The sequence below is a fragment of the Raphanus sativus genome, chromosome 2 (genome assembly GCF_000801105.2).
Source record: "Raphanus sativus cultivar WK10039 chromosome 2, ASM80110v3, whole genome shotgun sequence".
NCBI lineage: Eukaryota > Viridiplantae > Streptophyta > Magnoliopsida > Brassicales > Brassicaceae > Raphanus > Raphanus sativus.
The window spans coordinates 16638478-16768214 of record NC_079512.1 but is presented as its reverse complement, the minus strand read 5'-3'; the positions used below and the strand labels follow the sequence as shown (position 1 = coordinate 16768214).

Sequence of the window (129737 nt, the reverse complement as noted above, 5' to 3'; positions counted from 1 at the left end):
CTCTTCGCAGCATATCAGATCCGCTGGTTGCAGTTCTTGTCACAGACGTGGTTAAACCGGTTAGCTTGCACCGGTACACGTTCCCGCAAACGTTCTCGTTCTCGCATTTGTAGTCGCATTTGTGACACGTGTCGGGTCCTTCACGAGGATCCAGTATCGCAGACAAGTAAATCACATTGGCGGATGATTTTCCAAATGCCTCCATCGTTCTTCACAATCTGAATATCCACAAGGTTAGAATACGATGTGCAATCTATAATAATCCGTCACATAAACCGTTTTGCAGATCAAATCGATTTCGTTTCAGATCTAATCGGAATGAGATAATTGAACGAAATCAATCAATTAACATATTCGCGTAAATAATGGAGAGAGATGAGAGAGAGAGAGAGAGAGAGAGAGAGAGAGAGAGAGAGAGAGAGAGAGAGAGAGGAGAGAGAGAGAGAGAGACACCTGATCAGTTTAGCGGAGAATTCGTAAACCCTAATTTTGATTTGATGCGAAACTGTATAATAAGCTAGAGAACGAAGTGGTTGAAGAAGACGATGAGAGAGGTCTTTATAAATCAGATTCGTAGTATTTCCTACGGATATAATATAACTCCGTTATTATACAAACGATGGACTTGGAGGATCTATTTAATTTATTACCTATTTCCGGTTCAAATATTTTTGGATTTGTTTGGTTTGTTTGGTTGGTAAATTTTCCAATTTAGTTATTTGGGTAATTCAGATGAATTATCAATATTTTAAGTAAATTATTGAATAATTAATATGATTCAAATAAAAAATATGGATGATTCTAATTATTTTAGATATTTGAAATAAAAAAAAATCTAGATTTTAAAATAATTCAATAACTTTTTTTCTCAATACATTCAAACAATTAATATATATATTATATATATATATATATATAAAAGCCTCAAAACTACTAAATAAAATTACAAACCTATATATATATATATATATACTATATTATATATATATATATATATTATTTTTATTATTAGGTAGTTTGGTTTTGGTTTATTTGTGCGGGTCCTCATTCCAGTCTTTTGCCAGGTCTAGGTGGAGGGGTATTTATAGATCAGACTCGTACTGTCCTTCCTATGGATATAATGTAACTCTGTTACCAACCAAACAACGGTGGGGGGGGTTACCGGGGTCCACCTTATCCGCTTTTCTTCCACTTCATATCATTTTTAATTATATTTTAATGCTTACTTTAGGAGATTTTGATTCATTAAAAAATTTCTCGTGTGTTTAGAATTTTTTGGCGGTGAGTTGGGGAATTCACGTGTCACTTCATTAATTGGTTAGGTATATTCGCTTTTAACGTTCAATATTTATTATGCGTGGGCAGAGCATACGGTTTAATAATCAACTTATGTAATTGGGTATTTAAGAGCACCCTTATTGGTGAACCTCCCTCTCGATTCCCTATGCTCCATCAATACTATTAAAACAGGAACGATATTTATCGACTACTTTTTGGACTATCAAAAGTGCATGTGGCCATTTCTCTAATAATTTAATTAATTTAACATATTATATATTTATATATCTAATTTTAATTGTAATTAAATATACATAATTCCTTAAATAAACTTAACTTTTTATCTACTTACAAGTATTCTAGATTGGACAATTTCATTGATTTATATTCTATTTTTTCTCTTACAACTAACTTAATTACTATTAAATATATACTATATTCAATCTATTATTTTAATATTTTCAAAATAAGATATCTAAAAAGATATTGTCAAGTATCATTTTCCAAGATTTTATTTTACTAATATCTTTTAATATCTTTTAATATATTTTATTTAATATGTAAACATAAAATTCTTTAAATATTTAGTTTTAAATAATAAAATTCGTATTACTATTAATAAAATTATTTACAAATATCTATTCTTTCATTATAAAACACAAATAATACCCATAATATTTATATTCATAATTAAATTAATACATCAACTAAATATAAAGTGACTTAATTCATTTATTAAATATTTTACATATCAAAAACTAAAGACTAGAATACATTCATGAATTTTACCACATATACTTCAACGTATTAAAACAAAATAGTAAATTAAGATATATAAAATAATAAATAATTACATAGTTAAATTAAAATATTAAACATAATTCAATATAGTATGATATGGGTTGAATGAAATATAGTTAATTTATATAATATTAAAGTAAGCTTTGGCCAAGATAAAAAAAATTACTATAATTTACAGTTTTAAAATATAAGTAAATTAATAAGGACGGGTTATATAAATGAATTATCTTAGTTTCATAAAATTATATTTATTAATTTTAATTTAATTATCTATAAATAAAAAATTAAATAAAAATACATGTATGAAATTTATAATTTCTGTAAATAAATTGTTGAAAAAACTGATTCCGTATATCCGGGTCAGGAAAATATAAATATATTATCTTATTTCAAAAATAACAGAACGGTTTATATATCTCTTGAACAAAAAAGGAAAAATCATAATTGAACTGAAACAGAAATCCAAAACGAAAAACAACCTAAAACCAAAACCAAAACCGAAAACCGAACATCATATTTAAACATATTGGTGAACAAAAAGACGGGTTAAATAAATTTGTCAACAAAATATATATATAAATATCTTATGTCCCAACGAGAATCATCAAAATGCAAACTTTTAAGATTGATAATAATCTCAGACATTTAACAAACCCGAAAGATCAATGCATAAGATGATGGCAAAAAAAAATCTTCCCCGCCCTTTGAAAGGACGGATCAAACTCTAGTCTTATCTTATTAAATCAGAAACATTACAACTTCTTCTAGGTGGATTTTAAAAGGTGGACCTCATATATTTAAACTAAATGTCTCATTCTTTATATATAATACATACCATAATCTAACTTTGCATTGATGTATTTCCTTAAATACAATTTCTCTCTTTGTCCATATTCCATATATAGTTTTCACTTTTATTACATGTCGATTAAATAAGATAGATACTAAGAATACTAAAAAATTAATCGTACTAGAGTTACCCTATACAATTCATTTTAAATTGATCAGTATACTTTTCATTGGCCATATTGATTTTATTTGTACGGATAACATTAGGTAGATAAGTCATAGTCACATACATAAAGATATGACTATTCTTTAACTACGTTGGGTCTAATCTACTTTTTAAAACAAATAACACATATAGCTTTATATATTGTATAGAATATAATAATATTGTATAGTATTATACTTATACAATAATACTAAAAACAAACCAAACTGAAATATAATATATATCGAAAATGCTTTGAACCATTACACACAAAATATATTAGACCTCAGAGATAAAATTCACTTTGAAATTATATAATAATTATTTTTAAAAAAATAAACTTCGTAATGTACAAAAAACATAAGTTTTATATCAGATTTTATGTTACAATAAAAATACACAACTCGCGCTTGCAAAGTGTTATTTTTACATACGAAAGACAGTTTTGATATTGTTTTTTAAACACAAAATTGAATTATACAAACTCGATACTACATAAAACTAAACAATATAGAATACATTTTAAACTGAATTATACATGGCCTTTGCAAAAATCGTAAATAATACCCGAGTGTAAGTTTTATATGATAAATGTTGAAAATACAAAATATATAGCACTATATATTTTAAATAATATATTTAAAATCTACTTTACGTTATCATAAAATTTAAAAATCAAATTTAGTGATTAAACACATTGCTTATTTAAACACATTAGTACACATTGTTATTTATCAAAATTTTATATTAATACATATTGCAATCATATATAACATTTAGTACAAACAAAGATTAAAAAAAAATTGACTTCCGCTCGGTCGAGCGGATCATGATCTAGTTTATTATTATTTTTTTTTTTCATTTGACTTTTGTAAAAAAGATAAAATTAATACTGGTCCAATCGCGGACCACCACGACGCGTGGAGCCCGCAGAAATACGGGGTTTTTACGGTCAACTATTTTGACACAGGTTTATAACTTTTTTTTTTTTTTTTTTTTTTGGAAAAACATGTGAACTTCTCTTTAAACCTCTGATGGAGATGCTCTTAATGATAGTGGAAGAGGACGGCAGAAAGAAACATTACGACAAGAGCATGATGCCGTGCAGTAAATGCAGTAAGAACGAGCCACGAGAGGGGTATAACTTTGGGCCTTTAGCTAGTCTAATATTCAGCCCACACGAACAAAAAAAAGCCAATCGGCGAAAGAATCATTGATATGAAAATTTCACAAAACCGATCAGTCTTGTTTAAACAAAAACTAATTAATGACTTGCGCTTTCTGAACGTAGATTTGTTTTTGAGAAATTATTGGATTCACCAGCTAATGAGAATTGTTTATTTCATACTAGATATGAACCCGTGCAACACACAAGTTTGTTTGATGTTTTAATTTCACGAATCATAAAAAAATTGGAAATATTTTTCTCACGTTAGTTTTTGGATTTTCAGTATATATTGGTGACGTTTTAATAACAATAATCTGTTTTCTTACATAAATTTTGATTGATATTTTATTTCAATAATAATGGTGTTTTAAATGTTATATTGATATTTTTTTTTTAATAAATACTTCACTTTTTGTTATTTTTCAAAATAATATTAGCTATACTTAATTGAAACATATAGAACTGTGAACTCTCTATATTGTTTATATTGTATAAGACAAATTAAAAACGACACAATTAAAAATATTAATATTACATAATACCAGTCAATATATTTTATCGATAGTCAGCTAAATATCGAATATATTTTTAGATAAAACATCATATTTATTTACTTTAGCATTCATAGTGTGACTTTAACATCTTTTTCTATATAAAATATTTTGTACCTCGCTGTGAGTACCCGCTCTATAACTCGCATGACGTACAGCGTGTTACTTAACTCGCTGTCCCAACCCGCTCCAGACTTTGCTCAAGGTTTGCGTGCTTTACCAAGTGCCACAGCGGCTTGGTCTCCTCGGTGCACACACCCGTTCCCATATCTCATGTTCTTCGATGATCTTGTCATGACTAGAGTGGGTGTGTAAGGTCGCTGCGACGACCCGCTCTAAAACTTCATCTTGTACCTCTTGACCAAAGATCATTCTTGACCTCTTTTTCCTCAAAACAGCCTCAAACACCTCTAAAAATTTCACAAAAACACTTTAACATCTAATAAAGACATGTGAATGAAAATACAACCTAAAAATGTCTAAATACTAAACTATATGATCAATTAATTACATGCTAAATGAGTGGTTAAAACAATGCAAATTTATATGACATCAAAAATATGAAATTCAATATCCGCACGGTTGCCCAAATGAAGATTTAGTCTGCATTATTTGACAAAAACTAATTTGTAACTCGTAGCTTAGCTTGCTTAAACGTCTTTCTTCTCGTCTATTCACAATTTTGAATGTAAAGTTGAATTGATGACAGCTATAGGGTAATCTTTACTTAATCCATAAATTATTTATTGTTAGTTAGTCAAAATGCAAATAGCATAGTATATTCTTTGTAAAATAGTTTTAATAATTCTTAAATGGAAATACTATTTCCATAAACAGGTATTGAATGGAAATAAATTATTGTTACTTGTTAGTAAGTCAAAATGCAAATATCATAAAATATCTTTGTGAAATAGAACTTTATAATTCTTGAATGGAAGTACTATTTCCATAAACAAGCATTGTAGAACTTTTTCTTTTTCAAAAAAAAAGAAGGAAAATAAGCATTGTAGAAAAAAGTTCTTTTTTTTTTGAACAATGAAAAAAAGTTCAAACGTAACAAAATACTGTTGTAGAAAAATGGAATTTCTATAATATACAAAGGCCCATTAAAAGCCCATAAAGACCATATGCTTATATTGTTGTAAAAAAAGCCCATAAAGAAACGTCTAATCACACGATTAGCACAACACTCTCTTTGTACTGTTGTATAATTCTGTACGGTCGTTAGGGTTATCTTCATAATTAAATTATCAGTATCGTCTCTCAGTTTGATGTTTCTTCTCATTTGAACTTCTAAGGGAGCAGCGAATTAGGGTTTTGAACGCCATGATTGATATGTTCTTTGTCTGATCATTGGTTGATGATGTGAACTTGAACAGTTACTTATTAAGTATCTGAGATGTATCTTAAGAGTTTTTTGTGTTCGTTCAGTGACTCAGTGCATTATTTATTCCTCATTACCATAAACAATCAAAGGTTCTTATGGAGTCAGTTTCTTATGATGACCTCACCTGCTTTGTTGTTTATGCTTATTTTCATGGTGTTTTGTAGTCATTGTTTATTTTGGTGATCAGATTACTGAGACTCGGAACGATTATCTTATATTTGTTCTTTTTTGTATCTCAGGAGAATGGGGTCAGAAGGAAACATCAAGAACACGGTTGTGACACAAGTAAGCGTTGGTGGGTTTGGGGAGTTAACTACTGCAAAAGAGCTTACAGATTACCTTGAAGAAGAAGTAGGACTCGTTTGGCGATGCAGACTAAAAACTTCTTGGACTCCTCCTGGTTCTTATCCTAATTTCGACATCACTGACACTTCAAACATCCCCACGTTTGATGGTTACAAGAGAGTGGAGCCTCATGCCTTTGTCCATTTCGCGGTTCCTGAGTCAGCAGGTCGTGCAATGGACGCTGCGGGACAATCTAAGCTCATCCTCGATGGCCAGCCTTTGAAAGTCAGCTTGGGGCCTAAGAACCCGTACACGCTTAACCAGAGAAGAAGAACGACAACACCTTATAAGCTGACTGGTGTTTCGATTGAGATTGGGACCTTGGTTGCCCGCGATGAGTTTCTTGTTTCTTGGAGAGCTGAAGGGGTTGATTTCCTCGTAGACCCTTTTGACAACACTTGCAGATTTTGCTTCACAAAGAGCACTGCCTTCTCTTTGAAGGACACAATGATGTACGCTGTGATCAACTGTGATTATAAGTTGGAGCTATTGGTGAGAGACATACGAACAGTCAGGCAGTATAGAACTCTTGATGGCTATGTGCTACTCTTGCAGCTGGCTTCATCACCCCGTGTCTGGTACAGAACAGCCGATGATGATATCTATGAAACTGTTCCCGTCGATCTCTTGGATGATGATGACCCTTGGATCCGTACCACTGATTTTACCCAGGCTGGGGCAATTGGCCGATGCCTTACATATCGAGTGCTCATATCTCCTCGGCATGAGAAGAAAATGAATACAGCCTTGGACTATCTAAGGGCGCGGAGAGTGCATGAGGAGCGTGTGAGGTGGCCTCCCAGGATTCGTGATGAGCCCTGTTTTGGGGAGCCTATTACAGATCATTTCTTCTGCATTCACCACAGGGAAGGAATCTCCTTTGAGATCATGTTCCTAGTAAATGCAGTGCTGCACAGAGGGGTTTTTAACCAGTTTCAGTTGACTGAGCGCTTCTTTGATCTTCTCAGAAACCAACCCAAGGATGTCAATATAGCTACCCTCAAGCATCTCTGTACCTATAAACGACCCGTTTTTGATGCGTACAAGAGGCTGAAGCTTGTTCAGGAATGGATTCAGAATAATCCAAAGCTTTTAGGGAGTCATGTACAGTCAGATGATATCTCTGAGATCAGAAGGCTAGCGATTACTCCAACCAGAGCTTATTGCCTGCCCCCAGAAGTTGAGCTCTCCAACAGGGTACTCAGAAAATACAAAGCTTTGTCTGATAGATTTTTGCGAGTAACTTTCATGGACGAAAGCATGCAGACTATGAACTCAAATGTTCTTTCGTACTTTGTTGCTCCGATTGTGAAGGATCTTACCTCAAGCTCCTTCTCTCAGAAGACCCACGTTTTCAAAAGAGTAAAGACCATACTAACCGATGGGTTTAAACTATGTGGTAGAAAATACAGTTTTCTAGCATTCTCGGCTAATCAACTCAGAGACCGCTCTGCATGGTTTTTCGCTGAAGACGGGAAAACAAGAGTGTCAGATATAAAGACATGGATGGGGAAGTTTAAAGACAAGAATGTAGCAAAGTGTGCTGCTAGGATGGGCTTGTGCTTCTCCTCCACATACGCCACTGTAGATGTCATGCCTCACGAGGTTGACACCGAGCTTCCAGAAATCGAGAGAAATGGGTATACTTTCTCTGATGGAATTGGTACAATCACACCTGACCTCGCTTTAGAGATAATGGAGAAACTTCAGTTGGATTCGCACTGCAGCCCTTGTGCTTATCAGATACGGTACGCCGGTTTCAAAGGAGTTGTTGCTCGTTGGCCATCAAAAGATGATGGAATCCGGTTAGCCCTTCGACACAGTATGGATAAGTTCCATTCTAAGCACACAATCTTGGAGATCTGTTCATGGACCAGGTTTCAACCTGGGTTCTTAAACCGGCAGATTATCACCCTCCTGTCTGTGCTAGGTGTTCCTGATGAAATATTCTGGGATATGCAGGAAACTATGCTCTACAAACTGAACCGCATCCTTGATGACACCGATGTCGCATTTGAAGTTCTGACAGCTTCATGTGCTGAACAGGGAAATACTGCAGCTATCATGCTGAGTGCAGGATTCAAACCAAAAACTGAGCCACACCTACGCGGGATGTTGTCTTCAGTCAGGATTGCACAACTCTGGGGTCTCAGAGAAAAATCTCGAATTTTTGTTACTTCGGGAAGGTGGCTAATGGGTTGCCTAGACGAAGCAGGGATACTTGAAGAGGGCCAATGCTTTATCCAAGTCTCAAAACCGTCTATAGAAAACTGTTTCTCCAAACATGGGTCTCGTTTTAAGGAGACGAAGACAGATTTGCATGTAGTGAAAGGTTATGTAGCCGTTGCTAAGAATCCTTGTCTCCACCCAGGGGATGTAAGGATTCTAGAAGCTGTTGATAAACCCGAGCTACATCACATGTATGACTGCCTACTTTTCCCTCAGAAAGGCGAGAGGCCTCATACAAACGAAGCTTCTGGCAGTGACCTTGATGGTGACCTGTACTTTGTGGCTTGGGATCAGAGACTCATCCCTCCCAGCAAAAAAAGCTTTCCGGCCATGCAATATACTGCAGCTGAAGAAACGAGTAAGGGTCGCGCTGTCAACCACCAGGTCAATATCTACTTCCCCACCATTTTTCCGCTTAGCTGAGATGATGACCCTTAAGATGAATAGATGATTCCAGTATAACTCTATGATATTTCTGAAAGTGCATGCGTGTAGTGGTTATTTACTTATTTATGCTTGCTTCTGAGTTTATAGATTGCATGGTATAGGTTATTAAAAGCATATTGAGTTCATCCTGCAGGAGCTTTGTTGATTCTTATTTTTAGTTATGATCAAGTGCAATAGTATCATGAGGCTAGGGGTTGGCTTATCTAGTAATGATTTCTTTGTTTACTTTCTTCTCTACGCGCTTGCAAAACAAGTATTGGGTAATCGGTGGTTTTTTGTTACAGGATATAATAGAATTCTTTGTAAAAAACATGGCGAATGAGCATTTGGGTACAATATGCAATGCCCACGTCGTTCATGCTGATAGAAGTGAGTATGGAGCCATGGACGAAGAATGTTTGCTACTGGCAGAGCTAGCTGCCACAGCAGTCGATTTCCCAAAGACAGGGAAGCTGGTGACAATGCCTTTCCACCTGAAACCGAAACTCTACCCTGATTTCATGGGGAAAGAAGAGTACCAGACTTACAGGTCGAAGAAGATCTTGGGACGGCTTTACAGACGGGTAAAAGAGGTTTACGACGAAGATGCAGAAGCTTCCTCAGAAGAAAACTCTGACCCGAGTGACATCCCTTATGACACTGATCTCGAAATACCAGGATTTGAAGATTTCATCCCTGAGGCATGGGGTCACAAATGTTGTTACGACGGGCAGCTCATTGGTCTTCTCGGGCAATACAAGGTGCAAAAAGAGGAAGAGATTGTGACGGGTCACATCTGGTCCATGCCTAAGTACACAAGTAAGAAACAAGGCGAACTGAAAGAAAGACTGAAGCATTCTTATAACTCCCTGAAGAAGGAGCTGAGAAAAGTATTCGAGGAAACAAAACCGGAGCAAGAGAGTCTCAGCGAAGAGGAAAAGAACGTCATGTATGAGAAAAAGGCTTCAGCTTGGTACCATGTCACATACCATCCCGAGTGGGTGAAGAAGTCTACAGAGCTGCAAGAACCTGATGAGTCGTCTGGTCATGGAGTGATGCTGAGCTTTGCTTGGATTGCAGCTGACTATCTTGCAAGAATTAAAGTCCGGTCAGGGGAAATGGGAAACAAAATGGACTCGGCCAAGCCTGTTGATGCTTTGGCTAAGTATCTGTCTCAACGTCTCTAAAAGTTTAACGTTCGGAGCGGTAAGGCCACTCTGCCATGTATCTGTGGAAATTCACAGATGCACTTCAATTTTTACTATCTAGCTAGTTTGGATGTGCTTTGTGTTTGTGAAAACTCTCCGTGTGTGATGAGGGAAACAAAATTGCTTGCTGTTTACCATCTAATGGCTTTCTTTGCTTGTGGTTATGTATTCGAAACTATTTTATGTTGTGGAAAGAAAGTGACTTGGCGCTTGCTTAAAGAATATGCTCTTTACAGCTTCATAGATAAAGTATACATTGGTTTACTAAGAAAAAATATTCAAATGCAAATCCATTTTATTTAAAAAATGGGAAATAGATGAAGTGCTATTTCTCTATTTTTCAAAATAATAAAATTTTCACACATATTAATATAATATAATTGTTCAATTTTTTCTAATTTCAATTATAAATGTATATTTTTGTAATTGTCTATCTTATGATTCTAAACCAATTAAGAATTCAATCAATTTTTTAAAAAAAATTACAATCATTCATTATTAGTTGGGAAAATATGCATAGAGAATATAAAAATGTATTTTTTTAAAACAAGTATTTTTTGTAGAACATGAAACTTTTGGATGGACACAGTATTTTTTAAGATAAATATATAAAATGAATTTTTAAACTGTTAAATTCTTTTACCAAAAACAGTTTTGATAATTATCTATCTATCGATACTATTAAGTGATTTTGCTTATTTCACTATTTTAGACAAGTTTGTTTATCTATCATGTTTTTAATAATTTTGACTAGTAAATCATTAATTAAAATTATACTATTATTTGGAACTTTATTAAATAAGTAGATCTTGTTTATTTGTCATGTTAATCACAATTTTAGGTGATTCTTACTTATTTTTCATGTTCTTAATGATTTTAACTTATGAGTCATTAATTATATTTATACTATTATCTGAAATTTTATTAAATAAGTAGATATAAGAATTATGATAGAAATCTAAATATTTTTCTCCACCCAAAAAAAAGAGAATTAAGTCAAAACAACTATGAAAATAAGGGCTTCCGTTCGTAAAATTTGTGAAAAGTGTCGGCTAATCCGTATGAGGGGACAAATTATAGTAATTTGTTCCAACCCGAGGCATAAACAAAGCTTTTTGACCCCATATTATAGGGTGGATCTCGAAAGATATGAAAGATCTCCCTCCAAACCGTACATACGACTTTCATCGAATACGGCTTTCCACATAATTCTATATGTATGTATGAAATCGAGTATGGAATTCTGTTTACTCACTTTTAAATTGAATATCCATTTCCCTCCTTTTTTCTGAAAATCGAGATGGAAATAAAAAAAATTCGAATTTAGATTTTTTCAAAATAAAAAAAAAGAGGATCATTAAAAAAATTACATTTGTAATGATGATATTACGTTATTTTAAAGTAAATCAAAATAAAATTGATCTTTGATTCTATTTAAAAAAGACATACACAAATTTAGAAGAGATAAGATGAAATAAAAAAAATAACTGAAGTTATATAATAGAGTTATTTTTTATGTATTATTTTTTCTTATTAATTTTTTTAAGTAAAGGAAATAGAAAAATCGTGGTTCAATTTGATGTTTTCTAAGGGAGAATTGGAATACAGAGGTGAGCTAAGTAAAGCAATGGGAATTCTACAAGAGCCATTCGTTCTTTTTTCTCTGACAGATGGTCAGAACTTCATCTGGGTTCGAATCCTACTGAAAGGTCAGATTGCTGAAAAAGAAGTTTATTCAAAAATTCAAGATCTAAAAAATTAACTAATTCACAATTTTAAAATTTAACGAGTTTTTAATTCCCGAATATTCAACTGATTAATTAATTTTTTATATTATATTGTTATAGGATATGTAATTTAATATACATCAATAAATTTGTAAAATGTTTTAATTAGTGTAAAGTCCATTATATGTAAATACTATATACTTTTTATTTGTGATTTGATTATTTTTTCAGTCATTCTCAAAGAAAGCTATATATATATAATGAATTGGACGTCATTGTATTAATTAAATTTTTTAAAATTCCATAATTCTCAAACAAATAATAAATGAACTAAATTCCATCTATGCCCATCAGATTAATATTGTCTATTATAAGTATACCATGTAATGCATTTTTAGCACATCTATAAATAACTAAACAGAAGTAAGAGTTATACTAAAAATATTTTACTTGAGCTAATCTATGAAATGATATTTTATAAAATATGTGGCTTAGTGTTTAATGTGTATAAGTTTATTTTAAATATCTAATTTATGGTTTGTTATAGTAAAATAATATTATATATGATTGCAATTTACATGATTTTCATGAGAACATATAAGACAAACAAAGTCATTTATATCCTAATTTTTTTTTCAAATGTGTTTTGATTAGAAACCTAACTTTATAGTGTTAGATATATTTTAAGTAATATAAAAATAAATAAATGTAACGATTTCTTGAGAATATTTGATTTCTTATATCATATTTCAGAATGTTTTAAAATGAATCTTATATTGTTGATTAAACTAAACTATACCTAATAATTAATATAGCTTAAAATCTCAAAATATGTAAATTTATATCATCCAAGTGATATAACAAAATATTTTTAAATTTAAATATTAGAAATATATCACAACTCATATACGGTAGTCTATTTGAAAAGACTCATATGATAGTTTCTATTTTTATTTTTTTCTCATAATTATGAGATACATGTATTAAAACGATTAATACAATGCAAAACATTTAATTTTATTCTTTCATTATTAACCAATCAAAAGTTTCTATCGATTACAATAAAATTTAGTTTTTCAAAATTATTATAAATTTTAAATATATTCAAAATTTATTTACCGCAAGTAATATTTAAATATCAAAAGCTAATAATATATTCAAAAGTTATTCCACGATATCGTAAGAAGTCATCCAGTATCAAATATTTTAAATATCAAAAGATTTAAGAGGTTCTAGAATAGATTTTACATGTATATATATATTTGTTTTAGTTATCATATTTGTATATATTCATTTTCCAATACATAATTTACAAAAAAAAATTAAAAAAAAATTGTAAAGAAAAACTAAGTAAAATTTTAGTACAACATTGGTAAATTTTTAGTAAAACTTTAGAAACTTTTAGTATAAATTTAGAATTTTTTTATTCAAAAGATTTCATTACTAAAATACAGATCAGTTAATTTAAATAAAATATTTTATTCTGAAAAAATAATATTTCCTACTTGAAACAAATAAACAGTCATTTAATTGTTATCAATCATTATTATTACTTTGAATCACTATTTGATAAAAAAAATTAGTTAGATATTTGTGAAGTGTATAGTTATCAGGTAAGTCCATCTCAAGACCTACGTGTTCGAGGAGCTTGAAGCCGTCCATGTCAGGCATATGAACATCTCTGATTACTATGTCGAGTCCATGTTTGTTCTTCCTGAGCAGAGACAATGCCATCTCTGCTCTGTTGCATTTCGTTACTGAAAATGTCACAAAACAAAAAAAAATAGATTTTATATCGAAACCAATAAGATTTTACAGATGGTTTATATTGGATCCGAATCGATTTTATTGGATTCGGGTCGATTTTATTGGATCCGGGTCTATTCGGATCAGTTTTTTTCGGTTTCGATTCTTTTGTGTAGAATAATTTTCGACCCAACAAATACTTGTACACTTTCGGTTTGGTTTTGGATCGAATATTTTCGGATCAGTTCCGATTAAAGTTTTTGAATCCGGCTAAAATGCCTAGACCTAAACTGCTAAACCTGATTATAACAAATCTTGAATAAAAGAAAGATGATTTTGCACAAAAAAAAGGAAAATTCCTTAAAAATACACAGACTACATTTTCTTTGCTGAAAAAATACACGAACTTTTTAGGCTTTCCAAAAAATACACAGACTAATTTTGGTTGTCCATAAAATACATAAACTTTTGAATCAGAGTTAACATCTTCTAACGGTGTCTTAACAGAACGTTAATCAGAGTTAACGTCGTTAAAATCAAGATGTGAAACCTCCAAAATTCAAAAGTTCATGTATTTTATGGACAACCAAAATTAATCTATATATTTTTTGGGAAACCTAAAAAGTTCGTATATTTTTTCAGCAAATAAAATTTAGTCTGTGTATTTTTAAGGAATTTTTCCTTATCTATTAGAATCTTTGGATTTCCTTCGGTGTCTGGAATAAGTGTTTTGAAATGAAGAACTTCCACATGTAATCGGTTGTAAGAAAGATTCAGACTCCTAATCAGTTCCACCTTGGTGAGTTCATAGGGAATGGTACTAGTAATCAGGTTAGAGGAAAGATCTAGTGTATCCAATAAAGTAACATCTGTAAACCATCTACGAACCCGATATATTCGATTTGACCTTCCATGTTTGTTATAACGCACAATTTACATTAATAATTTCTTTAGAGACATGACCAGATAACATAAACTTCATCCTCCTTTTATTAGCCAAAAAGCTTGCTTGACTCATGGCAACCGTTGCCTGAATATCTACAAAGTGAAACCATCATTTCATTTAGTAAATATGATCTTTTATTCTAAAGTTTTCACCTTCAATATGTAAAGAAATCATTACTAGAATCAGAGTTAGATATCTAGAGTTGATTGCTTAACAAATTAGTGTGGTGAGCTTACAATAACTTATCGAAATGCAACCGCAAATTTGATCAATTTTTATGACAGAAACAAAATATAATATTTAGTTTTATATGATCTCTTATAATGTTGTGAAAACTGGAGATTTTTTTTTCAAAATACAAAGGTTTTACTTATTATGATCTACTTATTAAATACAAAATTTAAATTTAACATTATCACTTCCCAAATCAGAAAATATATACTATATTTGATAAGTGAATATGCTAATTTGTCATTTTCCCATAATTTTATATTTAATCTATTTTATGTTTAATTATTAGTTTTAGTAGATAATTTTAATGATTTAGCTCTATTTTTTTTGATGACCCTAGTATCTGGGTGTCTCCAAGGGACTCCCGACTAGCAACCAAGATCGTCCACCAGAAATATGGACTTTTCCCTCCGGGAAACCCGCCGAAGACATCAGACTGGTGATCACCCTATGTTAATTCACCAGTGGCTGAGACTCGAATAATTTTATGCTTAATTATTAATTTTAGTAAATAATTTTAATGATTTAGCTGTAATTTATCGTTATCTTAGGAATAACTAAAAATTATTTGAGAACTGAATTTACTGATTTGTCATTCTCCCCATAATTTTAGATTTAATCTATTTTATGCTTAATTATTAATTTTAGTAAATAATTTTAATGGTTTAGCTGTAATTTATAATTATGATAAGAATAATTAAAAAAATTCTAACGATAATATTATAGTTAAATTTATATTATTATATTTACCTTAGTAATATTAAATAATATTAAATTATATATATATATATATATACATATACATATCACATAAGATATAACGTTTTTAGATTAGTTTTTAATATATAATTACCGATAAATTAGAAATGAATTTCACTAATTATATAATCATCATTATCTAAATATTTTTTGTATTATGTTTTTGAAAATATTTTACATTATAATATTTATTAAAATAAATATAAATCCATGAATATTCTGTATATATGAATGTTTTCAAATTTATTTTACGTAATAAAAGATATTTTATTAAATTGAAAAATTGACGAATATAAAAAATTAATATTTAATTAATTATTAAATATTTCAAAAGCATTAATATACAATTATTTGAGAGATAATTTTGGTGATGTGTAAATTGTTAATCATAATAAATAATTTTAATTATTTAGCTGTAATTAGTCATTATCTTGAGAATAATTAAAAAATCTAACGATAATATTATAGTAAAATTTATATTATTATATTTACCTTATTAATATTAAAAAATTAAATAAATAAGTATATATATATATATATCACATAAGATAGAGCGTTTAAAGTCTTTATTAGTCTTAATAAATAATTATATTTTATTTTTAATATATAATTGACTATAAATTAAAAAAAACATTTTTTAATTTTATAATCACCATTATCTAAAAAGTTTTTGAATTCTGTTATCAAAAAATATTTTAAATTATAATATTTTATAAATAAATATAAATTTATATATATTATGTATATATGAATGTTTTTAAATAAAAGAATTATCATTTATAAAAAATTATTATTTAATTAATTATTAAATATTTCAAAAGCATGAAAATACTATTATTTGAGAAGTAAATTTGATGATTTATCATCCTCTCCATAATTTGAGGTTTAATCATATATTGTGGTTAATTATTAATCTTAATAAAAAAATTAGTGATTTAGCTGTAATTTATCATTATCTTGAGAATAATTAAAAAAATCTAACGATAATTTCATTGTAAATTTAGATTATATTTACTTTAGTATTCTTAAAAAGTTATATATATGTACATAAGATAGAATGAGTCATTTATCTTTTACGATAATTTTTTTAGGACAATGAAAATCACTTATCATGATAATTTTTGAAAATATTGGCTCTCACATTTAAAATTTTTGTGATAATTTTTGTGATAGTCAGTTCAAAATTATTTATACTATTATTTGCGAAATAATTTGTTTGCTCTCACATTTAAATTTAGAGCGTTAATTTTTTTTATTACTGTTAATAGATAACTGTATTATATTTGATAATATATAATTACTCATAAATTAAAAACGAATTTCGTTAATTTATAGTCATCATTATCTAAAACTTTTGTGTATTATTTTATCCAAAATATTTTACATTATAATATTTTAAAAATAAATATAAATCTCTACATATAGTTTTATGTACATATGAATGTTTCAAAATTATTTTACGTAATAAAAGATAGTTTAGTAACATAAAAATTATCATGTATAAAAATTAATATTTAATTAATTATTAAATATTTCAAAAACATGATAATGATTTATTCTAATAGTTTTTAAATTAATAATATATTTATTTATAAATATTTGTAAAATTATTAAAAATAAATATAATGGAACAGAGACAAAAGAAGAATAGAAAATGCTTTTCTGTATATTACGTTGAAGAGATTACAATCTTATATATACAACTCCTCTGAAGAGAATATATCAACTTCATATCTACTTGCAACAGATCTTAACTTAGGGATGACTAAGGGGGGTGTATTGAATTGTGGATTTTAAAGTGTTTTGGTTTTTTCCTTAAATCCCCTGTTATTCAACTCATGATTTCTATTTTTTTTTTCAAATCCTATGTTATTGAATATGACATTTATCTAAAGTCACCCCAAATCACTTGTAATTCACTGTTATTCAATCAACTATTTCTAAAAACAATATCAAATTCACTGTTATTCAATTGTAAACAATATTTAGAAAAAAGAACTCTGAGCGAGATTTTAGAAGACTTGAGATTCATTTTTAGTTAAAAATAGTTCATGTAGAATAATACCTCCATAGGTGTTATTTGGAGATACTTCAAAAATAAATAAAAATAATACATTCTGAAAAACAGTGTCGTATATTTTCTTACTCAATTACAGCAGTTGTATGAAATAGTGAAGCAAGAGAGGCTAGAGTTATGGCCATCGAGAGTGGAAGAAGAAGATCCTAAGAAAACTTCTGAAAATGGATAAAGAAATTATCTACCAAGACTGCAACCTAGTTGCGAATGCAGATCATTAAACCATCTATCAAGTTCTGGGTCGTTCTGTTCGTCTGTCTTTATACTGCGATGAGTTAACCCAGAAAACAAAAAATCAGGTCCAACCCGAGTTAAGATGTGGCTTAAACCAAGGGACAAATAGATGTGAAGATAAGGTGAAGAGAGAAACTTCTGCAGTTCTATGCTACACTTATCTTCAGATTTATTAAGTTTATCTTATTTCTCGATTATTTGCAGTGACAATTCTTTAGTGGCCACAAAGAAAATAATAACTGGCAAAAAGAAATGTCTCTTTTTTTCTCCATCGGTTTGGTACTTGGCTCGCAGTCTCAATTACTTATCAAAAAGCTGAATCGTCAATAATATCTGAAAACAAAACTGAAGAACATTAAATCCATAGGCAAGCCATGAACTGATCATACCACTAGCAAAACTGACCAATAATATACTGCAGCCAAGCTCTCAATTTTACTCTGCAATTATCAAATTCAAAGAAAAAAAAACATAAATGATAATGCCAAAAAAATCACGATCTGCAGAACCTCGAGTACATTGTATGAGATAGGTATAAAACTGGTGACAATACAAAAGCCAAAACAGCTAAGAAAACTAAGTGCAGACTGCAGAGAGTGAGTGGTCTAATGCTATAAGTCCGTAAGCAAAACGTTTTGTAACAAAAAGAATATCATTTCAAAATCACCTAAACAACTCTGAAAAAATATCTTACCAAATCAACTAGAGATTTTATTTTCTATTTCTTAAATTTTACTAAAATCACTCAAACAATTTCAAAACTCACCAAATCCCAACAAAATTAAAACACTCTCAAATCTCTTCAAACCCTTAATTCAATACATCCCCCTAAGTATCTAGGCTTAATAACTAAACACAATCCCAGTTTGTCAAAAAAAAACTAAACACAATCCCAATAATATCGGGAATCCATTCCAACATACAGTACTCAACAATAAGAAGAGAGTGATGCAGTCTTGATTTTTAGGACTATTTTCGTTCCAAATTTAAATAGTTTACAAGGTTTTCCCTATAAGGCCTGGACTATTAAACGGCCCACTAAGAAACTTCAAATGCTGATCAACTCTCATATTCGCAGTACTTAAAAGTTAACTGCACAAACAAAACACTTGTTCTTCTTCATCTTCAACAGTCTCTTCCACATTTTGGGGGGAAGAAAAACGATGGCAGATGGTTTTGGCTACGGCGGTTTCTCCGGAGCACCGTACCCGTTCTGTCTTTCTTCTCCTCCTCCTCCTCCTCCTTCAGCTTCTGCGCCGCCGTTCCTTGCACCACCCCATCCGGTTTATTTAACCCAAGGAGGGTTTGATCCAACGACTTCTCACCACCGATCGCCATCTGATTGGTCGATTTACCCTTCGTATGTTCGTCCTTCTCTATCTCAGACGCCTTCTTCATCGCTTTACGTTAACAACGGTAAATACATTTTTAAATCCCACTGTTTAACACTAGTTTTTGGAACTGTGGATTCAAGGAGAGAGATCGGCTTTTAGGTTTTTTTAATTCGTCATGTTTGTTCTGATTCATTATACGTTATCTTATGATATGATAATGGTCTTGTATTTTTGAAAGTTTTAATACAGAAAAAAAAAGTTTTAATACAGAAATGGGTTTAATATTTGCAGGAAGTTACGGTCACCGGGGTGAAGATTCGTCGTATGCATACATGTTACCACCGAACCCTTCATCATCATCATATGATTATGTGCCACTTCCCACTGATTATTTATTAGAGAGTCAACGCTTAGACAACCGGATGCCTTATAAATTCTCAGTCTCTCCTGTACAGAGCTCTGCTACATTGCCCTCTTCTTCTTCTGAATCTGAACCATTCTACAAGCCTATCCCTCCTTCTGGTCATCATCATGGCCATGATAAATTTGAGAGCTTTAATGCTGTCCCTGATATTGTTTCTACTCATGCCCCTCAGAATATTCAATCCAGTTTGCCCTCTTCTTCTGTTGAACCTGTGGATTTCAACGTGTTGGTTGAATCCACTGGTCTTTGCAATGGAACAGCTGGCTCAACAGGTTCAAGAAGCCCCAGAGCGCTACATTGTGCTAGCAAGTCCTCGGAGATACGGCAAGGTAGTAGTGGCGTCTCATCCCTTTATCAGACGCCCAAAACTTTTCTTGCCGACAGTGAGAACGGTGCTTCTGAAACATCCTTGAAGAATGCTATTGACGATTTGAATTGTGATGACCATAGATCGTGGAACCACTTCATGGAAGGACCTTCAGCTCCTACTATGTTTACTGTGGAAAGTGCTGCAGTGAAAGCGGATAACGGAAATGCTTCCGATGGTTGTGCTAATCAGCCTAGTGAAGATGTTCAAGTATGTAATCTCCAGAAACACATGTTTGATAACAAGACCAGTTCGTTGACCGATAAGGGTATCAAAGGTTGTAGTAAATCGAATGCAGATGTAGTCTCAACTGGCCGGTTACCCGAAAGGCATTTATGTGATCAAGGAAGTTTAACGTCCCCAGCTTCTTGTCCAAGAGTGACTTCCTTGGTTAATGCCATGCATCATCTGTCAGAGGTGCTTGTTTATGAATGCTTCAACAACGGGAGCTGGATGAATCCGGAACAGCTTGAGAACCTTGATAAAGTAGTAGAGAATCTCACCAAGTGTTTAACGAAAAGCACCGGTGACAAGACAGTAGCAGCGGAAGCATCAATTCCAACTCAAGCTATGCATGTTTCCTGTCCAAACGTGGTTGACCTTGATGAGGTATGTGATGCAGATCGACATTGGCATTTGTGAATTACATCGTAACTAATAGTTAGTTATAAACAAACTTTGTCATGCTCTGTGCTGATAACTTATTTCTTATGGGTTTGTGATGATTAGAGTTTTCACATGAGCGTAGGTATTGTGCTATATTCCGGACCTATTTAGTTTTTGATAGAACAGAAACATTGCTTGTTCTACATTTCTGTTACTTTTTAGTTGCTTAACGGTTACCCTTTCAGGCCTCAAATGTAGTTGCTAAAGACTGTGGAGGTGTTAAGGTCAAGCCATTGAATAACTTTGGCTTGAAAGAGCCGGCGGATAAGGATAAGAATGAGGATGAGATGACCCAGGTATTACTTGCATATTATTTTGTGACATATTTGTAAACCGTTCTTATTTACAGAATCTTTAACTTTGCAGGGTATTAAGAACATACTTGTTTCCAACTTTCCTGATGGTGAAGAAAACCACCCACAAACTCTCTTGTACAAGAGTCTCTGGCTCGAAACTGAAGCTGCCTTATGTTCCACAACTTGCATGACCCGGTACCATCGCATCAAGAATGAGATTGATAATTTCAAATTGCAGAATGGAGGTTCGTAACTATTAAAAACTAAACATCTCCTTCGTCTGATCGTATTATTGACTAGAGCTGCATTTGCAAGACCATCTTGTCCACTATCCTGTCATAGATGCAGCTGCTAATGCTTAGTTTCTTATAAAATAAATCCACAGGCAGTTTAAACACTCTGAAATACTGGTAGATGAGGTTAGGATACTGTTGCCCTCGGGTCCTTCTCAAATTCAAGTAAATCATCTATAGACGAACAGTTTTGCGTCTTTCTCTAAGAAGGTCAATCATTTAAATATTGGTTTAGCAAGTTTATGAATTATAGTCATGTCACGCTTTAGATATAAATAGATTACTAGATTTTGATCCGCGGATTTATTTATTTTTTTTTTTTTTAAATTGACAAATATTTAGTAAATGTCGTATTTTCATATATTTGTTTTTTTATAAAAAAATTTAACCTTTTTATCTTTCTTTATCGTGTTTTATTTTAAATGAGTATAGGCGTGAGAACAATATCCGGATCCGAAGAACCAACCCGAAACCGACCCGAAAATTAGGATCCCGAACCCGATCATACCCGGGGTAAATATCCGAATGAGTTCTAAATTGCTATATCCGGTCCCGAATCCAACCCGAACCGAGAACCGAATGAGTACTCGAAGACTGAAATGTGAATATATATCTAAAAATATATGTTATAATTATATGTTATAATTATTTTAATATTTTAAATTAATATTCTAAGTTAACTATAGTAGTTATTTTCGGTACTTTTGAGTATTTTTGGATAAAATATGATAATTTGGATAAAAGTTTACCCCAAAAAACTGTATAGAATGGATATTTTTGGTTACTTTTGGTTACTTTTGAGTAATTTGGTTACAAAAATTTGAACCGAATCAGATACTTTGGTTACTTTGAGTACAAATAACCGAACCCGTTTTAGATACTTTGGTTATTTGGTTATTTTCAGGTTCTTATGCATGAGAACCGAATCCACCCGAACTCGAAAAGACCCGACTCGAATCCGACCCGAAATTTTATAATACCCGAATGGAATTTAATTTCAAAACCCGCAAAACCCGATACCCGAAAGAACCGATCCGTACCTGAATGGGTACCCGAACGTACATGTCTAATGAGTATTTATGTTTAGAAAATTAAACTTTATTTTTTAATAAATTAAGTTGGTATAACTCTAATAAATTAATTTTATTATGTGGTTAATTTTTTAAATAAAAAACTATATACTTTTAATAAACATTTATATTTTTCAATGAAAAAATTCAGTTTTTTATGAATGCTTAAATTATTTTAAAAAAATAAAAAACATCTAATCTATTAAAAGTGAAGTACAAATATGATTTCACCCTTAATTTTGCTTAATATTTACTTTCTATGCCACAAGATTTTTTCTACTTTCTGGCTGGCCTAATCGATGAGATATTCCCGAAGCCCAAACACTATAATTAGCCCGAAAAATCATACTGTTTAATAAATGATACTGTCTGTTATTGATATCACATGCAATATATTTTTCAGATTAACCCAAGATATTAACTAATATCCCGAAAATATGGCCAAATATGTGAACAGTATTTACAATTTCCAAAGTAGAAGACACACAATAAATCGTACGTATTAAAGTAGCTATGTAAATATTGTCAACCAATCTATTTTATTTAAAATGAAGTACAAATAATAATTCACCCTTAATTCTTTTTAATATTTACCAACTTGTATCATTAATACTAATTATTTTTTAATAAAACCTAAAATAAAATATAATTAATGGAATATTTTTTTAAATGTTAGTTACTTTAAATTTCAAAACAAAATTTCAGTAGATATGCACAATATCTGACAATAACTAAAATATGGAAAGTAAAATATGGAAAGTCATTTTGCTAATGTTAAATCACAATGTATTTTTGTTACATGCATAAATAAATCATTGATTAAATTGTTGTCTATTAATGACATGATTGGCTGATTCCACTGCATCTATAGTTTATATTATAAACAAAGATTTCATAACAATATATAGGAATTCACTATTTTTAATCTATGTATTTTATTAAAAGTGAAGTACAAATTAGGTTTATTTGGAAACATAGATAACAATTTTTAAAAAGATGTTTGTTTGGAAACTTGGATACCAATTAAAAAATATAGGTTTGTTTGAAAACATAAATATCAATTAAAAAAAATAGATTTATTTGGAAACATAAATAGCGGTATAAAAAGATATAATATTGTTTGGAACATAGATAGCAATATATTAAAAAAAGAATGAATTTATGTTATTAAGAAAAAATTGGAAATCTATTATATTATGAGAAACTATATATTTGTGTCAATTTTAAAATATATGAAATGAGCTAATCTAATAATCTAAAGATATCATTTGTCTGAAATAATCATAAAACAAAATTTAAACTTTATATATATATATATATTATTTCAAATCAAAATAATAATTTAAATTTTATTTATATCAAAAATTGATTTTAAATATATATATATTTCAAATCAAAATAATAATTTAAATTTTATTTATATCAAAAATTGATTTAAAAATATACATATTTATATATACTTTCAACTATTTAAACCAACTTTTAAATACCATATATTATGTATGTTTTATATACATTAAGTCTAATATATATATATATATATATATAAGTATATAAATCTATTTGAAATACATTCAGGCATCTGAAATATTTCGGTTCGGAATGGATTTCGGTTTTAGTTCTTTAAATACCAAGATATTTAATCAACTTCGGTTCGGGTTTTGTACTTCTTTTGGATCGGGAGCGATTCGATTTTTTGGATTCTGACTTTTTGCTCAACTCTAATATTGACATGAAAAACAATATATTTTATAAAAATATACACCCGCACGGGCGTGCGGGTCAAAATCTAGTAATAATTAAGTGATTAATTTTTGTTCACTACACAAAATATTAAGAATGTTTGAAAAGAAATTATTTGAACTTGGAGAAAAAAAATAAGAATTGGATCTGATTTCTTAATCGGCCCAAATGGCCCAAGAGAGATCTGATGTGGGTAGTGTGTTGGATCAAAAAAATTGACCCAATATAGATGTGTTATTAATATTACTTGATTGTACTTAATGAAGTATGCAATGTTAGTAAAGAAAAATGGTATTTTTAGTAAAAAAGACAAGGATACTGCTTTAATAGTATAGATAAGAAATGCTGCCTTCACATCATCTTGCCAGTGACCTTCAAAACTATTTGTTAAGCATGTATTTATTTTGTTTACATTTTGCTTTTCCCATATATCTCTGCAGATATGCAAGAAGCTTTTCTTAACCCCCAGAAACCGGTTTCCATTAGGAACAATGTAGAGCAGGAAGCGACTGAGTCACTCATCAAACAGGGAAGCAATAGTGAGAAAGATATAGTTACGATGAGTCATGGCGCACCACTAAGCACAAGATTCAACTCTGATCCCGTTAATGCAGTACTATCACTCATGTCCAGAAGCTTTATGGGTGGTTTAGAACAGGTACATCACGGAAACTTCAAGCCTGATGCTGCAACCTCTGGAAAGATACCGGACGCAACACAGCAGGAATCCCCTGCATTCACCACAGAGGAAAAACATAATGATGTTATAGACAGGTTTCAGATTCTGAAGCAGCAGGAAACAAAGCGCAAATTCAAGTCTCAGAACTGCTCAAAGACGAGAATTGATGACCAGGAAGAGAATCCAGAAGCTAATTCTGAGGTGGCTAATATTGGCACAAGAAGCCAAATGAGTGATGTGATGGATAGGTTCAAGATACTAAAACGCCGGGAAGCTGAACAAGTTCAGAAATCCCTCAACAGCTTGGACACTGATTCAGTTTCTGACAAGGACATGCCAAGAAACAAGACACAAAGTTGTGACCATCCCTGGTCAGAGTCGATGATGACGGTAGATGGAAATTCTGTGAAAGAGACGTGTGCCGATACTGAAGAACCATTTGCATCCGGCGAAGGCTGCGAGAGCCCGACCTCGGATTGGGAACATGTCCGCAAGGATAATTGAGTACTGCAACTTAGTGTATAAATAAAAAGCTTGTATGTCTTCTTTCTGAATGAGCAATGTTATTCTATTAAATGCACCAATGCTATTGCTCGAAAACTTTCTATAAACAAATAAATATATTAAAAAAAAAATTATGCAATGAATATTATAACTTTTAAATAAAATATAATTTATGCGTTTTAAATTTTACTAGGAGAGATATGTTCACAACAATATAATTAAGATTAACACTATACCACATTTTGAACATATATTCGTCGATGTTTATAAAGTGGTATTTTCACCATAATCTTCTATCGATTTGAAAAGTTTCAGCTTAAAAACTGTGTTAATGGCGGCATTGTAATAAAAGAGAGAAAGTTTTGAATTTTGTTCGGATATGTATAGTATAGTCTACTTATCATAAGCAAGACTTATATTATTATATACTAATACTAGGGTCGGCCCGGGCTACGCCCGGGTTTTTGTTTAAATTTTAGTTTTTATTATATATTTTGTATGTTTATTTTCGATATATAAATATTATCTGTTATAAAAATATAAGTAGTTAGACGATTATAAAATTATTCTCAATAATTTATTTTTTCTGTTTTATGAATTTCAAAAAAAAAATATTCAAATATCTGATAATTTTGTTATTGGAAATTATATAAGATGATGACCAAAAATAAATGATCAAATTTTAGTTGTGTTTAGTTGGTGTGACTGTAGAAATATTTCATTTCACTTAATATTTTTTTATATTTCACTTGAGCCAAACCACATATGATAGTTTTCATTCATTTTTTCTTTAGCAATTAAAACTAAAAGAAGTAATGTAGCCCTTTAATTGTTGAGAAATACCCTATGATAACAATAAAAAAGTTTATTGTCACAAATATAGATTCTAAAAATTAAAATGACCAAAATGTTTCATTAAAGATGTAAATATACACTTATATCATTTGATTTAACTAATCTAGATCTTAGAGTTTAAAATTGGGTGGAGATTTGAGATTGAATGTTTAAAACTTTATAAGATAAAAAATAAATTTTAAAAATTTGAAAATGAAAAATTTAAAAGTAGTCTTTTATTTTCGAATTAATTTTTTTTTAAAACGAATTCGAAAACATATAATATGAATTAGGTATGGGCATTCGGATTACCGGTTTGGATTCGGATCGAGTTTTTCAGATTTTAGATATTTCAGAATTAGAAAAAATAGTACCGATCGGATAATTTAAAATGCTAGTTTGGATACGGTTCGATACCTGCAGATCCGGTTCGGATCCGCTTACACCCGAAGTAACCGTAGAAAAGTCGGTTTCAGTTCGGATTTAGCTGTATTTATCAGAACAGACCGAAATGGGTGTTGTTTATCCGACTTCTCTGAATAAACAAATCAATTATAAGAGATTAAGACATATAGATACTATAAATCTGAAACTAAATAAAAGTATACTTGAACTAACTCACAAAAAATAAAAATAAAATCTTGAATAAACTAAAATCTACTTGTGTTAAATGGTCGAAGAACTAAGAATCGCGTATTTTCGGATAGTTGTTCGGATTTCGGGTAATATCTAATCCTACTCGGTACCCGAAATATAAATGAAAGCTTACCCAATCGGATATTAAACCATATCCGGATCTGACCCAAAACCCGATTTTCGGATCGGTACCGGTTTGGATCTTTGGATCTAGAAAATATGTCCATGCCTAATCTGAATCTCTAAAAAAAATTATTATTTATTATTTATTTTATTTATTTGTTTGTATTTATATATTTATGGTATAAAAGTCTGTTCTCTTATTAAATGAGATATTTTAATCATTCTTTTTAATAAAATCTTTTTTTATATGATAAAAACTTAAAATAATGTACTTTAGAGAATTGCCCTTAATTGTTTGAGTGTATCGTCATATTGAGTGAGAGCATTCATTCATATCTCTCTCTCTTTTTTTTTTTATCAAAACATTCATTCCTATCTCATCAACTAATTGAATTTTCATTGTAGGTTAACGGGTTTTTCCATCACCTTTTGACATACCATCTATCGAAGGCTGTTTAAGTCAAAATCCATATGTAAAGCCCATTTAATTTGTACGTTTTGAGCCTGTTTCCGGACAGAGTTTACATCGGAATGATTAAAGAAATGTCAACTTATCATTATCTGATTTTCCTTACTGGCGCACTCTTCCAAATTTTCGTGCATACTGAATTTTTTCAATTCATGTTAACAGGTTTTACAGAGGTTCCTTACCTATGAAGCAATGACGATTATGGCTTCGTTCTAACTCTCATAATACCAGTTATTCTTCCTTTTTTGACATGTCCTCTGTGGTTTGGCAGATACCAAAAATGAAAACACAAAAACCCATTTTCAAACTATCTTCTTCCTTCTCTTCTTTACCTATGTTTTCTTCTCCCCTCCTCTGCTCTGATCTCTGTTTTATGTAAGTCATACAACCATCACCGCTAAGCAATGACCATACCACCTCATCGCGACTCAGCTCTGCCGTCACCATGACCCTACCACAAAATCTCCACTACAACTTTTTTAGACGCACCATGAAAACTTTGGCATTGATTCACTTTTGTTGCTTTCTATAACTTCTGAAGCACCATTTGATGTGGGACTTGTCATCTCCTGCATTAATCTTGCAGATCCTTTTTAAAACATATTATCTCCTACATTTTGTTTCTTCTTCTTAACTGGGATAGCTGAGCAGCAGCATCAGGCTGAGGAAGGAGAAGTAGCTGCAAAAACAAAGAAGAGTATCTTTTAAGCATCCATATTTTTGCTTTTGTGTAAAACAAAGAGAAGTCTTATGTCGAAGAATTTGAACCGGTTTCTTAATGAATGGTGGAAGATATCCAAATATCCTACAGCATAAGACCAAGGTAAGAGCTGAGCAGAAATATCGGCAGCAACTACACTGCAGAAGGAGCCCGAAAACTTCTTGTATCACAAAAAGTCAGATTAAACATGACTCGTGAGATATAATATTAAACGGAACATATGTTTACAATATCAACTCATCACATTTAACAGAGTGTGAACTTCAAGAATACTCTCTATGACTCCAACTTCATCACACACAACTTAATCAGGCAAGTTCATTGCTGCTTCAATCACAGACGATTCTCCTCCAGAACTCTCAAGAATATTGAGTGTGTTTGTTACCTTCTTCTTCTATCGATGAACGAACCGACATCATCACCACCTCTGACCTTCTTTGCAAGCTAAAGCACAGCTCCGACTCCCTAATCAAGAGCGAAGTCACTGAAGAATTGAGAGATGGGGCTTTGCCGGAAGATTTCAGAGATTTGAAAGCCCGCCTTTATTTGTGAATAGTGAAAATTGTGAAGAGAAAAGAATTTTGAGATAGAAGTTTTTATATAAGGTGAAATGATGAGAAGACACAAACATGAGTTTACGAACAGAATCACATTGAGAAAGAAGCATAATCAACAATAATATGAACATGAGTTAAGAACACTTTGAACATGATTTTAAAAACATAATGTCGTAAATAATTGTTTACTATTTGATTATTTTTGTTTGGAAAGGGTAATGAGTTTGCAAACTGGACGTCTTACGTTAGAACAACCAATGACAATAAACTTTCAAAGTAGTGAGACTTATTTATGTAAAATCTAAGAACTATGTTTGGTTTTCGTAAATATGCATTTCGCATCAGTCCGTTGATTTGTTGACTGGGTTTCTTAAACCACTTGTTATGATTTGTTAGGGAGAAGGTCTTTTTGGCAACAGGACGCCTATCTGACAACTGAAAAAGTCTGATATGGTATGAGTTTAAGAAAAACCAGGGAAACCAATGTCATAAAGTTTTGAAGTAGTCGGACTTGACAATGTCTGGAAATGCAACGTAAACGTCATCATGTCTTGTAACTTTGGTTCCCCTTGCTCTTTGGATGTCACTCAGTTGGTACCTTCGTTCAAGAGGACCCATCTTCCTTAACTGGTGACTGCTCCCCTCACCTTCCATTAACAGAGTTGTGACCTGGAGCAGCAGTTTCATCAGCTAGTCCACCTTCAACCGCTTCATCGCCAACACAGCTACCATGATCCACATGGGTTATCTTAACTCAAGGAATGTGGCTCCTTTTGACTGCTCCAGCACCCTTACATATCATTAGCCAGTAACAAAACAATCACATAACTTACTACCAAGTACCAGAGCAGCTAAAGTAAAACAACAACACAACATGTGATTCGGCAAAAACAACACCAAATATATAGAAGGCATAAAGAGAACCAAAATATGGACACTACAAACATCAGTATCTGATATTGATCAAAAGAGACCAAGATTGACGTAGCAAGATATATAAAACACATGACAATAAGTCTGGCATATAATACAAACCTTTGTTTGTTTGGGAACTGGAGACGACAATGTAAATGTCTTCACCACTATCCTAATACATAGCTCGGAAATTTTGTTCTCTGGTTGATTTCTACTTCCATTATGGGGTGTCCTTGTGAAGGATCTGAAGCTGTTTCACCTGAAAGTAAAGATCACACTTTAGAATAAGCATATTTCAACAATTAGATCTATATCACAAAATAAGATTTGAGTTTTATAAAAAACAATGATAGAATAAAAAAGTTCCGTTGTGTCTACATCCACAGTCCAACAACAGTTGCAAAGCAAATAAGTAAAATTCTGATATCCATAAACGCTTGTTAATCTTTTCATCTCATAAAAGCAAAAAAAAATTATTACCATCTAGATATGAATACTACACGATTATTACCAAATTTTGAGGATAATAAGGTTTACCAATGAAACAATTGATTTACCAGGAAATCCACTAAGACCATAAAGATTTGAAAGCCAATGTCAATAGACCCGATATCTCTTGGCCTATTATGTGACACTAATAAACTCATTTGAGAATACAATTTGTTAATAGCTCAAAAAATAACTACCTTCAGAAGTGCAGACATGGACAGTAGCTGCTCCTAGCTAACTCACATGCTCATGGAGTTAAGAACCAAATTTCATTTCTTCAAAAACACGGGTTATCAATTTGAAAGTAATCGAAATCTAAAGCCGTATATGAAGATGAATTAAACTTATGAAGCAATTTACATTGGCATCAAGAAGGAGCATATCGATGGCCATCAACTGACCTCCGGAGTCAGTTCTGAACGACACACTTGCAGCGGCCGGCCTTCAAGTCGGAGAAGTGAATCTGTGAATTTAGCATTATGGGAAAGCTTGTGTGAGATTTCAGAGATATTCAAACGGTGAGAAGTAGAGGAACATGAGGATAGTCGGAAGGTTTTATATATACTTACTATCAAACTTTGACGGTTTCTCAGAGAAGGTAGCCGGAATAGAAATCGAGCAGACACAAATTGTCAAGCAAACACCAACAACCAAAAAGACACCAACTATAGTTTCGGGAGAGTTAGATATCCATTGCCTGAGAGTTTTTAGACAGAAGATGAAAAGAACGCTGTCAAAACCCTAGATCGAGTTTAGCGTTTAACTACATTGTTGCTCTTAATTCGGTCTGGGTTACATTAAGCCCGTATACAAACCACCGAAGCCCAAATCAATTAAATGAAACGCAGTGCTTTTGATAGATGGGACAGGTGTCGCATCCTGGACACTTGAATTACTGACGTGGATGTCTCCCGTGAGAGAGTGCTTTTCTTTATAGTATTAGATTGTTTCCAATATCGATAGTAGGATTAATAACTATTCGATATTCTCTTTCCAATAAAAGAAATGTAATAGAGCATATAGTAACTAAAATATCAAGGTTCTAAAAATCAGTTTAGACGACATTTCAGTCACATCCCAAAAATTTTTCTTAAAATACGATTTATATTGATTTATACAATTTAAATTGATTCAAACTGTTTTAAATAAATTTAAGTTGGTTTAAATTAAATCAATCAAAATTAGTTTAAATATACTAAAATTAAACAATACTATTAGTATAAATTTTGTATATCTAATTTTAATAATTCATCACAAAAATTTTATAACTAAAATCAAAAACTAAAATATCTCATATAAATGTAATATATATATATAAATCAATAATTTGTTATCTGCCTAATCATTAGTCATTACTCGTATATTAAGCATTTAGTTACCGCTTTGTGATTTCTTGAACATTGAAAATATTGACAAAAAGTATAAGAAAACTTTATATAAACTTGGCCACATGTTTATAGTTTACAAATGTACCTTTTGTGAAACGTATACAGTTGAAACCTCTATAAATTAATAATGTTGGGACTATACCAAAACTATAATTTTTAATTAATTTATAGAGATTATTAATTTATAAAAATATTAATTTATAGATTATTAATTTAAAGAAGTTATACTGTATATTACTTTACTCAACCGAACTCATTAATATTTCTATATTTACTTACGGATTTATTAAGATATGGGAAATTTGATGAAAAAAAAAGATATGGAAAATTAGAAAAACTTAAATACTCAAAACTAAAATCATTAAATTATGAAACCAAATATCCCTTATATATCAATTAACATAGATTTCGGAAATATATGAAATTGTAAATTCGGTTTAGACCATCAGTTTGACTTTGATTTTGGACTAAAAAAATATTTGGTTTAGACTAAATCAATTATACTTTTGATATATGATTTAAATTGTTCAACAACTCGGGGTTAGATATCAAGGTGTCATACTCCAATGTTTCATAGTAATTCATAATTTGGTAATATTTTAGTCTAATGTGTGTGAAAGGATCAAATAAATAACAGTAACAGTTTTTTTTATATGTTTTATGTTTTTTTTTTGTTTTTTTTTTTAAAAAAACATAAAACATATAAACTGGTCTTGACAAATCATTCAAATCTTAATAGATAACCCATGATTAAAAAAATATGAATAATCGAAAGTCAATAGTAGTACATATGGCAACTTCTTTATGAGAATAAAATGCAGTTAAGAAAAATTATAGAATATAAAATTAGTGAGCTTTATTGGAATTAATTATAACGTAAATGCTATTTAATATGTTTGTGAGAGTAAATATGATGACAACGCATCATCTAATGAGAATCATTTTCAAAAAGACATGTCAGCATTTTTCTGAAATGCATTATTGTAACTACACCTAAACATTGCTATCTTAGAATACTTTTCAATTAATATATAGGAATTTTGAATTTAAATCTCTGTGTATGTTTTACCTTATTTTTTATCCTAGCTAGATGAAAATTGAAGATTTGAAACTTTCATATTTTTTTATATATAATTTATAATTCTAACATTTATAAGATAAGAAATAATTGATTAGGCGTTTTATTTTAAGTTTTATTATAAGTGTAAATGCTTAAAATATTTATTTGGAAGAGAAGATCATATATGTTGCAAGACTATTTTTGGAGAATCCACATTCGCGATAAAATTTATATATGGAAGTGACAACAAGGTGGGATCTAAATATTTTTCCAGATCTACTTTCTCTCTCATCTCTCTCTTCCATCTCTAAAAACCAAAACTTTCAATTTCGTTTTGCTCCGTCGTTGAGTGGCCGGATTGTGTCCGGTACGTTAGCGCTCGACGGCGGAGGTTCCTTCTCTTCCTCATCTCTGTTTTCTCTTTGCTTCACCTTCGTATCTTTCCCTCTCCTCGTCTTGTCCGATGTTTCTGCTCCTGGAGGCTCGTCGGTGCCGTCTTTACTGCAGGGAAGCTCCGGCGTTGGTGCAGCTTGTTGGGTGGTGGAGCCTCGACACGGGGTCTGTGAGCTTGCGTTTGGTGAAGTCGGATTTTTTAGGGTTTTGTGAGGGGTACTTTTAGCCCCTTGTGGAGACAGCTGCGTGTGGAGGCAGATTGGATGGGCTTGCCGGTGGTTCCCTGCTGGTAAGGGGAGTGTGGAGGCGGAGCTGTGCTCTCTCCTAGGCGTCTAGTTCAGAGTCGGCTCTGACCTCTTCTTCTTGAGAGCTTTGGAGTCCCTTTTCTCAAAGGCGTTAGTAGCCTCTAGTAGCTGGCGTGTGTCAGGACTCGGGGTGTTCTTCCGTGAGGTGCTGTTCCGGAGCGGTGTTGGATACGTCGTCTATGGCGTCTTCAAGGCGATGTTGTGGTCCTCCTTTCAATCTCTGTTCTTCTTCCCGTCCTTTGGTTGCCGTCAATTGGAGAGTTGTGTCGACTTGCTCCCGATTGTTTCACTCTTGTGTGTGTTTTTTTTCAAAGCTTCTCCTTGCCACAAGATTAGCTTCTGACGGCTTAGGCTATCTTTGTCCGGTTCTCGGATGAGACGATCGACGAGTGGTTTGTGTGTCTCTGTTTTGTCAGCAGAGTATCTCCTCCCTCGGTGGCTTGATCGGTGGTTGTGACATTTCCCGACGCCGTGGGCATATTTGTGTTCGCGGTGGTGTCGTTACCCTTTGCTTTTGCAGGTCTTAGAGTGTTCTTCGGCTTCGTTTGGTTGTGGCTGTCTCGTGCCCAGTTTGTAGTTATCCGCTTGGTCTTGTGAGCCCTTTCGGCTCCATGTTCCGAATGGCTTGGCGTGCTAGAAGGTGCAGAGGGATTGGAGCGATTTTCACTTGGTATGACTCTAATCTCTTCTTCTATTGCGTCGGTGTTAAATGGTGGTGAAAGTTATGAGTTCCAAGGAGATCCCTGAGAGCTAGCTACACTAAAGACGGTATAGGAGTTCCGGGCATCCGAAGCAATGAGGAGAACCTCACGGTCCCATAAGCAACGTCAATGGTTGAGAACGGCAAACAGGTCTTAAGAATTTTAAAAACGGGCTATCGGATTGTGCTTGGTTTAGTGGGTGGGCGAAGGTAGCTTGTAATATATTGACTTAGGAACTTTTGTTCGAGTTGGGCTTGTAACCGGATCCTAAATTCCCGTTTCAACGGGTTGAAATTATTATATTAATATTAAAAAAAAAAAAAAAAAAAAAAAAAAAAAAAAAAAAAAAGTGACAACAAGGACAGAATTGATTGGTTTAGCCACCACTATAACAACTTCCATAAAAGTTAGTTATATTTGAATCTGAAAAATAATGAAAACAATTTTGACATCTATTTGTTTGAGTTTTGAATCTAAAATAATGAAAACAATTTTGACATCCATTTGCTTGAATTTCACAAAAAAACTACTCCCTCCGTTTCATATTACATGTCGTTCTAACCTTATGCACACAGATTAAGAAAACATTTAATTTTACATATTTCCAAAATAAAAACACTATTACCAATACACATAACCATGTATCAACCAATGGAAAAATAGAAAAGAGAATATTGTCAATAAATTTTGCATTGAAAACCGAAAACGACACTTATTTTGAAACAAAAAATTTCCTCTAGAACGATATATAATTTGAAACGGAGGGAGTATTATATAAGAAAAGATATAACATTTAGAAAATGAAAAATATTTAAGTTTGACTCAAAAATCAAATATTTCAAAGAACAGGTAAAAGTAGCAGGTTGTAAACTCAAAGCAGCACATAAGATAGTCGAATACACACATAATAAAACTCAGTTTCTATGACTTGATCATGAGAACTTTCGCAATCACTCACTCACTGCCTTCCCGGATCTGACAAGCAGACAGATGAACATGTTTCAGCCTTTTGTCCATAACTAAAAGTATTGTTTCCGTAACAAGGTCTAGAATGCAACTTATTTGTAAAGATACCTTGGCTGGAGACTTTGAAAGAGACCTAGGAGGGCTCTTCTTCATGTCAGGAGAGGGCGATCTAGATTTTGATATCGATCTGGAACGAGATCGTCTTGGTGATTTACTGCAATAAACATTTGATAAGCACAAGACTCTCATCTGTTTAAAACGGGAGTTATACACACATGTTAAGTGTAAAAAAACGCACCTCATTTCCTTCCTTGGGCTCTTGCTTCTGCTGATGCTCCTGCTCCTGCTACGGCTACGGCTACGGCTGCGATCACGTCCTCGGCTTCTGCTTCGGCTCCTGCTTGGGCTTCTTGACTGGGAGCTTTCATATTTCTTAACCTGCACATAAGAACCAAAAACACAGTTCAAGGATTATATGGGACAAACATATACTTAAGACGGCAAGGAGAAACCATAATACCCTTATATAGCCTCTAGCCCAGGGGTTTTTGAACTCTGTATCGTCAAGTTTCCTTATCTGAACAAAGAATATATCAGAAACTAAACAGCTCACAGTTTTGAGGTGCAGCAAGAGAGAAGAATGAAAGGAAACTTACAGCATACTTCATGTCATCATAGTTAGTGTAGTCAACAACACCATAAGCTCCTGGTCATATTGATTATTAAAGATAAGTCATATAAACGCTGCTCAAAGCTGAAAAAAAGGTAAGAGATTCTGCTAAAAGATAGCATATGCCATTTTAATTGAGAATATAAGAAAGTGTAAAGCAACGCACCATCACGGTCTCGAGTGACCTCAGCAAAGCACACATCACCAGCCTTCCGCATATGATCCTGAAATGACGTTTTAATATGAAGAAAAACACACAAAAATGTTGCAGCATAGAGCATAAAGTATCACCATACCTTCAAATCTTGCCATGAAGCAGATGATGGAAGCCCACGTACGATAACTGCAGATAGCCATCCAAGAATACATCAGAAACACTTCAGACCAAAACTTTACCAATACGAAATTTCTCAAAGAAAGTTACACAAACCTCGGAATTCAGAGTGTCGTGAGACGCCAAACCGAGCAGATCCACCACCACCACCACCACCACCGCCGCCACCTCCACGGTAGCCACCCCCACCACCGTATCCACCACGACGATCACCTGAAGACTGTCCTCGACCACCATGGGAAAGCTCAACCTGCATTCATGATGATTAGATACAACCAGAACAAAAAAAAAACGTTTGGAATCTGTTGTTCTGGGTATGTGAAGTATAAACCAATCCTGTCTAAGTCTTAAATAGTAAAGAAGTAATGAATGTTTTACTACCCTCAAGCGGCAGCCGTCAAAGTTATAGCCATCACGGCCATCAACAGCGTCTTTGGCGTCCCGAGGGTGCTCAAACTACACACATTCAACACAGAGCTTGGTTAAGTAAAACTAAATCATGTAAGACCAAGTACTATAACAAGACAACAACAGAGACCGTACCTCAATAAAGCAATAACATGGAGGACGAGGTGGAACCTTCAATTCAATATCAACAATGCGGCCATACTGCAAAGCCATCAAAAAACATTATCTTAGAACAGCTGGGATGTAATACAAAACCAACTGAATTAAAAAAAAGGTAGCGAGAACTGACCTTGTAAAAAAGATCTTCAATCTCAGACTCCCTGATGTCTCCCGGCAAGTTACCAACATAGATGGAACGTGAAGATCGATCACTCATTGTTTTCCAAAAGGTTGTTAAAATTTACTGCTATAGACAAAGAATCTCCACTTAGACAGCAGCAAAACCAAGTGAAAGCAATCCTGAGTAAGAGCAGTGCTCCCACAAGCTCCAAAATGCTTAATTGCTCCAAATGTGCTCCAAAAGCTATTATAAAAATTTTGAAATCTAAACTTTTCTCCAGTGCTAAACTCGTCCCAAAGTGAGCAACAATCTCCAATCCAATGATAGTAATAAAAAAAAAAACACATTGATCATCTCCCATATTCCCTCTCTATTATCCCTATGAAGCATTGCAATGCTCATGTTCCAAGCGCATGCCATCTAACATAAAGAAAACATAAGTCATGACATCATGTAACATAGACTCATGCATCTACCTTGTCCGGCTCCCTTAATATTATTCCATACAGGACAGAGCAGTATGTTACAGAGCACATAGCAGACAATATATTTTACTTTATAATATACAAGTTAAACTCTTTCAATGGCAATTAATCATTATAACTATTTCTCTCATAGTCCTTGTAAAGGTACTAACAACTAAGAACAGTACCGTAATCAGTACAGAACCATTTTTTAAAAAAAAAAGAAAGATGGAAACTTTACGATTCAGAGTTCAGTATAAGGAAGACCCTATCAATCGAATCAGGAGTGAGGAAGAGACTCAAGAAGGTGAAATCAAGAAAGCAACCCGACGACACAACACTATTGGATTCAGAATAAACCCTAACGATTAAAGAGAACACATGGAAACACAATCAGAGAGATAGAGAGAGGGGTGAACGGCGTCGTACCAGGAGAAAGCAGCAGCAGCGGAGAAGAAGGCAGTGGACTCGATATCGAAGATTGGTCGGCCTTTGGAAGCTTATCTTAGGGTTTTGCGTGTTTTCTTTAATCTATGGACTCATGTAAATTACCGAAAGTACCCTTACATAGTCTTTCGTTTTTATTTTTCGGTCCCTCTTTAAGCAACTTTTTACTAGGGCTGGGCATCATTACTCGTTACTCTTACTCGCCTTAAACTCGTTACTCGATCTGTATTCGCTTTGAATATTTAAGTATTCGGTGTTGTCAAGGCAAGTAACAAGTCGACGATTTTCATTACTTGCAAGGCTAAGTCAAGTATCAAATATCATTATTATTTTTACTACTTGACTCGTTCACCCCGTTACTTGCTCCATTACTTGTTATTTGTTACATAATCTATTAATTATTTCTTCGTATTTGTCTTTTCTTTTACTTGCATTTATGATTCAACATAAATACTCATTACTCTTCTTATACTTGTTACTTATTTCTTATCCATCCTGAGTTTAAAATATTTGTCACCATCTAATCAAATATTACATAATAATAAGTAGTAAAAAATTTAGTTATATGATTTGTTATTATTTGTTAGAGAAGATATTTCATTTAAGATAATTCATGTGTTATTTTAAATAGAATTGGCAAAATATACTTTCATACCAATTAGATATCTATTTCTAATAAAGTATTATTTAGTAAATAATTTTTAAATATTCCGAAAAATTCATAAATAATTTACAAGTACTCGTAAATAGTAATTAAAAGAGGAAGGCAAGTAACTTGCAAGTAATTCATTTTTGATCAAGTATTCGAAATAGCAAATACTCGTTTCTAACAAGTCAAGTACAGGTCAAAATTTTTATTATTCGTACAAGACAAGTCGCAAGTACATGCAAAATTGCAAGTAATCGCCTTGAGCCCAGCCCTACTTTTTACCGAGATGAACTCTAAGTTACATAACGAAGTCTAACGATTCTCCTCTTCCCTAGAGAGGAAAGGTAAAAAAAGAAAGTGTTCTGTTTCCTCTTTTATCTGTATATTGGTTACAATGAGTTTTTTTTGTGGAAAGAAACAAATAATTTAGATTACAAAATTGCACTGTGGAAAACCAAAAAAAAAACCCACAGATAGTTAAATTGTAGCTCTGTGATGAAACTTGCATGCAATGTGTAAAAAATCAAGAGGCCTTGTGAAGTCATATTTCTGGACGAAGATTCATTATACCAAAGCCTACTTTACCTGAAACATCCCAAAAGAAACAACAAATTAGTGTGAACTTAACAACCAATCACCAAAACTAATCAATTGCTAAAACTTCCAAACCGAACTGCATAAGATCAATCATGTGACTTCCAAAAGATTGCGTGTTTCCAACTTTGTACCACTATAAAGAAAAGCTTTCTCTGCGTTTAAGGATGAAGAGAAGAAATAGTACCAGTCGTGTGAACTGATCTCTCACTCATCATCATCATCGTCTTCGTCTTCCTCTCCCTCATCATTATCATCAATAGAATACAAACCTTCATCAGATTCTTCTTCGTATATCTGAAACTCTCCACCATCATCAACAGCAAAGTCTCCATACAAATTAGGTTCACTCGTTGGAAAGCTATCGAACAACCCTTGAAGATACGTTCTGGAGCTGTTCTCAGTATCTATATCTTTTAATATTCGTATAGGAAAATCTACAGAAACAATTATTACTCAAAACTATAAAAAAAAAAAACAAGAGTAAAAACTCTGAAGGATACATCCATGGGAATCAATAGATATCTCATCGTCTGCTGTAGGCTGCAATAAGAAAGAAGGCAAAAGAGGAACATTGAAACAATGAATCATTGGGGATGAACATAATTTATCTCTACAGTATATATATATATATATATATATATATTACCACATATACTTCTTCCTCTTCTTCTTCTTCCTCTTCTTCATCCATGTCTTCATCATCTCCATACTCATTAACAATAACATCAACATCATCGTTTGTGCTTTTACACTTTTCCATGTCCTCAGATCCTGCATAACATACTACGCTTCAGTCTTGAAGGCATGATGGTCTAACACAGTAGGGAATACACTGGCAAAGCACTCTCACTAGACTTTCTAAACGTTTAACAGAGATGAAAAGACAATTTTTGTTTGATGAATTTACCTTTGGTTGGCTCCTTGTGCTTCACTAGAGATGGTTTATGTGTCTCTTTAAATGTTTGAATCTTTTCTGACCTCTCGAACTCTTCTTGAATGGATTTAAATACATCTTCGAAGCCTGGCTCTGGAAACACAGACACAAACCTCACAGCCACACGGAGTCTCAAAGTATCTAGCAAGGCTTCTGAGAACCATCCTGTTTTATGCTGCAAGACAAAAGCCCAACGCATCAGATCACAAAAAAAATTCAGGACACACCAAAGTTTATATATTGGTGCAGATGTAACTCACGCTACAAGTGGTCTGTTTGGGAGGCTTTCTTATCTCTCGCTGGATGTACTCGTCGTCAAGTTCATATAACTGCAGAAATGTTTGGCATTTAAAAGGAAATAGCTTAAAAGCACAAATGTCGTTCCATCTTGGCTTTGATCTGTACCAGAGAAAACAGAAAAAAAAACAATATTCATTATCTTAGAATGCTAATGTCATTTACATGGTCAGAGTCAACTACAGAAATAGAAAAAGACTTACTTGTTAGTTGCATTGGCATCGCAATAACTTCGTAACTCAGGTGGAACCCTGAATTCCATTCTCTGATATCTGAAACACAGTTATAATAACAATCTCAGTCATTACACCTAACAAGTGTCATGAACCCATACAATGACAATAATATATATATAACTTACACACGAGACTCAGGATCGTTCCGTGGATCATAGCCTCTTTTAATCCAGAACCTAAGAAACGGACCATTGGAGAAATAATACGCAGCCCTTAGCAGATACCTACAGAGAACCATGATTGATTATTGTAGTACTAAATATAAACAACTCAGCATAAGAAACCTGTATTATTAAAAAGCTGTCTCACCTGTTTAACATATGATGCGTGCATTTAAGACCTTTATCAAGTAATTGTTGAACAACAGAATCTCTTGTCCAAATAGGACGCTCTTCAAACAATGCAGAGAGTGATACCTGCCATTGCCAGTGGTGCGAGCTGGGAGATACAAATTCTTCCCAGTTTAGATTCTTTGGGATATGTATGAATAAGTTAAGGACACAGGTCTTTCTACTCAGCGGCATCCATATGATAGAAACTGTCAAGAACGAACCGGAATAAATAGTATAAAGTAAAAATAAAAAGGATATCTTTGACGCCAAAATCAATTGCAAATACTTGGCCAATGTCCATCTGCATTATAAAAAGAAAACAGCATGAACAAAACAAGTTCCATGTTCTTGATGGTTCATAAGTTTGATTAAGATATGCCAAACCAATCAAAGAAAGTCCCAAAAAACCTTCACCATTCCAGTTAATAAAGACTCTATAACCAAGACAATAAGTTACAGCTAAAATGGCTTGTACTATTGAAGTCAATTTTGTTCAACACAGACTGCGTAAAGTCTATCTAGAAAACTTGGATGTTTTATTCCCTTTGTTTACCTCATAAAAGTTCTGAGTTGCCGCATCATCTTTCTTTTTGGGGCCAGAAGTTGCCGGAGGTTTCAACCTGTAACGTCATAAGAGAATTGAAAGCAGCACTATAACCGAAGTCACATCAAACTAAGTTGAAACAGATAGAAAAAAAAGGAGAGTCATCTTACGCCAAGTTGTCAGGTATATCTTTGGGAGCAAAGACCTGTGGCAATAACATCATTACATCTTCATCAGCCAGGCCCATCAAATCACTGTCTCCTGCACAATATCATATATAGTTTTTTCAGGTGATCACACCTGACAATCTGCAATCAAACGACAAGTTGAATATAATAAAATCCAGGTGAATCACCTGTAAGGAGATCAACGTCCATCCACTTTCTCTTCTTCTGCCGCGCCGCGTGAATAGGAATCACATGCTGATAGTCAGCCATGCCTATATATGTGAGATTATCATCAACTCATTTCTCATAAAAGAAGACATGTCTCAGATGCACAAGAGGAAAGCTAGACTCTGACCATCGAAGTGGAATGCATCGGAAACACGAGCCACAATATCTGCACACAGAGCTGGAGTAGCTTCCTCCAAACAAACATCACTAGTGGTGGCCTCAACAGGCTGACTTTCAGGTTTCTTGATTTCTTTCTTAGAAATTTTCAACAAAAAACCGCTGCAAGGACGTTGTTCTCCCAAGGCAGGATGTGCGTAAGGATCCTCTGGCCGGAAACGCAGCTCAAGCTTGTTTGAAACTGATCCTCTTGCCTACCCACAAAAAAAAAAAAAAAAAAAACAGACGCTTTCAAACAAGCTTCTTACTAGCCAGCACCAAGTCATAAATATGCGAACGATACCAAAAAAACTATGAAACATTGTGTTGGTTAGAGCTATATGGGTGCATATACCATCGATTATATAAGCCTAAAGACTGCAGAATCACTGTAATAACTAGCATACAAACACAAAGTTCAGCAAAAAGTAAGAGACTCTCAAGGAAAAACTTAGAGATTTACCAACCACTTTAACACAAGCTTCTTACTAACAAACATACCACCAAAAAAAAAAATGAAATACTGTGTTGGTTAGAGCTATATGGATACATATGCCATGACTATATATCAGAATCACTGTAATTGAAAAGACTTACTTGTGTGATCCCTTGAATGCCTCCAAGGGTTTCAATGGCTCGAGGAATAGATGATGGGTATCCAGGGAAGTGCACTACAAATGCCTCCTTGCTTGGCAAGTTACCTGAGATTGCTCCTTGTTCTATGATTCCCATTGTTTCTCTGCCTTCTCTACTGTAAAATTACAAGAAACAATGAGATAAGCCCCCGAGTACGTTTCTAGCCAATGGGGAAGAATAAGTTGTGTGTATATTCCCAATTGAATTCAGCTTATATGTGCTTCCTTTGCCTTCAAAGTGATTACTAAATTAAGTTTGTAATTTGCAGATTCGGTCTTACCGGACATATAAAAAAAAAAAAAGAATATGTTGCTTCAACTTCTTGTGTTTCCCGACATCGGCGACGGCGAATATTGAATCGCGGCTTCAAAAACCCTTTACTGTTTATGAGAAATTAACTAAAGCCCTTTTTTTTCACTGGATTTTATTAAATGTGTCTATGCTCAACCGAACCAGAACCCAACAACTTTACAAACGAAAAGGGTCAAATGAAATGGCCAGAACTAAAAGCCCAACACATGGCGGAAGTACGATAAACTAAACTATGGGCCGTAAACCCATATACAGGAAACCCATTGAGGAATCGGCTGACACGTCACCCACCAGCCCAGCGATTAAAAAACACGCGTCAGAGCACGCACCCCCTGCTTCCATCGAATCAACGGAAACGGTTCAACCCAGAGCAGCTTACACGAACCTCGAACCGAGGAGACAGTCTAGCGGATCTGCAATTCTAAGAAGGATCATCAACGGCCTACAATCGATTGAAAGCATCTGACTTTCTTGCAAACTCAAACGGACATCTTTAGATATAAAGCCCTTAACTACATAATTTATTTTGGGCTTAGCCCATATATTAAACGACGACTTTTGCCCGCACACACAAAATAATGATTAGTCTCGGGATTAAACGACGACTATTACAATTTAAATCCAATTAGATTAAACGACGACTATTACAATGATTTTTTATGACGACTATTACAATTTATTTTGGGCTTAGCCCATATATTAAACGACGACTATTACAATTTAAATCCAATTAGATTACATATCGGTCATCCATCAGTTCAATCGATTAGTCTCGGGTTTTAATGATTTTTTAATATGAATATTTTAAAAACATAAATTGAATTGTCAGATCTCCGAATTAACCGGTATAATCACAATCGGGTTGAATTTAAAAATACTGATTTAAATGCAAAAATATTTTAAATACACACTCTTTAAAAATAACCAAAATATTTGTTAAATTATTAGTGAAATTTTTCATCGTAAAATATCCCGCGCTTCAAAAGCGCGGGTCAAAATCTAGTATTCCTTGAACCACGAGCGAGAAAACGTTGACTCTGAATAAATATATCTCGAATTTAAGTTAAAAAAATAAATATATTGAGGATCTCAGCTGCATCACTGCGATTCGAACTAGGGTTTCTCCGTACTGAATCAAAATCGGTAGTTTCGTCGTCGTCTCAAAGCAAGCTCTCTTTTTTTTTTCCCTCCAAAAAAACTGCAGCTGATTCTCCAACGGGATCTGGAAATTGATGCTAATTCCCTGAAAGTCTTCTGCGATGGCGTCGCGGTTCCAGGAAGCTTCACTGGTTACTTCTCCATCTTACCCTAACGCCGTGGCTTGGTCATCGGAAAATCTGATCGCCGTCGCCGCAGGCCACCTCGTCATCATCCTCGTGAGTTTCCGCTTCGTTTCAATTTCAAATCTCTTAAAAATCTGGTATTTGACAAAGAGTTGTGAATTGTCAGAATCCAGCATTGCCTAGTGGACCTCGTGGTCTGATCTCAGTCCCTAACGCCGAGCCTTATCAGATTGGCAAGGTTCGCTATGAAGGTTTGTTCTTTCAAAAAACTATTCCTTTATTTAAGTTTTCATGAAAGATTATCTTTTTTTTTTTACCAAAAATGCCAACTTTATGTTGTGCTGTAGATTTGCTTACTGGTGGACTCTTACCTTCGAGTTTGAAGAGGGAAAGACATCCTTGTGTCCGGTCTCTCTCATGGTCTGACTTAGGAATGTCTCAAAACTACGGGTATTATGATGCTTCGTGTAGATAGATTCATTCTCCCAACAACTTTGTTCATTCTTTTTCTCTGGTTTGAATAACTCTGCTTCTCAGGTGTTTACTGGCTGTTTGCTCAGCGGAAGGGAGGGTTAAGCTTTACCGACCTCCCTTTTCTGATTTCTCTGCTGACTGGGTCGAGGTATAAAAAACATCAGTACTTTTTTTACTTTTGCGTTTTTGTAACTTGCTTATATGCGTTACAGTTGATTTTATCTCTGTTTTTTTTTTTTTTGTAGATTGCTGATGTATCTGATTTGCTTTATGAGAATCTATTAAGCATGAACTTTGGAGAATCTAACAATCCTTCTTCGTCATCTAAGAAGGTAACTTGTATCTTCTTAACTAATGAATTTTCAGTCAAAAGTTTTTTTATTATCATGACGTACTATTTACTTACTTGCTCTCGCAAACTGTGTTTGTGGTCCTATAAGGGATGATCAGATGGTCTGTAATGCGCACTCTCACCTTTATATGTAGATAAGGACTCGTATTAACAAATAGTTTATGCTATGCATTGCCGGTTATTCGACTCAATTGTTATTATAAAGTCTTTATTTCTTAACACGAACTGGTCATGGTCTCATTTTCGTCCCTCTGTTCTTTTTCTTGTAAAAGGATCAAGTGGTACAGCATGACCATGAAGATGATGAAAGGATTCCAATTCTCAGGACACGCAAGCGAAGAAGAACGAGCCTAGACAACATGTAAGCAACATTTTTCTCTTCAATTCTTATTTTTGCATACTACTTTGGGTTGAGAAAGAGAATTTTGCATGTATCTATTTTCTGCTTTGATCACTTTACTAACTTGCTTTTTCATCTATGACTACATCTAGAAACTTGCATGAAATGGATATTACAGATCGAGCATCATGTTCCAAGCAAGATAGCCAGACGGTGAATAATGTACTGCCTCGTTTCTCTTCAGTAATGCTCTTTTCTGTTGTTGTTTATTGTCTTAGATACCTTCGTTTTCTATACTTTTTAACTTATTTTTGTTACTCTCTTTTTGGTATTTTCTAAAATAAGTTTCAGATTTAAACTCTATTCCTGCAAATTGCTTATATCTTATCCTTTGCTTTTGTAGAAACCTCTTCTTTTTTTTTTTTGCTAGAGTTAGTATTAATAGTAATCAGGGTTATTTCATCAAGGAAACTAATATCTTGAGCAATATAATATGTGTCTTGGTTTATATTGTTTCGTTATTGATTTAATGCATTTCGACTTGTGATGGTTTTGAATTCTACGTGAGTTCTTTATATGCATTTGTTCATACCACATGGTTCTTAAAGCTTTGACAGTCTCACTCTTAAATGTCAGTAAGAATCAAATCGCCTCATTGTATCTAAATTGATTCATTGTGCTGCCAGGTACTTGCGATTGAATTATATGAACAGCCAAGCAATCACTCTTTGCCTAAAGCTCCAAAAAAGTGCAATCGAGAGATAAGTCCAGAGAAGTATGTTTCTCGTGAGGCATTATTATCCTCTCTTTCCGTCGCCTGGTCCTCTCTACTAACGTTTTCAGCAGAAGGTTCTTCTTTTGAGAATCCGTTAAGATTTTCTCTTTTGGCAATTGGTTCAAAATCCGGTTGTGTTTCCATATGGAAAGTTCATGCACCAGAAAGCTATCACATTGAAAGTGCCAATGTATCTCCCAACGTGGAACTTACAGCTATTATTCAGGCCCATAGCTCATGGGTTTCAACGATGAGTTGGGGAATTTTTGGCAGCGATTCTTCAAGTCCGCAAATGCTGTTGGTTACTGGGAGTAGCAATGGTAGGTAAGTTAGTTTTACATTACAAGAAATAAATTGAATATGTAAATCAGTACAAAAGATGCTGTCAGTGATTGGCAAATTGTTTTAATGTATATTGATTTGCATAGGTTTCTCAATGGAATCCCTGGTTAAAATATTTTCTTTCCACACTTTTTGTAGTGTGAAGATTTGGATGAGCAACAAAGAAGACTTGGAAAAATCTGCTGAGCTCTACACATCTTCATTTTCTCTATTAAAAGAGGTAATGTTTTCTCTCTCTCTCTCTGTGATTTCTACTTTTGTCTTATTCGCTGCTGAGGAACAGGTTGGGTATGGCTTGTTGTGATTTCTGAGTTTCTTAAACCATCCTCGCCTTTTGATTGTGATCCTTTTATAGTTTTCTGTTGCTAAATTTGAGTTCATATTCCGATTGGTCTCTGTAAATCCTTGTGATTTTGAACCACCTCAATATTTTTATCCATTTCCTAGTTTACAGAACTACAGCTTCTGTCTCTTTTCTGTTTACCATTTATTTAAATGTAAAAGACTTTCTTCACCAAGTGGACATTAAGAGTTTTATGTTTTGACATTTTCCGACTTTGTATAGGTTGTAACGGTGAACCTTGTTCCGGTCTCAACGCTTTCATTCGTTGTGAACAATTATTCTAATGCAATGCATTTGGCAATCGGCAAAGGTTCTGGTTCCTTTGAGGTATGGAAGTGTGAAATATCTACCAGAAAGTTTAAACAAGTTGCTTCAACTAATGCTCATGACCAAGTGGTAAGTCTTTTATTCCTTTGCTATAAACCTTTTATGAAATGCAATATGTGGGTTCGATTTATTGATATATATGTCAATGTCTTTTAGGTTACGGGTTTAGCTTGGTCATATGATGGCCGTTGTTTGTACAGCTGCAGTATGGTATATATTTTCTTAGCCACAAACTGATGAACTAGATTATGATCTATCAGCTGTATTATCTCCTTTTTTAGCTATGTAGGTTGCATTAACTCCTTTTAAAAAACATTTCAGGATAATTATGTACGGAACTGGATCTTATCTGAGAATACCATCTCTGAAGTGCCAATTCCTGCAAACACTCCTGGTCTCTGTAGCACAAGTGATGTACGTCACTCACTATGTGTTGTTTTAAATGTTGCCTCTTTGTTTCTCTTTTCTTCTGATTTATCTTTACAAACAATGGAAAAAAATTCTGCAGCTTCCTGATGACTTCCTGTCATGTCTTGGTGTTGCATTGTCCCCTGGAAACCTAGCTGTTGCTTTGGTATGATCTTCCAAGCAAACTTGTTTGACTGTAAGTTATCACATTTTTTCAGAATTAGATTAGCTAACTCTTGTCTTGAATTTTTTCAGGTCCGCAGCTTTAATGTTGGACTCTTGAATCCGATGTACGAAGCCAGGTAAATTGTCAAGAAGAAAACGTTTTTGTGTCTTGCTTATTGCAGAACTTGACCGTTTATTCCTGTTTTTTTTTTCAGGTCGCAGAAGGCTGCTGTTGAATTTATATGGAATGGCGCACAACAATCCGGTGAGTCGGAAGATTCTTCTGAGACGGTAACGGAAGCTATTCTGGGTTTCTCCAAGAACGAATACGCACACTGGGAATCTAATTTACTCTCGTCGTTGAAAGAGTTCAAAGATTATAATAAGCCTCTAGTTCTTTGGGATATGATATCAGCTATGTTGGCATTCAAACAATCAATGCCGGAGTTTGTTGAACTGGTAATAACCAAATGGCTCTCTGTGTCGTACCTTGGGTTTCATGCTGATATCCCCATGGAAGATCTTGTGCCAAAGATCTCTAAACGCTTATCTGCTGTTCCTTCAAGGCTGCTACACATTCTCAATGTAATCTCCAGACGTGTAATGTTATCAGAGCTCAAAACGGATGAAATCAACAGAAAACTGCAAGGTCAGAGAATGAACAATGAAGAAGAGATTGATCTCTGGCTCAAACTGCTCCAGGAAAGCGAAAGAGAGCTCCGGCAAAGACTGGTTGGTCTCAGTTTCTCAGCCTATCTAACTGCTGAGTCATCTCCTTCCACTGGGAATTGGCATCCAGCGGGATTGGCTCAGATGCAACAATGGGTTGAGATCAATCACGATATCGTCGATAGTCAGCTCCAAACACTTTCATTAGAAGTAAAATCTAGTCTAACAAGGTAACTAATCTCACATATCTGCTTCTTCCCTATCTTAACAACATACTATAATGTTTCAAGTTTCATCTCTGCTATGTTTCTAATTCACACAGATCAAGTAATAGCACAGAAACCGCATTAGAGGAAGAGAACTGTCCTTATTGCGCCGCGCCAGTCCATTTCAACTCACCAGAAGAAGCTGTTTGCCAAGCTCCGCATCAAAAGAAGAAGAAAGAGAGATGTGATCAAGGACACAAACTTGAGAGGTGTTGCGTCTCAATGCAAGTATGTCCACCAACTCCTTTATGGTTCTGCAAATGCTGCAACAGGTTGACTCTAGAGCTCGCTCCAGAGGCCTTATTCGCATTGCCTTCGTTCCCGAATGATCTCAAATCGCTTCCTGAATCTTCCTCTAGCAAAGTTGCCCTGAAACCATTCTGCCTCTTATGTGGAATTCTCTTGCAGAGAAAGCAGCCGGAGTTTCTACTATCTGCTTCACCTGTATGATACTGATAAGTTATTAAGAAGGATTAAACTTTATATTGTATTTATTATTTATGTAATCTTATATTTCACAAATTAAACTTTTAAAATGGTGAATCTAATCACCATTCTTGTACCATGCACATTAACCAAAAGTAGTAATGGCACTGTGGCAAGAAGGCTGGTGCTATTATATCTAAGTGTCTACAAGAATTAATACTAGATTTACTTACAAACTCGGCTTATCAAAAAGAATCTTCTACCATATGTTTTTTCTTTGGAGATTTCGTGTTAAATGTTAAACAAACCAGTAAATGTCAGCTGTTGATGTTAACACATACATGACCCATAACTGACTGTTGATGTTAACACATACATGACCCACAACTGAACACATTGGCAATGTGTGTCCATAACATTCATTCAAAAACAATTTGTGTTCATAACTCAGGTCTTTTTAAACCATGTAGATGGTTTGGGTGTTATTAAGATATACTCCATTTGTTTATACTACATACTGCATTCAAATATAAACTAGTATCTGATAGGTGCCATAAGGTGTTCATAAGGAAGAGGAAGGATGGAGTTGAAGTGAAAGAACAGAGTGGGGAAGAAAAGCACGAGAGTGACGTGGAGGAGAAGAAAGAAGCGGGAGGTTTATTAAATAAAGAATAGAGCAAACCTTCGGTGTCAGAGAGAAGGTTTGCCGTTACAGAAGTTTGAGCAGAGTCGTTAGAATAAATAAGTCGAGTCGAGTTGATTGTATCTTTTATGCTTTGATTGTATTTTGTTCTTGACGATATGAGTCTTGAGCTCTCGATCGCTATGAGATCGAGGAACTGAGTTTGTACTCGTCATGAGAGTACTTGCTTAGGTTCATATATCAAAGTGTATTCCGTTTCAGTTCTTAATCAATACGAAGTACTTTACAGAAGAGAGTTACATAGATCCAGAATCTATCACTGGTGCGGTGAGCGTGGATCGAACACGCGACCTTCAGATTGGGATGATTTTAAGCAGAGGATGTTACTGCGATTTACAGAATCGATTGATGATGAACCAGAGACTAGACTGTTTACATTGAAACAAACAGGAACGGTAGCTGACTACGTTTCAGAGTTTGAAACACTTTCAGCTCAAGTAACTGGCTTATCTGATCGATTACTCGAGAGGTTGTTCTATACGGGGTTGAGTACTGAGATGAAGGAAGTGATACGCATGAAGGAACCTCACGGCTTACAAAACTTCATTTCTGCAGTGATAAGAATGGAGTCCAGTGTGTTTTGTAAGGTGGTTAGTACTACAACAGTCCAGACTAGTAACAGGAAGACGAATGCAGCACCTCCGAAGTGGCAAAACAATGACAAGAATAAGAGCATTGTCTTACCTAATAAAGAGAATGTCGCCCCAGCGCAGACTTACCAGAGGCCAAGACTGAAACATTCTGATGCAGAACTTGATGCAATGCGAAGAGATAAGATTTGCTTCAAGTGCAAGGCACCGTGGTCTCGCGCTCATGCTGACGTATGTCCTAACAAGGAACTACGGATCTTGACATTGCTTAATGGCTGGGAAGTAGAAGTGTTAGAGCAAGAAGAAGAAGCAATGATCATGAACAACAACTATAATGGAAACGAGTTAATGACTCTGTCATATAACTCTTTCCTTGGGATTTCTTCTCCAAAGACAACTAAGATGAGAGGGAGAATAAATCAAAAGGAGATAATTGTCATGCTTGATAGCGGAGCATCCCACAACTTCATTTCACCTTCGGTTGTGGATAAGCTACATTTGAAAGTTTCTGCAGATTGTGGCTTAGATGTGCTGTTAGGGAATGGAGTTACTGTGAAAGCATTTGGAGTATGCCGAGCAGTTAACTTTGTCCTCAATGATACAGTATTCACATCAGACTTTATCTCCTTAGAACTGGGAAGTGTTGATGTCATTTTAGGTGTTCAATGGCTGGAAACGTTAGGTAGATGTGAGGTTGATTGGAAGGAGCAGGAACTCACATTTACTTATCGGGGAAAACGGGTGACTTTGCTCGGTGATAAAGAGTTGCATAACACCAAGTTTTCCTTAAAGTCATTGTCTCCTTACTGTAGTAGTGTTACCAGGAGGGACGTACAGTGCTCTACTACAGTGGTGACATCCTTAGTACCAGAAGTTAACAAAGAACTCCAACACGTCTTGGACAAATATGATGCTTTATTCGCTTTACCAGAAGGCCTGCCTCCCATCAGAGGACAGGAACATGCTATCAACTTGGTGCAAGGAATCTCAGCGGTATCAGTTCACCCATACCGCTATCCTCATGCCAGGAAGGTAGTCATGGAACAAATGGTTAACGAAATGTTACAAAGCGGCATCATACGTCCAAGCGTTAGTCCATTTTCGAGCCCAGTGTTATTGGTCAAGAAGAAAGATGGTGGGTTTCGATTCTGTGTGGACTACAGAGCGTTAAATCGTTCAACTATACCTGACAAGTATCCTATTCCGGTTATAGACCAGTTATTGGATGAGTTATATGGAGCTGCTGTCTTTTCTAAGTTGGATTTGAGGTCTGGTTATCATCAAATCAGAATGAGAGAAGAAGATATAGAGAAGACTGCATTTCGAACAGTGGAGGGACATTATGAATTCTTGGTTATGCCTTTTGGGTTGACAAATGCTCCAGCTACTTTTCAAGCTCTGATGAACAAGATATTCAAACCATTCCTGCGGAAGTTTGTCCTAGTCTTCTTTGATGACATTCTAGTCTACAGTCCTAACATGGAGGTTCATCTTGAACATCTACAACAAGTACTAGATGTTTTACAGGAACAGAGGTTATTTGCAAACAAGAAGAAATGTACATTTGGTGTGAGTCAAGTGGAGTATTTGGGTCACATTATTTCCAGTGAAGGTGTGGGCACTGATCGTCACAAGACGGAGGCAATGGATCGTTGGCCAACTCCGAAGTCGGTTAAACAGTTGAGAGGGTTTTTGGGTTTAACAGGGTATTACCGCAAATTTGTGAGAAACTATGGGGTTATAGCAAGACCTTTAACACATCTTCTGAAGAAAGAGAATTTTTTATGGTCAGGAGAAGCGCAAACAGTTTTTACCGATTTGAAGAGAGCAATGACGACAGCACCGGTATTGGTTTTGCCTGACTTTACAAAGGTTTTTGTAGTCGAAACAGATGCTTCAGGCATAGGAGTGGGAGCGGTGTTGATGCAAGACAAACGGCCTATAGCATTTTTCAGTCATGCCTTAACAGATAGAGAGAAGTTGAAACCTGCATACGAGAGGGAACTGATGGCAGTGGTCATGGCTGTGAGGAAATGGAAACATTACTTGTTGGGCAGGAAGTTTCAAGTGCACACGGATCAGAGGAGTATCAAGTATCTCTTGGAACAGAAGGAAGTGAATATGGAATATCAGAGGTGGTTAACAAGGCTGTTGGGTTTTGATTTTGAGATTTTTTACAAACCGGGTTGTGAGAATAAAGCTGCAGATGGTCTTTCAAGGAGCATGGCGTGTACGATGACACTACTGGCAGTAACAGTTCCGTTTGTTTTACAGTGGGAAGATCTTTATAAAGAAATTGAGGAAGATGCAGTGATTCAAGATTTGATCAAGAAGTTGACAGATAAAAGTTTGGTGTCTGCGAAGTTAGTGGTTATTGAAGGAAGGTTATGGTCCAAGCAGAGATTGATGATTCCTTCGTCATCAAAGTTTATACCTTTAATTCTTCATGAGTGTCATGATAGTAAGATGGGAGGACATTCAGGTGTATTGAAGACTTTAAAACGAGTTCAGCGTTCCTTTACTTGGCGAGGGATTAAACAGACAGTTAAGGATTACGTAGCAGAGTGTAATGTTTGTCAGACTCATAAACATTCTACTCTGGTACCGGCTGGTTTGTTGAATCCTTTACCAATTCCGACGCGGGTATGGGAAGATATCAATATGGATTTCATTGAAGGCTTACCAACATCAGGAGGAGTTAATATGATTTTGGTGGTAGTGGATCGTTTGAGTAAATCAGCTCATTTCATTGGTCTCAAGCATCCTTTCTCGGCGTCGGATTTGGCTAAAAAGTTTGTTTCGGAGATTGTGAAGTTACATGGGTATCCAGCTAGCATTGTTTCAGATCGTGACAGATTGTTCTTGAGTAATTTCTGGAAGGAATGTTTCAAACTGGCTGGGACGAAGCTCAAGTATAGCACAGCATTTCACCCACAAACTGATGGCCAGACGGAGGTCTTGAATCGGTGTTTAGAAACATATCTTCGGTGTTTTGTTTCTTCACATCCACGTACTTGGTCTCAGTTTCTTTGTTGGGCTGAGTATTGGTATAATACTTCTTATCATACCGCGTTGCACGAGACACCTTTTAAAGTTCTTTATGGGAGAGACCCTCCGGAGTTGTTGAGATTTGAACAGGGCTCTACTAAGAACTTTGATCTTGAAGAGTCTTTGAAACAGAGAGATGCTATGCTTGTGTGGCTGAAGAGGTGTTTATTAAGGGCTCAGGAAGTGATGAAGACACAGGCGGATAAGAAGCGCAGGGATGTGCAGTTAGTGGTGGGAGATATGGTGTATTTGAAGCTCAGACCTTATAGGCAACAATCAGTGGTGCAGAGGTTTTGTCAGAAATTAGCTGCTAAATTCTATGGACCGTATAAGATCATTGAAAAGATTGGGCAAGCAGCTTACAAGTTGGAGTTACCACAAGGTTCGAGAATTCATCCGGTGTTTCACATTTCACAGTTGAAGAAGATGATAGGTCAACATGTGCAAGCGACATTGTTACCTCCAGTTTGTTTGGGTGAAGAGTTGCTAGAGTCGTTTCCAGAGGATGTTTTGGCTAAACGCTTTACCAGCGAGGGAAATACAGAGTTCTTGGTTCGTTGGGCTGGCAAAACTTCAATGGAGGATTCGTGGATGTCTTCAGTGGAATTCGTGGCTCGTTTTCCTTCTTACAAGCTTGAGGGCAAGCTTGGTTTCGATGGGCGGGGTATTGATAGGTGCCATAAGGTGTTCATAAGGAAGAGGAAGGATGGAGTTGAAGTGAAAGAACAGAGTGGGGAAGAAAAGCACGAGAGTGACGTGGAGGAGAAGAAAGAAGCGGGAGGTTTATTAAATAAAGAATAGAGCAAACCTTCGGTGTCAGAGAGAAGGTTTGCCGTTACAGAAGTTTGAGCAGAGTCGTTAGAATAAATAAGTCGAGTCGAGTTGATTGTATCTTTTATGCTTTGATTGTATTTTGTTCTTGACGATATGAGTCTTGAGCTCTTGATCGCTATGAGATCGAGGAACTGAGTTTGTACTCGTCATGAGAGTACTTGCTTAGGTTCATATATCAAAGTGTATTCCGTTTCAGTTCTTAATCAATACGAAGTACTTTACAGAAGAGAGTTACATAGATCCAGAATCTATCAGTATCACTATCACAAAAGAAAAAGAAATAGCTGATTATATACTAAGCCACTGATAAATTTTGTATTTCTTTAAAACAGCTATTAAAAAAGTATTCAACAAAAACATGAACTCTAACTAATATTTGTATGTCTGTCATGTAGACAATTTTTGTTATATTAATAAAACAAAATATATATTTTGTTTTCAAAAGCAATTAATTCATTAGGGTGTGATTGGTTGGGTTGTAGGAGGTGACTTTATCTTTAATTTTTACCTACAACATTTAAAATCACCAAAACTTTATATATGTTTTTAAAGTTAGAATAAAAAATAGAAAAAATAGCTGTAGCAACCTTATTTTTTAAAGCTTCATCTTTTTTGCTGTAGAAAATATATTGCTGTAGCAATAAATTTTAAAGTTACATCACTTAAATCTAAATAAAAAAATTCTACAACTAAGATTTTACAGTAATTTTTTTACAGTTACAGTTGAACCAATCACCCTTGTAAACAAAATTAAATAAACTTCCAATAAAATAAACAAAGTATTTTTGTTAGTAATTTTACGTTACAACTGAAATATTGATGATAACGGTGATCAATATATCTAAAAATATTTTATGATATATCATATAGTCGTCATGCCATGTTCTCCTATTCATGCTACTACAATGTTTCTGTTTTTTCGTTAGCTTTTGGGTGCAACTGGTGACAACAATTGAGGAAAGGAATGGCAGAGAATGCTACGTTCCTCTCAGTTCCTGATTTTTTTTACCAGTCACAGAGAAAATTCATTACTTGCAGGAGTTAGTAATTCCTTCATTTTCCTTCTTTCACGAGGAATTGGAGTAGAAATATATTCCATGCCAAATTAGCTAAGGAACCAAAGGAAAAACTTTTAAAAAATTGGTAAAAATATATTAATATGTTAATGTATCAAATAATTTATAGAAAACTGACATTTTAAACCAACTTCTCAATATACGTAGGTTTGTCTTCTTCTATATAACATCTGTTCATCAAGCTTTTTTTTTTCATATAACCCTACTCATCTAGAAACAAGAGAAGGAGGTAAACTATACTTTTAAGATTAATTTTTTTGGTCAACCTTTATTTTAAGATTATTTATTATGCGTAAAAGAAGAATACATGCACAGTTGACAAAAAAAAAAAAGAATACATATGCATTGATTAATTTACGTCCATTATTATTATCTATAGCTAATTATCAAATTATTTATTGTTTAAAGTTTTGTTCATTTGTTTAGTTACCATTCACCATGACATTTTGTTACATTTCTTCTCTACAATTTTTCCTTTTAATTAATTCCTTATCATTCCCTTAAATTTTTTTCCTTATAGTTCCTATCATTTTTAAAGTGGTCACCAGTTATGTTACGGTGCTAAAGTGTGGTGAACAAGACAACAGAAGATCTTGGGTGTGGTAGATCTAAACTTTATCATATCTAGAACGTGCAAGCAGTGGCGGAGGGAGAAAAATCTTTTACAGGGTTCAGATAAATAAAATAGACAAAACATGTATTTACCATGGTCAATAGGCTAATTCGTCATATCTTTTTTTGTAAGAAATACATGTAATTTTTATTTTACAAAAATTCATTTGGGTCATTTTGACCCCATCTGAGACCATGCCTAGCTCTGCCACTGCGTGAAAGAGACGCTGAAGTGATATTGATCGGGTCAGGAGTGAATGTACTCAGGGAGATAATTCCTGGCAGATTCGGAGGCGCTTACAGAACAAAGAGGAAATCATTAAAATCTCCGATTTTGATTACTCGGAGTTAACTGAAAAATACAAACTATCCTTGGTTGGAAGGACCTTTCATTGTGACGGAAGAAGCGTGGATGCACTCATAATTTCATAAACCAAATGCTGAAATGAAGGATATGGGACGTTGAAGGAAGGGTGCGGAGAACTAATCTTGGTAATAATAAGTTCCAATTTGACTTTGAGAGAGGAGAAGTTTTGCTAAAGGTTGTCTAATAAAGACCTTGCCACTTTACAAAAGGAGATTCTCAATAAAACTACCCAAATGCCCTAAACCTTTGGTAGCGGTGATCGGAGTCCTAACTCACTACAAAAAGAATGAGTCGTTTATAAGTATTGGAAGAGCTGTTGAGAAAGGTACGGTTGGGTCTGGTTTAGTATGGTTTGCTAAACCATATCAAGTTGTTGAGATAAGTTCAAGTTGTTGAGATATGTCTTTGTACGAGAGATAAGCTTTGGTAGTTGTAGATAGAGCCAAATCTCTTGGGTAGATATTAGGTATACGAGTATATGTACCTGACGTTCTATCGATGAATAAACACAAGTTTCCAATCATATCTTCTCTCTAAATTTACATGGTATCAGAGTTTGTGTAAGCGATCCAAATCAAAGCTTTAAAGAAATCGAAGATCATGACAAAGGGAGAGATCACGTCTGCAAGTAACAGCTTCGACAACAGCATGGGGACTCTTTAATTTACTACTTACATCCGTCTGACAATCCCAGTTTGTCGATCACACCGGTCACATTGACTGGTGAGAACTACGCTGAGTGGGTGTCAGACTTGGAGAATGCGCTTCGTGCAAAGCGGAAGATTGGTTTCATTAATGGAACCTTGTTGATGCCGAACGAGAAAGAGAAGCCGGCGGAGGCTGAGGTGTGGAGAAACGTCAAATCCATGATTGTGGGTTGGATAAGAGCTTCAATCTCTCTTATGGTGCGCTCGGCGGTGACGTTCACACCGGATGCCTACAAGATGTGGAGCGACTTGAAGAGGAGATTCTCAATAGGGAATGCTGTACGAGTTCATCAGTTGAAGGCTGAGTTAGCAGCGTGTAAACAAGATGGCTCGAGTGTCTTGGAGTACTTCAGCAGGCTTTCATTGAAGTGGGAGGAGCTGCTGAACTATAAGCCACTTCCGACAGGTACCTGTGGTGCTTCGGAGAAGAACAGTCAAGATTATGAAGAAGAGAAAGTTCATAATTTTCTTATGGGACTGGATGATGCAAGGTTTGGGAATCTCTGCACCACTATTATTGGGATGGATCCATTACCAGACCTGAAATCCGTGTATCAAAGGGTCGTACAAGAAGAGAGAAGACTTCTGACGACTTGTGTGGAGACAAAGCATGATGCGATTGGTTTTGCGGCTAAGACTGATTCGTCTCAAGCTGACAATGCAAACATGAATGGTTTGATTGCTGCTGTAGCAAGAAGCAAAGGAGTAGTGTGCTCGCATTGTAGACCAACAGGGCATGAGAAGAAAGACTGTTGCCAGATCATCGGTTTCCAGACTGGTGGACAGAACGTAATCAGGGCGGAGACCGCAGCAGTCGTGGCAGAGGGGTCGTGGACGCAGTGGACAACCACGATCAAATGCAATGCAGGCTCAAATCTCTGGTGGGACGAACTTTGGCTTGAGTGCAGATCAATGAGCCTCATTGACAGCACTTCTGGATCAACAAAAGTCACAACGTCACTCTCTTTTTAATACTCTAGTAGGAGTCACTGAGACAAGACAACTATTTATATTGCTCTATTGATAATAATAGAGTCAAAAAGATTACCATTCCATAAAATTTGTTGCTATTTTTTGAAGTAATCATAGTTTGCAGTAAGAACTCCATCACTATCACATGAGGAACCATCAACGATTGAAGCCGGTAACCCGTCGCCACCAGCCGCAGTATATCTGTCAGTTACATTTTCTAAACGGTTCAATTGAACAGAAACTTTGTCTTACCAAATCCATTGGAAGAAGCATATAGAAGAACAATAGAAAACGTTGCCAGATTTGAAATAAATTGACAAACAAACAAACTAAGTAACCAGAAGTAAACCAGACCAAAGAAAAAGAAGCATAACAAAACAAACAAGCCGATGACGGAGCTACAAAAGCCTCCGGCCATCAGCTTGAAACTATAATTTATCATAAAATAATATTTTAAATCTAAAATTAAAAATCGAACTTATAATAGGTCATTAATAACAAAAATAAAACAATAATGTCATACCAGTCAGTTTTTTTTATATTTAACATTTTTTATACATAATGAAAATTTCATTAAAGTCTAAAGAATCACAAGTTTATGTAATATTTAAAAGTATATAAATAATTTAATCAAAAAAATTAGCAGTATTATCAATTATTTGTGTTTTTATCAGATCAATGGTATCAGATCATGAATTAATAGCAGGTTTTTGGGTTTTACAGGATTCTATCAAATTTTTAATTAACTATTTTTTCATTAAATTTGAACGGATTGTATACAAGGTACCGGGTCTACTGGTTCAACCATGAATTTTGGTCGGATATAAAACCACTTTGTAAAACTTAAAAATTATTATAGAAAAACTTTTAAATTGTTTGTTTTCTAATAAAAGTTCAAAAAAAAAATACTTGGGATCATCGGCCTGGTTGCTGTTCTCTGGCGCCTTGGAGTGTTGTCGTTGGCAGGTGGTGCTTACAATATCTCATCATTTATAAGTTTGATAAGCCTTCACCACCACAAATACAGTACTACGTAATACAGCTGACTGTGCCCAATATACATTATTTAACCCACTGCCAGTTATTTTGTGAAACTTTGATTGATTACGTGCAAATAAATTAATCAAAGTTATGAAAGCCCTTTAACAAAAAAAAAACACTTTGATTGATTACCTTTGAAAATATGAGTAATCGGTCATCTCGTGAGAGTCAGAACCAATGACCAATTATTCTACATGTAAATCTCTCATACTCTGTAATGCCCATATCAGACATCGTATTTCTGCCATAAGCCTGTCTGGTGAGCTTGTTATCGCATCACGAGCATGGTGTCAGACCATACCACATTGATCTCTGGATATCCATGCCACTCCACCGTGTAGATGTTGATTCCTCCAGTTAGCATGAATATCACATTTGATCTGGATGTTCTATGGTGGAGACCATCTTCTTGTCAAACCAATATCATTTGTAAGCCTTCCATCATTATTTTGAGCTTTATTGATTTCATTTCAAGCCTTCACTTCATCAAAGGCAATTTGGACTAAACTCTTAATTGATTCCTGAGTGCTTGCATATAGTAAGGCGTTCTTGTTTTTCCAAATTATCCAGAAAATCCATGGAATCACTCTTCTTTTCTCCTCTGTTATGGATTCATCTGACATCATCTGTATCCTTAAACTGACCTTCTTCGCTAGAGGTAGAGCGTTGAAATTGTGATCCGAAGAAAAACCAGCTTCTGTCCAAACCTCTTGGGCCATAAAACAGTGAAAGAGAACATGTTTGATCGTCTCTGGCGCATTATTACACAAGCTTCACGTCAAAGGAACGTTTGTTCCTCTTGTGTTTAATCTTTCTGCTACCGCCAATGCACCTGCTGCAACTCTCCATAGGAACAAGTGAATCTTAGGGAGCGTTGGGATTTTCCAAACCTTACGTTTCAACTCAAGAGTCGCTTGATCTTGTACAATGGAGTTTCTCACTTTTTGCGAAGCAAGCCAATACCCACTCTTCACTGTGTATGCTCCATTCTTCGTGTAAGCCCATATCTATCTGTCTGCAACATAACAAATGTTCATCTGAAGTATACTGTTCACTTCATTCAGTGGGAACAACTCATTCAGCAGCTCCTCTCCATTTCCCATCGGGACCTATTAGAGAAGAAACCTGCAGATTCAAATCATATGAAATCTGCTTGTTGACAGGCCTACGAGGACATGTATCCATGATCCATTGATTGGTTCAAACCAGGGCTGATTTACCAACTCCGATAAATTTGATGAGTCCTTTTTGTATAAATTCCCTTCCAAATTAACAAGATAATGCGCCAAAGCATAAGAAGGATGGAAACCTTTACGACATATGAGGAAACTACTTGTCGCATAATATCTATCCTTGAAGACTTTAGCAAGAATGCTCTCTGGTTCATTAAGTAATCACCATGCCTGCTTTTTAAGGAGAGCTTGATTAAAATCTTTAATGTCCCTAAAGCCAAGTCCACCATCGTTCTTTGATACACAAAGTTTGTCCCATGAAATCCAATAAATCTTCTTTTTGTCACCACATTCATCCCACCAAAAATTAGCCATGGCACTCATGATTTTCTGACAGTGATGTTTAGTTAACCGAAAGCATGACATAGCATAAACTGGTAGAGCCATCGCAATGGATTTAAAGAGCACCTCCTTTCCTCAAGGGAAAGCTTTTTGGCAGACCAACTTTTGAGTCTTTTTTGGAGTTTCTCACCAATGAAAGCTAATAACTTTTGTTTGGAACCACTGAAGCATTCTGGTAGTCCCAGATATTTACCATTACCTCCTTCATTCTCAATACTCAGAATATCTGCTATCAGCCTCTTCATCACAGGATCAATATCCATCCCAAAAGTAACTGCAGACTTTTGGAAACTAATCACCTGTCCTAAGGAGTCCCCGTACAACTTCAGACATCTCAGGACTTCAGCGCACTGGCTCAAATTGGCTCGACAGAGAAAGAATCTATCGTCGGCAAACAACAGGTGTTGTATCGAAGGTCACTTTCTTTTCATTTCATAACTGTAATCTTCCCACGATTCTCCGCTTGGTTCATAACATGTACGAGAGCCTCCGCACAAAGTATGAATAAGAAAGGGAAGAGAGGATCCCCTGTCTAATGCCTCTTCCAGGGATGATTTGGCCATGCACTTCTCCATTGAGTAAGACTGTGTAAGAGACCCAGCGAACACAATTCATTACCCATGTAACCCATTGACTGTCAAAACCCATTTTCTGAAACAGAGATTCTAAAAAATCTTATTCTACCCGATCATACGCTTTAGACATATTCGTTTTGATCGCTATAAAGTCTTTCTTACAGTTCAGGTTGGTTCTCAATCCGTGAATCATCTCATGTGCAATAAGGAGATTGTCTGAGATCAGTCGTCCTGCGACGAGAAAGTACTCTGCGTTGGTGACACTATCAGCGGCAATATCACTTTCAGTCTATTACAAAGCACTTTCGACACAATCTTATATACTACTGAGCAGAGACTGATTAGGGGAAGGTCTTTCATCTGGTTTGGATTAAATACCTTGGGTAGCACACACAGTTGTGTGAAATTCCAATCCGACGGTATGACTCCAGATGTGAAAAAAGCTTTGACCTCCTTCGTTATCCAAAATTTCTGAAAAAAATATTCTGTCATTCCATCTACTCACTGTCAAAATACTCTTTTATATATTTTTATTTAAGACATATTACGTATATGTGAGCTTACTATAGTGTAAGTTAGCATATAGGTACACGTGTATATACGGTTACAGTCTAGAATAACTTTGTATAGTCTTTATGTACAAATACATATTGTACAGAGTAAGTTAATGAAAAATGTACATTCATAGTTTCATACTAAACTTTCATCGTCTCTCTCGAGCTCTCTCTCATGAATCTTGATATGGTATAGTAAACTCACATATATGTAATAAGACATTTAGGGAATTTCACTGTTCATTTGGTTCTTGATTCCATTAGTTCTTGTTCGATTTTCTTGTCGATTGTATTGTTCTGCTAAGTGTTCGTTTGATCTTTCGCATTATGTCTGTTTTGCTGTCTCTAAATTTCAAATTGCATAGGATCAATTAAAATTACAGTTTTGCTAAAACACACAAACTCTTAAAAGATAAAACAAGTTATGGTGAGTTTTTGTTCTTCAAATGTTATATCAATTAGGTTAATTTTTTTGTCACATTACTGATTCATTAGTTTCACTCTATTTAAAAAATTATATATTTTTATTTATTCAACTGTTCAGATAATTTTTTGATTCATTTTTTTGTTCACCGGTCAACAATAGAAACCTCAATTATTTCAGGTGAATCTTCACAGTTTTCTTTAACAAGAAAATAATTTGTTATAGTGACCAATTGGTTTTAAAACCTATAACTACATCTTACCATTACGTTATTTACATCAATAGAACTGGACGATAACTCACAATATTCTAAGTCGATGGGCTTACGATCTAATCAATATAAATGTCTATCATTATTAATTACCATGAATCAACCCCCTTGCTAACAATTATGTGCGACTAATAGCTTCGATTAACCTAACAATCAACGCAATCAATAACGAAGAACACAGAGACTTGGTTACCCAGGTTCACCGCACTTCCTCAACGTGAGAAAGCCGCTATTCCTGGGGCTGATCGAGATCAGCGAATCCACTATCTTAGCTCACTCTCTCGAGCTCCTGGATTACAACTTCGTCACCACCGGTCTAACTCTCTCTTGATCCCTCTCACCTCTCTAACAACCGAGAACTCTATATCAAGATAGAACTGAGCGTAACGGCTTATGCTACACCGTTTTACACTTGCTCAGCCTCACGTGATAACACACTTGCCTAGATAACCAACTCGGTTATACTAGAACCTAAGTAGACCGGTGGTTCGAGTTTACACTTACAATTGTTAATACTATGGACATATTCTTCAAATCTCCTCCTTGTCCAAGTATTGACATATGCAACTGCTTCTCTTGTTAGCTCTTGCCTCTAACTCCTCCTGAAATCAAACACCATGATTCACTTCTATAACTTCTCTTGCTGACTTCTACTGCCAACTCTTTCCGAACAAACTCGCTCAGCTTCTGATCTTCCTGATAAACCCATCAGGCTGAATAACTTATATCTTCAGCAAACTCAGTCTTCGGTGATTCTGAGAAACCTCAAGGCCTCTCTCATCTTCCCAACCGGTAGTACCTTTGTAAAAATATCGGCTGGATTGTACTGAGTTGCTATCTTCACCACATCAATTATCTTCTCACTGACCAACTCACGAACAAAGTTATACTTCACATCCACATGCTTTGTCTTCTCATGATGAACCGGGTTCCTGGAAAGTGCAATAGCACTTTGAGAATCGCAGTAGATTTCCACCAAGTCTTGCTCAAACCCCATCTCGTTGATAAACCCTCTTAACCACATAGCCTCACGAGCAGCTTCACCCAAAGCGATCCACTCTGCCTCCGTAGTTGAAAGTGCAATTGACTTCTGTAGACTCGACCTCCAGCTCACTGCATTCCCTCCGACTGTAAATACCATTCCAGTCACGGACCTCCTTTTATCCAAATCTGCTCCGTAGTCTGCATCACAGTACCCTTTCACAAGAAACTTCCCTTCATTCGTGAATGATAGCTTAACCTTCGTAGACCCTCTCAAGTACCTTAGCACTCACTTAACAGCTTGCCAATGAAGCTTTATTGGACTGCTCATGAACCTGCAGACCATCCCGACGGCATAAGCCAAATCAGGTCTTGTGCCCACCATTGAATACATGAGAGACCCAACTGCACTCTGATAAGGAACATCACGCATAGACACCTCCTGCTCCCTCACCTCCTTATCAGTTGCAGAACTCAGTCGAAAGTGTGCTCCCAAGGGTGTGGAGACACTCTTTGACTTCTCCATATTGAAGTTACCTAACACTTTCCATGCATAATCCTCTTGAGATACTGTCAGAGTTCCCTTCACTCTGTCTCGGGTGATCTCCATCCCCAATATCTTCTTTGCGTCCCCAAGATCTTTCATTTCAAACTCTGAACTGAGAGCCTTCTTCAAATCTTCGATCTCTGCTTTACTCTTTGACGCAAGAAGGATGTCGTCCACGTATAGTAGTAGATACACGTGGTTGCCCTCCTCATACTCCTTGTAGTACACACAGATGTCGTGCTCGCTTCTAGTGAACCCACAGCCCACAATGAACTCATCGAATCTAGAGTTCCACTGACGAGGAGATTGCCTCAGACCGTACAAAGACCTCTTCAGTAAACACACTTTCTCAGGATGCTCTTTGTCTTCATACCCCTCTGGTTGCTCCATATAGATGTCTTCATCAAGGTACCCGTGCAGAAATGCTGTCTTCACATCCATCTGTTGAAGCTCCATGTCAAAATGAACCACCATAGATAAGATGAATCTGATCGAAACATGTTTGGCAACCGGAGAGAAGATTTCTTGAAAGTCTATCCCTCCCTTATGAGCGTACCCCTTAGCCACCAGCCTTGCTTTGTATCGAGGATCCTCTACGCCTGCAATGCCTGCTTTCCTCTTGTAGAGCCACTTACATCCTATCGGTTTGTGATCTTTGACTCTGTCGACTAGAACCCATGTCCTGTTCTTAATCAACGACGCCATTTCCTCTCTTTCTGCACCAGTCCACAACTCACTGTCCGGATCCTCTAATGCTTCTTGATGATTGCTTGGCTCAGGCCTCCCAGCGTCTTCAAGTATTAGGTAGGCAAAGCCAGCTATCACTTCATCACCCTCATACACTTGATAGTCCTTGAAATTTGACGGTTGCCTTATCTGTCTCTTGCCTCGATCCCTGACTAGCTGATAATCACTCAGATCCTGATGCTCCACTGGGTTTACAGTAGCTTCAGATGAGGCTTCTTTACTACTACTCGGTTGAGATACTCCTCCTTGAGGATTAACCTGCTCTTCTAGATTACCTGCACACTCAAGACTCAAACATTTGTTAGTTGAATCAAATGGAACAGGGTTAGGAGTACCTGAGTCAGTCTTGTTGATGTCTTTGTACATCAAATCTTCTCTGAACGTGACATCTCTACTGATGACACACCGTTCATCATCAATAAGCCAAACCCTGAGGCCTTTCACTCCTTCTGGATAACCCGTGAAGACGCCTTTCTTCGATCTTGGGTTCAGTTTTCCCTCGTTGGAATGAACGTAGACAACACAGCCAAACCTTCTCAGGCCTGACAAATCTGGTAGAGCCGATGTCCACATCTGCTCCGGTATCTTGAAGTCTATAGCTGATGACGGAAGCCTGTTGATAACATAAACTGATGTAGATGCTGCCTCTGCCCAGAATTTGACCTCCATACCACTCTCACTGAGCATGCTCCTCACTTTGTTCATGATGCTCCGGTTCAATCTCTCTGCCACCCCGTTTTGTTGAGGGGTGTAGGTGCAAGTCCGATGCCTCACCACACCTTCTTCTTTGCAGAACTTGTCAAATCGCAGGTTGCAGTACTCTAGACCGTTATCAGTTCTCAGATTTTTAACCTTCCTCTCTGACTGAATCTCCACCATCCTTTTCCATTCCACAAACTTTTCAAACGCTTCGTCTTTTGTCTTGAGAAAGTAGATCCAAGACTTCCTAGACCAGTCGTCAATAAACGATATGAAGTAATGACAGTTCCCCAAACTGTTAGGGACATTAGGAGACCCCCACAAGTCGGAGTGAACATAGTCTAGCTTGTCCTTAGTTACATGCTTAGCTGGACCGAAACTAACCCGATGAGACTTGCCAATTACGCAATCTTCGCAGAAGTCAAGATCCGTAATGCTTGCCTTGTCTATGCAACCTTCCTTTGCTAAGACCTCCAGACCTTTCTGCCCCACGTGAGCCAACCTACTGTGCCAGAGCTTTGTTAGAGCCAAACGTGCCTCATCTTTCTGATCCGAAGATGTAGAACCAGCCGAACACGCTTCTGCCTTGAGTGCAGTACCACGAAGAATGTAGAGAGTGTCATTGCTACTGCGCTCACCCCTCATGATCACCACACATCCTAGAGCAATTTTTAAAACTCCTCCAGAACCTCTGAACTCACAACCTTTTCGCTCAAGGGTTCCAAGTGATATTAGGTTCCTTGCGATTCCAGGCATATACCTCACCTCATGAAGTAGAAAAGTAGTCCCATCGTGGTTCTTGAATCGAACTGAGCCCATTCCTTTAACCTCAGTATGGCTGTCATTAGCCATTCTGACTTTCCCTGAAGTTACCTCTTGAAAGTTGATGAATAGCTCCCTCCTTGATGTCATATGAAACGAGCATCCTGTATCAAGAACCCACTCCTCTAAATCGTTCTGACTCTGAGTCATGTTGACCTCACTGGCAATAAGGCCAGCTAAATCTTGAGCATCATCCCTTGCTAGAGATGGTTCAGAACTGTTCTGCACATTCAGTCTGCCCTTGTTACGTTCTAACCACTTGTAGCATTGCTTCTTGAAGTGCCCTTCCTTGCCACAGATCCAGCAGATCTTCTTCCCCTCAGCTGACTTCGATCTCGCTCTCGTATACTTCTTGCCTTTGTGACCTGAACCTCCCATGTTCTCTGACCTTCCTCTGACATAGTGACCCTCTGAACTTGCTCGAACTTCTGATGAATCCTTCATCTCTTTCTCTTTAGACTTGGCCGAACTCGCAATGTCACCAACCTTGATTGCATCTCTGCTGTACTTCAAGGTCTCCTTCAGCTGATCGTAGCTCGATGGTAGTGCATTCAGAAGCAACACTGCTTGAACCTCTTCCGGGACTTCAATGCTTAAGTGACTGAGCTCTCCTACTATCTTGAGGAAGTCATCGATGTTATCATCGATTGATCGATGATCTTGCATCCAGAATCCATAGAGTTTGAGCTGAGCGTGAACTCTATTTGGAAGAGACTTAGGCATATACAGAGTTTCAAGAAGGGACCACGTTTCAGCTGTGGTGGTACACTTCTCGATCTTTCTTAACACATGATCTCCTACGTTTAGGAAGATCATGTTCATAGCCTTCTCGCAGCGTTCCGATCTTGACTCTTGATCCGCTAACTTCTTCTTCGCCTTTTCCGGTTCGTCGTCCTCCGATCCATCTTCTTTAACTCTGAGCTTGAGGCTTTCTCCGCAAGAACGTCCTTCAAACCTGATACGCTAAGGTAAGCGTACATCCTCCTCTTCCATAGAGAGAAGTCGCCATCTCCGTCGAACCTCTCGATCTCAAACTTGGATCCAGCCATCGACTTCTTTCTTGAGGTATCCGATCTTCAATCGCGAATTCCTCGAAGCTTCAACCGTAGCTCTGATACCAATTTGTGCGACTAATAGCTTCGATTAACCTAACAATCAACGCAATCAATAACGAAGAACACAGAGACTTGGTTACCCAGGTTCACCACACTTACTCAACGTGAGAAAGCCGATATTCCTGGGGCTGATCGAGATCAGCGAATCCACTATCTTAGCTCACTCTCTCGAGCTCATGGATTACAACTTCGTCACCACCGGTCTAACTCTCTCTTGATCTCTCTCACCTCTCTAACAACCGAGAACTCTATATCAAGATAGAACTGAGCGTAACGGCTTATGCTACACCGTTTTACACTTGTTCAGCCTCACGTGATAACACACGTGCCTAGATAACCAACTCGGTTATACTAGAACCTAAGTAGACCGGTGGTTCGAATTTACACTTACAATTGTTAATACTATGGACATATTTTTCAAATTACCTTTCAAAACATCTTCATTTTCCTAAATATTTCTAAGGTAAATTGATATGTGTATCCACATGGATGTTTGTTTTAATTCTTTTTTTTTGAAAAATTGTTTTAATTGTTTTGCGGATGTTTGTTTTAATTGTTTTTTACATTTGGATCAACAAAGTTTCAAATATGAACATAGGATCCGAGGATCATAATCGTGGAAAGGCAAGTACAAGAGGATCCACAAGTTTCATTCATGGAATTTTCAGAATAAATCAGTTCCTAGAATCCTCAAAGTCAGAATTTCTTCAAACTACATTGATGCAGAGGTATCATGTAATCTGATTTGTTGCACATAAGACATTCCCATAAGTCTTTTACGTGGTGGGTCTATAATATTGCACCGCTCTAGCTTTTGTATTGCTATTGTTTTCCTTGTAAGATACTTCTAAAATGGAGGGGTTAATGTAAAACCGACAGGTCAGTCCACGTTGATCACGGAAAAGGTCATTCCAAAGAGCTAAATTACAATAAGACTATACTGTTGTAAATAAAGGTGAAACAAAAGATTAAATATATATTGTTTTGTGATTTGGTCAATACAACGAGAGAGAGAGATGTGATTATTGAACTTGTCTTAATTCATTATCTCAGTCTTCACATCCCTTTATATAGGGGAGGAGGAAGTCGGTTACTTTCACAAAAAGATAACAACACAACATGGTGACAATGCAATAATGAGATTGTGAGATGACATCTGTCTTCATATGTGTCTTTTTCTGGATAATCATACGTAACACTCCCCCTTGATTATCCATTTTTGTATTACGTAGTGCCTCGTTAAAAACCCAGTCATGGAAAAACCCAATGGGATAAAAACCATGACAAGGGAAAAAGAGTACACTGACGCAATCTCCCCCTGAGAGTAATGGACATAGCTCTTTCCTCATAGGTCACGCAAACGCCGCATCCCGATACCATAAACGTGCTTTCGGAATGTTGTAGTCGGAAGAGCTTTGGTGAACAAATCGGCCGGATTGTCGCATGACCGTACATATTCAATGTCCACTTTTTTATTTTTCTCGAGTTCCCGAATGTACGAGAAAAATCTTGGAGGGATGTGCTTCGTTCTGTCGCTCTTAATATAGCCTTCTTTGAGTTGAGCGACGCAAGCCGAGTTATCTTCAAAAACTTTCGTCGGCTCTTTCTTGTTAACTATTCCGCTTGAATCTTGTATGTGGTGACTCATTGATCTCAGCCACACACATTCTCGACATGCTTCGTGAAGCGCAATAGTCTCTGCATGGTTTGAAGATGTTGCAACCAGAGTTTGTTTTTGGGACCGCCAAGAGATCGCAGTTCCACCAATTGTAAAAACATAGCCGGTTTGCGATCGAGCCTTATGAGGATCTGATAAATATCCTGCATCTGCAAAACCAACCATACCAAACTCGGGTTTTCTAATATACATTAACCCTAAATCAACTGTACCTTGTAAATAACGGAATAGATGTTTTATTCCGTTCCAATGCCTGTGAGTAGGAGCAGAGCTATATCTTGCTAAAAGGTTAGTTGCAAAAGCAATATCAGGCCTGGTACAGTTTGCCAAGTATAATAACCCACCGATAGCACTCATATAAGGTACTTCAGGACCTAATATCTTCTCGCTATCTTCGCAGGGTCTAAAAGGATCACTCTCAACATTGAGAGATCTACCAACCATTGGAGTACTCAAAGGAGTCGCTTGGTACATACGAAAGCGTTTCAATAACCTTTTCGTATAGTTTGATTGATGCACAAATATTCCTTCTCGGAGATGCTCTATCTGGAGCCCAAGATAAAACTTTGTCTTGCCGAGATCTTTCATTTCGAACTCCTCTTTCATATGAGTTCGAGCATCATCAACCTCCTTTTGAGTTCCAATCATGTTCAGGTCATCTACATATACAGCGATGATCACAAAGCCAGATGACGATTTCTTAACAAAAACGCATGGACATATCGCATTGTTCACATATCCTTTACTCAAGAGATAGTCACTTAAGCGATTGTACCACATGCGTCCGGATTGCTTTAATCCGTAGAGTGATCGCTGTAACTTGACCGAACATACCTCCCTAGGTTTTTCTTTCAATGCCCCTGGCATTTTCAATCCTTCAGGGAGTCTCATATATATATTATTATCCAACGATCCATACAAATAAGCTGTCACAACGTCCATGAGATGCATCTCAAGAGTTTTTGACGCCGTAAGGCTCATCAAAAATCTAAACGTAATTGCATCCATTACCGGGGAATACGTTTCCTCAAAATCAACTCCCGGTCTCTGAGAAAAACCTTGGGCTACTAATCGGGCTTTATATCGTGTTACTTCATTCTTTTCATTTCTTTTTCTCACGAATACCCACTTATACCCAACAGGATTTATATTCTCAGGCGTTATGACAATAGGTCCAAAGACATCTCTTTTATTCAGGGAGAGTAATTCAATTTGAATGGCCTTCTTCCACTCCTCCCAATCATGTCTTTTCTGACATTCTAAAATGGACCTTGGATCGGGATCATCATTTTCGTGATCGATTTCTTTGGACACAGAAAAGGAGAACATTCCATCAACATCTTTTATTTTATTTCTGATCAATAACTTTTGATCAAGGGCGTAGTTGATAGAAATCTCATACTTTTCTGTTCCCTCCTCGTCATCTGGATCCTTATCTTTATTTGGTTCTTCTTGAACCTTTTCACTTATGCCTTCTTTCAGACATTTTTCAATATCAGGTTCTTCTGGAACCTTTTCACTTTCCTCAACCAATTTCTTTTTCTTTCGGGGATTTTTATCTTTCGAACCCGCTGGTCTCCCCCTCTTTAACTGAACCCCAGGTTCATTTATTTTGTTTCCATCAGTTTGTTCCCCAGAAACAACAACTCTTGATGGAGCATTTTCAGCGGGTATATATGATTTCGTCACCCTTCTTGTATCTGTGAACGCATCTGGTAACTGGTTTGCCAATTTATGCAAATGCACAATTTTCTGAACTTCCAGCTCTCTTTGATTCGTAGGGGGATCAAGGTGTAACAACGACTGTGTACACCAAGTAATTTCTTTAGGAATTTCTCTAATTCTTCCCCCTAATGCTGGAAATTCATTCTCATTAAAATGGCAATCGGCGAATCTTGCCGTAAACATATCACCAGTTACTGGTTCCAGATATCTTATAATACTTGGTGACGTATAACCCACATATATTCCCAATCTCCTTTGTGGGCCCATTTTTGTTCTTTGTGGCGGAGCTATCGGAACATAGACCGCACACCCAAAGACACGGAGATGGGATACATCTGGCTCTTGCCCAGATGCTAATTGTGATGGGGAGTACTTATGATATGCACTCGGTCTCAACCGAATCAGTGCAGCTGCATGCAAAATAGCATGACCCCATATAGAAATTGGGAGCTTTGTTCTCAAGACTAGCGGTCTTGCAATCAACTGCAACCGTTTTATTAACGACTCGGCCATGCCATTTTGTGTATGCACATGGGGAACTGGATGCTCTACATCAATCCCCATTGACATACAATAATCATCAAAGGCTTGCGATGTAAACTCACCAGCATTATCAAGCCTTACTTTCTTAATGGCATACTCTGAGAACTGCGTTCTCAGCTTTATTATCTGGGCAATGAACTTTGCGAAAGCCGTATTTCGTGTTGTCAAAAGACACACACTTGACCATCTAGTAGATGCGTCAATCAATACCATGAAATACTTAAATGGCCCGCAAGGTGGGTGAATCGGCCCACATATATCACCATGTATTCTTTCTAAAAACATCGGTGATTCATTGCCTACTTTTGCTGGTGATGGCCGAGTTATAAGCTTTCCTTGAGAACATGCATTACATGTAAACTCGCCCGTTTGCAAAACTTTTCCGTGTTTCAACGGATGGCCATTCGAGTTTTGCACTATCTTTCTCATCATGACTGAACCAGGGTGTCCTAGCCTCTCATGCCAGATTTTAAATGTATCAGTAAACTTCATGTTTACCACGGCATAGGACTCAGTCATGTTTATTTTTGTACAATATAATCCAGAGGATAACATTCTTAACTCTTCCAATATATGTTTCCTCTCGGACTTAATGCAAAGAAACTCAATGCCATCTTTACTCATAGTTTCAATATGATATCCATTCTTTCGGATATCCTTAAAACTTAACAAGTTTCTATGAGACTTGGGGGAATACAATGCATCATTTACTTCAAATATTGTTCCCCCTGGCATTGAAAATTTCGCTCTACCAGAGCCCATAATAATCTTTGCATTACCAGATATTGTACTTACGCTTCCAGCGTAATCTTTTATTTTGAGACTGGAGAAATATTTCTTATCTTTAATTATAGTGTGCGTTGACGCACTATCCGCCAAGCACATATCTCCATCCAAAGTCTCAAAGTCTGGCATTCTTTCTGAATTTAAAATATTTATAAAACATATATTATTAAACATAAACATGAAACATAACATCTATTTTACAAAACAAAAGATAACGATACTATAATACAGTAAACTTATATCACATCGATCTTATATCACACATCGATGTTTTCTGGCTCAACCAGAAAATCTGATACGTCGAGATGAGTATCATCATTTAAACCATGAAAGGATGGCCCGGGTTCATCAGAGATGAAATTCGTTTCACCCCCACTTTTCTCTTTTCCCTTTTGGGATTCTCTATACAGATCGGCTAAGTGTCTTGGCGTACGACAAGTACGTACCCAATGACCTTTCATGCCGCATCTGTAGCAAACCTTTTCTGTTTGCCTTTTATCATCCCGGCCCCCTTCATTCTCTTGGGAGTCCTTTTTATTTCTTTCATCATACGGACGGAATCTTCTTCCTCGTCCTCTCCCACGACCATGATTTCGACCTCGACCACGTCCACGTCCTCGTCCTCTCCAATTATCATAACTGGATGATGCAACATTCACTTCGGGGAATGGAGCAGATCCAGTGGGACGAGCTTGATGGTTTAACAACACGAGTTGATTATTTTGCTCCGCTACAAGGAGGATTTGCATCAACTCCGAGTAACGCTTAAATCCATTCACCCGGTACTGTTGCTGCAGGACTACATTTTCAGGATGGAACGTGGAGAGAGTTTTCTCGATCATATCATAATCACTTATTTTCTCTCCACATAACATCATCCTTGAAGTAATTCCGAACATAGCGGAATTAAACTCACTTACACTTTTGTAGTCCTGGAACCGGAGATGGATCCACTCGTGTTTGGCTTTTGGTAAGATCACATACTTCTGGTGATCAAACCTCTCTTTAAGAGATTGCCAGAGGTCCCCAGGATCCTCTTTCGTAATATATTCATCTTTTAAACCATCATGTATGCGGTGTCGTAAAAATATCATGGCTTTAGCCTTTTTCTCATCCGACACCGTTTTAGTATTATCGATGGTTTCCAAAAGCCCGCTACCTCTTAGGTGCATTCTTGCACCTACTGCCCAGGTCATATAATTATTTCCCGTAATATCCAGGGCATTAATTTCGAGCTTTGTTAAATTCGACATGATTACTGTATCATAGAATAATAATATAATATAGACGAGAATTAAAAGCATAAAATAAATGCAAAAATTAAATTGCGTAAACTTAAATTGCAGAAATTTAAATAGCATAAATAAAATTGGGGCCCAGCCCACCATATGATCCAGGAGTCTTAGACTTCCATATTTGATCATTTTTAAAGGTTCGAGGCGACATAGTCGGCCATATTAACCTTTTCTTTTAATCAAGGTCCGAGGAGGCTTAGCCTTCCATTTTTAACCTTTTATTCACGGAGGTAAAACCTACCACGTGTTTCTCTGATCGTGAAGGCTTAGCCTATCTTAACGATCAGTCGGGGAAGGCAACGCCTATCATCCCGGAAAATAAACGGAGAAGGCCTAGCCTCTCACTCCGAAATAATAAATAAAAATTTAAATAAATTAAATATATTTAAAGACATAAATTTAAACATCACCTCGCTTCTTTGGTTTAAGAGCGGTCGGTATAAAAGAGCTCGTCGTGCTGATAACGTGTTGTAAATAAAGGTGAAACAAATGATTAAATATATATTGTTTTGTGATTTGGTCAATACAACGAGAGAGAGATGTGATTATTGAACTTGTCTTAATTCATTATCTCAGTCTTCACATCCCTTTATATAGGGGAGGAGGAAGTCGGTTACTTTCACAAAAAGATAACAACACAACATGGTGACAATGCAATAATGAGATTGTGAGATGACATCTGTCTTCATATGTGTCTTTTTCTGGATAATCATACGTAACATATACCTACTTTTGCTGTGGAATTATATATATAAAAATAGGGAGCGAGCCTATATATAAAATGTAAGAAAATCCGCATGAATCAGATTTTTTGAGGAAAATATCAAGAGTTCCTTCGGACCTCTCGCCCAACAGCATTCCTCTAAAAGTCTAAAGTGTAATAATGTACTATAAGAACATGAAAACCTTAAATATTCACATTCGTACATTTAACGTTATCTTATAGCTCACTTAGTCACGTTTAAAATGAATTCAACTAACACTGGTAGACAAAAAATAAAACTAACGAGGAGAAGATCAATGTGAAATGGAAAATCTAAGACAATACAACATATACATACTTTTTAATGTATTAGAAGGAAAGACAATAGAATTGGAAGAGACTTTGACTAAGTAAGTCAATCGTTCACATTACATTTCATCTTTCTTATCTACACTAGATCTGGGTATCCGGATCCTCGAATCGGGTTTGAGACGAGTTTTTTCAGGTCCGAATCTTTTGGGTCCTGGAAATTTGAACCCATATAAATATCTATAATTTTTCGGGTCGGTGATTGGGTTTTACCGGGTCCTTCCAGTCTATAATCCTAATACCTATAAAATAACCGTAATTTTCGGATCCATATCGGGTCCAGATCAGATTCGGGTATTTAGAATCTGAAAAAGACATGACATACCTAAATTCACTCAAATTTAGTCAATATTTTTCATATATATCTAAAATTGTACAAAAGAATTTAAACTAAACTATTAATAATTAACATAAAACATTTTTAAACTCTAAATTTTACATTTTAAAACTTCATATTACTTAAAATGTTACAAAATAGTAATAAATATTATTAACAAAAGATATTTCAACCAAATCACAAAATAATATATATAAAGCAAACACAAAAAAAAAATCATAATTTTGGATATACATGTTTTTAAGTCGGATACAAATCGGTTCTTATCGGGTCGGATCTACTTTGGTCTGGATCTATTTGGGTCGGTTCTTTTTGACACCGGCTCTATTCGGATAAAAAAATTTAGACACAAAAAATACTTAAAATTTTTTGGTTCAGTTAGGGTTGAATATTTTCGGGTCGGTTTCAGTTTTGGTTTTTGGGTCTAGTTTAAAATGTACATGCCTACTATACTCATTGCAATAATAAAAGTTTAACAAAGGTATTTAGGGGACAATCTTGAATCTCTAAAACAATTTAATGTCATAGAAAATATTTGAATATATATTTATGTAAGGTAATTTAATAATGAGGAGATTGATTTGGAATTTCAACAGATTTCATGGTTTAATTCAATTGTTTCCAGAAACTATGTCTCATTGTTTATGGACACCTATACAAATATGGATTCATGTTTTAAATCCATTTGCAAACTCGAAAAAAATCTCCTTGGAATATATCTCCTCTTGAAAATTAGTTTGAGAATCCCTAAATTCGGAATATTCCTATATTTATAACTAATAGTAATAACTTATTAACGACACAAGGAATAATAAAAGGTTGCATATGTATAAACTATAAACAAGGAAAGGTATTTTTCAAAAAAAAAAAAACAAAGAAAGAAAGGTATATCTTTTTTTTTGTGCACATGGTATAATATATCAAAAATATCATTTTGCTGTGTTATAACTTATAGCATACATACCCATTTATTTGAAAAAAAAGAAACAATTGGTAGTAAGTAACATACATACCCACTTTATTGTAGTACCCATACATACCCATTTATTTCAAAAAGGTATAATATTTCAAAAATATTACTTTGTTTTGTAGTAGCATACATACTTTTAGTTGTTTATCTAATTTTCCATGTAAAAATAATTAATAAAGAAACAACTCTCCATTCACTTTCCCTATAAAAGCAACGGTCCTCCACTTGTATATTGCCATCATCATCACCATAACAATTACCATCATAAGTGTCATCATCATCATCTAGTTAAATGGCTCCGGTGAAGAAGATAATATTCAAAACAAAGGATGAATTGGCGGTGGAGCTGGCCAAATACACGGCGAATCTCTCCTCTAAATTCTGCAAAGAAAGAGGAATTTTCACCGTTGTTCTCTCTGGCGGCGACCTCATCTCCTGGCTCTGGTTTGCTTCCAGATTTCGTATATACAAAAATAAAACTATCTTTATTACACTCTTAATACAAGTCTCATCATATTCGATTCATCCAACAGGAAATTGTTGGAACCTCCATATGCTGATTCAATTGAATGGTCTAAATGGCACATCTTTTGGGTGGATGAGAGGGTTTGTGGTTGGGATAATGCGGATAGCAACTATAAACTCGCCTACGATGGTTTTCTCTCTAAAGTACATATATAAGTTATCAGCAGTATATCTGAATACAATTTCTATTGTTTCAATCACACAAAAATATTGCATATAGATCTTAGAAACAATATCTTATTAGTAAAATAGAGCATATTTGTAACTTCCATCAAATAATTATGAAAAGTACATACGTAATTATTCCAACGCTCGCTAATGTTCATAGTTTAGGAAAAAAATTTGATTAAAACACCAGAAATAATGGGTTTATTTGATATGAAACACACTAAACGTCAACACGAGATCATGTTTACAGATATATATTTGATATTTGATTGCTAATTGTTTAATATCAAAGTTGAATTCATGACAATATATAATCCTAACATCCAGGTCCCTATTCCGGCCGAGAACATCTATGCCATCGACAAAGGGCTCGGGGCTGAAGGCAATGCTGAGCTCGCAGCCGAACGGTATGAGGAATGCCTCAAACAAAAGGTTAATGAGAACATAATCCGAACATACAAGTCCTCAGGTTTCCCACAGTTCGATCTCCAGCTTCTAGGAATGGGACCAGACGGTCACATGGCGTCTTTGTTCCCGGGACATGATCAGATCAATGAGAAAGTGAAATGGGTTACATTTATTACCGATTCACCTAAACCCCCACCAAAAAGGATCACTTTTACTCTACCGGTTATCAATTGTGCTTCATACAACGTTATGGCCGTATGTGATAAAGAACAAGCTGATTCGGTTGAGGCTGCTCTTACTCATACCAAAGATGTACCAGCTGGTAGGCTAACCGCGGATGTTGAAGTGGTCTGGTTCCTTGACCAAGCAGCTGCATCTAAACTCAAAGGCTGGTGCTCTATCCTTTGATCATTGTATCGGTTTGGTTTGGTTCATTTGTAAACCGTGTATTGCTATTACTGCTGTGCACCATACCAAATGACTAATCTGGTTTTCAAGTTTCCTCTTCCTTTTTAATAATAACTAGATTTTGATCCGTTATATATATGTTTACATTATTACGGGTATATATTTTTAATATTTATGTAGTATTATTTCGTTTTGTCAACCAAATCTTTATTTATTTATGCTTATTAATTTTAGATAATATATTGTTGTATATATATATATATATATAAATTAAAAATATGTTAATTTTTATACATGTATTATATAGTATGTTAGCCCGTTTGACAACATATTATTTATTTTATATAAATATTTCTATTTATGGAAAAAATATATTAATATGTCATTTTAATTTAGTTTTATCATATTTAGTTCAATATAATAATTATGTTAATTTGATAAATTATGATTATAAAATAAATAAAGTATGATAAAAAAATTATTTTTCATTTTAAACAATAACTAAACGTATATTGAAGCATAATAATATTCTTAAATATTAAAATATTGTAGATTATATAATAAAATTTATCAGTAAGTTAATAAAATTAGATGTTATATATTATCTAATTTTATAATAATGTTTGTGTGATTTATAAATTAGTATTTTTAATTTAATTTTTTATTTATAAATTTGAAATATATGTGAAATTAAATTAAGTTGGACCTACATCATAGAGAAAACAAATTTTGGATACTGAAGTATTTTACAGAATTTTTATTTTATTTTTATATATTAAAAATGAATTAGATTTTTAATTATATTTGATGATAATTAAAATTTCAAATAAATGATTTTCGAAATATATTTTAAAAAGATTTTTAAGTGATTTCAAAAAGATTTTGTTAGAATCTTCTTTCAAATATTTATTTGCATTTCTAATAAAAATAAGATATGAAAAGATATCATAACATATGCAAAATTTAATAAATTTTATAAGTTGATCCAAATTAAAAAAAAATCACACAAAGTGAAATGATGACTTCTATTTAATATATAAAGACTAGGTGTTCTCCTTGTCCTTTAAAAAAATTAGGTGTTTTCCTGCATCATTTGTAAAAATAAAAGTTTGAAAATTTAATTTATATTTTCTTATTGTTTAGATTTTATTATTTGATTACAATATTTAATTTTAAACTTTACTTTAATTATATGTAAACATTAAGATAAAAAAAAATTATTCAAATTTTTAATAGTATATATGCATCTACCAAAAGTTATAGTCTTGGAAAGATATTCTTTCTATATCTTTGGCTAAATTTTATTGGAATCAATTTTATAAAATTAAGAGAAACTTTGTTAGTATATTAATTATCAAACATAAATTTTTTTATTTAAATATTCTTTAGTCTTACGTTTGATTTTTTTTCTTAGTTTAGTTGATATTGTCAAAAAAATCAAACTAAAGAATATTTCTAAAAATGGTAGATATTAAAAAGAAACTAATGGTATTGAATTAGGATTTTTTTTTTTAAATGCAGAAAATTTTGAAGAATTTCTTTAGTGATGATAATTATAAGAAGTTGAACTAAATAGTATTTCCAAAAAAATAAAATATTATAATATTTATTGTTATTATTAATGATGATCCATGAATTCATATTTTAAAAAAATTATTATAAATATAAATCAACATTAAATGTAAATGTTCATGTGATAATTATGTTCAACCCATATCATCATTATTAATATGTTATGTCATTATTTTACTTTCAAAATCAATGTAGTGATAACACATGGCAAATTATTTCTCAAATAATATCTAGAGAATTGCTTTCATCATTAAGAGAGGATGTTAGCCAAACTCTGACTCAGGAAAAAAAATTAAAATCTTAAATCAAACTTTAGAAATCCTTTAAAATTTGATCTAATAAAATCTTCTTTAGTTTAGAAATATTCTTTAGTTTTAGATTTGATAATTATATACGTTAATCTAGATGTCTCACCAAATTTTTCGAACTCATTGTACTATAAATTTTGTTATAACAATTTCAGGGAATGGAAGAAAAAGATTTCGAATTCATTGTAGAGAAGAAACAAAAAACAAGTTATAGTAAACGTTAATCTAGATGTCTCACCAAAATTCCAAACTCAATTCCACTTTTGTGGTTTTGTACCTCACGAGGCCGACTTGGCTTGGGTTGATTAGATTATGAACCAATTTATTTTACATATAAGTATTTCAAGACCAATTGGTAATTTGGTTTTATAATTTGAAAATTTAAGTATTATTTAATAGTTTGTTTTGCAATATGTTAGAACAGTATACTTATATTGGCAAAATAGATGATAAAGAATTAGCAATATGCTATATGACCAGTATGTTGCAAAAGCTGTATTTTTTTGCTAATCTATTTAATAAAATGATTGGTAGAAAAGTATGAACATACTATTTAAAATTATTATAAAAATTACTGTATATAATATATAATATTTATTTATAATGAACATATTTCTAATATATATTAATATATAAAATAAAAAGATATATAATTTATTTATTTTATTTTATAATATCAAAAATTATGTTTAGATATAAAGATTTATTTTAAAAATAAATTATACCATTAAAATATCTATTTTAAAATATAATATTTCACATATAAAATATAATTTTATGTATATAATTAAATTTTATTTTAAATGTGAAAGACTTTTTAAAATATATATTTTTATTGTAAATTTATTTTAGAAATCAAAAGTTTATTTTCTTGATATATATATATATATATATATATTATTTTATGATATTATTTGATAAAATAAATGAACTAATTATATATATATATATATATTAGTTTTATAAATTATAAATGCAAATGTCCTTATAAAAGCTTCATATGAGAATATTTGGGAGAAAGCATTTGAAGAACATTGACATTTAGTAAATGCTTTTCAAAATGTTTTTTTTTTAACAAATATTAATTGAATAATGTAGAGTATAATGCTAATGCTAATGCTAATACTCTACCAATCAAGGTTTTATAAATAGTCTTTTTAATATACCCCAAAGATGGCAAGAACTGATTTTATGTATTAAAGAGAAGCCCAAAGCAAAATTATCAAGCCCAATATAATGTGTTAAGCCTATGTGTTTAGGATTTCCATACAAAAAGTTTCCTATAAATACTGATGTTATGTGTTTACATTTGTAACTTTGGCTGCATTGAATGCAACCTCCTTCTATGAATATCAATCTATAAACATTTCTATCTTGGTGACAAGATAAAGGAACTCTTTTTTCAAAAAAAAAAAAGATAAAGGAACTCTATATCTAAAATATCACTTTGATCTTGCATGTATCCAAAGATGATTGAACTTCTCTGACATGAATGATGGTGTGGTGTTTACGTAAAATTCATATTTTTTAAGAGTAAGCTATAGTCTTAGATATTAAAATATTTATAGTGATATTTAAGATATGGATCAAGTTGCATTAATAAAATAATCTGTTATATTTTTTTAAAAAAAAAATATATATATATATATATACATATAGGAATTATATAAAATAAATAAATCCTATTGATTGGTTAATAGCTTGTTTAGAATTTTGAAGACATTTTATGATTTATGATTTATATGTATGTTCATCTGTTTAGTTTTGTTATATAAAATTAACTAATTTATATGAATATAATGAGTGTATGGAGTATTTGCAAAACACCCAAAGCAAAACTTGTTTAAGAGAAATTGATTAAAATATCTAAGTTGGATACTATTTTAAAAAAATACTCTCAATTAAAAATACTTTTAAGATTTGGATTTAAGGTTTAGTGAATATTATTTAAAATTTAGTATTTAGAGAGTGGGGTTGAGCTTATAAGCATCTATATAATTCATATAAACTTATAATTGATTTAGGAAGGTTAATTATCATAAAGTTGTGATTTTTATGAAATAGGTATCATTTGTATTAAGTTTGGAGTAAATTTATAATCCCCCCTTGTATAATTATTTACATCCAAATATATTTGTATAAACTTGTTTATTTAGACTTTTAGGTATAATTAATTTTATTTGAATAGTTATCTGGATATCCAAATATAATTAGGATAAAAATTAATTAGAAAAGAAAATTGTTGATTAACAAATTAAGAATAATTAAAATATTAATTAAACTGTTCTTAAATAAAATGAAAATTTGTAAATAAGAATTAAATATCCTAAAACAAAATATTTCTAGCTACCATGAGCAAATTTTATAATAAGAATATAACTTTTTTAATATTTTAAAACAAGTTGTTTTGAAAATTGATTTCTTTGTTTTGTGAAGAAGATATTAGATATTTTATGTCATAAAACTGATATAACCATCATGATGTAGGAAAAAATATTTTTTCAGAATTTGATATTTATTTAAGAGAAATTTTTTTTATTAAGCACATTTTTAAAAAATAATAGAATTTCTATATATTTTAGATAAAAGATATTTCATTTTTAAATTAAATTACTTTATTGATATATATATAAACAAATTCGTTTTTCTTAAATTACATGTTTAAAATATAAAATTTGCTATTATTTATAATAATTATTTTCTTTTAATATCATACTCCTTTTTGTTTTTGTTTTTGAATTGGCTGAATAAACATTTGTCTTGATTGGACAACGATATAGTAATTCAGCTGAAAATTTTGTTACTCCAGTTTATTAACGCCAATAGTGTCATCCAACCATACTCTAAAATAAATTGATGTCTGACGGACGCTAGAGAGATTTTTAAAATATATACTAGAACATACTCTGAAAGTCCTATACAAAAAAAAAATTGTATATTTCCTAAGATCGAAGATAATACGTGAGTTTATGGACCTTATGTGAAACACCATGATTGTGTCCACATCATGAAAGACATGAGAAGACAAAGAGCAAACACATATCTAATTCACATGATGGAACATGTAATACGTGTATATATAGGTTTGCCTACGAATAATTGATAAATACATGACACAACAAAAATAATTAAGTAACATGCCTTTCTATATTTTGCCAACTGTTGTAAGCCTTGTTCGGAAACTCGCTAGGCGTAACGCGTGCGGCTGACCAACGCCTAGCAATTTATCGAAAAAATCGGAATTAAATCGGGGAGTAATCGGGGATTTTTTTGTGGTTTTAATTATCACTAACATGTATATATTCCATTTGTGAATTCCAAATATAACTAAAACTAAGGTCAATGGTTTTGTTTAAATCTTTTGGGCCTACTAAAACATGGTATGACCCATGAATGGTGATATTTTATAATTTTTTATTATTTACTTTGTTTTAGTAAATTCAAAAAGACACGTATGTCTTCTTCTTCCTCCTTAATTTGGTTCTGCAATTAATCCTCTGCATATCCATATTCTTTCTTTAACTTTCTTTTTGTTTTTACTTGATTTTCTGAACGTGGACACTATAATTACATCAGATCTACCAATATAAACATTTTCAGAGATTTTTTAACTTTCTGTAAACAACATTACGCGGCCGTAGTGTCAAAAAAAAAACATTACGCGGCCGTGTAACTTTATACCACGTTCTCGGCGGTCAAAACGCGGATCAACGTGGAATGCATCCGAACTGGCCAAACTCGCCACGGTGACCCAACGCTTCACGATTTTGCGGCCGTTTAATCGGCAACTCGCCCGCTTTTTAGAACAAGGGTTGTAAGTAAAGAAGAAAAGACAAGAGAAAAGAGGAATTGGTGTGTATTATTCCATGAATTTGAAATCCTTATATAGGATACAATAGCTTGGAGACAAAGCTTAACTTGGAGTGTGGAACAAGTATATCTAGGACTTTCCATATGGACATCACTACAATATTTATAATACTTCCCCTTGATGTCCAATATGTCGAAGTGCTTTCAAAACGCCGTAGATGCTGCCTCGTTAAAAACCTCACCAGGAAAACCCAATGGAAAAAACTATGGTTAAGGAAAAAAGAGTGCAGCGCGTAATAACTTCCCCTCATGTGTATATTCGTCGAGATCTTTGAGATGATGTAATCTGATCAGGTGAACTAACTTCTCGAAAGTAGCTACGAGTACTGCCTTGATGAATAAATCAGCCAATTTGTAGGACACGAATATCACCGTTCTTCTGCAGTGCATGAGTCCTCCTATGACTTGATCATTTTCTTCGATTCTCTTGCTTTCAAAGACTTTAAATCAGCATTAGAGTTTCAAATACTCCTTTCTGGTGTGTATCATTTGTGTGTTCTTTGTTGCCTCATTAAAACCTTTTCATGGGAAAACCTAATAGAATAAAAACCATGATAAGGAAAAAAAGTACAACCATACACATTTTCATATTTCTTCCCTGAAAGCAATATCTTCAGGATATGCATTCCAATCAAATAAATTTTCTTTGAAATTAGAATATCATAATAAACTATTTCTATTAGAGTATTCAAGATCTATGGACTTTTGGTCCACAATTCTCATTTGATATAGCTAATAATTTCTTGGTCTATTTAGACTTTAAGCCAAACATCTTACATACAGTCTTCTGGACATTCGCCTCGTACATACGAGTTATTCATTCATAACTATAAAAACTATTATTATGACTTTCTTTCTTGTCATATGAAATTACATCTTTCAGTTATGAAAGAGAATAATAACTTGCTTAAATAACTTATGGCAAGGGACGTGTATGGCTTTAGTTCCAATACCTTATGGTCTAAACATATCCATAAGACTATCCGACTTAGTATGGCTTGCCATATCAAGGCGCCAATCATATCAATACAGTATACTTTTGGTCGGATGTGCATAAGCCTTAATGGTACTTATGTAAAGCCTTTAGCAATGCCATATCCATTTGGATTCGACCAGACATTCTTTTGATCACTTTCTTGGACCATTATGGTTCCCTTTTATCCACTGATATAATCATAAGGGCTTGTGCTTACATTGCAGTCCCACAGTATAATCTTATTACTTAAACATCGCAGTCCAACTTTTCTTTGATGGCGTCTCATGACCATCTTTACCATTTGCTATATCTTTAAACTATGCATAATGATAGTTGATACCTCAAAACCATATCATGTTTTGGGTTGGCATATTATTCATCTCTCATGGATGATTGGACTAGAATGGAACCGGATATGACCTTTGATTGTATGGTCTTTGGCGTGAGCCTTAATGGTTCTCTTTGTCTTTCTATGTGATCATTTTATATGTCACTTAGGGTGTGCTGATCTCAGTCATAGACATGTCCACGGCTATGGTCTCTGCTACAAGTCATTTCAGTCTTATCATATATAAAACATAGCTTGTTTTAAGTATAGTACTTCAGGACCAGTCATATATATGATTATCTTAAAATATTTAAGAATCTTCTAAGATAACATCTCTTATTCTAGATGTCTAGTTTGGAACACATAACAATGTAGTTTTTTCAAGATCTTTCTTCCAAACAAACAATTTGTTATAACTCTTCAAGAGTTTGGATTTTATTCAAATCAATGATTCTATTGATTCATAATCTCTTGATAAATACTAATGGATGTACTGATTAACTTCTAATATTTCACATATCCCATAAAACATATTTCGATCGAATAGCTAGAGTTTCTGGGAACATAATTTTGATATTATCAATCCTTCAAGGATTATATCTCTTAGGGATTATCAGTTTCCAATGGGTTGTATAGTTCAAGTTCTTCCTTTATTGTCAGACTAGTAAGAAACTTGAAAGTAGTTGCATTTACCATATGAGACTATGTCTCTTCACAATCAATTTCAAATTGATCTTACTTTGGTGCAACCACATTTCTGTCCCATTTATTTTACACCTTCTAGTGTATGGAAAAATACATCTCTCTTTCACAAGAGTTTGTATCTTTGTCTATTACTTCTTTATGATTTGGCCAATCATTTCTGTGTGTACACTTTTCAATAGACTTTATTTCATGATCCTCTTTCTCATTTATCATATCAACTGCTACTTTACATGCATAAATATCTACGACGTCGATTTGCTTATGGGTTCCATTTTATTTCATACATGACATAACTTATTGAGATCTCTTTTCATTGTCTCAGGTACCTGAATTTTCTTTCAGTCATGTTAATGTCTCTTCTAGAGATCATTCAAAACTCTTATTCCTCTTGACCATTATTAATTTATGCTCCTTTTCGTATAAGAGGATTTTTATCTTTGAAACCAATATGTCTACTACGCTTCAGGCGTAACTTGCAGTTTGATATTGTTCTTCTGGAACATCAATTCTTATTTAGAGCATTTATAGCTGGTATATGTGACTTCGTCACACTATATTAGGGTCATTAGTTGCTTCTGGCAACTGATTTACTAAGCTATAGAATTATCTTTTGGACTTCTGATTCACTTTCTCTTTAGTCTGAGGATCAATGATAATTCATTTCAACTTGTTTTCTTTTCCAGCTTTTTATTTTCTCCCACTTATGTTGGAAATACTAATTTAGTTTTTAACATCCATATTGAGCCCTATTTATATCCTTCGGGGATGGCTCTAGATGCTTAAGTATCAATGGAGATTCATATCCAACATATATTACCAACCTCATTTGAAAACTCATCTTAATTAAAGCTCTGTGTTGGAGCAACTGGAATGTATATCACACATCCAACATTCTTAGATGAAAATCGTTGGTTTCTGACCCAATACCAATGATGGGGAGAATTAATGATTACTTTTTTTTTTGGCTCGATGCGAATTAGTGTTGCTCAAAATATTTAATACTTATCCAAGTGAATTTGTTGTAGTCGTCAAAGACTTAAGACGTGAATTCACCAATATTATAAAGATGCATAGTGAGTGATCAGTCCACCAACATCTCCTTTATTCATGCCATAACTTCATTTGGCTGGTGAAAACCGTATTTCCATTTTATCTTATGAGCAAGAAACATTTGTGAAATCATTCACAAGAATCTTCTGGTTCTTCAATGAATATTCACATAAATCTTTATGTATCTTTTCGCATCATTACTGAACCAAAATGGTCTAACTGGTTCATGCCAAATATTTTGTAAACTTCTGGTTTACTATATATTTATCTCCATTACAATAACCTTTGTGTAGTACAATTTATAAGAAGATCTAGATAATTTCTCTACAACGCTTTCACTGCCTTGAGAAATATTTATGGAAGTAAATTTAGCATTTCCTTTGTTTAGTATTTCAAAATAACTTGTCTCAAAATCTCATAGATTTACTTTAAGAAAGATTCATCAATCTCACTTCGAGTGGAAACATAATCTTCTAGATGTTTCACTTATTATAATATGTGAGATTCTTTAACTCTTTCCCTCTAGATGATAACACTACAGGTTTATCACGATTGGTTCTCATATTATAATCAACAAGATGCCTTACATGGGCCATGTATTCTTTCTTAGATCCTTTTTACTTTTGAGACTTATAAAAATATAACACATTAAGGATTTAAATTGCATTCTCATGTGCAATAATATTATGTACTCTTCTGGAGCATCATATATCCACTTCTTAACATTCTATAAGATTTATACTATCTTATTTTGTACTCACAATAATTTTATTTCATCTACAGATGATTGAATCATGTCTCTTTTTTATTACCATTTTTATTTTCTCACTTTCAATTGAGAATTTGAATTCTAAAAGAAACTCTTTGGTCTTTATCTTATATCAATAGCTCATTATTTTATGAGTCTTAAAGAGACAAGATACAAGTATGAATTCCTTTAGTCTCTTTCCTTAATTATGTGTCAGCTGGACAACATTACTTGTTTGAAAATATTTATTCTTTAGTATATTTGCATCATTGATATTTTCTTCAGGAAAATAACCTTTTAACTCTCAATAGAGTATTCATTAAGAGACATTCAGATCTCATAATTTTAGATGCAAAATATATAATGAGCTTTAGGTAATCACATTCACGTGATCGTACCTTTCTTTGGATTGTTTTTCAAAACATATGATTTTTTAAAATCAAGCCTTATACATAAAACCCACATATAAAATAGTATTCCAATAAAATAATAAAATTATTTCAAATTAAGCATATGAAACTGAAGCAAACAATTTCTAGAACCAATGCGAATCATATTATATGTGATGATTACCTATACTCAAATAAAAATATTAACTAGCATAAATAGTAAAATTATATATCTAGAGTAAATTGACTAAGGAAATTTTACTAATATCTTTTAATCATCAAATCTCTATTTCTGATTTCTGATTTCTGATTCATAAACCAAACGTGCTTTTTTCTAAAGTTATTTAAATCATGCTTAATTGACAATAGAGAATAAAGAAATACAAAACGAGTTTCTTTAAATCATGCTTAATTAACATGTATTTCCAAAAAGTAATATAGAAATATATGAATACACCATATAAACGAAAGATCAAAACATATATTCTTTTCACAAGATGCTTTTTCAGTAAATGACAGCGTTTAAAAAGTAAATATTCTAGTTGCCTTTTTCTTTTTTACTTGCTATAAACAAAAATATAATATACATCAAGAGAAGAAAGAACAACATGTTAAACAATAACGAGCATTATGAAACAATAATGTTTCTTCGACTAAATAAAGTCAAAATTAACAATTAGCTAGTCATAAAATAGCACATGATAAAATATGCGTTTAGTAAAATTATATACATACGAATGTAGAAATAGTGAGCTGAGCTCTAGCTTATAACTGTCGGTACGATCTCATGAACGTGATCAAACGATTTTATTACCTTGAAATAGGGCAAATCGATATCATCGACTAAAGCTTTTTTTTAAACTCAAACTCTTAAGTACGTAGATGAACCATGAGTTGATAATAAACATGATTCTATTATCGATAAATAATACTTCAATTAAGTATCAATAAAACTATATCCACTCTTACAAGCTATGAATCGATAATAAACATGGTTTGAAGAAGGATTGAATAAAAATTAAGAACATAATAAAATCTATACCTTTTAGCTCAAGATCTAGAGTTTTGTGCTGATAACGTGTTGTAAGTAAAGAAGAGAAGACAAGAGAAGAGAGGAATCGGTGTGTATTATTCCATGAATAATGAACTCCTTATATAGGATACAATAGCTTGGAGACAAAGCTTAATTTGGAGTGGGGAACAAGTATATCTATGAATTTCCATATGGACATCACTATAATATTTATAACACCAACAAACTTTTTTGTTGATTAACATGCCTTCTTGAGTTTAAAACATTTACAAATATTTTATGTACTTACAATCAACGGCAGTGGACCTTTTTTTTTTTTTTTTTTTCTTTTTGCTAAAAGGCAGTGGACCTTCTTCGTATGCATTTTAAAATAATGAGATATTATGGTTGATTTTTGGTAAAATAATGGTGTTACCCATTGAATATCTAAAAGGCTTTAGAGTTATAATCCAAATTAACTTCAAGTTTTAAGATTTGTCTGATATTTGTATTTAAAGTTCCAGCGCCAAGTAATATAGATGTTTCATTCTGAAACTTAACTATTTGTCGTTTTTTAGCACATACGATCATATTTTGTTTTTTCAATGTTTAATGATTTTCTGTCAAACAATGTTTAAATTTGTTTATACATTGATCAAGAAGTATAAGTAACATATTCAGATATTTGGCTATCCAGATCTAGGTTGCATAGAAACTCGAATGAAGGTACTTTTCACGTTTCAGATACGTTTCGGAATTGAAATCTCTTGGGAACTCATAAAAACTCGTCTTTCAAAAATTTATTTTGGAAACACAATGGAGACTTGCTTTTTCACTTTAGAAATTTGTGATTTTGTTTTAGAAACATAAAGAAGACTTCTTTTTTTTTGTCAGCAAGCAATACAGATTCATATGAAAAAAACTTTTTAAAACAGTTGTTTTTTAACGTTTATCTTTATTTTAAGTTAAACTACTTAATATTTAAAATTTAGGTATCTTCTATATTAAAATATTAATATGATTTCGATGTTTAACTATTACTTAATTTATTTTCATATACTTAACATAAAATTGTTATTTGTTGGTTTATATTTGTAGATATACTAGACAAAAGAAAACAATTGTTAATCATCTATATATATATATATATATATATATATATATATATATACAAAAATCAATTTTCCACATTACAAAACTTTTTTGTTTCCGCGTATTCATTTCTGATTTCATGCAACTTAGATCCAGATAATCAAATTAATATATTTGGATGATGTTTCAGTGGATTAACTATATTATTACATCAAATGAATAACTCTTACGTATGATGATGATGATTAATAGTAGTAACAGAATTTTCAATATTATTTTGCTTATTTAAGAATATTCGTTCATTTCTCCAAGTTCAGAAAAATAAAATCAATAACACTGAAATTCTTTGTTGGACAAATTTTCAATTTATAGTTTATTATTCCAAACGATCGTTGACAAAAAAAAAGAAGTTCAATCCAGACGAAGCTATTAATAAGTGTCGTGTATTTCGTCAAAAAAGGATCGTGTATGGAAAACTATATTTTCCCTTTTAATAAAGCAAACGGATCTAGCTTTTTATTTTATCTTTCCTAGTAAACCAACATATCCACAGCAATGAATTCATCAATCACCACAAAAAATAGGATGGTAACTTTGTTTTTCAGTAATCTTAATTTATACTAAGTATACTTCTTCCATTCATACTAAATGTCATTTTAGAGAAAAATTTCCGTTGCAAATAAATATCGTTTTAGTATTTCAATGCAAAATTCATTAATTTTATTTTCAAATTTATTTTTCTATTAATTAAAATATGAATAGATTGAAATATGAGTATATATATATATATATATATAGAAAATATGTAAAATTAAATGATTACTTAATTTTTGTGTACAAGTCTAAAATGACATTTAAAATGATTACGGCTAGAGTATTAGAAATTAATAATTTTAACATCAAATATATTTAAATTACCTAAGTAATCTAGTTTAAGTGAAAAGACGTATATCCTAACAGTAATTATTTCTGCTATGTAGAATTAAAATAATCAATTTAGCAAATAATAAAGTAATCATCTGATATTTTTCTCTAAACTTATATTTTGTGGACTTTTTCTGAATTGAATAATTGAATGCATTTCTGTAGATTCGACTCCTACCTATAAGATAATGATAAATAGTGCTTAATATACAAGGGTATAATTTGGGAACATATCAACATCCATTTGCCGGTTGGATGACGAACTAGATATAGAATAGAAAAGATGGTTGAAGAGGTCAGGCGTCTTGAATCAAAATGTCTTAGAAGTTTATTTTGATTTAACCAGAACTAGGTTAAGATCCCCACATTTACGCAATATTATTTCTTTGTGTTTTTACATATTATGAAATAATAAAATAAGCAATATATTTAATAACTAAAAATCTATAAATATTGTATATATAATTAAATTAGTGGGTACATATAAATCAAAACAATCAGACAAGAACTTCGAGACATTTTAGAGATACAAAATCTAAGTGGAATGAAAATTTGAAAAGATCAAACAAAAAAAATTCCAAGAGTTAAAACTACAAGTTTTTTGTCTTATTCAAGATCGTTTAAATAATAGAGTAAATAAATGAACTTTCAATTTTTTTACCAAAAGAGGAAAGAAACTAATTATAAAATTTGTGGTAACGGCTTTGCCAAACCATGTAATGTCCTATTTTTGCATACCAACAACAGTAAATAAACTCATGAGTACATAAAAATAATTTTGGTGGAGTTCATGGGACAGTATAAAAAATATCCACTGAAAATCATGAGATAAAGTATGCAGTTATAAGGAAGAAATATTCTTACCGTTTGAAAATCTCATAGAGTTTAATATAATTATGCTTGGAAAGCAATTTTGGAAGCTAATAAAGAAACCAAATACATTGTTTTCTCATGTGTTCAGTATTTTGAAGATCAGTATTTTAGGAATACATCACCCCTAGAACCAATTAGATCGTACTCATCATTATACGGCTGGAACAATATTGTCTTTGGTAGATTTCTAGTTAGCAAATGGCTAATCAAAATGGTGGGAACAAGATCATCTATCTCAGTATGAAATGATATTTCGCTTCCATCCACGCGTCCGAGACCAACAAATAAAAATCAATATACTCTTTACACGAACCTTACAATGGTTCTATCATCAATGTGAACTCGAAGACATGATATTTATAGGTAATTCAGAATTGGTGGATCATCAAGATGTGAGATCACTGAAAGTATTCCATTAAGTAGATTTCCGACAACGGATCATGATGGATGGCATTTTAGTAATAATGGGATATACACGGTTAAATCTGGATATCAAGTAGAACGAGTGTGCCCAGATAGAGAAAGAAATTTATCATAGTTTAGTCCATCAGTCGCTCCATTAAAGGTTTTCTTCTGGAAAGTACGCTGTCCAACTAAGATGAAACAATTTTTACGGCAATTGGTATCAAGATGTATAGTGGTTAATAAAAATTTAGGAGTAAGGAGAATATAAAAGGATGCAATTTGTATACGATTTGGAAAATCTGAGAAATTCATAAATCATGTATTTTTGAATGTCCATCAGCGGTTCAGGTCTGGGCACTCTAAGAGATTTCATCAAATCTAGATATCAGTTTTTGCAAACATAGATCATTTATTTTGAAGAGTTTCTCCGGAATTACAAGGTCATCAATTTGCATGGATCCTATGATACATATGAAAAACACAAAATAACAAAGTATTCAGAAATCTGGATGTTGATCCTAGAGATACTCTTCAATGAGCGGAAACTTCCTTTGGTTCGTGGTACGTGGATTAGATCTGAGCTCGCGAAACTTCTCTTCAATATCTTGATATCTTCTAAATAAGTTGCAAAGGCCGGCTATTCTTCTGGTTTTGAAACCATCTTCACCAACTGAGAACAATCCGTTGCAAACGTAAGAGTATATTGCTTTAGATTTCGCATACATTCCATTTTCCAAATAAGAGCTTCAATCTCTGACTGCAGTGGGGACCCACATGCTCTTACATTCCTCGCTCCCTTTAAGCCATCAAAACCTTCCAAGGTGATGTACCACCCTTGTTCTAAATAGGGTTCCTGATTCTTCCATGATCCAACGGAGAAACATCATCTCCCTGGAATACGGTGTTGCCTCTACTACCGTGGGTACTCTAGCTCGATCAATTTCATGTGTAAGTTATTTGGAAGAAATAAAAATCTTGAAGAGAAATCTCAACAGTTTGGAGCTCATTCATATACTACGGACGTAAAATTCAAAGGCAGACAATCTCGCACGCAGTGCAAAGAAACAATTGTTGTTTGTTGTCCATAAAAATGCGGAGCTACTAGTTTGGTTTGTAGAGTTTAAATAAATCTGTTTAAGTTGCTAACAAAAAACAAAATTCAAAACAATCATTATTATTTATTTATAATTATTTATGGTATATATTTTAATTTAAATAGTATTAAAATAAATATATATTTTAATATGAATATTTACCAAATGAAATTTCTTACTGATATAATTTTATGATTGCCTGTATCTTGTTATAATTTTTCATTGATCAAAAAATTTTGAATAAAATTTTTTTAATAGTTTTATTTAATTTATAGTCATTTTTCAAATATAACATATACAAATTTTTTTTAATTATATAATCAATATAATTTTTTAATTATAATAATATAAAATTAAACAAAAGAGAGAAAATACACAAATTGTGTTATCAAAACATTAATTCTCGTATATATTTTAATCACATTAAGTAATTCTGTAACTTTATTTTTAAAAATGAATAAAATTAATATCTATGCAGTAATAGTTAATTATGTGACAAGTTGTATGAAAAATATAGTATATGATTAAATGGACCAACATGCTTATCTAAAACTTTCTAAGAATCATTTTTACACGTGACATAGTTAAAAGATTATAATGTTCTCAATCGTAAGATGGATGTTTTATCTCAATAACTAAACTAAATTTTATTTTGTGAAATATCATTACAGATGCAAGGCCAAAATTTACAAGCGGTTTTAAAAGAGTTTAGACCCATTATTTGAAGCCCAATTTAGAACTAAATTCAGGATGAACACATGTTTTGCAAATCATTTTGCAGTAGAATTTAGTTTTTTCGAAAACACGAATTATGATTTTTAGATTTAGTTTTTGATTTTCTTATTTTGATTTCGAGTTCTTAGTTTTGGTTTTTTTCTTAAATATTTTGGCTTTTATAAAATTTGATTGATGTTTTTATCTGTTATTTTTAAAATTTAAATTATAGTTAATTCATAAAAAAGTACTCAAACATATATTTTTAACAATTAATAACAACGTATTATTATTAAACAAACAGGTAATTTAAAATAAAATAAAATTATTTAATTTTATTGGAAATTTTTAAAACAATTAGTAGATTTTTTATTATATATCTTTTTGAGTGTTTAGTTTTTGATGTAAAATTTAGATTTTTAAAAACCTGAATGGTATTAATATTATTTACTATGATAAAAATATATAGTTTATATAATATTATTAGAAAAGTAATCTATAATATTTTTAAAATATTAGAGTTTATCACTAGAAAATATTTTAAGTTTGTAAACCATTTGTAGAAGAGAGTTGTATAAAATTGCTGTTAATATTAAAATATCTAAAAATATATTTAATAGCTAATAAAATAGCCGATTTTTGTCATAGATAAATAAGTATAATTTTAAAAGGAAAGATAAATATTGAAAAAACATAAAATATTTTATAATTGCAAAGTTCTCACATATTGTTTTGAATATAAGCCGTCTAATCTTGAAAGTTTATATACTGAAAGACAAACATATATATTTTTCTGTGTACATTCCAATAATCACACAATATAAAATTTATATTGATATGTAATTTTCACATTAATTTTTTTTAATTAAATGTGTAATCTTTTTTATCGCAAATTTCTTATCGTTTTTCATTTTTTAACTTTCTGTTATAAATAGTTTATAAGTTCTTATTAATACTTTTAATATTCTGATGAACTGATTTTGCAAGCCAAGATAATTAATTATATAAATGTTTTAGATATTTTTAAATGATTTATATAGCATGCATGAACTTTATAATACACTAATAGTAATTATATAGAAATATATGAATATAAATTTTATTCCAAATAAAAAAAGTTAAATTATTTCATTCATTATATAATATTGTTTGTAAATATAAAAAATAATTGATCCAAATATAAAAAATAACTGATCCAAATAGTTTGTCAAAATTTTTGACGTTTTAAAATTTTCAGTTTATTAACTTTTAATTTTAGATTTAATGTAGATAAACTGAAACTAAAAATCGTCACCCAATAAAATTTTAATATTTTTTAAAAAATTCATCAATGATTTCCCTGAACAAAAATCAATTAAGTAACTTTTTATTTAATATACAAGAAGATCAATACTATATTAAAAGGCAAATATCCTCAAAGGAGAGACATGCCACGTCACTTAAAAAAATTAGCCAATCAGAAACCGAATTTCTTACACATCAGATAGGCTTCATCGTGTGGGCTTCTACATATGGGCTTAAATTAATGTTATTACCCAAATGGACCCCATTCAGAAACCCTATCGTCTCTTTCTTTCGTCTTCGTCTTCTCCTTTCGTCTTCATCCATTCACCGTTACTGAGCCTATCAGCCATCAATCAATGGAGTTCTTCAACACCCTCTTAATGAGTTCGTTTCAACTCCCTCTTTTTCGCCTTCTTTATATACTCTTTCCCCTTTCCTGTCTACAAACCAAAACCCTAGATTCTCCTAAAATATGGCAATGAAACCAAACGGCAAGTCCCATGTATCCTCCGCCAAAGATCACGAAGTTATGTTCTTCGAAGATATCTCACTAGGTCCCCAAGAAACCCAGTTATGCTACACTCTGATCCACTTCTTAGAGGCTCGAAACCTATTGAAAAAACACTTATTGGTCTCGAAATGCTCCTCATAGATGAACAGGTTCATGAATTCTCCAAAATTTAGTTCCTCTTATTTTATTTTTAAACATCGCCGTCCAACTTATTTTCCTTATGTTAATCTTCACATTATCAACAGGAAACTGTTATTCAAGGATTCATTCCATCAGGAGGTGTTAAAAAATATTTGCCTGACATGAAACAAGAATCAGTTTACAGTCTCGGATCCAAAAACAAATCGGTGTATCGGGTTGCTGATCATAGCGTAACCGTTTCTTTCTCATGGAGCTCTATCATTTCGGTTCTTAAGTACAGTACCATCCCCTTCGGAGAGGACAATTTCTGGTTTCATTCATATCAGGAATTTAAAGCTAACTGTGATCTCCAAAGTGACCTTTACGGTAAGCTCACTAATATTTCATATCATCTCTTAGTTCCATTTCTTTATAATTGGAGGTAGTCTTAAGCTTTTGTTCCTGCATTAAAAATAAAGTGTTAAGTTCAATACAGAGATCTCGATTTTTATCAACTCTTCGACCTTGGATTTTGTTTATATCAAAGCATAACGTAGTCGTAATGTTATTTGTTGTCTACGTTGAGTGTATGTGCTTCAATTTATGTGGTGATATAATATTAGACTTTTTTGAATTTTTTTGGCCATCTAACTTACACTCTTCCTGCACAATGTAATAGATGTTGTTGGCCACATGAAGCTGGTCAATGGATAGACTCTCATTGAGCAAATAGCAACCACGCGACACCTTTTGGTTCATGTTGAATCACATGAGTATGTGTTTTCTTATTTTAAAGTCACCACCTCTTGGTACTTCTCTTAACCCGTCAGTATTTAATCTTTTGCAGGGGACCTGTGATAAAGCTCTACTTTTGGGACCAAACTGCAACCGACTTCTGCAAGAAGTTCAAATCTATGAAAACACTCCCACCGTCAAAATTTGCATGATTGAGACGATCCCTTGCCCTCTTCTTAGAATGCTTCTTCGGCGTTATTTGTAAACTGGTATCACATATCCCTTCTGCAATGAAACTTCTCTTCATAAAAGAACAGGTCTGAATAAAAATGAGCAATTTCTATTCGTCCATGCTGCTTGCAAGTTTATCTCTTGACTCAACTTATTTTGTACAGTTATATACAATTATCTCCATTTCTAAATCAGTAAATGTATACAGGATGATGAGTTAATCAAAGAACATCACAACAAAAACCTAATTACAATTCAAATATCATTACATTTTGTGTTATTTATTTAGGTCTTAGTAAAAAGTAAAAACCCACCGCATTCGCTTTCAACTTTTTTGAAATGGGAGACACTTTTTCTCTATCATCAATTGTACGTGTTGATATATGTGTCGAATTCATCTAAGAAATAATAACCCAAAAACTCGAAATAGTTATACATAATGGTCTAAATATTGTCAGCCACACCCCTTAATTCGAGTTGTTAGTATCACCCAAAAAACCATTACTATTTTATTCTTTCTAAATTAACTTCCTTATACAAAAAGGTTTACTAAATACATATATATATATATATATATACTTTAAAATATCTCAAGTTTCTATATAAATTATTATTTGAGCTCTGCAATATTTGTTTTTTTTTTTAAGTCTGTCGTGGGTAAACCATCTTTAAAATCTATCAAATTATGTATTAACATTCTCTCCCCATCGAATATACATATACGAGAAATTCAAATAAAATAACCTAAAGGTATTACTTAGGAACAATTTATAAACAAATAATTATGAAATTCATTTGCGTTTAGAGGGACACACCATCTAAGTTAAACAAATAATAATTCACATTTGTTCGAGTTATTCTATATGCTGTTAAATTTTTAAAATTCATTTTCTTAGCATAGTACAAATTTCTTATGAAACCAAGAATGCCCAAGAAGTATAAATGTAATGCTATTTATTATTGTCAGAAGGTCCTTCTCTGTCAGGGTTTACAGGTCAACTGGTTTGCTTCGGTAAAGTAGGCTTTCGGAAGGAGAAAAAGATGCTTCATTCGGTTCCCTCGGATCGGTAAATCCGAATTCGTGACAAGACTACTAATAGCAACGAAGCTGACTCGACCAGTTTACAACTTCGAAAGAAGGAGAGCGCTTCAGGATTTAGCCTGAACCGATGCCAGAGCTCTCAGTGGTTTGTGGACTCGAACCACAGTAGGAATTTACAGTTCCGGCTCCCCAGCAGCAACCTTTACTTTGGAGTCAATTTCATAACAAAATTTGATGCTACTAAAACATTATATATTAATTAAAAATATTTCATGGAAATACATACATACAATTATTTACACTTATCTATATTAGCTAAATGGCAAATATTAAGGATTCTTGAATAAAAATATTGATAAAGATACATACTAACAATAACCAATAAGTACCAAGTTTCAAGATCAATTTTGTTCTGTATTAATATTCAATGCAAAAATTATCATTTGATTTTGCTATAATAAATAAAACGCATAAAAGTAAAAAAAAAATGACACCTTCACAATTTAAAGTATTTAGGACAAATAATTGTCATAATTTTAAATAAGTAGAAAATGCAGAAAAAAATGTCAATAGAAAAGGAAACTGTTGTTTATTTTAAATTGCGTGATACAAATATTGGGTAATTCTCTCAAAAAATGATTTATGTTTTTGCCACAAAAAGTCTGCAATGAGAAAATGACCAAAATAGATTTCATTAAAGAGTCAAAAGACTCTTATACCATAGATATATAAATAAAATAATTAAATAAAAAAAAAATTGGTTTTGAATTATTCAAATTCGATTTTTATAACTTTTTAAAAACATTTTCTTTATATTTTTCAAATTTTCTTTTTAAAATTAAAGAAAAAATGTTTTTTGAAACTATTTTAATTTTTTAACAAAAAAATAATATTTACTTTTCATTTTTATAAGTTTTGAACCTCATCCACTAACTCTAAATTTAAATTAGTTAATCCTAGGGATTTACATTTTTAATGAAATATCTTTGTCTTTTTGATCCTTAGAGACTATGTTTGTGACAAAAACTTTTATGGTTAGTTTTGGATATTTCTATAAAATATATTAGAAGAATATAGATATATATATATATATATATAATATATGAGATAAATAAGACTACTTAAAAAGGACTAAAGTTTAAAGTAAAATTATATACATAAATTGAAGTATAATAAAATAATTCACAAAATTATAAAATTATAAATTATAAATTTAAAGTATATAGTCCGCGCGTAGAAACAATGCGGCTATTCCGTAGGTGCTTCGTCCCAAATTACGATGTCGTCGAGGAAAGGGTAAGACATGACATGCAATTTAACCAGCTTAATGCTGACCAAAGTTTAAAATACATAGTGAAAACAGATCTTATAATTTGGGACGAAGCACCTATAACACATAAGCATGCTTTTAAGGTTCTAGACAAATCGTTGAGAGATATAATGTCTAGAAAAGATACAACTGCGAAAGATCTGACTTTTGGCGGCAAGACAGTACTGTTAGGCAGTGATTTCCGGCAGATACTTCCTGTAATCCCACGATGCAATAGAGCTGATACTGTCCTAACTTCAATAAGTCACTCACATCTATGGCATAGCTGCCACAAGTTCTCTTTCAAAACGAAAATGAGACTGAATCAGGAAGAAAATGAATTCTCGGATTGGCTCTTACAAGTCGGAAAGACGTGTAAAACTAGAATCAGGAGATCAGTACGAGGACCACCATAAACAAATGATAGCTGTCGATGGCTCACTGATTCGACAATGTGATATGGATCCATTGAAAAAGGTCGTCAATGCCGCATACGGAGAAGTCAACACAGTGACAACCTCCCAGAGCTACTACACTGATAGAGCTATACTCACACCACAAAATGAGACCGACCATCTCACATACGGACGGGGTTTCAAGAGATTACTTCAGTTATGATAGCTTTGAGATATCGGAAACTCAATCAGATCAAAATGAAACACTAAATCCAGTAGAGTATCTCAATTAGAGTTTTCAAGTCTGCCTTCGCATAAACTCACTCTGAAAGTTGGCGCCCCAGTTATGCTTTTACGGAACATAAATCAGAAAAAGGATTGTGCATTGGTACCCGTATGATCCTAATCCACATAGGCGAGCGCTTGCTGAAGGCAGAATTGTCACTGGATCGCATATTGGAAAAGAGATCTTTATTCCAAGAATTGTTCTTTGCATGATGAAACAAATCTACCGTTCACCTTACGTCGACGACAGTTTCCTATCAGATTGTGCTACGCAATGACAATCAACAAAAGCCAAGGTCATAGTTTAAAAGATGACGTTTTATATATGCCTAAACCCGTGTTCTCTCATAATCAGCTTTATCTGGCCCTATCACGTGTCACAAGCAAAGCGAGATTAACAATCATCAAAGGTGAAAATCCCCACAAGCGAAAAGTGAATAACGTTGTTTACAAAGAGATCTTCAAAGACCTTGTTCTCCACAGAGGTACTTGCAATTAAATTAATTGATCCACATCCACCATTTTAAAAAAATTATCCTCAGAAATAAAACTTATCGAAAGATTTACAAAGCCCGACACCACCACCGTAGGAAGCTATATACTCTTGAGAAAAACACACACGGTTCTTATGCAACTATGACAATCTGGCATCTTATTATATAACTAATCATTGTATATATAATTTTATTTAAGTTAACTAACTTAATCTTTACCTTTTGCAGGCTATTTTTCTCAAATGATTCCATCGCAACATCTTTTCTTCAGATACTTTGTTCTTTTATATACATTTTTATGATATTTAGATCTATTCAATTTGTTTTAAGACAATTTCATAGTCATCAGCAATTCATTTTTTTAAATATATTACAATCATACCAAACAAAAAATATCAAAATCATAATCGACACTTAAATAAACACTTATCCGCGCGTAGCGCGGAGATTAGTTCTAGTAACGTTTAAAAGAGAAAAAAAAACGTTTAAAAGAGAAGTAAATCCTATCTTCTTTTTTTTTATCAAAAAATCCTATCTTCTTTAAAATGTTGCAAAGGCAAACAAAACAACACGCGACTGCTTTTGTTGACCGCACTTTGCTACCTGCCACTTGCCGTAATTGATTATCACCTTTTGTTTCTTGGTTTTTTTTTTTTTTGGTTAACCACCTTTTGTTTCTTGTTTATTTTTTCTTATCTAATTTATTAAAAGGGAAGTACAAAATGTACTTAGCCCTGAGTTTTGCACAAAAATTACATCTTTATGCTACTGATATTAAAACTCAGAGTTTTGAATTTAAATTGAACCAAAATGGTGAACCAAAAACGTGGTTTGCTTCTTTAAAAAATGATCCCATATATTTTGTTCAGTTGTACCAAAATCCATCTCTTAATTAATAAACCATTGCTAAATCATTAAATCACTTATTCTGTTATAAATAACTCATCACTAAACCACAACATCATTGGTTCCATACATATCGTAGTTTGTAATCTATAAAACACAGTTTACCAAAATTACTAACCCATTCAATTAGAAATCATTGCTAAACCAATTATTGTATTAATTTTTGATATTACCTTCCTTCCTCTTTGCCAATCTTGAATTCTGAGGATGTCACACCTGCGGTTTACATTGGTTCACTAAGTAATCAGAACCAATAATTAGAAACATATAATTCGAGAAATCATATTTTATATATTTAAAATTTTTTTTAGCAATAGACTTCTTAACCAATAAATTACATTCCGAATAAAATCTTTGATCTTTATGATTTCCTAAACTAAATTGTCCTCCCACAAATTATTCCTATATTATAGCCAATCAACCTAACAAACACAATATCATATCTTTTACATTAATACCGCAAGATTCGTTTTTGATTTATATTCTTGCAAATCACGCCTAAATAAATACCTTTAAACATATCTTCCTCTTATCACATTAACTTTCAAACAAACTTACAAATTTGTGTGTAGTTATATTTTTCATCATTTATTAGTAATATCTAAAAAAGTAAAAACCACATAAAAGAGTTATTTACATAATAAACAATTGAAATATAAATAGTATGTAAATATATTATTTTATTTATATTTCATATAAATAATATCCCAATAGAAATCGAATATGATAAATGTTGAAAAATGTAAAGTATATAGCACCAAATTTAAGATAGTATATATAACATTTTAATCATACATTAAAATTTTGGTTCATGAAAGACTATATAAAATATATTTGTACGGATGGGCAGGTCATATTTTTAAAATCTTAATGAAACGGTTGACAATTCAAAACAAAAATAAATTCACTCAATATAAACTATAAAAATTATTTTTTTTTGGAAATTTCATAATAAAAACACACATGAAGTCTAAACTAGAACACCTCAATACCATTAAAATAGTAGTTTTACTCTTTTTAATTATTCATGTAAATATAATAATATACAGTTAGCAATATGGTCTTTCGGATACCCGTTCAAGTATGGATCATTTTTCGAGTTATTAAGTTTTTTGAGTTTTAAAATTAGACTCCGTTCGACTACTCTAAATTCTTTTGGTGACTTTTGTGTTGGATTCTCCTGGTCTGAGTGGATTCAATTTTGACGTATTGGAACTTAAAAATATCCAAATAAATTTCTATCTAAAATTTGAAATATTTTTTACCAAAATAACCATATTACCTGATTCGGTTCATATATTTTGTATCCAAATTAAAAATAACCTAAAATTACCAAATAACCAAAACTAACCATATTAGCCATTTTGGTTCAAATTCGATTATGATGTATAGGAACCTAAAATATTCAAATAACCAATATACATTTAGTTATATAGTGGACATCTAAAATATATATATATATTTATTATGAAAAATACATATTGATTTTTTAAAAACCAAAATCAAAACCCGCACGGGTGTGCGGGTCAAGCTCTAGTTATCGTTATAAGTTATAACTGTTCTCTTTCTTTCCCATGATATTTTACGTAAAATGCCAAAAGTACAACACATCACCCCAAAATGATCCAATCAAGAGAAATTTGAAAAATGAGTTACGTCAGTTTTAATGTAACTATACTATAGTGACGTGATTTTGCTTTTCCAATCAAGAATTGGATTTGAAAATATTAAAAAGTTAACATTTTTTTCGTGTTTAAAATTCTTTTATATATTAATTGAGAAATATTTATAGTATTTGAAATAATCATGTATCATAATTAAAATGATTTTTAGAAACTGTACAAAAATATATTTTGTATTAAATTAACTACCAATTTGGCTAATAATGTACAAAAAATATTGTTTGTTTTTTCCTTACATAAAATATCTTATATTTTTAAAATTTTAAATGTCTTTAACTTACTAAAATTATTAAATTCCCAGTATGAAAATTTTGTGAGAAGGTTTAACTTTTTGTTATAAAGAGATTCAAATAATCATAAAAGCATATGAGTATATAAATTAAATCAAACTATATACCATATAAAATACATATATATATATATATATATATATATATATTAATTTACAAGCATTTACAGGTATTACGTCTTTAATATTTTAATTTTAAAATTTTCATTAAGCTTATAAAAAATTAAAATTACTAAAATTACTAAAAATTTCACACTGAAATGTTTGGTAATACTGGTTTTATTTTTTTGTTATAGAAAATATGAAAATGTTAATAAAATAATATGAGTAAAAAGTCTCAATTAATAATTATTTATATTAAATTTTACTCTACATATGTCAAAATTATTTATTTTTATTATATACTATATAAAATAAATAAAAATGATTGTTTTGATTAATTTATCAATACAGATTATTATCAATAAACAAGAGTGATTGTTTTGAATTATTTGTTTACTGTAATTTAGTTATACATAATAGTTACTCGATTCTCAGTCATTCAATATATTTATTATTCCATAATATGTAAAGAAAAAATAAAATATATGTAAAAATAATTTGTATTCATAATGTTTATTTTGCTTAAAATGCGGATCTTAACTTAGTTATTTAATATTTTTATAATTTAAATGTAAAAGTAACTGCAGTAGATTAGAAAAAAACTACTAATTAAAATAATTTAGTTTGGTATCACTTTTCAGTCATTTAGGGTGCAAATTGTTCAAGAGAGCAAAGAAAAATAAATCAAGCTAAAACCAAATCGATATCTGGATCAAAACACCCAAACAATAGAATAACTTGCGATACTTTGCATCTGGAATATTCTTAAAGCTAATCCAAGTGGTTAACGAGTCAAATCCTTGAGCTTAATAAATTAATCATTGCCTTACATTTAATGTAACATTAACTGAATCGATTCAATAAGACAAAATATATATTTTATAAAAAAAAATCAGAAATGAGGGAGACATACATCAAATTGTTTATTACAATCATAGCGTAAGAACAAATTTTAATAAGTGTCGTCTACAGATTTTTAATGATTACTGATTCTTTCCTTTAGATTTGGCAATGTACCTCGATTCATAAACAAGAGTAATATAGATCGTAAACTATATAATTATGCTTTTTCTCTGTAGCTAATTCCATGTGCTTGATTTGGTCGGTTAAAACATGGGAATTATTTCATCGCACTAGCTGGGAACCATTATCTCAAGATAGTTTCCAATCTATCAAGACAAAAAGATTGTGTGATTGATAACTTTTGGGGTGGTGTTACAAAAATCCAGACAGTTAAACATGTGACACTTAAAAAAACATGTATGCCTATTCCTAACCTGGCCATAACTTCAGAGGTGAAGAAGGTATGATATGTGAGGGTGACAAAAGAAAAAGGCATGGTATGAGCTTTTTATTTGAAACTGGATTAACGAATATTTTTGTTTGATACAATAGTAAATCAGAATTAATTATCGATCATCCTCTCTGTTTTAGATGACGAAAGAAAAAGGCATGGTATCAGCTTTTTTCCCTGCAATTATTTTTATTTCTCTGAAATTATGGATTGATTTTATTTTCTGTTTGATACATAGTCAGTCGATTAACATATTACCTTACATCCTATAATAAGTGTTGTTTGTCGTAGGAGTATCTTAATAATTAATATGTTTCTTAATTGGGGAAAAAGGAAATTTAAGAAATGATCGTATGTGTATTCTCGACTATCCGACTTCAAATTATCAAACCGAAAAATGCTGGAAATCGACGAGTCTAGAAAATGTAAATATGAATTAAAAGCATTATTAACCTCATTCCATTGTTCACCTCAAAATAAAATTTAGAATTAAAAATGTTTCAATCATGCTCTATTTTTTATTTAATAATAGAGTAAATAATGAATTTACGATGTTAAACAAATTAAGCTACACTCTCTTTCTCTTCATTTTTTTTCCCGAGACCCGAAAAAAAATCTGATAATGCTCCGGCGTCCGGCAAGCGCGTGAGCGCCACCGCCGGCACCGTAGGCTCCACTCTCTCTTTACCTCGATTTTCCCTTTGCTTCTCCACCGGTTTGTCCCTCTCCCGTCGGATATGCTTCAGAAACTGGTTTAGGGTTTTGTTTCCGGTGAAGGCTTTGCTCGAGAGAAGTTCGATCTGGTGACGTCTCCGCTTTATCTGGTCTCTTGGCAAGGCTGTGGAGTGATTGCATGTGGTTTGGAGCCGATTTTTAGGGTTTAAAGAAGCAGATTTGATTTTTCCCCTTTCAGTTTTGCTCTTGGTACTTGTCGTCTTTGGCGGAGGAGTGAAGGTTTGGCTTCCATGGTTTGAGGTTCGTTGCAGTCTGTGACCAGTGGTGTCGTTCGGTATCGTCGCTGGACATGACTTCTCTCCTCAGTGTCTTGAAGTTTGGGTGTCTAGTCGGCAGTGTCTAGTGAACTCTGGAGGATCCTACTACCTCAGAGCCGTGTCTTGAGGTTGAGCTACGCTGGCAGAGATGGTGGCTCGACTCTGTTCCGGCACGTGGGGGGTTACGAGAACAGCTTGAAAGATAGTCATCTATGGCTCCTCGATGGCTGTTTGTCGACCTTCTTCACTGTGGATCTCCAATGCTTTGTCTCTTTACGGTTCTTTGGGTTGGTGACGACGGTCTTCTTCTCGTAGTTTGTCTCTCGGTTCACATTGCTTCCTTTTCTCTATTACTATCAGGAAGAGTCTTAACAAGCACGGTCTTCTGCTTATCGGTTCTCGACAAGCGGCAAATGTCAATCCGAATTGGGCTTTTGGTCCTTATCGACCGATAGTTCTTTGGCGTTTGGTGTCAACATTTGACTTATTCACATATCACAGTGTCAAAGATGGCCACTTGAACAGCTTTGATTGTGTGATAAGCATTTTTCGTGCAGGTTTAGAGACTTTCTATATGGAGTTTGGTGGTGAGTACAAGCCCGATTCTTACAGGTAATTTTTCCTTGTTTGTCTTGGTTTCATCGACAAAGAAAAATGCAAACCCAGAAAAATCATTGATAACCAGCTACCAAGCGACATCTCGGGGTTTTTGGCATCCGAAAGGAAAAACCCATTTCCCCAGAATTAACGTCAATAGAAAAGAACAGTCGTTGGTAGTCTAGTGATTACTAAGCTATTTAGCAGAATGCGTCGGTTGAGTGGGGGTGCAAAACTAGATTATCAAACATATTGATCTAGATCATTTTGTTCGAATCCGGTTTGTATTTTTTTCTTTTGATGTCTTTTTGAGTTGATTAATATAATTATATATTTAAAGAAAATAATGAATTTACTCCATAAATAATTCTATTTTTTGGTTTATTGTTATATTGTTCATTCTAAATTGGAGTAAAGTTAGAACAAAAATCAATTCCACTATAAAATTACTCTATTATAGAAGAAAAAAAACACACTAGAGTTTACATCGGAGATACAAATAATAAAAAGGTAAATCAAAGTAAAAAGCAAAAAAAAACGTAAAAGATAAGCGCCAAATAGATAACTAAGGACACTAATGAGGGTTAAAGTTGCAAATTATATAAATTTGAGAGTTAGTGGGTCCACCCACAAGAGAGAGAAACAAAGCGTCCACTGTAATTACTAGGAAGAGACTTTCTTTTTGTTGTTTCTCATAGATTCTCGAGATAGAAAGCCCACGTTTCCAAAGAGAGAGAGAGAGAGAACCAAAAAGTAAACGAGGAGAAGAAGAAGAAGCAAGTTGAGTTGATCGGTCTCCGACGCAAACGTATTCCGACAGTGGTGGTCTGAAGGCGGAGGACATCATTTCCTCTCCGGGGACAAACTGTTTGTGGTATTTTTCAAGTTGTCGTCTGCTTCAAGGTTTGATTGATTCGGAAGGAAGGGGGAGAATATTCGCGGTTGGTAAATCTGAAGAGAGAGAGAGAGAGAGAGAGAAAATAGATGAAAGCTCTGAGAAGGATTCAAACCACGTCTTCCTCCTCTAATCCTTCGTCGCCGTTAACATCTCCTCGTTCTCCCTCTTCATCTTCTTGGATCCATTTACGTTCTGCTCTCTTCGTCGTCGCCTCTTCCTCTCCTTCCTCCTCTTCTTCTGATCGGTCAGTCTTTTTTCTTCTTATTGAAATTTAGATCTTAATCCTATCATTGACTTCGTACCCTTCCAGATGAATAAGAGTCTTTGAATCGGGACAAAGCACAAGTATGTTAAAAATAATTGTTTCGAATGTTTTCAGGGCGCGTCTCAAGTCACCATGGTCCCATAAGAAAAGGAAAAGGCCACTCAGAGCTAAGCAGTGGAAGAGATTCTTCACCTCTGATGGTAGGCTTCGTAATGGAGGTGTTGATTTGTTGAGGAAAGTCCGAAGAAGAGTGAGAGTCCCCACTTCACTCACCATTTCTATTGATTTGAGTTTTTTTTTTAAACATTTGTTTTCTTCTCTTCCTTTGTTAGGGTATTGAGCCGAGCATTCGGTTTGAGGTCTGGCCTTTCCTTCTTGGAGTGTATAGTTTTAATAGTTCCAAAGCTGAGAGAGTTACTATAAGAACATGGAGAAGGTAATAGCGAGATCAAAATCTTCACTTCTATTCTTTTTTTCTTTTTTTTTGAATTATACAGAGTTATTCTGGCCCACAGAAGTGGTCCAGACTAGTCACGTATTCTTTTCTTTCTCTGAGCTTTGATTGTACAAATGCAGAAAGGAGTACGAGAGACTACGCAGGGAGTGCAGGCGGCTTCAAAAGCACAAAAACGGGAATAATCTCAAGTTAAACACTATGCAAGATGAGTATGACTGGCAGCAACAAGTCCAAGTCCAAGACACTGACAGTTTATGTTCTGATGAAGTTGTCAGCGCCCGGGAGTCTCTCTCTAGCGACGAAGATCTCGGTTACATGAGCGGAGTTTCGTGTTCGGTTGAGAGAGCCAACAGCAGTTCTAGACGAATCACCAACGCTACTATCTCTACTTTCAACTCCGACTCATCGGATTCAGACTCTTCAGACGAGAGTGAAGTTGCGCAAGTCTTTCAGTCTTCAGCTACTCCGGATGTGAATCCATCTAGCTCCTCTACTATCCCTCGGACTGAAGAGGATTTCGTGACGTGGCAGCGTATCATCCGTCTAGATGCTGTTCGTGCTAACTCGGAGTGGACTCCATGTTCTCCATCGCAGGCGGCTGTATCCGAGGACAGAGCCTGTCGTGCTGCTGAAGCTGTCGGGTTAAAAGACTACCACCACTTGGAGCCGTACAAGATCTTCCAAGCTGCTAGGCTCGTTGCTGTTCTTGAAGCCTATGCTTTGTATGACTCTGACATTGGCTACTGTCAAGGAATGAGTGATCTTCTCTCTCCGATACTCTCTGTGATCCCTGATGACCATGAAGCCTTTTGGTGCTTTGTTGGGTTCATGAAGAAAGCTCGGCACAACTTCAGACTTGATGAGGTTGGAATCAGAAGACAACTCAGCATAGTCTCCAAGATAATTAAGTCAAAAGACTCTCAGCTTTACCGCCACCTTGAGAAGCTCCAAGCTGAAGACTGTTTCTTTGTGTACAGAATGGTCGTTGTGATGTTCAGAAGAGAGCTGACACTAGACCAGACGTTTTGTCTGTGGGAAGTGATGTGGGCAGATCAAGCGGCGATAAGAGCCGGGATGGGGAAGTCGGCTTGGAGCAGGATAAGGCAGCGTGCACCTCCCACGGATGATTTGGTGCTGTATGCGATAGCTGCCTCGGTGTTGCAGAGAAGGAAGCTGATAATAGAGAAGTATAACAGTATGGATGAGATTCTAAGGGAGTGTCATAGTATGGCAGGGCAGTTAGATGTGTGGAAGCTCTTGGATGATGCGCATGACCTCGTTGTTACTCTCCACACCAAGATCGAGCACGCCTTCTCATAAGAGTTTTATCTTCATTATGTGACTGGTGTTAAAAGGAGGGGGCTCTTGGTGAGTCCCCTGGTTCCTTGCAGCCCGAATTGGTCTGTCAGTATGAGCGTTGTCTGAATCCTTGCCTAATGAAATGAAGCTAGAGATTGGAAGGGAGTGGTGAGTAGAGACGACGTGTGTGTATTTTATTGAAAATAAATGTGTGTGTTTTGTGAAAACTGTGAAAAGATTTGGGGGAGCTTTTGCAAATTCCATAGGGGAGATTCTTTACTTGAGAAATCAAAGATGTTTCATAAAATGTGTGCCAGTAAACAAACCTGTGGAAAGTGGATTCGATGAGGAGAATGTGTTATTTTGCAGGCGCTGTAAACCAGAGAGAAGAAATCTTTATCCGGTTAAATAAAATATCAAACTATTACTAACAGCAGTTGTTCAAAAAATAAAAGAAACTAGATTCTGACCCGCCCTTAAAAGGGCGGATATATTTTTTGTTTTAATTTAATTATTATATTTGTGTTTTTGTAATTTTATTTGTATTTTTCTTTGTAAATCATACTTGTGTGTAAATCTTAATTAAAATATATTTTATTAAATAATAGCAATTTAAAAAATTAATCTGGTATACGTTCGTTTAGGGCTGGGTTTTTGGTCGAACCCGCCAACTCGCTGGTTTCAATTATGTTTTGGTTAAAAAATATAACTCACACAATCCACAAACAAATAATTTGTATTGGCACCCGCTCCATTTAATTTTGCGGTTATCCGCTGGTTATAATTTTTTGAAAATAATTATTTAATTATTATAATAAATATGAAAATATATTTATAATAAAGTTATATATTCTAAAAATTTTAAATTGTTTTTTTTAAATTACCATATTTTAAAAAAGTGTTTACTTTTCTTTTTATTTTTATTTTTAAATACTTTTTTGGTCGGCGGGTACCGGCAATCCAAAATCTACCATCTCGCACCCACCCCAAATAAAATTTTCAAATAGTTGACCCAAATTTTATGAAATATTTTTTGTTTTATATTTTCTAAGAAATATAAATTTTATAATTTTATGATGAAAACAAAGTAACTCTGAGTAAGGAAAAAAATGATTTTGGTTTCCTATTATAAAATCAGGAACTAATCAAGAAATGTTATTACGGTAACTATTAAGAATAAAAACTAATCGACATGCTTGGAATTGGTTGAACCGGCTTTTCTAATTAATAAACTTGGGAATATATAATATAATATTTCAGTGACCTGGTGGCAAATATTTTTTGTTTAGCCGTTGATCTCAGACACGGGTTCTATTTCTATGTGACAAAAACTCGTATTTCATTTTAAATTTTTTTTTTAATCAGTGGCATAATTGTAATTTTTTCATCATCTTCCCCAGAATCTTTTTTAGGGTTTCGACTCTGTAAATCTATTTTCATGGCGGCCATCAACGATTTTCCTGTAAATTATCAGATTGTTATGTGATTACATATTAGTTATCTCTCAAATACATAGATCTACCATAAAACATCAGTTTTAAACAATCAAAATTCAAAAAAAAATTGCGACCTCCGATTTGCTCTGCTTGCTCCCTATGACGAAATCTCCATGCCCAAACAATGCCCAACGTCTCACAGGCACGTAATCGGATGCTTACCGGCGTTTTCGAACTGAGACAAATTTATGTAGTTTCAGACAAGTAAATGGATCTAGATCGATTATAGCTTGAACTCATATGTGTCTGAGTTCTGTATTTATTTGTTACTGAGAAATTAATTAATGATCATAGAAAGAAACAAAACGTGATTGTTTTGGTAGAAACAGTTATAATATGGTTAGTGTTTTGATATAATCAGAGGTAGTTATATAAAAGTTAGTTTTTTTTAAATGAGACCAAACCTATATCAATTGGTCATGCTGAAGAATTAATAGAATAGATTCATTTTTTTCAGCAAAAAAATTTACGAGAAGAAAATGATTAAAACAAATTTCATTAAAAGTTAAATACATATTTGTATCCATACAGTTAATTAACATAGACTTATGGTTTATAGTTAATCGATGGAATTTCGGAGATAGTCAGAGATAGTGTGTAAAACTTTTAAAAATATAAATAAATAATTAAAAATATTTTTAAATTTCAAAAAGAAAATTCGAAAAAAATAAAAATTAAGTTGAAAAAGTTTAAAACTTTTTTTGAAAAATCGCATTTTTAAATACATAACTCGAAAATATTAATCTTTTTTTTTACTTTTATTATTTATTTATATTTATATATCTACAAAGTAAAGAATATAAGAGTTTTTTTTAATGAAATCTATTTTAATCATTTTTCTCTTTGATAAAAACTTAAAACACATCTATTTGAGAAAAAAATTCTCCAAAAAAACTAATAGCAAAAATGGGCTTCGTCGGGTTCAAAACAATATACATACAGAAATGCTTGAAGTGCTTGAAGAGAACAGAGTAATCCAGAATTGTAAAGTTTGCAAGTCTTCTTCATGTCAAGGTTACCATCATCATCTTGCCCAATACAGTTTCCTTGTATCAAGTTGACTGTAATATTAAGCAAAAAAAAAAAAAAGTTGACTGTAATAAAAGGTGTGGAGTGTAAAATCTTAATTACATATAACGAAAAAAGATATAAGGAAAAGTACTCTATTTTATTGCCATAGCTTGAGAGGCCATGTACACTCGAACGAATGGAATTCTGATCAGAACGTGATTTGGCAAATAGACTGGACTTTTCATTCGCTTCTCCAAGCGTGATTTCCGCTGAATTTAAAAGATCTTTTGGAAATTGGAGCCATGCTCGTTTACCAGAGTTATAAAATTACAAAAGAGTTAAGACGAGTTGGAAAATACTAAGAAAAAGTCGAATACAACCAAGTGATAATGGTTGATGGTTCTATGAAAGATTAGTTTATGAAACGTCATATTTTTGACATCATATTTTTGACATCATACTTTTGACATCATTTTATAATCAGTATTATGGCACACCTACTTTAATCATCCCACAATCTTTGAATCTTGTAAGAAAGCAGTAGAGCTCTTACCTACCTATTCAAACGGTTATCTTCCTAGGCTTGCAGACCAGTTAGTTGAGTAATTGGCGTTCCTCGTCAGTTGCTTATCTCGTTCTTGGGGCTTCCCATGAGAAAATGGAGTGGACGTATATTTGACGAAGTGACAAATCCCAGCGATAGCCATAAAAGCTAATTGCCGGAAGCGAACTTCCCGACCGGGAAGGGACCAAAAAAACGTGAGCGCTCCAGCAATCTTTCTATAAAAACAAACTAGAAACTTGACTTTGACAAATGCCCTATTATACATAACTAGGTAATAACCCGCGCTACAGCGCGGAGTGAAATAGTTTATTAGATTATTTATTGTATGTTATACTAAAGAATTTGTTATATAGCTTTTTCTAGGAATGTACATTCATATATCCGTCCGGATACAGTTGATCTATTCGGATTTCAGATTTTTAGAGTTAGAAATTTAAATTGTATTTGGATATTTACAAATTTTGGTTTGGATTTGGTTTGAATCATTGCGGTTTCGGTTTGGATTTGAGTTCGGATATCCATTTAATTATGTATTTTCTTAACAAAATTAAAATATACTTAAATCTTAAAAGTCCGAAAATAAAATAATATAAAACATAAAAAATGAATAACATAAGATTAAATATTTAAATTTACATAAAATAGTTGAATTAAATATTTGAATTGAGAAAAAATATTTTCATTATTTTGAACATTTTCTGTTATTTTAGATATATATATATATATATATATATATATATATATTTGTGACTATATTGGTAATTTTTAGATATTTTCATATTTTTAAATATCTAATAAATATAAATTTAAAATAATTAACATTTTTAGATATATAAGATATTTTTGGTATCCAAAATATATAGTTTGGATTAGATTCTGATCTGTTTATCTGAATATTAAACTTTTAGATCCGTCTAGGTACTTATAAAATTTAGTTTGTGTTTAATATACTTTGAAATCTAGCTTGGTTCAGTTCTACAGATCCAAATATTTTATCTAGACTTACTTTCATCTACTAATATAAAGCAAAACAAAATAAATTTAAAACAAATATTTTCGGCTTATTTAACATACATAATTATTGGACTATATGCTAATAATACCAATAAAAAGGCTGGCCGTTATGCCAATATTTTGGGCATGTTGCAAAATTGAAGTAGCCTATAACCACTACTATGTATTTTCTTATAATTGTTTTTGGTAAATATAATAAAACACGATACAATCAAGTAAAAAGTGTTACATATGCGCGGAAAATAATGTGATCTCTACACGCAGCACCAGAATTCTGTTTTTTTAATCGATTTCACGAATCTTCACTTTTAAGCTTTTCTGATTTCTGATTTTTTTCTAGTAATTTTTGGTTAAATGTTGAAAATTACATAAAGAAAAACAATATTTGGCTGAATTAAAGATCCGAATTTGTGTGTAGTGTTTTTTACCTCAGTTTTTAATTCATAACTAATTACAATTATTTATTGCATTCGTGTAAAGAAGTCTCAACCATAGCTAAGTTCGACAACATATGAAACTTTCAATATCTAAAAATATTCTCATTCCAATATTTCAGTTGATGTAAATTTTAATGATTTTGTAATTTCTTTCTTTCAAAAATGATATTATTCAGTAGCTGTACGGAGATAATGTTAATTTACTAATACAAAAATTAAAAATGCAGAAATTTAAAATAAGCTGATTAAAAAATTTTAGTGTAAGCACATCAAATTTTCTACGATGGAGTTAAATAATTAGAATATGAACGTATTAATTATCAAATGATTGTGATACCGACACGTCAGCATACTTAAATTGAAATCAATGTGAGGTTGACACATGTCCAATGTAGTGTGAACACATTAAATGACAATGCTTCTCTTTTAAAATATACTAGAGTTTGACCCGTGCGACCGCATGGGTGTTTATTTAATGATTTATGTATATCATTTATTTTTGTTATTCTATCGTATTATATATTCTTTATTAGATGTGTGTTGGAGCAGTTATGTAACTATACAAAAAGATTGGATGTACATATATATTAATATACTATGCTGGATCAAAGTTATATTGACATTTTTCATATTTAATTGTATGATTGAAATGTATTATTAGTATATTATAAGTTTGGATCAAAATAAAAATGAGTTACAAATATTCTAAAAACCCAATTGGACGGGATATAATTTGACCCGTCTATTTTAACAAAATCATGGCAATAAAATTAATTTTATTTTCAAAACATGAAACTGATATCGCTGGAATATTATTTTTTATAAAAAAATGATGATAATGTTCCAAAAGTTTATAATTAAGAAGTTTAAAACACAAGTGAATCAGCCTAATATATATGCAAAATATTTTATTCATAAGTTATAGTAGTAATCATTAATTTGTTTATATATGATAATGTATACATAACACCAAAAACGTGGAAGCTAACTTTTAAAAACAAATTACATAGTTTATGTTGTTTTAATAGTTTGTTAATATTTGTTTCAATAGTTTTAATGTTGAAACAAATATTAACAAACAAAAATACATTAATCTAACTGAAAAAGACAAGCATTAAAATATGAAATTCAATTTAATTCTCAGTGGCATGAAAATGTAATTAAATTTAAAAACTAAGGATATTTTTAAATTGGTACTTCTCTTTTAATAATATAGATGAGTGATTAGTAAATGTCTGTTAACCTATCTATAGTAAGAAGCCTTTTCTTGATAGTTACCATTTTATTAATAATAGTGACTTTTCTCACTTGTTTAGTATTGCTTTGGCTTCACTGTTCATATTTTGCTGGTGCGGAAGCTACCACAACTAAAAGAAAATGAATAAAGGAAGAAGGCATTAGAAAAACTACCGAAGTCATGAAAGATAGCAAAACCAAGACTCATAGTTTTTTTTTTAATGTTAAAAGCCCCACCCCAAAACTAGTTCTATTTTGTAGAAAACAACTCACACAAGTCTACTCAACTAATCTTATAAGTAAATGCCTGCTTGCATCGCAATTAATAGAAAAATGACTACTAGACTAGATTACAAGTTGAGTGTTCCTTCTTGTTCAGGTCTTGCCGCGTCTGAGCTTCCCAAGCTCTATGCTGTTGGAGAATTCTAAAGACCTCCGAGCTATAGTAGCTATCCCTCTTACCATCCAAGCGAATGACCAAACCCAGCTAACGGAACACTGGCACTATTTTTTTTTGATGGATGCGCTTAGCCTAATGTTATCTACATTGACCCTTGTCCTGCAGCTGTGGACTTGTGTCTCTGTGCCCTTGAGAGAACTAAAGGTAAATTAAAGGATAAGCAAGGAGGTGCTCCATGGGACTGCTTGATGAAGTCTTTGTCTTACGTTTCCTCCCTATCGAACTATAGAAATCTGTTCTCAGTGAGATTTGAATCTTTGAATTGGTAGTTGGTTAAGGAATCCTACGTTAGGAGATTAGATTAGTTGGTTAAGGATTGGAGAATAGGAGTTAGGTCGGTACCTAGTTCCCCTAGCCCTAAATTCAGGTTACTTGAAACATGTGATACAATTTTTCTAAGTAGGTTAACTGGTTAGTGATGGGAAGCCAGTTGTTAGTCCCTTTAGCAATGGATTGAGGTTAATAAGATTCTCACCAAAGCCAAGTTTGCTGCTCCAACCATTACCAAGAGTGTTGACACGGGTATGTAAGCCATGTATATAGGCTTTCCTTGAGAAATAAGGGCTTTTGTTCTTTTTTGCATCATGTATTGGTCTTCCAGTTATAAATTAGAATAATAAATATTATTTTTGTCTTATATCAATAGTTCGAAATGTTTCTCTTGCGTATTTTGGGGGGGGGGGAGATCCTCAGTAGTGGTGACCCTTTCACTTTTCCCACGGACTGATACAACATCATTGAGAAACTACACAAATTTTATTTTTTTGACATTAAACATTCATTCTATTACTCAAACAAGAGATGACATGAAAAGCAAAGCTGAAATAAAATAACCAACATAACAAAATTCCCAATCCAATAATCTTGCCTTCGAAGAATGTAAGATAACTTGAATGATTGAAATCGTCTTTGAAGAGTCTTTATTTCTTTAGTTCATTTGAGAAGTTTGGCCATAATTGAGGTTTTGTAATGATGGTGATTAAGTCCTTGCAATCTCATCCAAAATTCTGGCATTTTGAATGACTTAACATACACTCTATCTTCCAAGTAAGCACTTCTCAAGTTTCTCATCCCCATTAATGGAGTTTGTCCAGACATGTTTTTCCAAACTCATCAACAGCCGCTAAATTTTGACGTGCAAGTCCATGAACCATCCACCAAACATATATTTTTCAAGCACAATGCTTGAGAGTTCACTATTATCTGGTGGCTAAGGAACTGTAGGAATTGTTGCATTTGCTGAAAACAAGACTTGGCACTCTCTTTTTGCGTGTCTGATCAATTCGGATCTTTGTCTATTCCTCTGACTGTTTTATTGTTTCGAGCTTTCTGAATATATATAATTATCCAATGATAAGAATCTATATCTAGCTCTGGGTCCTTAATACAACTTTTCTCCAAATGAAAGCTTGAACCACATTTTCTCAATAAAGATTCTTCTCACAAACAGGTTTGGCACCAAGGTGGAGATACAAGTGGAGTCCACACTGAATACAACAAGTTCTCCATCAACGAAATCCAAAACCCCTTATTTGTTTTAATTGTCCACAACGATAACAACTCACTTTTACCGAATCCTCGTCACTACAGAATGAACAAACCAAAATTTAAACACAAAAGTCTACATGAAACCCTACACTTGACAATAAACAATCATACAATCAATAAACAAACAAACAACTAAAATCCTTACACAAACCCGAGAACAACCCAACAAAAGTGAGAGCACATGGAGAACCTGACAAAATCGAAAACAAAATAAAACTATAAATGAACCAAATATCTCATTTTAACGAGATTTCAGCCTCGATTCACTCTTCTGTCTCGATTTTGATTAATAACCCCACACAATTTTATGAACTTCCTTGCCCTCTCACGATTTTGAATCCAGCCCTTAGTTTCTCTGCCTTTTCCACTTTGTCGCGGGCAAGAAAGGAACTACCACTTCCTTTTAGCTTTCTTTTTAGGCCAACACAGAATATTTGAGGCACAAACTTGTTTATCTTTATTTATCGGTCTGGGTTGGATCGTTTTATGTTTTAGTTGGGTTGGGTGGTCGGTTTTTAATTTACCAAACGTTTAAAGTGATAAAATTAATGTCTTTGATGTCCACGTCGCTGTCTCTCATTAAGAGAATTAAATTAATTATATATATAAGTATATTTTAAAAATTTTGGTAAAAACTTAAAGGATACGTCATGATATATATATTTTGTGTAGTTAGATATGATTAGTTTATTGTGCATGGCTATTATGTGATAGCCAGTCATCTATCAATTTTCCTTGATCAAAAGAGAGTATTTGTAATTTCAATACCATCATCTATTAAATAAAAGATCTAGTTTTCTATTCGAAATATAAGTTATTTTTGACAAATTCTCTATTTCAGCTGGTGTATACAATTTTATCCATGTCCAAATCCGTGAATGTCTGTGACATACTTTTTCCAGCCAAAACAAAATTACTGTTTTTTGTCGATAAATTATTATTTTTTTTGTCAATAATGCATCTTTTTGCTAAAGGCAATGTTTCACATTTTCCGTCAACTTGATTTCACATGCTTTTATCAAAAAAAATTGTAAACCCATTTTTAAAAACATATATACAAAATTCTATCATGGATTAACTAAACAACGCCGCACTCGAAACAGGATTGTCGGCCTGTTTACAGTAAAATCGGGATATCAGATTGAAAGAGTGTATCCAGATAGAGAACGAGCCTTACCACAGTTAGGCCCATCTTTCACCTCTTTGAAGGCTTTTTGCTGTAAAATATGATGTCCACCAAAATGAGGCACTCTCTATGGCAAATGTTATCCGGATGTCTAGCGGTAATGAAGAACCTTAAAGCAAGAGGAATAATTGGAGATACTATTTGTACTAGGTGTGGAGACCATGAAGAATCAATCAATCATGTGTTTTTCCAATGTCCACCGGAAGCACAAGTCTGGGCCCTTTCTAGGATTCCATCAAATCTAATGATTTTTCCAAGTAACTCATTATTTGCGAATATGGATTATTTGTTCTGGCGGGGTCTCCCAGTAATTGACGATCATCATTTTGCATGAATATTATGGTATATTTGGAAGGCATGAAATAATAAAGTATTTAGTAATTTGGATATTGATCCACGGGATACACTTAAGTTAGCCGAAACTGAGTCTCAATTTTGGAAAGAAGTGCAAAATTACCTTACTCAAAAAGTAGAATCTTCTACAGCATCAGCTCTAACACAAGTTCAGCTATTCCAGGTCGATGGTGTTTCTCGGACGGATCATGGAAGGAAAAGGATAGGTTTTTTTAGGTCAGGGGTGGTATAGTACTTTGAAAGGATTTGATGGTTTGATGGAAACAAGGAACACAAGAGCGAGTCTATCTCCTTTACACTTAGAGATTGAGGCTCTTATTTGGTCAATGGAATGTATGAGGAATTTAAGACAGTAAAATGTTACTTTTGCAACAGATTGTTCGCAGTTGGTGAAGATAGTTTCGGAACCAGATGAATGACCAACCTTTGCAAGTTATTTAGAAGACATAAGAAGTTTGAAGAGTAGTTTTACTTCTTCGAAGGTTGTCCATGTACCCAGGACGAAGAATAAAAAGGTGGACAGTCTAGCACGCAGTGCAAGAAAGTAATCATCTTACGTCGTTCACATGGATACGGATCTTCCAGTTTAGTTCATAGCGTCAATATGAATCTGTAATGTTGCTGACAAAAAAAACATATATAGATAAACATTTGAACAATATATATATACATTGAAAATTTGAATCTCTGCCCAAAAATAATTATGGAATTGCAGTTTCGGTAGGATTATTCAAAACCTTGTGAAGGAAATAAAATATAACATTGCATTTTTTATTTTGATAAGAGTTAAGAAATTTTATTTGCCTTTTGGTGGTGAATTAAAGGATTTAGGTTTAGCGAGAAGTTAGAAAACTTGGACGAGCTAGCTCAACTGGTAGCATCTCCAGACGTTTGTCTGAGAGGATTCCGGTTCGAATCTTGGACGGGGAAGAGTGTCCAGGACCATAACATGTATAGATGCAGGCTAGTTCCGGGCCAGAGAGATTAAAACCCAAGGTCCAAACTTCCTGAATTAAAAAAAAAAAGTTAAAAACAGAAATTTTAGCAGAGAATTTGATTAATAGATTTCATTTATTGAATTCGACCAAAAAAAAGATTTCATGTATTGAATATATATATTTCAAATTAATTATAATTTAAGCAGTCAACAGTCAAACCGTTATATATAATTTGACCAAGTATTCTAATGAGAATTCAATCATGTACCATTTTCGCAGAATTTTCCACCTTGGTGTCAAATCGCTTGTTTGTATTCTTATAGGACAATTTATACAAGAGCACTTCCACTAGCAAATTCTAACTCTAAAATTCTAAATATATATATATATATATATATATATCTTTTAGAGATAGAATTTTTCATTAGGAGTGCTCTAAATCATCGCACCGCAATCAGATCATTTCCGGTTTGGGGCCCAGCCTTGTTATCATGAATCATGGGTTCAATCAAATTTAGTTTAATGTAACGTAATTGGCTATGTACTTGACTTATTAACGTGGAGAAATTGGGAACGATTACCTAACACAATTACGTTAGAATATTAAAAAAAAAAGAGTACTCAAAAAGAAAAACATGCGACCACACAATACACAACGTCTATATAACATCACCTTTATACTCATTTCTTGGAACCCAAACTATTATATTATAAAAAAAAACATTTTATACATTTTCTCTCGACAAGAATGGCTTCGATCACCTTAATGATTCTAGCCGTTATTTTGTGTTCCAGAACTTCAGGAGCAACTTCTCGTGGGGGGCTCTTTGAAGCTTCTGCTGTTACGGAGAAACATGAGCAATGGATGGCTCGTTACCATCGTGCTTACTCTGACGAAACTGAAAAAACAAATAGGTTTGAGATCTTTAAGAAGAACTTGGAGTTCGTGGAGAGGCACAACATGAATACGAACATGACTTACAAGTTGGATGTCAATCAGTTCTCTGATCTCACCGACGAGGAATTTCGGGTGAGGTACACGGGGCTAGTGGTGCCTGAAGATGTGCTAAAAATTTCATCGTCGGATTCGGACAAAAAAGTGTCGTTTAAACATGAAAATGTCAGTGACACTGGTGAGAGCATGGATTGGAGACAGGAGGGGGCGGTTACCCCCGTTAAGAACCAAGGCCACTGTGGTAATTATTCCTTTTTTTGTCAACAACTATACTAATTTAAACTAAACCACTGTGGTAATTAATAGACGCAGTTCAGCTACAAACAATTTATGATATATATAATTTGGTCAACATCACATTTAAAAAGAATTTAGTGCATGTTTATATATATAATTTGTGAAAGTGGAACAGGAGTCTGCTGGGCTTTCTCTGCTGTGGCAGCCGTAGAAGGCATAACAAAGATTGCAAAAGGTGAGCTTCTATCGCTATCGGAGCAGCAGCTGTTGGATTGCAGCAGAGACTTCAACCAAGGATGTGCGGGAGGGATAATGTCGAAGGCTTTCGAGTATATAATCAAGAACCAAGGAATCACAACCGAAGACAACTATCCCTACCAGGAGTCACAACAAACATGTTCTTCAACCAGACCCGTTGCTGCTACCATTAGTGGATACGAGACACTTCCACGTGATGACGAGAAATCATTGCTAAAAGCAGTGTCTAAACAACCAGTTTCAGTGGCGATAAATGGCCACGAGGCTGCGTTTAAGCAATATCGGGGTGGCATATTTGACGGAGACTGTGGGACGCAACTGACTCATGCGGTTACAATTGTTGGTTACGGGATGAGTGAAGAAGGAACTAAATATTGGCTGTTGAAGAACTCCTGGGGACAAACTTGGGGAGAAAATGGTTACATGAGAATCAAGAGAGACGCGGAGTTACCCGAAGGAATGTGTGGCTTGGCCCGTCTTGCTTTCTATCCACTTGCATGAATATCATGTTATGTTGTTACAATAATCTTATGCATTTGTGGTCCCACGTTTTCGTCGGAGTCATATCTATTTTGGAATTTATGTTGCTGGAAGTGTTGAACAAACAAAATGTTGCTGGAAGCATGTATTATGTTGCCGTAATATTATATATAAAGTTTCGTGGTAATTATTTGATCTTATAGAATAACACATGGAATAGAGTTTGACCCGTACATCCGTGCAAGTTTTGATTTTGATTTTTTTTCTAATAATATTTGTTTTCCGTACATATATTAGGTTTCTAAATGTATATTAATATTTATTTTTCATAATTAGTACATATATTTTAGATGTGTCACTATAGTAATTGAATCGAACCTAAACGTATATAATATGATTACTTTTGGTTATTTGGTTATTTTTAGGTTATTCTAGTTTATATACAAAATATCTGAACCGAATCGGGTAATACAGTTATTTTTGGTACAAAATAGTTGAAGTTTTAAATATATTATTTATTTAAATATTTTTAAATTGAAATACATAGAATTGATCCCAGTCGGACCACGAGGATCCGACTCAAAATTCACCAAATTTTTTATAATACTCGAACGATGCCTAATTTTAAAATTCAAAAATTTAATACCTGAAGAAAACGATTCATACTTAAACGAGTATCGAGAAGACCATATTGCTAATTGTATATTATTATATTTACCTGAATAATTAAAAAGAGTAAAAATACTATTTTAGTGGTAATGAGACGTTGTAGTTTAAACATCAAGTGTTTTTTCTACATATTTATAAATATATAATGATTTTATATAAATGTTAGCATATATTTTATAATTTAATTTATTAAATAAATTTTTATTATGAAATTTCTAAACACGATAATTTTATAGTTTATAATAAGTAATTTTATTTTAGTTTTGAATTGTCAACCGTTTCATTAAGATTTTAAAATATGACCGGCCCGTCCGAACAAATATATTTCATATAGTTTTTGATGGACCAAAATTTAATGTATGATAAAATTGTTATATATACTATTTAAACTTGGGAGAATTACCAATTGTGACTCAAAACTTGGAGTCAAACCCAAAAGAGTACCCCAACTTGGGTCAAAGGCAAAAGTAACTTAAAAGGCTATTGAAATTACAACTATCTCCTTGTGAACAAACAAAAAAACGGATTTTTTTTTACGTTTCTACCCCTCGCAAGTCGTCTGTAAACAGACGACTTGAAAATAAGTCGTCCAGACGACTTTAAGTTAAGTCGTCTGGACAGTTATTCTTAAACATAATTTAAAAATTTTGTAGAAAATATTTTGATAAGTGAAAAATTGGAATTATGTAATTAACATATGTCTTAAGAGATATAAATTAATATATAACAAATTTCAATTGTTTTCAGCCCAGATGAGTGAAAGTAGTGAGTCATGATATTCTTTAGTTTATGTTTCATCAACATATGTTGTAGTATTGTATGTGTTCTTAGGGTTAGATTTTGGAAAGCATTAAAACCGTTTTTGAAAATTTTTAAAATTACCTAGGCGTGTTCGTTTCTGTGTATAGTAAACACTATTGAAGTATAATTTGATTTTATAACGTGGTTAGTAAGTTAATTTAGTCATTTTAGTTTAGGGGTTCATTTTAGGGTATTGGACGACTTAATATTTAGTCTTCTGTTCCCAGACGACTAAATATTAGGTCGTCTGATGTACATTATCAGCCAGAATAAGTCGTCTAAACCGGACCAAACCTTAAAGTTTACCAATGTACTTTTAAAGCTAACCGGATTATTTACCCAATATATAAGGTGATTTTTTTTTTTTTTTTTTTTCATTTTCCGCGAACAGAAACCCTAACAGTTCTCTCTCACCGGCGATATCAAAGGCGATTCGAATTCCCACTATTTCCGAACAACCATCGTTCTCAACGTCGGCTATCTATCTCACTTCATTCTCACCGTTGTCGCCGCAGCTTCTTCTAACCCTAGCGCCGCCGATTCCTCTAAACCCTAGCGCCCCCGCTTCCACTATTTCCGAACAAACCGTCGCCCTCGCCACCGTGCTCACCAACGTTCTCACCGCCGCTTACTCTAAACACTAGCTAGCACCGCCGTTTCTTCTAAACCCTAGCGCCGCCGCTTCTTCTAAACCCTAGCGCCGCCGCTTCTTCTCTGTAAACCGTAGCGCCGTTTCTCTGTAAACCCTAACGCCGGTAAGTCATCAAACTCGTGGAAAAGATGAACATAAAACGTTGTCTCTTTCAATTTACTCATTCTCACCGTTTCACGTTTATTTTTTCAGATCTATAACCACAATGACGAGTACTCGAACTCCTTCTGCGACTAATCAGGTCCGCTTGAAATTTTTCTACTGGAAGACTTGTAAGTAAGTCGTCTGGAAAGTCTTCAACCTGGACGACTTAGTACGTCCATTTGGAAGACTTTCCAGACGACTTAAATATAAGTCGTCAACTAAGTCGTCCAGTTGGACGACTTTCTAGACGACTTATATTTAAGTCGTCTACTAAGTCGTCTGGAGTAACAATTAAGGCGTGATTGATTTAGCTTGTGTTCTGACTTCTATTGTTGTCTTTGATTATTTTGCAGACAAAAAGGATGGATATTCCAGAACTCCCCCGTAGGTTATACACATTAGGGGAAGAGCCAGAACCCCACAATAGCATTTCGTATCATACGGATAACACGAAGTTGCATACTGCTCTTAGGGAAGCTCTCACTGATGCTGAATTTGAAGAGCTCAAGGAGTCGAGATTGGGAGTTTTCATCAAGTTCAAGGAGCAGGGATTTGGTTGGGCTTCAAGGCTGGTTCACCACTTGCTCGGTTTAAAGCTGGACATTAAGAAGAAGTACGAGATGTGGTGTCTCGTTGGTCCAGAACCTGCGAGGTTTTCACTGTTAGAGTTTGAAAACATCACTGGTCTAAACTGCGACTACATCGAGGACCTTGAGACACCAGAATGTGAAGTTACCCCACAGATGGTTTCTTTCTGGGAGATGATGGGAGTTCATCGGGAAGCTGGGCCAAGTACTGATCAGATAATAGCAGCACTGAAGAGATGCGGGGATTGGTCCAGGGAAGATCGCAAGCGACTCGCGTACCTTTCCATCTTCACTGGATTCATTGAAGGGAAAAAGTTCTCAAGCGCTACACGAGCTACTCTCGCAAGGCTAGTGATGGATTTAGAAAGGTTTGAGAATTATCCATGGGGGAGAGTCGCGTTTAAGGTGCTGATGGACTCTTTGTGGAACAAAGATATTACTGGCTGTTACACCGTGGATGGCTTTATACAAGTTCTTCAGGTCTGGGCGTACGAAGCTATTCCGGGATTGGGTGCTAGTATTGGTCTACCCAGAGCAAACAGTCCGTCTCCACCGATTCTGGCTTACGACGGCAGCAGAGGCCGCAGATTCATGAAAGCTGCTATCTTGAGTCAGGTACCTTTCCATCTTCACTTAATTAAGTCGTCCGGAAGGTCTTCCAGCTGGACGACTTAGTAGACGACTTATTATAAGTCGTCTGGAAGGTCTTCCAGCTGGACGACTTAGTAGACGACTTATTATAAGTCGTCTGGAAGGTCTTCCAGCTGGACGACTTAGTAGACGACTTATTATAAGTCGTCTGGAAGGTCTTCCAGCTGGACGACTTAGTAGACGACTTATTATAAGTCGTCTGGAAGGTCTTCCAGCTGGACGACTTAGTAGACGACTTATTATAAGTCGTCTGGAAGGTCGTCCAGCTGGACGACTTAGTAGACGACTTATAATAAGTCGTCTGGAAGGTCGTCCAGCTGGACGACTTAGTTGACGACTTATAATTAAGTCGTCTATTTAGTATTTTGTTTCAAATATCTAACTCGATTCTTCTTCTATTTACTGCAGACCCGCGTGATCAACTTTGTTGAGAAGGACATTAGTGAAATGTGGCCAAAATGGGACTCTGAGGTTGATGACGTGCCCGCGGAGAACATCATTAAAGTGATGTATGATCGGAGACCGTGGAAGTGGACCATGGATTGCTGGGAAGTCACTGGTACAAAACCCAAGTTTGTGACTCCATCGAAAAGAGCCAAAGAGATGGTTGTGGAGGAGGTGGAGGAAGACAATCAGAGACCTCGGAAGAAAGCTCGTAAAGAGGCTCCTAAAGAGGCTCCTAAAGAGGCTAGAGAAGAGGCTCCTACAGAGGCTACAGAAGAGGCTACAGAAGAGGCTAGAGAAGAGGCTAGTTGGGTGACCAGAGAGGAGTTAGAAAACATGTTCAAGGACTTAGGTGACATGATGAAAGAGGGGTTTAAGAAGTGCATCAGGGAGATTAGGAAGATCTCCGATAGATTGGAAGCTGTGGAGAAGAAGGTTGGTGTCACCAATCAGGCTACCCCTCAAGCCCCAGAAACCGGGGTTAGTAAAAACACCCTACCCCACAAGCCCCAGAAACCGGGGCTAGTAACAAACAGACTACTCCTCAAAAGGATCAGCCTCCACTTCAAACCAATCATCCTACTCCTCCCACCAGACAGCCTGCTCCTCAAAAGGCAAAGCCTACTCCTCAAACTAAACAGCCTGCTCCTCAAACTAAACAGCCTGCTCCTCAAACTAAACAGCCTGCTCCTCAAACGAAACAGCCTGCTCCTCAAACTAAACAGCCTGCTCCTCAGACGAAACAGCCTGCTCCTCAAACGAAAAAGCCTTCTCCACAAAAGAAACAGCCTTCTCCTCTGCCCAAAGAGGTTAATATCAAATCTTTAAGTCGTCTGGTCTTTGTATAGATTTGTAAATATATAAGTCGTCTGGAAGGTTTTCCAGCTGGACGACTTACAAATAAGTCGTCTGGAAGGTTTTCCAGCTGGAAAACCTTCCAGACGACTTATTTGTAAGTCGTCCAGCTGGAAAACCTTCCAGAAGACTTACAAATAAGTCGTCTGAACTCCAGCTGGAACCAAATCCTCTCCCAACTTTTATTTAAGTCGTCCAGGGTTAACTTGTTCTCTTTTATTGCAGAGATTGTTGCCGGAGGATACAGCAGATGAGGCGATCTCGGTATATAAGATCTTGCCGGAGGATAAAGCAGATGGTGTCACCTCCAAAGAGATTGTTCCTCTCACTTCCACTGACCAACCGAGCTTCGCTTCCAACGATCAACAACCGAGCTTCGCTTCCACCGATCCAGCTTCAGCTTCAGAACCGAGCCTGGTTGTATTGGACCAAACAGCTCCCACTGCTTCTGTGCGTGCAAGGAGTGAACGAACGAAGAAACCTGCTCCCACGCAGATATCTCCTTATACGGCAGAGAGAAGGAAACTCCTTAGAGTGGGAAAGTATAATCCATTTCCCACACTAAACAGACCTAAGATGAAGGAGCTCGCTGATTGGTTGAAAACTGATCCGTAAGTGATTGCTTTACCCATAATAGCTTGATTTAGTCTACCAAAACTGATTGCTTTTTTGTTTGCAGTGATTATTTCACTAAGGAAGAGGACAAACCACGTACATCACCAACTTGGTGGTATCAAAAACTCCGGACATCCAAAGCATGGCTGGAAGACGTAGTAAGTCTTCTGCTTATCTTTAAGTCGTCTGGTAACTTGTCTTTGTATAGATTTGTAAATATATAAGTCGTCTGGAAGGTTTTCCAGCTGGACGACTTATTTGTAAGTCGTCCAGCTGGAAAACCTTCCAGAAGACTTACAAATAAGTCGTCTGGTAACTTGTCTTTGTATAGATTTGTAAATATATAAGTCGTCTGGAAGGTTTTCCAGCTGGACGACTTACAAATAAGTCGTCTGGAAGGTTTTCGAGCTGGAAAACCTTCCAGACGACTTATTTGTAAGTCGTCCAGCTGGAAAACCTTCCAGACGACTTATTTGTAAGTCGTCTGGAAGGTTCTAACTTGTATTATTTTATATGCAGCATATAGATGCTTGGATGAATGTGCTGAGGCAGAGGTATAAGGAGAACCCACAATGTTTCCGGAGCGAGCGAATGTGCTTCCTGGATCACAACTTTACCCAGTCTTGGAGAGAACAGTATCTGGTCTTCAAAACATCGTCGTCTGATCACAATGGTTTAGGAAAAAATGCTACCTAGTGGGGCGGCGAGTTTGTATGACGGATCAATGCCTTCATTTTGCCAATCAAACAAGAAGTGGGGGGAGGACATTGATGATATCTATGCGCCACTGAACTTGGACAACAAACATTGGGTGGCTATTTGGATATCGATCCCTAAGAGGCACATAGTCGTCTGGGACAGCATACCTTCAACTACCATACCAGAAAGATGGGATGAGATAATGGAGCCTTTTCTCGAGATGGTCCCTTATCTGATTGTGGAGTGCGGAGACCAGATGCATGGGTTGGAGCGATACACTTATGAGAGACTCCTCAAAGATGTACCCACGGCCAACAATGGTGATTGTGGCGTGTACGCTGCAAAGTACATTGAATGTCATGCTCTTGGGGTCCCCTTTAGCCCTAAAGACTTTGCTAGGTCCAATGCGAAGACTATGAGGGATACTATGGCTTTGGCTATATGGACGGAGCTTGTTGATCAGCATCTGAAAGATAATGAGGATGGTGGTATGTTTGTAGGCATGTATGATTAGATACACAAATCAATTTGTATAGATTTTTTAACTTGTATAGATTTTTTAACTTGTATAGATTTTTTAACTTGTATAGATACACAAATCAATTTGTATATTTGAACTATTTGTATACACAAATCTATTTGTATATTTGAACTATTTGTTTACACAAATCTATTTGTATGTTTGTGGGCATGTATGATTTATTTGATTTTCTAACTTGTATAGATTTTCTAACTTACAAATAAGTCGTCTGGAAGGTTTTCCAGCTGGACGACTTACAAATAAGTCGTCTGGAAGGTTTTCCAGCTGGACGACTTACAAATAAGTCGTCTGGAAGGTTTTCCAGCTGGACGACTTACAAATAAGTCGTCTGGAAGGTTTCCAGCTGGACGACTTACAAATAAGTCGTCTGGAAGGTTTTCCAGCTGGACGACTTACAAATAAGTCGTCTGGAAGGTTTTCCAGCTGGACGACTTACAAAAATACACTTGAAGGGATAGTAGAAGGTAGTCTAAACACTGGACGACTTAAATACACTGGACGACTTAAATACACTGGACGACTTCGTAAAAGGTCGTCTAACAAATACACTTGAAGGGATAGTAGAAGGTAGTCTAATACACTGGACGACTTCGTAGAAGGTAGACGAAACACTGGACGACTTAGAAATTAGTCGTCTGGACGGGTATCAAGACTGGACGACTTATATTTAGGTCGTCTGGACAACTAGTCAACTGGTTGTGTACATTGTGGCCTCATCATTATCACCAACATCTTCTTCCCATTCACCAGCTTCATCATTATCACCAACATCTTCTTCCCATTCACCAGCTTCATCATTATCACCAGCTTCTTCTCTTTTCTCTGAAACCGTTTCCACCTTGCTGCGGCTTGATACACAAAGACATACTCTATGCGTTTTGAGTATCTCGAGCAAGTTTCGAACTTGTCTATCACTTGTAACATGAATGGGAGGACTGCTTGGAGTCATCATCATTTCTGCTGGTAATGAGTAGCTAATCTCCACAGTCACTGATCTCATGTCCAGGTTATAATCTTCTTGAGCCATTGCAACAAGTTCAGCATGTGTTGAATCTTCATTCAATAAAAACAATCTTGCTCCTTTGAGATCATCAACCACAAAATCCCAACGGAAATCTCTCAACAACCATTCTCCATACACTGCATGTAACTTAAAAATCATCTGCAAATATTCAAAATAAAACACATTAGTAAACATAGAGAAAATGAAGAAGTTCAACAACATTATCGCAGACGACTTAGATTTAAGTCGTCCAGAAGACTTAAAGGTAAGTCGTCTAAAGAGGTCACTTTTGCAATTGAAAATTAAAAGGGACGACTTAATTCTAAGTCGTCCGGCTTTGTTTGTTAAAAAAAAAATTCAGACGACTTATATATAAGTCGTCTACGAAAAACGGGCTAGTTTTGCATTTGACCGAATCGTGTCAGATCTTTTGACTATTTCTGGACGACTTATAAATCAGTCGTCTCTGGAAAGTAAAATTTCAATATTTTCAAACTAGACGACTTACACGTTACGTAAGTCGTCCAGGTTAGTTTTGTAATTGAAAAATAAAACTTGAAATTTAACTTTCTCCAGACGACTTAACTAAAAGTCGTCCAGCTAGACGACTTATTTAAGGTCGTCCGGGATAAGCAAGGTTGGACGACTTAATGGGAAAAATTCTGGACGACTTTGCTTTCCCCCGACGACTTTAAATTAAGTCTTCTGACGGGACGACTTTATATTATGTCGTCTGGTAAAAATTAAATTATGAAGTTTTATTTTTCAACTACAAAACAACCTAAGACGACTTACACGTAAGTCGTCTAGTTTAATAAAATATTGAAATTTAACTTTCCGAGAGACGACTGAATTATAAGTCGTCCAGAAAATAGTCAAAGATCTGACACGATTCGGTCAAATGCAAAACTAGCCTGTTTCTCGTAGACGACTTAATATAAGTCGTCTGGACTGTTTTTTTCACCAAACAAAGCTGGACGACTTAGTTTAAGTCGTCCGTTTGACCAGAAGACTCATCAGTAAGTCTCTACATACAGATGACTTACTGTAAGTCTTCTACGCGAACAGATTTTGAAAAAAATCAAATTCGTAACCTTCAACTAGGTGAGATGACTTTGTTTGCACACAGGGTCTTCTCCAACCACCCAGAACCTCAAACGAAAAGCAACCGTAAGTCAAAACGAAAGAAATATGGCTCCAAACAATTTTGAATCAAAAGCTTCAGTTTTTTTGGATGATATGGAGAGAAAGTGAAAGAAATGTTGTTTTTAGTTCATAACAATTGAAACAGAGAGAGTGTAAAGAGATTTACGTGCATTAAAGGGCAATTAAAAGCTCCAAACAGTTCGTACAAGGTTGTTCCCACTATTCATGGCAGCAATATTGTAAATACTTGAAGAAAATGAGGTTGAGACAGTAAAGAAGCCATTTTCGAAAAAAAAAAAAAAAAAAAAGTTAATGGCATTTTCGTAGATAAAATGCAGATGTGGGGTTAAAAACTCAAAAAAAAAATGAGTCAAAAAGAAAAGGTTAGTTTTCTGTTTGAATTCAAGTTTTGAGTCACTTTTGCAATAACCCT

The 129737-nt window shown here is 33.9% G+C and overlaps 11 protein-coding genes and 2 long non-coding RNA genes across 19 annotated transcripts; 8 read left to right on the top strand and 5 right to left on the bottom strand.

Annotated features, from left to right (window-relative positions):
- Positions 1 to 6422: 6422 nt before the first annotated feature.
- Positions 6423 to 10609, top strand: LOC130506234 (RNA-dependent RNA polymerase 6). The gene is made up of 2 exons (XM_057000865.1): positions 6423 to 9137; positions 9485 to 10609. The coding sequence occupies exons 1-2, from the start codon at positions 6423 to 6425 to the stop codon at positions 10364 to 10366; spliced, it is 3597 nt and encodes a 1198-aa protein (XP_056856845.1). The 3' UTR covers positions 10367 to 10609.
- Positions 10610 to 19195: 8586 nt separating this feature from the next.
- LOC108835851 (uncharacterized) lies at positions 19196 to 25622 on the top strand. Its single transcript, XM_057000861.1, has 5 exons — positions 19196 to 19523; positions 19733 to 20841; positions 21084 to 21194; positions 21265 to 21439; positions 24741 to 25622. The coding sequence occupies exons 1-5, from the start codon at positions 19271 to 19273 to the stop codon at positions 25481 to 25483; spliced, it is 2391 nt and encodes a 796-aa protein (XP_056856841.1). The 5' UTR covers positions 19196 to 19270; the 3' UTR covers positions 25484 to 25622.
- A 4205-nt stretch (positions 25623 to 29827) lies between these two features.
- On the bottom strand, positions 29828 to 31147 carry LOC130508415 (uncharacterized). The gene is made up of 3 exons (XR_008942859.1): positions 30797 to 31147; positions 30425 to 30690; positions 29828 to 29997 (listed from the first exon to the last, which is right to left on the bottom strand). It is a non-coding gene; the product is annotated as an uncharacterized LOC130508415 (long non-coding RNA).
- Positions 31148 to 34866: 3719 nt separating this feature from the next.
- LOC108843669 (serine/arginine-rich splicing factor SR34A) lies at positions 34867 to 37774 on the bottom strand. Of its 3 annotated transcripts, none has more exons than XM_018616922.2 (12): positions 37626 to 37774; positions 36742 to 36855; positions 36588 to 36653; positions 36426 to 36500; positions 36141 to 36294; positions 36007 to 36053; positions 35877 to 35934; positions 35697 to 35746; positions 35561 to 35617; positions 35339 to 35478; positions 35149 to 35254; positions 34867 to 35049 (listed from the first exon to the last, which is right to left on the bottom strand). In XM_018616922.2, exons 2-12 carry the CDS (start codon positions 36826 to 36828, stop codon positions 35029 to 35031), a joined length of 861 nt encoding a protein of 286 aa, XP_018472424.1. In that variant the 5' UTR covers positions 36829 to 36855; positions 37626 to 37774; the 3' UTR covers positions 34867 to 35028. The 3 variants fall into 3 exon arrangements, with proteins under 3 accessions (XP_018472424.1, XP_018472422.1, XP_018472423.1); XM_018616920.2 differs by having other exon boundaries at positions 36742 to 36858; positions 37626 to 37770; XM_018616921.2 differs by having other exon boundaries at positions 36742 to 36975; positions 37626 to 37732.
- Positions 37775 to 38637: 863 nt separating this feature from the next.
- On the bottom strand, positions 38638 to 42835 carry LOC108843668 (uncharacterized). Of its 2 annotated transcripts, none has more exons than XM_018616919.2 (16): positions 42700 to 42835; positions 42381 to 42534; positions 41755 to 41998; positions 41588 to 41671; positions 41403 to 41493; positions 41242 to 41308; positions 40947 to 40989; positions 40666 to 40837; positions 40482 to 40580; positions 40324 to 40392; positions 40084 to 40222; positions 39797 to 39998; positions 39536 to 39660; positions 39390 to 39429; positions 39074 to 39293; positions 38638 to 38877 (listed from the first exon to the last, which is right to left on the bottom strand). In XM_018616919.2, the coding sequence occupies exons 2-15, from the start codon at positions 42513 to 42515 to the stop codon at positions 39094 to 39096; spliced, it is 1710 nt and encodes a 569-aa protein (XP_018472421.2). In that variant the 5' UTR covers positions 42516 to 42534; positions 42700 to 42835; the 3' UTR covers positions 38638 to 38877; positions 39074 to 39093. The 2 variants fall into 2 exon arrangements, with proteins under 2 accessions (XP_018472421.2, XP_018472419.2); XM_018616917.2 differs by having other exon boundaries at positions 39074 to 39299; positions 42700 to 42834.
- Positions 42836 to 43777: 942 nt separating this feature from the next.
- Positions 43778 to 49037, top strand: LOC108820147 (uncharacterized). 2 transcript variants are annotated; one of them, XM_057000822.1, is made up of 16 exons: positions 43778 to 44107; positions 44181 to 44265; positions 44362 to 44464; positions 44552 to 44636; positions 44734 to 44820; positions 45113 to 45201; positions 45333 to 45423; positions 45867 to 46279; positions 46436 to 46517; positions 46863 to 47036; positions 47124 to 47177; positions 47289 to 47381; positions 47476 to 47541; positions 47631 to 47677; positions 47756 to 48439; positions 48532 to 49037. In XM_057000822.1, exons 1-16 carry the CDS (start codon positions 43991 to 43993, stop codon positions 48923 to 48925), a joined length of 2664 nt encoding a protein of 887 aa, XP_056856802.1. In that variant the 5' UTR covers positions 43778 to 43990; the 3' UTR covers positions 48926 to 49037. The 2 variants fall into 2 exon arrangements, with proteins under 2 accessions (XP_056856802.1, XP_018448628.2); XM_018593126.2 differs by having other exon boundaries at positions 43779 to 44107; positions 45333 to 45402.
- A 25-nt stretch (positions 49038 to 49062) lies between these two features.
- LOC130508583 (uncharacterized) lies at positions 49063 to 57810 on the top strand. The gene is made up of 5 exons (XM_057004163.1): positions 49063 to 49085; positions 49450 to 49556; positions 49806 to 54023; positions 56385 to 56481; positions 56826 to 57810. The coding sequence occupies exons 1-5, from the start codon at positions 49063 to 49065 to the stop codon at positions 57808 to 57810; spliced, it is 5430 nt and encodes a 1809-aa protein (XP_056860143.1).
- Positions 57811 to 72149: 14339 nt separating this feature from the next.
- Positions 72150 to 73145, bottom strand: LOC130508582 (uncharacterized). Its single transcript, XM_057004162.1, has one exon. The coding sequence runs from the start codon at positions 73143 to 73145 to the stop codon at positions 72150 to 72152; it is 996 nt and encodes a 331-aa protein (XP_056860142.1).
- A 2643-nt stretch (positions 73146 to 75788) lies between these two features.
- Positions 75789 to 77207, top strand: LOC108835802 (probable 6-phosphogluconolactonase 2). The gene is made up of 3 exons (XM_018609026.2): positions 75789 to 76010; positions 76100 to 76235; positions 76587 to 77207. The coding sequence occupies exons 1-3, from the start codon at positions 75859 to 75861 to the stop codon at positions 77073 to 77075; spliced, it is 777 nt and encodes a 258-aa protein (XP_018464528.2). The 5' UTR covers positions 75789 to 75858; the 3' UTR covers positions 77076 to 77207.
- A 17491-nt stretch (positions 77208 to 94698) lies between these two features.
- On the top strand, positions 94699 to 97302 carry LOC130498686 (uncharacterized). 2 transcript variants are annotated; one of them, XR_008937630.1, is made up of 4 exons: positions 94702 to 95079; positions 95176 to 95437; positions 95730 to 95823; positions 95898 to 97302. XR_008937630.1 is itself a non-coding variant. In XM_056992244.1 (3 exons), the coding sequence occupies exons 1-3, from the start codon at positions 94993 to 94995 to the stop codon at positions 95762 to 95764; spliced, it is 384 nt and encodes a 127-aa protein (XP_056848224.1). In that variant the 5' UTR covers positions 94699 to 94992; the 3' UTR covers positions 95765 to 95890. The 2 variants fall into 2 exon arrangements, 1 of the variants encoding a protein (XP_056848224.1); XM_056992244.1 differs by lacking the exon at positions 95898 to 97302 and having other exon boundaries at positions 94699 to 95079; positions 95730 to 95890.
- Positions 97303 to 104401: 7099 nt separating this feature from the next.
- LOC108843317 (rab GTPase-activating protein 22) lies at positions 104402 to 108687 on the top strand. 2 transcript variants are annotated; one of them, XM_057000808.1, is made up of 5 exons: positions 104402 to 105418; positions 106102 to 106545; positions 106681 to 106816; positions 106899 to 107002; positions 107143 to 108687. In XM_057000808.1, exons 2-5 carry the CDS (start codon positions 106388 to 106390, stop codon positions 108341 to 108343), a joined length of 1599 nt encoding a protein of 532 aa, XP_056856788.1. In that variant the 5' UTR covers positions 104402 to 105418; positions 106102 to 106387; the 3' UTR covers positions 108344 to 108687. The 2 variants fall into 2 exon arrangements, with proteins under 2 accessions (XP_056856788.1, XP_018471992.2); XM_018616490.2 differs by having other exon boundaries at positions 104402 to 106545.
- Positions 108688 to 109761: 1074 nt separating this feature from the next.
- On the bottom strand, positions 109762 to 111578 carry LOC130504594 (uncharacterized). Its single transcript, XR_008941342.1, has 3 exons — positions 110981 to 111578; positions 110759 to 110879; positions 109762 to 109993 (listed from the first exon to the last, which is right to left on the bottom strand). It is a non-coding gene; the product is annotated as an uncharacterized LOC130504594 (long non-coding RNA).
- A 7678-nt stretch (positions 111579 to 119256) lies between these two features.
- On the top strand, positions 119257 to 120684 carry LOC108840070 (zingipain-2). The gene is made up of 2 exons (XM_018612888.2): positions 119257 to 119763; positions 119935 to 120684. The coding sequence occupies exons 1-2, from the start codon at positions 119316 to 119318 to the stop codon at positions 120516 to 120518; spliced, it is 1032 nt and encodes a 343-aa protein (XP_018468390.1). The 5' UTR covers positions 119257 to 119315; the 3' UTR covers positions 120519 to 120684.
- The last annotated feature ends 9053 nt before the right edge of the window (positions 120685 to 129737 follow it).

Bases quoted from the DNA above. Each gene is read 5' to 3' on its own strand.
- LOC130506234 (XM_057000865.1), top strand. From the start codon at position 6,423: ATGGGGTCAGAAGGAAACATCAAGAACACGGTTGTGACACAAGTAAGC. The intron at 9,138-9,484 runs GTCAATATCTAC...TTTTTGTTACAG, and splicing joins GTCGCGCTGTCAACCACCAG to GATATAATAGAATTCTTTGT.
- LOC130498686 (XM_056992244.1), top strand. From the start codon at position 94,993: ATGCTACACTCTGATCCACTTCTTAGAGGCTCGAAACCTATTGAAAAA. The intron at 95,080-95,175 runs GTTCATGAATTC...CATTATCAACAG, and splicing joins TGCTCCTCATAGATGAACAG to GAAACTGTTATTCAAGGATT. The intron at 95,438-95,729 runs GTAAGCTCACTA...ACAATGTAATAG, and splicing joins TCTCCAAAGTGACCTTTACG to ATGTTGTTGGCCACATGAAG.
- LOC108843669 (XM_018616922.2), bottom strand. From the start codon at position 36,828: ATGAGTGATCGATCTTCACGTTCCATCTATGTTGGTAACTTGCCGGGA. The intron at 35,747-35,876 runs GTGCGTTGCTTT...CAATATGACCAG, and splicing joins GGTCACTCGAGACCGTGATG to GAGCTTATGGTGTTGTTGAC. The intron at 35,479-35,560 runs GTATTATGGTTT...TCTTATGTGCAG, and splicing joins GGGCTAGAGGCTATATAAGG to GTTAAGAAATATGAAAGCTC.
- LOC108843668 (XM_018616917.2), bottom strand. From the start codon at position 42,515: ATGGGAATCATAGAACAAGGAGCAATCTCAGGTAACTTGCCAAGCAAG. The intron at 41,494-41,587 runs GTGATTCACCTG...GATATTGTGCAG, and splicing joins GGACGTTGATCTCCTTACAG to GAGACAGTGATTTGATGGGC. The intron at 40,581-40,665 runs GTGAGACAGCTT...GGTTCTCTGTAG, and splicing joins ACGCATCATATGTTAAACAG to GTATCTGCTAAGGGCTGCGT.
- LOC108835851 (XM_057000861.1), top strand. From the start codon at position 19,271: ATGGCAGATGGTTTTGGCTACGGCGGTTTCTCCGGAGCACCGTACCCG. The intron at 19,524-19,732 runs GTAAATACATTT...TAATATTTGCAG, and splicing joins ATCGCTTTACGTTAACAACG to GAAGTTACGGTCACCGGGGT. The intron at 20,842-21,083 runs GTATGTGATGCA...TTACCCTTTCAG, and splicing joins ACGTGGTTGACCTTGATGAG to GCCTCAAATGTAGTTGCTAA.
- LOC108835802 (XM_018609026.2), top strand. From the start codon at position 75,859: ATGGCTCCGGTGAAGAAGATAATATTCAAAACAAAGGATGAATTGGCG. The intron at 76,011-76,099 runs GTTTGCTTCCAG...TTCATCCAACAG, and splicing joins GACCTCATCTCCTGGCTCTG to GAAATTGTTGGAACCTCCAT. The intron at 76,236-76,586 runs GTACATATATAA...CCTAACATCCAG, and splicing joins ACGATGGTTTTCTCTCTAAA to GTCCCTATTCCGGCCGAGAA.
- LOC108840070 (XM_018612888.2), top strand. From the start codon at position 119,316: ATGGCTTCGATCACCTTAATGATTCTAGCCGTTATTTTGTGTTCCAGA. The intron at 119,764-119,934 runs GTAATTATTCCT...AAAGTGGAACAG, and splicing joins TAAGAACCAAGGCCACTGTG to GAGTCTGCTGGGCTTTCTCT.
- LOC108843317 (XM_057000808.1), top strand. From the start codon at position 106,388: ATGAAAGCTCTGAGAAGGATTCAAACCACGTCTTCCTCCTCTAATCCT. The intron at 106,546-106,680 runs GTCAGTCTTTTT...GAATGTTTTCAG, and splicing joins TCCTCCTCTTCTTCTGATCG to GGCGCGTCTCAAGTCACCAT. The intron at 106,817-106,898 runs GTGAGAGTCCCC...TTCCTTTGTTAG, and splicing joins TGAGGAAAGTCCGAAGAAGA to GGTATTGAGCCGAGCATTCG.
- LOC130508583 (XM_057004163.1), top strand. From the start codon at position 49,063: ATGGCACTGTGGCAAGAAGGCTG. The intron at 49,086-49,449 runs GTGCTATTATAT...AGTATCTGATAG, and splicing joins GCACTGTGGCAAGAAGGCTG to GTGCCATAAGGTGTTCATAA. The intron at 49,557-49,805 runs GTTTATTAAATA...ATTCCGTTTCAG, and splicing joins GGAGAAGAAAGAAGCGGGAG to TTCTTAATCAATACGAAGTA.
- LOC108820147 (XM_057000822.1), top strand. From the start codon at position 43,991: ATGGCGTCGCGGTTCCAGGAAGCTTCACTGGTTACTTCTCCATCTTAC. The intron at 44,637-44,733 runs GTATAAAAAACA...TTTTTTTTGTAG, and splicing joins TCTCTGCTGACTGGGTCGAG to ATTGCTGATGTATCTGATTT. The intron at 47,382-47,475 runs GTACGTCACTCA...AAAATTCTGCAG, and splicing joins GTCTCTGTAGCACAAGTGAT to CTTCCTGATGACTTCCTGTC.
- LOC130508582 (XM_057004162.1), bottom strand. From the start codon at position 73,145: ATGTCGAATTTAACAAAGCTCGAAATTAATGCCCTGGATATTACGGGA.